A 144,179-nucleotide genomic window follows, 5' to 3' on the forward strand; every position below is an offset into this window, starting at 1 on the left:
CTCATCGTGAGGTTCCTGAGGGGTGCCAGGAGGTTGAAGCCGCCTAGGCCACCCCTGATGCCCTCCTGGGACCTCTCTATCGTCCTGGCGGGACTTCAGAGGGGTCCCTTTGAGCCGCTGGACTCAGTCGAGCTGAAATTCCTGTCGGCTAAGACAGCGCTCCTGACCGCGCTCACTTCCATCAAGAGGGTCGGGGACCTCCAAGCATTTTCGGTGAGCGAAGAGTGCCTTGTGTTCGGGCCGGACTACTCTCACGTTGTCCTGAGACCCCGGCCGGGATACGTGCCCAAGGTTCCCACCACGCCCTTCCGTGATCAGGTGGTGAACCTGCAAGCACTGCCTTCGGAGGAGGCAGATCCAGTCTTGGCGTTGCTGTGTCCCGTAAGAGCATTGCGCATATACGTGGACCGCACCCGGAGCTTCAGAAGCTCTGAGCAGCTCTTTGTCTGCCACGGAGGTCAGCAGAAAGGGAAGGCTGTCTCCAAGCAGAGGTTGGCCCACTGGATAGTGGAGGCCATCGCCTTGGCGTACCAATCCCAAGGCGAGCCGTGCCCCCTTGGGGTGAGGGCTCACTCCACACGGAGTGTTGCCTCCTCCTATGCGTTGGCGCACGGCGCCTCTTTGGCAGACAGCTGTAGAGCTGCGGGCTGGGCGACACCGAACACCTTCGCGAGATTTTACAGTCTCCGCGTGGAGCCAGTCTCTTCCCGTGTGTTGGGTAACAGGTAAGTGGCGGGAAGAGTTGGCCGGTGTCACGCTTGCTGCGCCATTCCCCCTCACCCGGGGATACGAGCGCCTGTTTTCCTCCTCCAGTTCAGTTCCCCGGACGGCGAACCCTGGTGGAGACCTCCAGCACCCCCGGCAGTCAGACTGGGCGGAGCAGTCTGACGCCAGGCCCAGTACTGGTGCTAGCTCGCCCGGGTCTCCGGTCAGCCCCTGTACTCGGCTAGGTGTCCGTATGGCCTGATTCCCTTCGGGTAATCCCACACGTGTATTCATCCACGGTACGGTTTCCCTCACGGTAAACCCGTGTCTTCCCTTTGGCAGAGCTCTGTCAGGCCCTGCTGGCAGCCCTCCTCCCTACTCCTAGGTAGGATCTGCCCCAGGGTCCAGTCGTATGTAGTACTGCCCCAGGCCTGGGTCAGTCCATATCAGTGTCTCCACATGTTACCTCCCTTCGGGCAGGATGTGGCCTCCGTAGCGCCCTTCTCCGGAAGGCTCGCTTCCCCGTCGTTACCGCCAAGCTGTAACAACAAATAGGAAAGACTTGAAGCAGTCTTTCATAGAAGGTCGAAATCCCTTCCGATTTCTTGGGGAAAGGAACAGCGGCTTGGCTATCTCCAGCAGCAATGTACTCAGTGGTCCCTGCGGGCACCAAGGTTAGCGAATTTGCGCTGGGGCGATGGGAAGGTTGCGACCTTCGCATGGCATTTGTCTGTCACGCACTAGCTTGTCAACATTTGCATGCACAAGGTCGTGACGGGGTTCAGGTTGTGGCGCTTTCCATATGACCCCTATGTCGTCACGACATAACTCGTAGTGACCGACAGATAGGGAACGTCTCGGTTACGTACGTAACCCTCGTTCCCTGATGGAGGGAACGGAGACGTTATGTCCCCATGCCACAATCTTGAACCATCGTTGGTTGCCAGGGACACGTTCTCGGCTCCTCAGCGGGTAAAACCGGATGAGTGGATGCACCTGTCGCCCTTTTATACCCGTATGCACGGGGAGTGGCTCAGGTATGCAAAATCCACTAGCCAATTTCATTGGCGTTTTCTCTTAAGTCAGAGATGATTGGGGCTTCCAAGTAAATCCCCTATGTCGTCACGACATAACGTCTCCGTTCCCTCCATCAGGGAACGAGGGTTACGTACGTAACCGAGACGTTCTCCCTGAGTTTGAACTATGGCTTCATAAAAGTGCATGAATAGAGAGAAAAATTGTTCAGTTCAGTAAATAGAAACAAAATATGTAGGAATGATCATTTATTGTTAGCAGACTTTACTGGTTTAGTTCTAGTGACACTGTAATCAACAGTAAACAGTGAAATCTCTGGTTAAATAACATTTCCTAATAATATTTATTGTCTAATAACATCTAATAGCACTCATATCCTCTCTCATATTCATAGATAGATTCTAAATAAAGTCTATGAGATACACCAGTCTGCATTAAAATAATCATAGTGCTGGTTTTAGGGGGATCACATTCATGTAATAATAACCTTTATTTAACCAGGTAAGTCAGTTGAGAACCAGTTCTCATTTACAATGACGACCTGGCCAAGAGGCAGCATAAAAAGCAGGTACAATACAATAAAGACATAATACAGTTACAAATAACACGGTTATAAAAAAAAAAACAGATGTTGTACTATTGATTGCATTGAAATTTTAAAAGAAGAGAGTGAAATGAATGAACTAAGCTTTAAAGTCTTCTGCAGATGATTCCAGTCATCTGCAGCAGAAAACTGAAAAGAGCAACGACCACAGACTTTAGGTATGCAGAAATTAATAAAACTAGAGCATAGGAATGATAATTTATTGTTAGCAGACTTGTGCAAATTCAAGTGTGCAAGTATGTTATATTAATATGCGTCAATGTATTGGCAGCATTTAAAATTGGAGGACTTTTTCACATGCAGCTTTAGATATGTACAAATCATTGAAATCATGTATCGCTGAAATTGTGAAAACTGTGGTGTTCAGAAACAGTTGCATGACATGACTGGAGATACTTCCAAGAGAGACCTTTTTTTAATTTTATTATTATTTATATACAACTATTATAGTATTTATAAATATTTACACTCTAAAAAAGTTGGGTTAAATATGCACAAACCCAGCGATTGGGTTAAATGTTTAACCCAACCTTCTGGGCAGCAACCCAACAGATGGGTCAAAATAGCCTGGGTTTATATTTTACCCAGCGCTAGGTTGTATTTAACCCAGAATTTTTTAGGGTGTAGAAGTCACATTTTTACTATTATATTTAAATTTTTATGTAAATTTTACTTTGAGTGATTTTGTTTGTGCTTTTGTCAGTTGTATTAATATTTGTTATATTGTTATTTTGTTATATTTCCATTTACCTGTAATTTATTATTTTAATTAAAAATAATAAATTTAAAATTTAAGTTAGTTGTCAAGCATTTCTAACAGCCAATTATTTTATTTTATTTTATTTTATTTTATTTTATTTTATTTTATTTTATTTTATTTTATTTTATTTTATTTTATTTTATTTTATTTTATTTTATTTTATTTTATTTTATTTTATTTTATTTTATTTTATTGAAAACACTTTTAAATAGTTTCACGTCCGATACACAACAACACCTGACCCAGAGGGTGCTAATTAGTCATTTACACTTTTATTCTTAATGAATTAAGTTCTCATCAGTGTAAGAAATTAAAGTACAATAGCATGTTGCATGTGCATGCATAAATATGCTTATGTTTTAGATGCTGTCAGTATGTTGATGTTGAACTTTTCAGTATCTAACTGAACAATGCAAAAACTGCATATGAATACTAACAAGCTGATGCTGTTTTTAAATATATATTATATATAAATATATAGGTTGCTGACAGAAATGTTGCTGTTTCAGCCCCAAATGGATAATAATCCAGGAACGATCCAGCTCATGTACCTTTATGCAAGACATCTAACCCCTGGCCAGATTTCTCCAGGGTCGCCTTAAAATTAGTAAGTGAAGTTGTTACTGTTACTTGGCTATAATTTACTTTCATTGTTTTTGTTGTCGGCCAGTGGATAATGGAGAAAAGAACACTATAGTTGCCATATACACACTGCTCTCTAATGATTACCAATTACTGGCAGCTGTGTTACTATAATGGCAAGGTTTTAAAAGTCAATTGGACTTTCAGATGGCAGTACAGCTAGAGGACTGAGTTGAGGAATTCTAATATACCTGGAGAAAGCTGTCCGTTAGCATTCCCATTCATTTCGGCTGCGGCTGCTCGGCTGGTGGAATTACACAGCCTGCATGCTGCCATCTTTGCTGCAGTCAGAAAGTGTGTTTTTTTTTTTTTCTTGGGAGCCAGTTACAAAAGCAATCTGTGAGTTTTAACGTATCCTAGTACTACTGTATCTGGATACTGTACTATATCTGACAGCTACACTATTACATAAGTTTAGATAAGGCATATGTTTATATCAGATAGATATATATCGATAACACTTTACAATAAGGTTCCTTTAATTAACATTAGTTAATGTATTAACTATCAATTAGCAATGCATTTGTTACAGTTTTAATTAGTCTTTGTAAATGATATTAAAAATGCATCTGTTCATTGTTAGCTCGTGTTCTCTTTGGCCCATAAAATAATATAAACAGTTACAACTTTTGATTTTAATAATAGTTCTGAGTGTTTATAGTAAATACTAAAATTTAACTAACATGAACTAAGATTAATAAATGCTTTAGAAGTATGTATCATTGTTAATTAACTACTTTAAGTAATGTTAATAAATGGAAACATATTGTAAGGTGTTAACATATATTAATGAGCTCATGTTTTGTTTTTTTTGTTTTTTTCCTAACTGTATGCCTTTAATACAATGGTACATGTATTTACTCTTGTCTGTGTTTTAAGAGAGCGTGAATACATGACTTATTAGAGCTTCTGTAGCCTGAAAGCAAAATGATGCACTTCAAGTCTAATCGGTACACTTTTTCATGCATAATTCTATCACTTGATGCAAAAAAACAAAAACAAAAACAAACAAAAAAAAAAAATATATATATATAAAAATAATTTATTTTTTTAATTAATGTTGTATTAGTATTTTTATTGCCTGTAAATAATTTTAGATACAGTCTATTTATTATTTACATATTTAAATGTAATATTTAATTATGTATGCATCTTATTTTCCATATAAATTAAATTTTTGACTGCTAAAAAGTATTTAAAATGTCTTTGCCTCATGTACACAAAAATATTATTTATGTTGAAGGGTGTTGCGCAGTGAACCGTTGGGTGAAGTGGTAATAGCTGTGCTTTATCGTGAATAAAACACAGCTGCTGACCAATCAGAACCAAGGACTGGAACTAACCATTTTACAATACAGTTATACAATAAGCTTTCAGTGAAGCAACTCAACGTTCCTTCGTTACTAGTTCTAAATTAACATTTTCAAATTAGTAACAGAGGCTTGGACCTATGGCCTTATTATCCATATTATCCCTAAGTTTTTCTCACCTCTCATCTTTTAACCCAATCTCGGGTGGCACTTGATATGTTTACTTTGAGTAGAGTCTTACGTAACTCTGTACCAACACCAAAGTTATTTTGAGGCTAGTTTCTTTTCTTTTGTTTCTCTTCTGTTGTTGTGACCTCTCAGTCTGAACGTGGGTCATAACACTTGAAAATGAAACACCTGCCACACAGAAACCATTTTCTCTGTTTGTGTTTGAGGTTGTGCATGTTGTATTCAGCTGTATTTTTGTAGGGGCACGGTAAGGACACGTCCCGCCAGTCTATGTCCCAAAATGAGAGCTTTATCTTATTTAATCATGCCAAGCCAGCTCATTATCTTTAGTAAAGCGCAGTCTAGTTAAGAGAAATCCCTCAATCCCGTTGGACACCAGGCTGGCCTAACCTACAAACCTAAAATCCTGACAACCTTCATTTTCAAGCTGTAGACATAAGCAGATATGCTTTATATTATATCCCTACTTGCCCTTTTAAATTGTTTATTATACTGTTCATAGTTCAAATGCTGATAGCTTCATAAAATAATTGTGTTAAACACACAGAGAGGCTAAATGGATCTGGATGTTGCATTCATATCGGTGTAATCGGGATTATTACACGGCTCACATAAATACTTGATTCTGATTGGACAGTCAGGAAATTATCTGGTTAAATATTTATGTATAAATTGCATAATATTTTATGCTCTCTTTCTTCAGAAATGATCAAATAATTTAGATCAGTATTTCATGTTCATTTATTTGTTTATTAACCCTTGTGCGTCAATAAAAAAAGTTACCCATAGGTCCATAGTGGACTAAAATGTCCATGCCCAAAAAATGGTCATAAAAATTTTAAGCTTGGGAGCACAGATTTAAGTTTGGTCTCATTTTAAAGAGGACCATGGCAGATTATTGTTGAAGTAAAAAAAGTTTAAAAAGTGAAACCAAAAAAAAAAGTTTATGAAAATGATTTATGAACAATATTTTATATAATGTTATATGTAGAACTCTAAACCTGCTAGAAAATCAAAGCCATTAATCTAATCAAGTTGTGTTCCAAATTTGAGGTTGATATCTCAAAAAATTAGCTTTCAGTACATTTTTGTTTGGGGCGCAGGACCACATTTTCCCCATTAGATGCCGGCAAAACTCCACTGGTGCACACAGTGGTTGGATTTGTGATTTGCAGTAGAGTTTTTCTCTCTCAAATATTACAAGCACACGCTCACATTTTTTTAATATATATATATTTTTTTTATGACACACATACAAACCACACTCTCATATCCATACCAACACACCCACACAATTATAGCTGCATAATTTATCCGATTGGCTCTATAATATGCAGAAGCAGAAAACAGGAATAAAGTGAGTATTTGCTTTATACAGTGCCCTCCATAAGTATTGGAACAGTTAAGACAAAATTGCTCTGTTGGCTGTGGAGTCAAGACACTTGAAAATATGATTAATAGATGAATATGAGACAAAACTACAGAATGTCATATTTTATTATTAACTGTTTCAACAAATAAATGTTTTACCAAATAAAAAGAACAGCACTTTTAGAGTTCATCCCACTCACTGATGTGAGCATAAGTATTGGGACAGTTGAACATAAGGCAGATATAAAAGATTAAAAGCTATTATTTAGTTGCAGATCCCTTGCACACAATCACAGCAGTGAGTCTGTGACCCATAGACATCACCAGACTCTTGCTCTCATCCTTTGAAATACTTTTCCCAGCCTTTAATGAAGCCAATCCCAATTGTTGCTTGTTTTGGGGAGTTTCTGCCTTTACTCTCCTCTTCAGCTGGTGAAATTCATGTTCAATCAGATTTAAATCTGGAGATTGACTTGGACAATCTAAGACTTTTCATTTATTTGCCCTTATAAATTCCTTGACTGAACTGGCAGGGTGTTTTGTGTCATTGTCCTGATGCAATGTGAAGCACTTCCCAATGAATCTGGTGGCATTTTCATGAATATTGGTAGGCAAGATGGTTTTGTACTCTTCTAAATTCATTCTGCTACTGTCATCATACATTAAGTCATCAGTAAAGTTGAGAGGCCTGTTCCAGAGGCAGCCATGCATGCCCATGCCATGATAACACCTCCACCATGCTTTACAGATGAGGCTGTATGCTTGGGATCATTGCAGTTCCCTTTTTTTCTCCACATTTTTGCTTTCCCATCACTTAGATAAAGGTTCTTCTTTGTCTCATCGGTCCATAAACACAGTTCCAAAACTCTTCTGGCTCACCTTTGTGCTTTTTTGCAAACTCTAATCTTACCTTTCTATTTTTGGTGCTGGTCAGAGGTTTGCATCTTGCTGTGTAGCATCTGTAATTCTGTGTCAAAGTCTCCTGAGGACAGTAGATTGTCAGAGCATCACCCCAGCTTTCTGGAAGTTGTTGGTGATTTTACAGACACGTCTTTTAGGGTTCATTTTCACAGCTTTAGTGATTTGTCTGTCATCAACTACTGTTGTTTTCTCAGCCGATCAGGTAGTTGTTGGTTGCTGGTGTCGCTGGTGGTTTCCAAACTCTTGATTTCTCCATGCCCTTTGTTTTTGCTAGAGCTCTAATTGACTTCCTCTTTTCTTTTAGCATCCAAATCGCTCGCTTTTCTCTCAAAGTCAGCTCCCTCGTCTTCATCCTGGTTTGTGTGTGGCATCATCGAATGCAAGATTCAGAATACAGAAGTAATGGATATAACTGATACGACACATTCCCTGCTTTTAATATCTGAAGAATTAATGCAACAGGACACAGCTGATCACTTAGAAAGAGCTGTGAGGCAACTGTTCCTATACGTATGCTCACATCAGATAGAGGGATGAAACTCTAAAAGTGCTGAACTTCTTAGCTGGTAAAACATCTATGTGCTGAATCACCCAATAATAAAATGTTACATTCTGTAGTTTTTCTCGTATTCATCTTTTAATCATATTTGTAATGTCTTGACTCCACAGCCAACAGAGCAATTTTGTCTTTACTGTTCCAATACTTTTGGAGGGCACTGTAGACCCTTTATAGACAAAACCTGAAAAAAGGGCACCATCTGGTAAAAAAATAGTAAAAAATAAAATCCTGAAGCCTTGCCAACATTATGAAAGTCTATTAACAAAAATAGCATTTTTCAGTTACTGTAATTAAAAATTGCAGTTTTAATGGGTTTCAATGGGGACATTTTTTTTTTTTTTCAAAAGGTCCTGAGAGGAACTATTTTTTGTATCTAGTGCAGAACAGATTTATTAAAGGAAATGGGTGTGAAATAGTCAAATTCCAATAAAAATACACACCTGTGCCAAAATGTATGCAGCTGCCAATAACACAGACAAAATGACCAAACAAACAAAACTAAAAAGGACAAACATTTTCAAAAGGTCGCACAAGGGTTAAGTAGCCATGCAATAAGTAGAATAATGTGCAGTCAGACATACACTCAGTATAGCAACACAAACCATATGAATTGGATATATGCTTAGAAAGGAGTAGGCTTAATGTAAAAAAAAAATATAACCATACTTCATCTTGAATAAAAGTTAATCCTTCACAATGTCTGGAAGCACTGATATAATGAGCAATTAATGTACAATAAATTCTTATGTTGCTTCACTCTAACTGCATGCAAGGAGTCGGTCTTAATGCGTCTATATAACTCACTCACTATGGACGTCTGAAGTGCAGAAACAGAACTGAGATAAATGGAACATTTGTCTGCCTTGACAGAAGACAGCAAATTGGGATTAATAGAAATATATGACAGCACGCGGAGCCAGGTGATTAATTCCAGCCAATTTTCAAAAATTTTAAAAGACCATCTGACTGACATGTAAAGCAACAAGTCATAGGTAATTTAGCTTTTCTGTTTAATCCTATTTTTTTTCCAGACACAATTATTATTTTTTTTTGGAAGTGTTTACTCATTCTATGACCACACTCAACAAAACGTTTGTGAATTCATATATTAATACTAGACACCCTACAGATAATGTGTACCAAAAATCTTTATCATATGTTTATGTTAACATGCTTTACTAGCCTTTAATTTTGGAGCTTTGATGCAGTCATCATCTTCTCATGGTGCAAACAAGAATTAAACTGCTTTGGTCATGTGATAATTTGCACTAACTATGTGAAAATGCACATATTTAATTGAGACCATTTATTTTTTCCATATTTGCAGGAAGTGCACTAAAACATCAGTCAGTAAGTTTTTTAGAGCTTTACAAATGAAAAACTTTTTTTTATTTTTTCATGGTTACTATTGTGACAGGTGGGATTAAATGGTTTAAGAGGCTGCAACCTGACATTTTGTAAATAAAACTTGGTTTCTTAGTGGAACGTAAAAAAAAAACATAGCATGACACATAGCAACAAGCTAGAACACCTTAGAAACAGCATGGCAAAAACACTCAGAACACACCGGTGCACAATAGCAGCAGGTTGAAATCAATCACAGTACATTACTAAATGTGTAGCAACAAATTAAAAACAATCACAGCCCCTTAGTAACTGCAAAGCAACAAATTGAATACAATCATAACACCATACTAACTGCATAGCAACAAGTTGAATACAATCACAACACTGGTTCCAACAAAACAACAAGCAAAAACACCCAGAACCGCAAAATAAAAATGACCAGAACACCTTAGTAACTGCATAGCAAGAAGCTAGAAACACTCAGAGAACCTTAGCAACCACATACAGTAACAACAAGCTAAAACACTCTGAAAACCTTAGTAACGATAGCAACAAGCTAAAAAACATTCAGAACACCTTAGTAACTGCATAACAACAAGCTAAAAACACACAGAACACCTTAGTTGCTGCATAGCAACAAGCTAGAAACACAGAGTGCCTTAGCAACCACATACAGTGACATTCTCAAACACTCAGACCTTAGTAACAATAGCAACAAATTAAAAACACTCAGAACACCTTAGTATTGTCAGACAGTCACAGTCTCAATCGTCAACAGCAATCATCAGATCACAGTCACCTGAATTCTAATCAGCCGCACCTGCAACCCCTCATCAGCACCTCCATAAGAACCACACGCTTTCTGACACTCATCATCCGGTCTACGGTTCACCACGCTGAACAGCCACCAGACTCCCTTGCTACTAACCTGTGTTATACTTACCTTGTTGTTTCTGCAGACAATCTCCAGCGATTCCCCTTCGATGACTCTAGTTCTCCCACGATCCACGACTCATTCTGAAAGAGATTGTTCAGTTCCCATTTCATGCACTGCATCGGATCATTACTTAAGTCACTCACCTGCTTGGTTCACCAGTCTTCTGCACCATTGTTAATAAACATTCTGTATTGCATCTAACCTGCATCTCCTGCCTTGTTTGTAACAAGTATCTGTATTGCAACAAGCTAAAAAAAACCTCTGAAAACCTTAGTAACTGCATAACAGCTAGCTAAAGCACTTTAGAACACTTTAGCAAACCACATAGCAACAAGCTATAAATCCCTCAGAACACCTTAGCAACCATACAGCAACACACTGGCAACCACCCACTTTAGTGTTGTGAATGTCAGTTTTGCACGGGCAAACATCACTCATGTTACCTTTAGAGAATGTATCAGTTATAAAAGAATGTTTTTGATTTGTCCAGCGGATGAATGTTGCCTTTTCTGTAGTTTACAGACAAAAAAGCTGCTGCTTATTGAGTTGACAGATGGATTCCTATGTTTTTTTTGTCCGTACACTCAGTGAAGGTTACTGGCATTTGGTGGCATCGTGATCCCAGGGCGTTCATCCCTCCAGCTCTCTAGGTGTCTGCCGTCACCTGCTTCCTCACGCTCCGCTCCAGAGTTACGAGGTGACATTGATGAACCATCTGTTAGGTTCATGTCACCCCAGCATCGGCTGTGATGAGTGTTAGGACGAGACACTTTCTGACACTCGTGAGCTCCTGTACTGCCTGCTCAGCTACTTTAGGCCCCAAAATAATCACCCCCGAAAAGCAGCAACTCATCAGTCTGTCCTCTTAGACTCACAGGAGGGTTGGAGTGGAAGCGGAAGATGGGATACGGATGAGTCTGACTTATAGGAGCAAAGGGTGAATCTCACAAAACCTGTCAAGCATGTTGCATGTCATGTCGTAATTTTTCATTAAGAAGGCCTGTTTTCAGGACCATTAAGATTTCTTTGCATTGCATTATTATTCCTTATTTTTTAATGGACCTAAAAGAGGATTGATTTTTATTCATACAAATAAATAAACAAAAAACAAACAAAAAAAATAATAAATACAATTATTTCAGTTAATTATTGTCATTATTATTATTATAGTTTGGAGTCAGTTATATAATTTTTGAGAATAACAAAAATAAATGTTTTTATAAATATTTAAAATGGTCTTCTTTCAATAAAGCAGGTAATAATTAAATATTTACTTCATAATTTAATAAAATAAAATAAATAATCAAATTAATAAAAGTAAACATTAAAAATGACAAAATTAATTAAATGTAAATAGTAATTTAATTTAAATATAATAATATTACATTTTAATTTATTATTATTTTAAAATGTAATATTTAATTTGTAATTTAATTTAATTTAGTTTATTTGTATAGCGCTTTTCACAATATAAATCGCTGCAAAGCAGCTTTACAAAAAGTAAAGTAGCAGCTTATCAGTGGTGACTATGTCAAGTTGATGTACATATGGCAGAAATGTACGGTCAAAAAATCGGTTAATAATCAAATAAAAAAAAGTCATTAATAATTTCATTATTAAATTTATAGTTGTCCTATTTAATAATAATAATAATAATGTTATTATTATATTATTATAAAATTAACTAAATGTATAATTGTCATTAATAATAATAATAATATATTTGTTATTATATAATATATTTTATTAATGTATTATTATTATTATTATTGATGTTTTTGAAAAAACAAACAAACAAACAAACAAACAAACAAGTATTTCGTTCACCAAGGCTGTATTTATTGAATTAAAAATGTATAATATTATATTATTGATGTAGATTTTGGGCTAAAATGTGACCCGGACATTATGCGAGATTCGCCTGAAGAGGCTTTGTAGACGTCAGAGTTATCTGTGTGTTTTACGCTATGCCATTTAATATTATTATTATATGCATGAACAGTAAATAACTGTGAATGTGCATTTTCGATCTAAAAAGAGAAAGATGAACCTCGCCAGTTTGCGAGTGGGCGTTCTGGCTTTTTTTGAAACACTGGAGTTCAAATGCACATCTCTCTCAGCTGGCCTACACACTCATGCTGGATGCATGGCTATATGAACCGTTTGGCTGGTATGTAGTTCTGTAGGAGTTGTGCCGTTTTTGACTTTTTGGATCAAAAGCAATGAGAGGAGGAACAGATTCATCCTCCACACATTGGCGTACGGTTTCAAAGGGCCATGAACCTTAAGAATTGAGTCATTCCTGTTTGCTTTGTAGATGCATCACTTCCGCATCTTGTGTTTGCACCTTGCTGCGTGCAAGATCACGGAAAATCGAATCAACCTCTTTTAGGAGGTTCCAAATTTAAAGAAGTTCTCTCAAGAAACTTAACGATGAGCATGTTGCGCTGCATGATATCAAATCAACGGGTGAACTTTTATCTTCATTAAACACAAGCTGCTGGAACAATTCACTCAACAATAAACATTATTTCATTATTCACTCTCCCTCATGTTGTTCCAAAGTTACATGCTGTTATTTTTTTGTAAAACATAAAAGTAGAAATGAAGGACATGCTTAAGTTCACAGTGACCAGAGGCTCCACAACCTGTGGTGCGTTTCCCAAAAGCATCGTTAGACAACTATGGTCGCAAGTTCCATCGTTACCAGCATAGTTGAACGATTTTGTGTTTACCGAAACCATAGTTCAAATGAACGTTCACAGTCAGCGTCACAAACTTCCGTGGTTTGAACTACAGTTCTCGACCTGTTGTTAGAAGCATAGTTTCTTGTTAGTAAGATATATTGGCTTAAATAAATATGCTCTTGGGCACAACAAGGAAGCTAACATGCAGTACTATCTGTATCTTCCATTCTATCTAAATATAAAATGCATTTTAATTATGTATTTTTGGGCATCCATTGTAAGCGCTGTTTTTGAAGAGTGCGCATGTGCATAAATGCCAATGGGAACCCTGGAGTATGACGTAAGAGGGAACCCGCGATGAATCAAACATCAAATAAAGCACAATGACAGGGAACAAAAATAGTAAATTAGTCAGTAGGTGCCATGTTCAATACAGTAGCATTTTAGAGACCACTAATCAGTTAAATAGCATAAGTTATTCCTCCACAACACGCGTGTGACGTCATTAACAATGGCCCTATGTTGTTGAACTAACGTGGTTCAAACGACGGAGATACGACCGTGTTCAGGAAACAGTCGTAACTAGATAGTTTGTTTCCAAAACGATGCATCGTACTATGGTGGTTAATAGCGAGTTACGTCGTTGTTCGGGAAACGCACCCCTGAACAGCATCTTTAAAGGTCAATTAAGTGAAACTGAAGATGGAGGAGACATAATGTGCTCAGTGGAAAATGCAGTCTAATTGTCCTTTCTAAAATATGTTGGATGAGCTCAATCATGCATGCAGAACTCGTAGATTAACTTTCTGAGAGAGATCGATGAAGTTCCAAAGAAATACAAGTTTTTTTTGTTTGTTTGTTTTGTTTTTTTGTTTTTACTTTGGGGATTTCAAAAGATTTTAAAAGATAAAGACAATTATAGTATTAATAAATTGAGGCCACTGAAATAGAACAGGACATGTAGTCTGTTGAACTGAATCAGTGATGTGCTAGTTATGCTTTGACTGTTTCTCTCTTTTGTATTTTGTTCTAGTGCACTGAAGAAACTAACCAGATATCCGATGAAAAACAATGAATAAGGTGAGTATTTATTACAGTTATTTTGAAAATTATTCAAAAACTGACTTTGACTGGTTCATCACACTTTACATGAAAGGTCATGTCTAGTGCAACACATTGCGGGATACAGTGTTTTAGTATCATTTAAAAACTATAATAGTATCTCATATTGTGAATTTGTTTGATGTTTTCTGTTTTCATTATGAATTTTGTTAAAGTTTTAGTAATTTTCTTGTTTTTGTCATTTTTTTTTATTTGTCTTTTTTTAAATATCTATATAATTCTTAGTAATTTGTATAGCATTTTAGTTTGAGCCAGCTTAAAGTACATACAATTAAATTAAAATAAAATAAAAGTTAAAAATACAAGGTTTTTATATTTTATTTTATTTCGATTTTTAAATGTTTTCGTTTTAGTTAATTATAATAAGCGTACAGTACAGTCGAAAACAGTAATATTGTGATGTATTATTATTATTATTTAAATATTTCTATTTAAATATGATTTCAGATTAAATTTATTCCTGTGATGCAAAGCTGAATTTTCAGCATCATTACTCCTGTCTTCAGTTTCACAACCCTTCATAAATAACTCTAATATGCTAATTTGGTGCTCAAAAAACACGTTATTATTATCAATGTTGTAAAAAGTTGTGCTGCTTAATATTTTTGTGGAAACCATAATACATCTTTCAGGACTCTTTGATCAATAAAAACTGAATTCATTTAATTTTAATGCATTCTTGCAGAAGGAAAGTTGTAATTTCTTTCAAAGAGAAAGAAAAGTAATAAGTCAGTCCTTCTGAATCTTCGGAGAAACAAATATTAGGTGCAGTACAGCTCAATCTGGGCAAAAAAGTGCAGCCAATCATGTTAGAAAGTAATTGTTTTTAGAAGAAATCATTTTAGAAGAATACTTGTAATTATTAGTGAATGAGAGCCATTCTTTCTCTCTCTCTCTCTCTCTCTCTCTCTCTCTCTCTCTCTCTCTCTCTCTCTGTATTATTATCATCACACAGTTTTCATTCAATACCCACACGTTCCTCTTCTTGGCTTGGCTCCTGTAATCTTTGCAGCTTCACTGTGCCATTTGGCACAATCATATAGTTGATAAACTTCAGTTCAAATGGCCCTCAATGGTCATGTGCTCTTATGACCGCAGGCTAAAAGCATGTGAAATGTGTTTGCCGCCTTTAGCCAGATGGCCATATGCCTCCCATGCTGAATGAATTCAGTGCTCATCTGCAGCCTGAACATATAAAAAAAAAAAAAAAAAAAGCATCATGTCCAAAAAAGGTACCTTCGGTGAAGTTTATTATAAGAATTGTCTTGGACAACAGGAATAGAATGGCAGAAAGGAAGCAAAAGCACCATTAAGGGTTTATAAATGTGGTCCAAATGACTTGTGCATAATTTTCAAGTCTTCTGAAGTCATACAATAGCTTTGCATGTGGAATAAACAAATTTACTGATAACCTTCTTGTTTCAAGTCTGATTGATGAATAAAGTTATTTTGAATCAGATCTTTTCAGTGAATCAACTGAGCTGGTCAGAATGGTTTGTTCATCATGAATAAAATTAACAATCAAAATCTAAGTAGTCACTTGTCTAAAGATTAAATTTAGTTTCCAGAGTAATAATGTTTCTTACATATCAGTTTTGTTTTTTCCTCCCACATTTTGCCAATAAGTAATAATTGTGAAACTTCCCGTGTATAACCCAAATTCCGGAGATGTTGGGATGCTTTTTTAAATTCAAATGAAATGAAAACTAAAAGACTGTCGAATCACATGAGCCAATATTTAATTCAAAACAGAACATAGAGAATATAACAAATGTTTAAACTGAGAAATTTTACAATTTTATGCACAAAATGAACTCATTTCAAATTTGATTCCTGCTACAAATTTCAAAATAGTTGGGACGGGGGCATGTTTACCATGGTGTAGCATCTCTTTTCAAAACAGTTTGAAGATGTTTGGGCATCGAGGTAATGAGTTTCTGGAGTTTTGGTGTTGGAATTTGGTCCCATTCTTGCCTGATAAAGGTTTACAGCTGCTGAAGAGTTCGTAGTCGTCTTTGATGTATTTTTCGTTTATTGATGAGCCAAATGTTTTCTATAGGTGAAAGATCTGGACTGCAGGCAGGCCAATTCAGCACCCGGACTCTTCTACTACGAAATAGCTAATAGCTGCAGTATGTGGTTTTGCATTGTCCTGCTGAAATACACAAGGCCTTCCCTGAAACAGACGTCATCTGGAGGGGAGCATATGTTGCACTAAAAACTTTATATACCTTTCAGCATTCATAGTGCCTTCCAAAAGATGCAAGCTGCCCAAACCGTATGCACTTATGCACCCCCATATCATCAGAGATGCTGGCTTTTGAATTGAATGCTGATGGTAGTAAACTTTTTTGAGACCTGTAGTGGGCATCAAATTTGAAATGAGCTCATTTAGTGCATAAAAGTGTAAAATTTCTCCATTTGAACACGTGTTGTGCTCTTTGTTCTATTGTGAATAAAATATTGGCCCATGTGATTTGAAAGTCTTTTATTTTTCATTTTATTCAAATTTAAAAAGCGTCCCAACATTTCCGGAATTCAGGTTGTAGTTAAAGCCTTCAGAAAAGAACAATGTTTACTCTGAAATAACACGTCCTTAAAAATATTAAACTGTGTGTAAAAATCGATTTAAAGAGCATTTTAAAGCCAAATCATCCAGTTTGTTTAACTGACATGTCAACAACATTTATATAAATCCCTGGAGTCACATTCTTTGTCTATATTGAGATGTTGTGTCGCTGCCAAATTGCCAGTTTGTGGTGGAATGAGTCTGTGCTGCAGAGGGGGTGATATAATTAGGGCTAATTTTCTGTTTTCTTTTCTTTTGATAACAGGGTAAACCACAGACTCTCACAACCCAGTCCCCGTGTAACAGAATGACTTCAGAATGGTGCTGGACGCCTACAGATTTTCATAGATGCAGAGATTGTTGTTTCAGGCAAGTACAAATTGAGAACTCAAAACGGCTGTAGAGAAAGAGAGAAATTGAATTGTTCGTTTTTATACTGAAACTCTGCAAACCCCTGCAAACTAATGTCTTCATCCCAGTCTCCACATTCAGAGGAGGAGGGATGTTCTCTGCTGTTTACCGGAGGGAACTGTTCACTTATTTCCTGTCTCTTGACCTCGGCTGCAGATCAGTGTCTTTTAAGCGTTCCTTCAAGCTATTCTGTTGGTGAAGGTTAATCAAAAACAATGGCTAGCTGCTGGGATTTGCAGAGCTGCCGCGTTTAATCCCCTCATTCGCTGTGAGATAAACTCTGGATTTTCCACAAAATCTTCTCTTAATTTGTGCAGATTATCTACAGTGGATGATTCCCGCCAGGAAATATATAAATACTGACACAGCTTGTTGTCAGTGGCTTAAGCAGGTAGTAGACGTATATTTATATCCAAAAGTCTGAGGCCAAGTTGAAAAGATTAGCTTTTTTGTTTTGGGATTTGGGAAGTTGAACTGAAAGGAAAATCAAGCGTGTGTGTGTGTGTGTGTATAGCCCAGGGATCCTCAAATCTGGCCCACTCCTGCAGAGTTTTGCTCTAACCCTAATCAAACACACCTGAGCATGCTAATCAGAGTCTTCAAGATCATTAGAAAATCACAGGTAGGTGAGTTTGATCAGGGTTGGAGCTAAACTCTGCAGCAGATTGACCCTCCAGGGAAAGATTTGAGGAACCCTGGTATAGCCTATATATAGCCTATATAATGACGTTACTTAGTCTAAATCTTCTAATTAAATGTAAAACATCATGTGGAAATGAATCATTCTTTATTGGAATATTAAAATATAGTTTTTTCATCCCAGTTCACATGAAAAGTTTTGCTAGCGAACACAAAGTTTCTCAGAGAAATGCAAAACTTTTTGCAAACGAATTGACAGTTTCTTAGAGGAATGCTAAATTTTGTGAGCGAATGCAAAAATAGTGAAATCTAGTTTTTCCTCAGTAGCGTTAGCATTAAAGATATTTTTTTGGGGGGGGGGTCATAAATTTGCTCTTGTTTATGTGTAAATCGCATCAAAGTCCGACCATGCTAAAAATAAAGATTATTAGAGATTTAGAGATATTAAAGATTAAACCTACAATGCTTGGTTAACAGAGAAAACATATGAAAATGCTTCTATTTTAATTGTTTAATGTAGTTTGATCACTACCTTCTCAGTTATTAAAAAAAAAAAAAAAAAAAATTAAGCAATAATCAAAGTCTGATCAAATGTTTAGCCCTTAACACACGCAGTGTGCCGCCGGCGGTACGTTGGAATGCTAACAGGTTTCCTTTTACATTTTCCCCAAAAACATTTTACATTTTTCGGAGAAACTTTGCATTCATTCTCAAAAGGTTTTGTATTCCCCTTAGAAATGTTGTTTGTATAGTATAACTTTGAATATTAAGTGGAATGAAAAACTACATGCCAATGCTTTTATGTTTGCCTGCAAACTAAATTTTTGTGGAGAAATGTGAAATTTTTGTGGGTAAATGTGAAAGTATTGAACAATACTTTTGCAAGAGAATGCAAAGTTTCTCGGGGTAATAAAAAAACAAACAAATGAGAGAACACAAAGTTTCTTATTAGAACGCAGAACTTTTACATGCAAAACAGTTTCTCGGGGGAAAGCATGTTTTTCCTCCCATTGCATTTTTGTCCATTATCATGTCCATTATCTCCGTATAATGCAAATAAATTGCCAACATATATACACTATATTGCCAAATGTATTGGGTCACCCCCTTCTAATGAACAGGTTTGACTACTTTAGTCATTTCCATGAGTACAAATCTTAATGTTCAAGCATATAATGATATTCTAGGGAATTGTGTGCTTCTAATTTTATTGCAACAGTTTGGACAGAACCCTTTTCTAGTCTAACATGACAGTGCCTCTGTGTATAAGGCAAGGTTCAAAAAGAAATTATTGATTCAGTCAGTGCGGAACAACTTGACTGGTTTGCATAAAGAAAAGTCCTAATCTCAGCTGAACACCTCTGGTGTAACTTTAAATGCAGACCTTGAGCCGAAAACTCATCTCCAAACACCAATGATTTGTACATACACTATATGGACTAAAGTATTGGGACACCCCCTTCTTTAGAACAGAAGAAGGCACTTCCAAAACTGTGGCAACAAAGATGGAAGCACAATTCACATATTTAAAAACTGTATTTCCATCTCAAGCATCTAAAATGACTGTACTCATATACACGTCATTGTTGTTTGGTGATGAGTTTTTGGCTCAAGGTCTGCATTTAAAGTCACACCAGAGGTGTTCAGATGAGATTAGGACTTTTCTTTATGCAGACCAGTCAAGTTCTTCCACACTGACTAAATAAATAATTTATTTTTGAACTTTGCCTTATACACAGAGGTACTGTCATGTTAGACTAGAAAAGGGTCCTGTCCAAACTGTTGCTATAAAATAGGAAGCACACAATTCCCTAGAATATCATTATATGCTTAAACATTAAGATTTGTACTCATGGAAATTACTAAAGTAGTCAAACCTGTTCATCAGAAGGGGGTGACCCAATACTTTTGGCATTTTACTTTATGCAGAAAAAAATATATATAATATATATTATATATATATATAATTTTTTTATATATATTTTTTTTTTCCTGCATGACTTTAATGCATAAAAAACTACCAAAAGTGTTCTTCCAAAAGAGACCAAAATGACGCCTGTAGTCCCGAGGCTTCACGCGCTACAGCCGTTTCCATTTCTGTGTTCAGAAGCAGGCTGCAGGTTAACAGCACAAGTTGATTAAAAGACATCAAACGACCATCATTTACATCACAATCCAGTCTAAACACATAAAGCACATCTGATTGTTGGACTCTCATCGTCCCGCCGCGTGTGTGATTTTCCTGCAGAGAATTGTGATGAGTGATATTGTGCGGTACTAAGAGTGGGTGGCGTAAATAAACTCAATTTCATACTCTCGCAAGGCTGCGGCAGATGCCTGGGGCAGATGATGTAAATACAGCGACTCCTCGGCATGTCGATGAGCTCGGCTCGGCACCCGGAGAGAGTAAGACTGATAATTACCACTGCACATTATGACAGCGACACTTCCCGCTTCTCAGTGTCATCACTTACCATTTTCCTCCTTATCACGGCATGTAGACGACCGTCATAAGCCTCATACAGAATATTCCAGCCTCATCGTTTTTCCTGCACCGATACAAGTTAAATGTGGACTTTGATGACCTTTCTGAAGACCCAGAAAGCTTGCAGGAAGATGTGAATTGTCTGTAGAGGCAGTGCGGGCCTTTTTTTTTTTTGGTAAGGATTCTTTGGTAAGGACTCTGGGATTTCATTTAAAGCCACAAGCTATGAAAATCTTTGAATGTCAGCCGGCCTGAACAGGTGACTGCAAAACCAGTGACCTTTACTCTTAGAAAGGATAGAGGAAACACATCAAACGAGGCCTCAGACCGTTCCCCAGACAGCCCTCGCTCAACGTTAGTCGATGCATTTTTAAGACATCTTAAGACTGTGGATTTTTGCTTTAACCTGTGGAGTTCATCTCATGGGGTTCTTATGTTGGATATTAACAAAGATATTAAAAACTAACAAAGACAAAATTACTGAAAATTTTACTAAAAATAAAACTGAATGTATGTATATATATATATATAAAAATGCTCATTTAGAATAAAAAAAAATACTGGTAAAGGAGAGTGCTGTAAATAAAATTAATATATAAATAATACTAAAATTACACTAATTGTGATTTGTTTTTATTGTGGTGAATTACCCGTGTGTGTGTGTGTGTGTGTGTGTCTGTGTGTGTAAATATATACAGTTGATGTCACCTTTCAACCACTAAGTCATGGCTGTGTTTTAGGTAGGCCATCCTCTTATCCACCTTTCTTGAACCAACCCATTCCCAGGAATAAAATCTGGTACTACAGTGTATGTTGTTTTCTTGTTTAGTAAAATGGCTTATGAATACTGTTGACCTTTTAAACCTCAAATGTTTGTTCTCATAATTACACGGCATCTACAGTGCAGCAATACAAGAAAGTTCTTATTATAACCAACAAAGCTTGTTCATCAAAGCACGCTTATTGTGCATGTTACAGATGGCTTCATTGATTAGAGCTGTGTCGCTAGCAGTGTAGACGGGGTGTAAGTGAGCTGACAGGACTGTGTTTAGTTTAACATACGACTGCTGGCTAAACCTCTCCCTACTGAAGTGTGCTTTGCTCTCTTCTGCCAGACTCCTGCAGCGCACGAGTAGTTGAAGGCAGTGGACGAGGACTTGAGCGCCGGCCAGATTTGACAAAGCAATGGGTTATCATCCGCAAACAATCCCAGCACGGGCCACCATCTGTTTATGGGAGAGGACAGAACATGGATTCCTACAGTGTGATAGTCTATGACCCATACTTGAGCGCTTGTCAGTGTGCACTATTGATTAGAGGTTGTTCATTCATATGACATTACCACTCTAAATTGGGAATAAATAGTGCAAGGATTCTATTTTAGATGAATTAATATGTTGTGATCCCTGCTGAGGAACTACTTAAAGATGTGAACAAATGTTTTGCAGGTTTTACAATACATGATAAAGTACCAACCAACCTGAGCTATATATGTGACCCTGGACAAAAAGCAGTCATGAGTATTTTGGGTATATTTGTAGCAATAGCCAGCAATGCATTGTATGAGTCAAAATTATCGATTTTTCTTTTATGCCAAACATTATTAGTAAAGTAAAGATCATCTTTCATAAATATATTTTGTTAATTTTCTACCGGAAAAATATCAAAACTTAATTTTTGATTAGCATTGCTTTGCTAAGAACTTCATTTGGACAACTTTAAGGGCAATTTTCTCAATATTGTGATTTTTTTTTTTTGGACCCTCAGATTACAGATTTTCAAATAGTTGTATCTTGGCCAAATATTGCCCTTACAAACCATACATCAATGGGAAGCATATTTACTCAGCTTTCAGATGATGTATAAATCTCAATTTCATACACACACACAAAATGCATAAATGTAAAATGTGAACTTTAATGCAAATAGTTATGATCTCTTATAAATGTTGTGCTATTAATAGCATATTAATGAACTGCATTATTGTATTTTAAGTGGCATTTGGCATTGTCAGTGGCAAACGTAGCCAAAGAATGTAGCTTTTACTGCTGCTGATGTGCATTTTATCATAATTATTCATCAGTATTTCCTCACACAACACACAAATACTTCAGAAATGTCATAATATTATTTCATGTCCTTAATGGTGAAAGTCAAGTGGAAGAAACCTGCACTACGAGGAATACTCTCAAATTCAGTCCTTAATGGTGAAAGCCAAGTAGAAGAAACCTGTACTACGAGGAATACTCTCAAAGTCAGTCAGTGTCACATTCATTAATTTGGATAAAGATGTCTGGTTGTTTTGGCAAGCTTCAAGTTGTGAATATCTGAGCTTCACACATGGATGAATCATTAGTGATTATGTTAAAGTTAATTAATGAGCATAAATGTGTGCCTTTGAGGTTTCAGTCCTAATGGAATATACACAAAATAGACATTCAGGTCCTTCGGGTTTCATTTAGTCTTTGAATTTGCTTTAAAAAAATAATAATTACCTTTTATATAATATACTATGAAATATATGCTATATTCTTCAGTCACATGAGAAACCAACTGTAAAAAATGAGATATTTTATTCTTCATATATTTATGCTTGTACACCAGCAAAATAAAATGCATATCTATGATTCCATCGCAATTTCAGTGAACAAATAGACAGCATTCCTTCCCAAGATGCCACCTGCAGTGTGTGTCATGAGACAAACAGAACATAGCACGTATTTGGGGAGAGTTAAACATTTGTCTTTACTGAAATACTTAAAACAATAAAAAACAGCATCGAACAAATGTATCACTTTTAAAAGAAAAAATATATATATTAGGGAAAAAAAAAATCATGTCACTCCCCTTCGGTTTCTCATCGGCAACATTCCTGGGTGCTTTCAGCGCTCTGGATTAGTTTAGTCATGGTTTAATTGATTTTTTTTCTCTTTTTTTGTGGTTCATCTACAATAGTCACTTTCTGATCAACTTTTTTGGAGGTGATGTGGGAATAGGGAACTCTCCGCAGTGTTGCTTAAACACAGCACATTAAAAGTACATAGAACAAACATTTGGGCACCGAGTTTTATATACATTAGATCTCACGTATTCTGTAAAGGCATCCATTTCTTTTAATGCGTCTTTAGCATTACAGCTTATTCTCAACCATGCGGGGCAATGTTGTAACCCCCCTTTCATCGTCTTTTGCCTGTCCAAGTAGGCTACTGCAGGTATTTTGTGTCATTGTCAAGGGCAAACTGATGGACGAGAGTATGAACTAGGACAAAGCCAGAGACAACCAGAACAAGGGGAGAAAGAGAACGGCCAATGCTTGAACGGTGGATGCGTGAGCCTTTAGACAATACTGGTCTGATTTGGGCTTTTTGGAGCACTTTTTTTTCTTTCTTGTTGGCACTGTAGAAGGTTCCAGATTGTCCACAAGATCTGGGTTGATTTTGTCCATGGTCTGGTCGAGGTTGTTGGACATGGTTCCCAAAGGACTGTCGTTGAGACTCTGCTTATTGCGAGTGTCGTTTTTCGTTCGCTCTACCTCCCGAAACTTGGTCTTGGAGATGTTCTCCTTCTCTTTCAGGGGATTGTTGGTGATCTGCCGGCTGTTGTAGGATGAAGGATCCGGGAGGGACTTACTGGAGATAATGGAGGATTTGTCGCTATCCGAAAGACAGCACCTGGGAATGCTTTCGACGAGAGGATCGTCGAGCGAGAGGAACTTTCCAGAGCGTGCCTTGGAGTTGAAGATGCTGGTCTGAACCTGCGACGGAGAGTCCACGCATCCCTCCAAATCGTCGCTCTTCAGTCGCTTAAGGTCCTTCCCGGTTAGAGCGGTCGGAAGGTGGCACTCCAACTCGGAGCTGGACCCCTTGAAGCGCTTGAACCAGTCCCACAGTGGCCTGGCTCGACAGTCGCAAATCCATTGGTTTCCGTTGAGCCTCAGGTACTGGAGGGACACCAGCGGGTTCATGGCCTCTCCTGTCAGCATGGTGAGGTTGTTGAAAAAGAGAAACAAGGTGGTCAGCTTGCCCAGGTCATTGAAAGCCCGCTGTTGCACGTGTACGATGCGGTTCTGGTGCAGGAGCAAACGGTCAAGGTTGATGAGACCGCGCAGCATGTGATCGGTCACCACCTTGATCTTGTTGTTATGTAAGAATAGGTAGGTGAGGTTGGCCAGGTCCAGGAAAGTGTCTTCCTGCAGCGCCAGAAGGTTATTATCCTGCAGGTAGAGATACTGAAGCGAGAAGAGTCCTCGGAAAACTCCCACCGGGAGCTCGGACAGCCCACACCTGTGCAGGTGAAGGGTATGCAGCTTGGTCAGACCCCGAAACGCAGTGGGACTGATGATGCGAAGGTTGCTGTTGTCGCCGATGTCTAATTCTTCCAGTCTCTCCAGCCCGTAAAAGGCCCCCGCCTCGATATGGCTGATGTTATTCGAGTACATCCACAGGACGGTGAGGTTATGCACTGAACTAAAACTGGTCGATCGGACCACTGTCAGTTTGTTGCTCTGGAGGAATATTCGCTGGCTACGGACGGGTATCTCCGTAGGAATGGAGAACAGACCCTGCTGTTGACAGGCCACAGTTGGCCTCGGCTCACTGTAGCACACGCACTTCGCCGGGCAGCCATTCATCACTGGTACCAGGTTAAGCCATAACACCAGGCAGAGGAGGCGACCACCTGTTGAGAAGAGACAAAAAGCCAAGGGGTCAGTTCAAGGTCAAGACAGCAACTGCTTCATTTGGCAGGAAAGACATGATTTCATGTTTGCAATTTTACAGAAGCTGGAAAATGGAAATGTGTTACTGTGATCATGTAACACACTTTTTTTTTTTTTTTTCAATACTTTTAATGAGCCAGGATTCTTTAAACTGATTAAAAGCAATAGTAAAGTCTTTTATAATGTTATGGAAGATTACATTTTAAAGAAACAGTTTAGCAATCTAACTTTCTATTTACCAAAGACAAAGAATGCTGACAAAGAATACAATATGTTTCTACTAAAAATGTTAAGCAGCACAACTATTTTCAGCATTGATAATAATAAATTATCAGCATATATCTACATATATTTGATTTCTGTATTATAGATGATTTCTGATCATTTGACAATATGACACTCAAGACCAGATTAATGGCTGCTGAAAATCCAGCTTTGTCATGACAGTAATAAATTCAATTTGAAAGGAAACAGTTATTTTAATTTGTAATAATAGTTCACAATATTACTGTTTTTGCTGTTTCTTAAATAACACATGAAGGCAGCCTTGGTAAGCACAAAAGAGTTATTTCAATAATGTTAAAAAATCTTAACTAACTCCAGACTTTTGAATAGTGACTTTGTTATTTTTCTTTGTAATTTTTCAAGTTGCTTTGGATTTATGCTAATTATGAATAAAGTTTAAAATTGTATTTACAAATCAACTTAAATTTAAATAAAAATGTTGGTTACACTTTATTTTAAGGTGTCGTTGTTACAGTGTAATTATACATTTAAGTACTGAGTAATATTAATTAACTACATGTACTTACTATATGGCTAGGATTAGGGTTACTTGCATGTAATTATGCATAATTTATTGTTATTATAATATTAGTACATGTAAAATCTGTAACAAGGACACCTTAAAATAAAGTGTTACCAAAATGTCTTACAGTTACATTTATAATGTGTATATTTGGCATTAATATGGGTTAAAATGTTATATAGAAATAATATAACAGAAAGTAAATATTTCCAGATATTTTCATAATTTGCTTTTCCTTTTGTGACAATATAAAATGTATTTTTTATTAATAAAGAATTATTCATATTTTAAAGTATATTTAAGTACATTACAGTATATTTAATTTACATTTATTAATCAACACATTATCTTTTTTAATAATTACACTTATATTACAATACTTTTAATATCTATCTGGAGAAAAAAGATGCACATTGTAAAGGAAGGAACATGTACAGTAAATCTCTCAAGGAAATTTTCACCTATAAAAAATATGAATGTAAATCTAATGTAAGCCGTTTCAAATTAGTTAACTAAAAACAGCATGCAATGAATTCAGACACAGCAACCAAATGTGCTCTTCTATACATTAAACAGCTCTAAAATGACTGTCTGCCTGTGAGTGCACGACCTGTCTGTACTTGTGCCTGCATGTGTGAATGCTACCGGCAAAAATTTGTGCCGCGGGATCCATTCCCATCCATCAGCCAACGCAAGCGAGAAAATCCAGCCAATTGAGAGGACTGATAAATTAAACATTGGAGGGAGCCTTGAAGGAAATTAGCTAGTGCTAATAGCAACGATGGAGCTAATCGCATTCCAGCATGGTGTAAGGGTTGACATTTAGTCTGTCCAGAGGAAGATAAGTGTGCTGTGGGTGTTTGATGCGTGGTTGGGTGAGATGGGGCCAGGGGAAGGACTCGGGATGTTGGATCTGAGCCTCATGGGAGTGTAGCGAGTATGAACATGCTTGAAGTGGTTCTGGAGTGTCACAGATAAGATGGCCTCCTCTCATCTCTGATCTGAAGCCCAGTGGCTTCAGATCAGATACAGATGCAGTAGATAGATAAATAGATAGATAGACAGACAGATACCCAGAAAGCAAGCAGTGTTGGCCCAGATCTGGATTTCACACGGGCCAGATGTGGGCCGGATCTGGGCCAACACTATGTTGCTGTCTGGGTAGATAGATAGATAGCCTGTGGACGCTCCTGCGTGGCTCCCTGAATTCTTCTCGGTCCCTCAGTCTTGCAGCTTGTTAAATGGAGCTTGCTTGAGGCTTGACAGCATCCCTGTGTTACACTTTCCCTCAAATATCCTCCCTATCCCTCTGCAGCTCTTGTCATCTTCCACCAGTGAGCTGTCAGCCTTCCTCTCTGTCTTTCTGCTTCACCGCGCTTCTCTTTCACCCTCTCTGCCGATAAAAATATTCCATCGCCGCGCTTTGAAACGTTAGGCTTCACGAATCTACCAGACCTCCTGTTTTATCTTCAAGTCATTAGCGGACTATCCCCACCCACACAATGCACGGCGGAGCCCCGCTTTCAAAGCTCCCTTTTTTTCATCTGTGGCCGACAGTGCTAACCTTGCGGTTCCTCTGTGTCTTTCATCTGTTTAGTGCTGAGTAAAGCTACTCAAAATGTCATACACCATCCTCCAATTATTTTGCCGCATTGTCTCATCCCCTGGACAGTCACATACTGTAGCCATGTCCTTTATTGCCGGGCGCCCTTCACTGTAAAGGCCATTTGGCAGACACCGACTACATACGAGCACTCAATGTTTTTCTACCTCATCTCCATCAGTATGCCGGTCATGCCTCTCCTTTCTCTAATCCCAGTAAGGAGCCTCGCTTTGCCTTTTTATATTTCTCTTTTTCTCCTTTTCTGTCAAGGGGATGCCCGTATCCTGTCATGCCATCGAAACAACAGCCCGTTTCATAAAAGGTTATTGCATCCCACAATCTATACAGCGGCATTCTAAAACTGTTTACCCACCTATTAGTTTTGCATTACCTCTGGTATTTTTCTAAACTCAAGAGAATCCCTCATAATAGCAGCAGCGCTCCAGCTGACCGCTTACTCATTTTGCAGAGAAGCCAAGCTGCATTCTCAGATGACGAGCTTATTAGCAGTGCACAGTTCGACGTGCCGAGGACCACCCTCTTGCAAACCTGACAAGCTGAATAGTGTTTTTAGCTTTGCATAAAATGCACTGATTGCTGCTTGTCTCTCCACTTGTGTGAAAAGCTCTCATGCTAATATAAAAGACACTACGGGAGGGCGAATAAACCATTGATAAACAGGGAGGTGAAATCAAGGATACTTCTCTGCTGTCTAATTTAATTATTTGTATGGAAAACAAAAGGAGACAGAATACTGAACAAGGACTTGAGATAATTGTGTGCACATAGAGAGAGAGAGGCAGCGGGGACAAGTGGCAATCCCTGACTTAGCACATTTGCATATGTCTCTGGCATATGGAAAGTGTGTAACGACATTTACACCATTTTTATCTCAACCGTACAAGTGGGTTTGACAAGTAATAGCAGTCACTGTCTTGAGACCAACAGGGGCGTTTTGGACATGTAGTGGATGGATTTAAACAAACTCCTAACTGTAAATCGTAAACTTTAACAGAATGTAGCTTGTCCTGCACAATGTTATTCTAATTAACTAAAAATATTACTATAAAGATATTTTTAAAAACTCAACATTTCACACAAGGCATATATATATAATAAAAATAGAAATATATATTCTAATTTATATGAAAAAAAAAATGTTTGATTTAAAAAAAAAAATGACAACAACAGAAAACTAATTTTAAAATTAAAGTGAAGATACAAAAATAAAATCTAATTCAAAATATAAAAAAAAATCAGCAATAATACTTAAAGGGATAGTTCACCCCAAAATTTAAATTGTGTCATCATTTACTCAGCCTTAAGTTGAGTTTCTTCTTCTGCTGATCACAAAAGAAGATATTTTAAAGAATGTTGGCAACTAAATAGTTGACGGTAGCCACTGTCTTCTATAGTACGAAAACAAATACTATGGAAATCAACAGTTTTGTTCTGCTTTTGTGTTCAGCAGAAGAAAGAAACTCAAGTTAAAATGAGTACATGATGACAGAATTTTCATTTCTGGGTGAACTGTCCCTTTAAATAACATTGGACCTTATTTGCATTATGTTCATACAGACATGAATGATGCCTCAAATCAAGCAACTTCAAAGTAATCACACTTTTATTTTTGCAGTGTGGAAACTGTCATAGACACATATATCGGAAACAAATTATTTTACTAATCAGTATTTTTGCTTGTTTTTCATTAAAACAATCCATAAAACAAGACTTCAAAAATGTAAATACCAATATTCTAAATACTAGTAAATACTAATTATAAATCCCAGCTGTACTTTTGATTTTTTAATAATTGTGGGATTTTGCTTCAGCAAATTTTAATATTTCAAGCTTTTGTTATGAGCTTAAACTAAATTGTGTTAGATTTATGCATAAAAACACCAATAGTAAGAAAAATAAACTGATTTCAAGACATATTCTCTGAAAATAAGTTTATATCTTATTCAGTTTTGCTTCTTATGCATATTTATGGATGTTTTAATACAATTAAATGTAAATGAAGAAAAAAGACTGCGGTGCAAAAGAACAAGTGACTTGTGGATGGGTAAGCATTCACCCAGAACACCCTAGCAACACCATGACAACCACCCTGAATGCTTTAGCAACTGCATAAAAATGCTTTGGCAACCAGCTGCCCTAGGACTGCATTGACAGGTTTTGCGGGCATTTGAGTTGGTGCCAATTCATTCCCCGTCAGCGTCATTTTCCGCATTACACGAATATACAGCATTACTCATTTCCGTATAGATGACATTAATTAGACTCATTACCTCTGAATGAACAAATGAGAGACAGTGCCAACATCTTAAACACAGAGCTAAATATAAAAATAAATTCAGCACATTTCAAGCCTCTTTAGCACCCACTGGTTTCACTCCATTGTGAGCTTTCTGAAGGCCAATTAACCGCAGAATTAAAGTACCAAATAATATCGAGTGCCAAGTTTAGATGCAAAGAGAGAAATAAAGTGATCAAGACTTCATCTATTTTTGTTAACTGGATTTAGATTTTACGACTTCTATAGGGGCAGTCGTGGCCTAATGGATAGAGTTGGACTTGTAACTTGAAGGTCGTGGGTTCGAGTCTCCGGTCCGGCAGGGATTGTAGTTGGGGGGAGTGAATAAACAACACTCTCTCCACCCTTAATACCACGACTGAGGTGAGACCCTTGAGCAAGGCACCGAACCCCCAACTGCTCCCCGGGCGCCGCATCATTGGCTGCCCACTGCTCCAGGTGTATGTTCACTACTGTGTGTACACTTGGGTTAAATGCAGAGCACAAATTCTGAGTATGGTTCACCATACTTGACCACACACCACTTCCCTTTCCCCTTTACAAATGCTAATTGGCATTTTACTTATGACAACTGTATTTAAGCTTCAAAATTCATAAATGTTTTTTTAAAAAATTATAAATAATAATAATAAACAGATAAATAAAAACACACACTCATATATATATATGTATATATATATATACACGCACACACATACGTAAAACGTTTGGTCCAAATCCAAAAGCCATTGGGTTTTTTGTCAAGGGAACCAGAGTGATGCTAACTTCATGGTTGGCCTAAAAAATACATCATGACTGCAGCGCTCTATTGCATGCGACATAATGATAAACCAAACTGTTCAGATCAGATACAGAGCTTTAAGCAACACACATAGCCAGAAACAGCACTGGTCTGATGAAATATTCAGGAATAATAGCGCCTGTCCAGCTTTCTCCTCACTGTGACTGGTTTCTAAACACCCGTTAGGCATTGTTGACCTGTAAACACGGATGGTCATGAGTTCAAATGGATCCTGTACATCTGATGGAGAGCAGCAGCAGTGTTGGTGTGGATGTAGGTGTTGTAGCTGATGGTAGGCTCTTCTCTCTCAGCTCCTCTCAATGTCTTTGCTAATTGCTTCTGTCTTTTTCCTCCCTGCGTCAAAATCCGTAATATAATTTCACCTCTTTTGTTTGCTTTCCCCTTTTCTAATTTGACTTTGTTTTGAATCCTTTTGCACGCTTTCCTGTTCCTTGTGACCTCTCTGAATGACAACTGCATGGGTCATAGCACTCATAAATCTGGTGTAAGGAAGCCACAGAGGTTAAGAATGAGAATTTTTGCAGCCAGTTTTATTGCTTTTTGTTGTTGTTGAGTAATATAAAGAAATGCTTAAAAAGCTGACACTTCAAGCTCATTTGACTGCTTTTCCCATGAAACAAAGATGTAAAATGCATGATCATTGGTTCTCAAGTGCAATTTTACTTAATTAAAATTGATCCTATTTCACTTAAAAAAAAGTTCATTCAAAAGATTGAGGTCAGTAAGATTTTTTTTAAATATTTTACTCTTATGCTCACCAAGGCTGTAATTCTTTGATCAAAAATACTGTAAAAATTGTAATATTGTGAAATATTATTACAATTTAATATAACTACTTTCTATTTTCATATATGTTAAAATGGAATTTATTCTTGTATTGCAATGATGAATTTTCAATTTCCAATCTTCAATGTAACATGACCCTTCAGAAATCATTCTAAAATGCCAATTTTCTGCTCATTAGTTGTGCTGCTTAATATTTCTGTGAAAACCGTTAAACGATTTGATTTTGTATTTGTTGGTGGATAGTAAGTTCAAAAGAACAGCATTTATAAAAAAAAAAAAACTGAAATGATCACTATATCAGTCACTGAATTAAACAAACAAACAAACCATTAATTTATTTATGGAAAAATAAATGCATAAATAAATAAATAAATATATCTTGGAGCACAAATACAATACAAATACAAATACATATATAATGTCCCTAAACATCAGGGGTCTCAAACTGCCGGCCCGCGGGCCATTTACGGCCCCCCCTCCCCCTCACTCCGGCCCGCAACTGACATAAAAAATATAACGCAAATCGCGCCCGCAAAAATATTATTATTTTTAAAATTATTATTATTATTATTTGTAGCTGTTTTATATCAATTTAAACTACCCATTCAATATGTACTAGAAACTAAAACACGGTTAAATAATAAAAAATTTAAAAATAGTGATGATAGCGCAAAAAACCCGCGCATGCCGGCAGACTTGCGACGTTATCTGATTTCTGGGCTTTAGCATTTTATTTTTTGTTTGGCTGTGAACAAAAATGTCTAATTCCAAACCGAAAAGGAAGGTGGATGATGAACACAGACTGTTTCAAGAAAGATGGACACTGCAGTATTTTTTTGTGGAGTTTAATGGAAACGCCACCTGTCTGATATGTAAAGAAAAAGTTGCCGTTCTGAAGGAATACAATCTCAAGCGTCATTACTTGACTAAACACGGAGACCAGTATGACAATTACCAGGAAGACGAGAGAAAAAAACGAGCCACACAGTTGCAGAGAGAGCTAAAGTCCCAGCAAAGCCTTTTCCACAGAGCCAAAAAGGATGCTGATGCTGCCGTTGAAGCGAGTTATGTAGTGAGTGAAATGATCGCTAAAGCAGGAAAGCCATTCACTGAAGGGCAGTTTATGAAGGACTGCATGTTGAAGGTCGCTGATATTCTATGTCCAGAAAAGAAGAACATGTTCAACAATCTCTCTCTATCGGCCAATACAGTGGCAGAGCGGATTACCGAGTTATCGAGTGACATCTATGACCAGCTACGCGGGAAAGCTAGAGTTTTCACTGCGTACTCTGTGGCGCTTGACGAAAGTACAGACAAAACTGACACTGCTCAGCTACCTATTTTCATCAGAGGTATTAATGACCAGTTTGAGGTGACGGAAGAATTGCTGAGTTTGTGTCCAATTCACGGTCGTACAACGGCCAAAGATATATTTCAGCATCTGTGCGACGCGATTGAACGTGCTGGTTTGCCGTGGAGCAGACTAGTAGGCATTACCACCGATGGCGCCCCATCTATGACAGGTAAAAAAAATGGACTGGTAGCGCTGGTACAAAGAAAGTTGGAAGAGGAAAATGCAGATCCAGCAGTTGTTCTGCACTGCATTATACACCAGCAGGCACTGTGCAGCAAATGCTTAAAATATGAACACGTCATGTCTGTTGTCCTAAGATGCATCAATTACATCAGGTCAAGAAGTTTACAGCACCGCCAGTTTCGAGCCTTTTTAGAAGAAATTGAGGCAACATATGATGTACTTTACTTTACTGAGGTGCGCTGGCTCAGCAGGGGAAATGTCTTGAAGAGATTTTTTGAGTTAAGAACAGAGGTGAAGAGATTTATGGAAGATGGCAGAATGGATGTTCCTGAATTTGATGATCCTAAATGGGTCATGGACCTTGCATTCCTAGTGGACATTACACAAGAGCTGAACATCCTTAACCTGAAGCTCCAGGGCCCTGGTCATCTCATCACAGCAGCGTATGAAAGTGTGAAAGCCTTCTCCACAAAATTGAGATTGTGGAAAACTCAGCTTTCTGCAAAAAATCTCAGTCATTTCACAACATGCAGATCTCTTGTGGAGGAGGGCATAGCATTCAATGGTGATGAATATGCCTCTGCTGTTGAAAACCTACTTCAGGAATTTGATCAGCGTTTTGGTGACTTCAAGGCACACTGTGACACTTTCCAGCTGTTTGCAGACCCCTTCTCAGCTGATGTGGAGAGTGTCCCAAATTTGTTGCAAATGGAACTTATTGACTTGCAGTGCAACAGTGAGCTAAAAACTAAATTCAGAGAGGCACAAGGAAATGCAGACAAGACTGCACAGTTTCTGAGAGAATTACCTCCATGCTTCCCAGAGCTTTCCAAAGTGTTCAGTCGGTTAATGTGCCTTTTTGGAAGCACATACCTGTGTGAGAAACTTTTCTCAACTATGAACTTCAATAAATGCAAGTTCAGGTCCAGGCTTAGTGATGCTCATCTTGAAGCTGTACTCAGGGTTTCAACTGTGAACTCCATCAGGGCAAACGTGGCTCAGTTGTGTGAGCAGAAGCGCTGCCAAGTGTCTGGCAAGAAATAGAATAGTTTGCAAATGTATTCAGAGATCGCAGTTGTTCAGTGTAAGGTTCAGCACAGTTTTGATAAATTACTTAAGTTAAAATAAAGTAGGTAACTGTCTGTGCATTGTTATATAATTTTACATTTTTAACACTGTTGTTTATATTTTTGTTAAGCATGAAAAAAATATGTTAGTAATGTAATTTAAAAGAAATGTGAGCTAACATCTCAGCAATTAAAGTAAATTTCCAGAACTTTTGTGCTTTCTTCTTGTGCTTCAATGTTAAAACGGCCCTCCTATGAGATGTCAGTCACAGCAATGGCCCCCAGCTAATTTGAGTTTGAGACCCTTGATCTAGACATACTGTCTAAACATTAAGACATTCATTATTTACCACACATCCTCTGGACATAAAAGATTAGGTCCCCAGAAAAAGATAAAGGGCAAAGGAGCAGGACATATGGAAGAGATATTAGGTGAGGGTAAAGAGGAAACAGGAAAGGTGACAGAGATGAAAGGTGTTGGGACAGAAATGTAAAGATGGATACGCAAAGAGAACAGATGCCCAAGTTTTCTGCAGTAACATTGAGCATGAGCTGTGGAATGCAGATGATTTTATCGACGCTGGAGCAAAGCGAAGTAGATCAGGACTTATTTGTGTCTGCCGTCTGTACCACATGCTCTAAGTTTGCCAGATGGTTCATGAATAACAGAGAATCGAGCAGGTTGCAGGAAAATAAATAAAGAAACGCACACAGACATTTTGGTTTACTATTGAAGCCGGAAACATACTTTATGCTAGTTCACAAATGCAAACATAAATGCTTGGCCAACATATTATACAAAAGTAAAAATACTTTTTCTAAAAGCAGCTTAGACAACTAAGCCGTTTTAGGTTGATTTCCTTCATTTCCTGATTTAATATACAAATATTTCTGACCAATGGAAGACCATAATTATTTTTGCTATTAAGTTTAATGTTTTTTAAATAAATCTCTTATTTTCTCCAAGGCTGCATTTATTTGATAAAAAAAAAAAAACAATATTATGATATAAAAAATTACCATTTTCTATTTGAATATATTTTAAAATGTAATTTATTCCTGAATTTTTAGCATCATTTCGCCAGTCTTCATTGTCACATGATCCTTCAGAAATCATTCTCATATGCTGATTTGCTACTCAACAAACATGTATATCAATATTAAAAACAGCTTATATTTTGTGGAACTTCCTTGATGAAAAGAAAGTTCAAAAGAACAGCATTTATTTGAAATACAAATCTTGCATAACATTATAAATGTCTACCGGCACCTTGGATCAATGCAATGCGTCATTGCTGAACAAAAGTATTAATTTCTATAGCATTCTGACACATTTAAGAACCAGCAGTCATGGAATTGAGCTTAGTAGCTAGAAGCATCTGCTCTCGTACCATTGTAAGACTGTACATTGTGTTTCAGAGCTGAGACTGCTGTATTTAAACGATGGATTTTCAATGAAGGCACTGCAAACACTGATCAAAGTGAGTGAGTGAGGTTTCAGCTCCAAAACACTTGACCCAATCTGATTACTATATCAATCATATTAATAGTCTGAATATATAATAACACTTTCCAACTCTCTCTCCCTTCTTCCTCCTCCCACCCCTGCAATGCACTTCTCTTCCTGATTTCCCAGCTCATTTCTCACAAGCCCACATGCTCCACCTGGATTATGAGCCAAAATAAACACAAACACAAGTATAATTATAATATATTCATAACTGTTCCCAAAGCTTCATCTATAGTAAGCATAGACATAACTAATAGTTTCAGTACTCAGAGTCTAGTATTGTACCTAAGAGAGTCTATTTTATATGCAATCTGCATCTCCGCAGAATCAGAGCCATAGACCATTAATAGCGTCTTGCCACGACTAGCAGTGTTATTATAGTATTATTTATGCATGATTATATTTTTTATTTTTTGTAATATGTGGAATTAGCTTTTGTTTATACTTTTAGGTTTCATTTCAATTTTAGTTACATTTTAGTACTTTTATGTGGTTTTGTCATTTTTATTATAAAAAAAGGAGTAATTGTTTTCAAATATTAATACTATTAATATTTTGAATTCACTTTTTTTCAGGTTTCATATTAATTTTAGTTTAAATAATATATTGTCATTTTTTAAAGATTTTGTGTGTTCTATTTATTTATTAATTATTAATAATTGATTCATTGTTTGTTTGTTTTAGTAATTTATTACTTCAACTTATTTGACTTCAGTTAGTTGCAACATAGATGCAACATTTAAAGTTTTAGTTTTTTCTGCTTTCATTCTTTTAATTTGTTTACCTAATATTTATATTTTATTAATATATCAAATATTCAGTATTACTATTTGTATTTTATTCATACTAATTTATAAGAAAATACTATATATTTTTAATGTTTTGTAACCTTTCAAATAACTTTAGCACAGTGTTATTTTAGTATTATGTCTACAATATTATAGTATTAATTAATATTTTGAATGCAATTTTTTGTTATGTGCTTTGTATCTTTTTTTGTGTTTCTCTTTTTCTATTTATTTAATGTTTTAGTAATTTATTATGTCAACTTATTTTATAACATTTACATTTGTTTTCCTGCTTTCAATTAAGTTTAATATTTATTTGTTTATTTATTTAAAATAAATTCACCTAATATTGATATTTTATTAATATATAATTTTAGCCTTATTCCAAATAATGGAAACAATTTTGAATAATCTTGTCTTTTCCTGTCTTGTTTTAGTTAACAATAACAACACGGCACTAGCATATCAAAGCTAACATATATGGATTTTACACAGGGATTTATTTTTATTTTTTTACATATTCATACATTAATGCTTTCAAATATCATTGATCTTAACTCTTTTTAAACACATTTAATCATGTCTAAATATATTATGCAGAACATATTTCTACTCAAATCAGTAGCAGATTCTGTCTGGACCCGCTCAAGTGTTTCCATACTAAACCAAAAAGTGGGTCGTGAGGCATATGAGGATTTTTGATTTTAGGATTCAAATCAAATTTATTCATTTCTAACGTCACACTATATCAGTACATGAACTACAGCAGGGTGGTGAGCCATACCTTTCAGATACCTCGGATCCAGAATATTTACTCCACTACAAAGACACATTTATTTCAGATAGCTAACCCTGTGGACAGATCTGTCAAAATAAAAACGCTCCTTTACGCCTGCGTTCCCATGAAAAATACATTCAGCGGTGTGCCAGACACACAGCTTTCATCACAATGCAAACAATTTATTTTCTGTGAGTCAAGACGTGCGCTGGAAATCCCCCAACTTCAGCGAGACTGACAGTGGCATCTTTTAGGTGCCTAACTTAATGAGATCCTGGACTGGCGGATAAACATGCTAATTCAGTTTGGGGTGGCAAAGTGATTCGAAATGCAGTCTAGAGTAAAACATCTGCGAGTTTAAATAGTTGCACGTTGGAAGCAAACTGAAAATTGGCTCGGCACACATAGCGCTGTCATTCATTCAGGCTTTTCTCACCCAATATATAAACACGCACGTTCGTACTGGAACTGTATTTGCACGCCGTTCATTACAAGTCCTTGAAGGCAGCATGTTTCTCTGAGCATTTAATCATGATTACAGATAACTGAGGATGGGCTGTCATCTAAAGAGGGCCATCAACTGGCCATTATCTTGAGTACACAAACAACACTTTCATCCAAATAAACGGCTGGAAAGTGTCTCGAGCTGCAAGTGGAGGACAGGACAGAGAAATTAAAACGAATTGTTTGCTTGCTAGGCTCATTTTAATAAATATATATGTACATTTTATTCTGTAGTCAGCAATAATTCCTGTCCTCATCTTTCACATTGATGCAGTCGCAGAGTATTGCTTGTTAGTACATTTATTATGTAAGATCATAACCCACAGTTATAACCCTTATATAGTAACAGGCCCTGTGGTGTAGCTTCTACCTAGAGACCACTAAAACCTATTAAACAAGCCCTTTTCTACACTATTGTAGCATTTTATCTCCTAAATTACATTTTTAACGAGGCAAGGTTTCTTACAGAAAAAACAAGCTTTTTATTTTTGTTGTTTTTCGCAAGCATTTTTACTCCTGGAACTGCATTCCCTCCCTTCTAACCACCTGCCATACAGACATTTTATTCACACTCCAATCAATTCCTGATACAATGGTTATTCCTCTTTGAATATCCTATTTCTATATATGTATATAAATATAGAATATATATATACAGTGGTGTGAAAAAATGTTGGCCCCCTTCCTGATTTTTATTTTTTTTTGCATGTTTGTCACACTTTAATGTTTCAGATCATCAAACTAATTTAAATATTAATCAAAGATAACACAATTAAACACAACATGCAGTTTTTAAATTAAGTTTTTTATTATAAAGGGAAAACAAAATCCAAACCCACATGGCCCTGTGTGAAAAAGTGCTTGCCCCCTAAACCTAATAACTGGTTGGGCCACCCTTAGCAGCAACAACTGCAATCAAGCCTTTGCGATAACTTGCAATGAGTCTGTTACAGCGCTGTGGAGGAATTTTGACCCACTCATCTTGCCAGAATTGTTGTAATTCAGCCACATTGGAGGGTTTCGAGCATGAACCGTCTTTTTAAGATCATGCCACAGCATCTCAATATGATTCAGGTCAGGACTTTGACTAGGCCACTCCAAAGTCTTCATTTTGTTTTTCTTCAGCCATTCAGAGGTGGACTTGCTGGTGTGTTTTGGATCATTGTCCTGCTGCAGAACCCAAGTTCGCTTCAGCTTGAGGTCACGAACAGATGGCCGGACATTGTCCTTCAGGATTTTTTGGTAGACAGCTGAATTCATGGTTCCATTTATCACAGCAAGTCTTCCAGATCCTGAAGCAGCAAAACAGCCCCAGACCATCACACTACCACCACCATATTTTACTGTTGGTATGATGTCCTTTTTCTGAAATGCTGTGCTACTTTTACGCCAGATGTAATGGGACACACACCTTCCAAAAAGTTCAAATTTTGTCTCGTCAGTCCACAGAGTATTTTCCCAAAAGTCTTGGGGATCATCAAGATGTTTTCTGGCAAAACTGAGACGAGCCTTTATGTTCTTTTTGCTCAGCAGCGGTTTTTCCTTCTTGGAACTCTGCCATCAGGCCATTTTTGCCCAGTCTCTTTCTTATGGTGGAGTCATGAACACTGACCTTAACTGAGGCAAGTGAGGCCTGCAGTTCTTTAGATGTTGTTGTGGGGTCTTTTGTGACCTCTTGGATAAGTCGTCGCTGCGCTCTTGGGGTAATTTTGGTCGGCCGCCCACTCCTGGGAAGGTTCACCACTGTTCCATGTTTTCGCCATTTGTGGATAATGGCTCTCACTGTGAATCCCAAAGGTTTAGAAATGGCTTTATAGCCTTTTCCAGACTGATAGATCTCAATTACTTTCTTTCTCATTTGTTCCTGAATTTCTTTGGATCTCAACATGATGTGTAGCTTTTGAGGATCTTTTGGTCTACTTCACTTTGTTAGGCGGGTCCTATTTAAGTGATTTCTTGATTGCGAACAGGTGTGGCAGTAATCAGGCCTGGGTGTGGCTAGAGAAACTGAACTCAGGTGTGATAAACCATAGTTATGTTCATTTAAAAATTGCATGTTGTGTTTACTTGTGTTATCTTTGATTAATATTAAATTTGTTTGATGATCTGATACATTATAGTGTGACAAACATGCAAATAAAACATCAGGAAGGGGGCCAACACTTTTTCACACCACTGTATATATATATATATATATATATATATATATATATGTGTGTGTGTGTATGTATGCATGTGTAAATGTAAATGCGAGTTTATATCTCACAATTTAGAGTTTGTTTCTCCTAATTGTGAGTTTATATTTAGCGATTGTAAATTATTCAGAATTTTTCTCTGAATTTTGAGATTATATCTTGCAATTCTGACTTTTTTTCTTATACTTCTGCATGTGCATGATCAGGTCAGGTGACAAAAAATTCAGGAGAAGACTTTTTAACCTTCTTTTCACGATGTACTAGACCGTTAATGACGGCAGTGATAAGATTTCACTCACTGTATCCACCTGTAGCAGTCAGACTGACACAAGACTCAACGACCTCTCAAATTTCGATGAACTCTGGATAATAATAGCTGAATGGCACCGTGGAGCTGTCAACTGTCAATATTGAGCTCCTGTGATTAAGTGTTTGAACGGGAGCGTCTCACTGTCTCACTCTGTGGTCAGCTGTAGGTCAGACGATACGGCTCAGATTCTTCACAGGCACAACACCGTATAGATGTGCAATACAAGCTTGCTTTTCTACAGTTTAGTGACAAGCATCAGTTCTGGAGACACAAGGGTATCTTCGGAAAACACTACTGAAATATTGTTCTTTTGTGTCTGGTTGTGGCGCTTTAAAACCTGACAGTTTATTTTGTGTCCTTGGGATAACAATGGATTTGTCCCTTGTTCTACATGCTCAAAATCAACCACGCCGTGTAAACGTGTGACCGAAGCAGTTCTACATTTCTCAGGCATTTTAAAAATAGCTTGCATCACAGTCGCACTAAAATACACAAACAACAAAGGCTTTTCTTAAAGGCATGCTGGCATTTTATCATTCTGTCAGTTTTTAACATGGTGCATACATTATGTAACTCATGCGACTGGATAATCCATATTCTGCCAGCGGAGACCCAATTTCTCTGCTCTCTGTAGGAGGAGGTGGGGTGCATGACTTTTGCATGACTTTGCTCAGAATGACACATCTTGCCAGCATATGTCAAGTGTCACAGCTCAGCCTGTATTTCACAAGAGCAGCTAGAAATAAAAGATAAACACTGGGAATCCAAAATGACACCTACTAGCTGATAGAAAATAATAGAGGGAGAAAATCTGGTCTTAAATGCAGTGGTTTGCATTGTCATCCTTTCGGAAACCATTTATGTGGTAGGCTATGTGCAAATGCATTCGATGATCTAGGGATCTCTTTCTTTATAACAGAAAACACCAGCTCATAGGAAAGAGAAATCATGAATGAGATCCATTTAATATTTCAACTGTTTCTCCTAGATGACAACAAGATTGATTTTATCTCCTAGATGACAATAAGAATGATTTTTCTCCTCCTTTTCTCCAGCAGGTGCACCGCATTAATTCATGCTTTCGCTGAGGAGCTGAGCCAGTGGCCCGGCAGCTCAGTGGTGGTACAGCGACGTCTCCTTTCCCTCCTTCAGGGAACGAGGGTTACATACTTAACCGAGACATTCCTTTTCAGTCGGTTACTCCGAGTCACGTCGGATGACAGACGAAATTGGGATCCCTACCAAAGCGCCACAGGAGCTGCCCCTTCCAGTGCCCTGTGTAGGCCTCCTGATCCTTCCTATAAGGCAGACGATAGGACCGGGCCCTATACAGAGAAGATCAACCCAAACAGTAGGACTTGGATAACACTGGGAAGTAAACTTAAAGTGACCGACTGAAAGGGAGCCAGTATTCTAAATAGGCTACAGTTAGTATAAATGCACAAAAGCTACAGCTTAATCACAGAAAAGACTGTAGTTATTTTCTATTTCTCCTTTAATACATTTAATACGTCTACATTAATAATATAATAAAATTTGATACAAATTCCCATGTTTCTTCTGACACAACACCATGGTGCTCATGGCCTAAATGATGGTTGATTTGTAGAGTTTAAGGCAGTACAAATAAACTTGAATTGAATAGATTGAAAAACCTTCAGACAGTGTTGCTCTTGTTTGTCAGCACTGTTTTATCTGCCTTTAAACTCGTTTAAATCAGCGAGTAATTTGTTTTGTTCGCTGAATTCAAGTGCTACACACTGGATCTCACAGCGCTGTTTAGTGTTTGCGTGACCGAGTAAACGCATCTGCTCTTGTGAGCTCACGCTGCGCTTCTGTTCTTCTTCTTCTTTCGTTTATTGGTGGATCGCACCAGTTCTCGCATTGCACTGTTGTTTGATAAACGATCCTTGTGTCGCAGTTCAAATGAGTCGCGCTGTTTCATTCCGCTTTGCTGCATAAACATTATATCGAACATTTATCGAACTCTTCATATCGTTTTACTGGGAAAAATTATATCGCGATAATTATCGTCATCGATTTATCACCCAGTCCTACTATGAATTACGAAAATAATTCTTCAGCTCTATACGCTGGGACTTTTGAGCAATAAAATGTTCCTCAGAAAAACCTACACAACCATAAACTTTATTTTAAATTATTATTCGTGTAACTTAAAAGTTTGTGCACACCAAAAGCAGAGCAAATATTCGCATCACGTTATCGCCCTAGATTACTTGCAGGGTGTTTTTTATGTCACTCTCCCGAAAATAAAAACTTAGCGTAATGCTCTCCTCCATTTTCTGTCACAACCGGATACGTTGACGAGTAAATAAGCTCTTCGATGATTGGCTTGTGCAACAACGCATCATGCAAATTTTCCGCTCGAGTTAAAATTTTTCAACTTGCGCGGAAGACACGATTGAGGTGTACACCTATATTGCGCGTTTGCGGCAATCGCACCACCCAGTTGGCATCGCCCGTCTATTGCATTCACGTCTATTCGCGTCTTTGCATTGAATTTGTATGTAATCTATGATTAAATTCGCTATTGTCACATAATAGTAAATACTATAAAGCAAAAATTATACTTGATAAAATGATTTGTGTGTGTGTGTATATATACTTTTAAACTTTTATATAATTTCATAACAGCTTGTATTGTATTAATGTGTTTACTGAAGGAATACTACTTTAACTACTCAACAGGCATTAGCTACGGGCTTAAAATATCCAGATAATTCAAAAGAGTGTACAGTAAGTAGAGAGCATTCGTCACATTTCCAGCCGAATTAAGAATTAAGCGTGTATAAAAGCACATTCATTGCATATGTTCATCATTATTAAACAGCAGAAGAGTGTATTCATCGTGTGTCTCTCAAAATGAGAGTGCGGATGGCTTAAGACCTGCGGTTGCACACAACTACTAAATATTTCATAGTCAGACATTGACTTGTCAGGAACTGTCTCATCAGTTTAACATTTCGCTCCCTCGTGTTGACATGCTGTGAGGATTTGTAGCTGCCTTGAACTCCATATTTGCCAGCATTAAGAGTTTTTCATTCAAAATTAAAAGTACTTTATTAATTTTAATTCTTTGTTTGGAGGGCTTCAAATATAATGACAAATTTGCATTGTTTTCACGCTCTATTTATAGCCTACCACCATACAATTTTTTTTGCTTTTTCTGCAGTGTATTGCACATATATACTGTGCCCAGTATGCATGTAATACCCACATAAACTTCTACATTTGCTAAAGTGTGCAGTGTACAACACAGCATACTGTATCCCACAATGCAATGCACACAACCTGACCTTCCCCTTTCAGTGTAACGAATGATCTGGAAGTAAAGTCATCTATTATTTTTAACTGCAATAGTGTTCAAGCCTTGTTCGCGTCAACAGTGCGCACCTGCTGGTAGATGCTGTAACTACATCATTACATGAGCTAAAAAAATCTAAGGAAGTGCAAGACTTTTTTTTTATTTTTTTTTACACAACCGCACAGTGTGGTTATTATTATTATTATTATTTATTCATTCTGAAAAGATGCATTTGAATTATCAAAAGTGTCAGTAAAGACATTTATAATGTCACAGAAGATTTGTACTTCAAGTAAATGCTGTTATTTTGAACTTTCTAGTCATCAAAGAATCCTGAGATTAAAAAAAAATAAAAAAATACAGTTTCTATATTGAGCTGCACAACGGTTTTCAACTGATAAGAAATACTTACTGAGCAGCAAATCAGCATATTTGAATAATTTCTGAAGGATCACGTGACACTCAAAACTAATATGTAAAGACTAAGATTAATGATGCTGAAAATTCAGCTTTATATAACAGGAATAAATTACATTTTAAAATATATTCAACTATAAAAAAAGTTATTTTAAATTGTAATAATATTTCACTTTTTTTAATCACGCAGTGCTTGGAATAAACAAAGCTGCACAATTTTTTTTTAAATATATAAAAATGGATATATAGTATTAAATATTTAACAGATCCAAGGTGTATAAAAACAACAGATTTTTAAAATAAAAAAGTTACCTCAGGGTTATATCGTAAACAGCCAAATTAGATCCTTGGATTTGTTCGCTCTATGTCTGGGACCAGCCTACAAGTAGCGTCCCATTTCCACAGTGCACATCACAAAATGCCACCTGTCTTCGCCCAAAGCCTTTCCTTTGTGTATTCAATCTGATGGAAGGCTCTCTGAGAGATCCTCCCTTAATTATACGGCAAATGAGCCATCACATCGCCATTAAAATGATGTTCTTTTTTCTCTCGCATTGACTAACTGTCTTCCCCCTTTTTCCCAGAGCTTTTATTAGCAATAAAATTCAATTTTGCGTTTCCAGGTTGCCAGCCTAAGGGGGTAAAAATGCATTACCCCAAACTGAGGGAAAGTGGGAGCTAATGATTCAGCTGCATACAATCCAAGAGGCTTTCCATCATCACTGCTGAGTTATTGGCCTGATGCTACAGTATCGTCCTGCCTGTGGAAGTGCGTGAATGTGCGGATATCTGTGAAATGAGAGCGTAGATGACTGAGTGGAACAAGTTCGAGTGTGCGTGTCTGTGCTGTTTTCAATGAGATGAATTGGTTACCAACCTAAGAAGATACAGCACAAGAGACTGACTCAAAAGTCTGTTTTGTTCTTTCTCTTTTAACATATGAATAGCAAGTTTAAGATTGATCTCTCAATCTGACCAGCTGAAACGTTGCCAAAACACCTCTAAGACAAGCTAAACCAGCTTGGTCAGGCTGGGAGAACTTAACTAGCTTAATCTGATAGCTAATTAACCTTAGGCTGTTTTAAGTCACTCTAATGTGCATTTGGGTTCACAATGTGTGCAAACCATCTTCCCATGGTTGTACTGAGAAGCAGAATATTTAAGAGCTTCCTGCATTTTTGTCAAAATAAAAGTTAGATGGTTTAAGATTTGAAAATGAAATTAAGACAGCCATAAATATTAGTACTGTAATTTAACAATTATAATGCAAAATAACAATAGTATTATTGTTATCATCATTACAACTTATATTTTATAATTTTCAGTAATAGTTATAATAATAATAATAAACTATTTTATTAATAATAAAAAAAATCAAGTTTCTAAGAAAAGCAATACAATAATAATTATTATTATTATTATTATTGTATTGCTTTTCTTAGAAACTCTTATAATAATAATAATAATTATTATTATTATTATTGCAATACTGATATATGATGACAACATGGCCAACTCAGCCCTAAAAAAAAATCCCAGCAAACATGGACCATTTTAATAGCATTTTGAATCGCAATCACAATTTTTAATAAATTGTTTCCTAAAATCACCCTACATCATGGATTCAGGAGTTAAGCACTACATGTTTCTCATATGCCATTTTATTATAGCCAGCATTACCCGGTGCACTTTCTTGGTTTTTAAAATACTATGCAAGAGAATATAAAAGTGAATTCTCACATCTTTATTCTTCTTTAAGAGGTTTTAACAGTTCTGATGCAGCGGAGCAGATGAAGCCATAATGTTAATGAGCATGTATAAAGTTAGGACACAAAGTTGTAAAGGAGCTGACACAATTACTCCACACACTTACTTGAAGGCCTACCACGGGTATCGAAAATCTATTGTCTTGATTAGTTAGCAAACATAAACCACATTACAGCCATTGTGGATTCAGCACAAACGTGGCTGTTAGTACAGATCTCCCACACTTAACCAATGATTTCCATGATTTCTCCATGATCTTTCCAAACAAAGGCTTTTTAATAATCTTTTTAGAGGCACTGCTAGCTAGATTTCCATGTATAGCCACCAGTAACAATCTTTTGAGTAGATTTAGACGACTACACTGATTACACTTGTTAGTATACAAACGTCTCCCTCAATAGCCCCTTAATGGACAGGCCGCTATTCTTACGCTTCATGCACTCACAAAGACCAATATTTAGCCGATTAAATGTTTTAAAGCTGAAAATATGGGGGGGAAACGTGCACTACTATTCAAAAGTTTGGTGTTGGTACAATTTTTATTGTTTTTTAATGAAGTCTCTTATGCTATTGTAATATATTTTAATGTGTAATTATTCCTGCGATACAAAGCTAAATTTTCAGCATCGTTACTCCAGCCTTCAGTGTCACATGACCCTTCTAAAATAATTCAAACATTCATTATTATCATTATTAATAATAATGATATTTATTATTATTAATAAAGTCAAACATATATTTTTTGTGTAAATCGTGTTACATTTTACCGCCACTTTTGAACAATTTAATGCATTCTTGCAGAATAAAAAGTATTAATTTCATTTTTAAAAATCATAATGATCCCAAACTTTTGAACAAGTCATGCACCAATCAAAAATCTAGTTTATTTTAATATACATTACATTGCATTGATGTTGGAGAAAGCTGTGCTCATCTCTGCAGAGGTTCTCTATAATGCAGTGTGCTGATGAAGCAGACCTGCAGCAAATGTGTGTCATCTACAAACAGCTGAGTAATGCTGGCCCCTGCCCTAAAACACTCTAATGAGATGCGCTGAGTGAGAGTGTATTGGTGTAATGAAGTGTGATCTCAGTAATGAGACAAAGGTAGTGTGTGTTGAGAGACAGAGGGATAGAGTGTATGTATGTGTGTGTGTGTGTGTGTGTGTCCAGGGAACATTAAGGTCAGTATGCTGAGCCAAGTTCATGTTGGCACTATGTTCACTCAAATCTTGTTTTCAAGCCATGTACTTTGTCCATGTACTATACACAACATGATATAAAAATGACTCCTTTTACTTTCTTTTTTTTGTTTTGTTTTGTGTTTTTTTTTTTTGGGGGGGGGGGGGGGGGTTTGTCTATTGCACATCTCAATATTTAATCAAATTGTAAAGAAACTAAATTACAGTGAAGACTGCATAGGTGTGGAATAAAAATATTAATCAGCAGTGATGTCAAAAGTCATTTAGTACTATTTCAGTGCTTAAAACAAATAAACAAAGAGAGAACAGTAAAGATGCTAGTCTTTCTACAGTTTTGGTAATACTGAGTCATTTGAGTGGCAGTCTTGGTGGTCAAGTCATCCGTGATGAAAATACTGGAGTGTGCCTATTAGGAAAATTACAGCTCTTCATGAAGTGCATAAAGATGGCACTTAGAATTTTTTTTCTTGGGTTTTCCAGCAGCATACACTTGAAACAAAACACAAATATCTGCCATTTTTTTCTGCTTTTACTGTTGTTTATTAGCAGCATGCAACCATAACAGTATTAGATGATTTATGTGTCTTGTACTTATTGTTTGTACTTTATATATGTAATGAAAAAAAAAACATCAAGCACCATTTACTTCATTTGCATCCTCGCTGTATAAATATAGGCTGCTGGGTGGTTTCATGAGTTTTTGGCACACTTTTTTGTGCGATTTGCTAAACCAGCAAAACACCAGTTTGCCTAGGATTGATCAGAAAAGTGGTTTAAACTTGAAGTGTTTTAAAACCTGAAACAGACTATTTATTTAATTCAGAGACATTGTACAACATTGTACAAGACATGTTTATGTTTAAATGAATAATATTTGTATTATTTTTAATTGGTCTTCAGAGTAGCAAAACCTAACATGCACACTTAATCCAATTAAACATTAACGTATCCACAAAATTCCATGGAAATTATAAAAAAATATATATTGCACGCTACAAAAGTTAAATGTGTTAATGGTGCCGAAAACCCTTCTAAAACAAACCAATGGCCTGATCAAACCAGCATAAACCATCTAAGCTTGGTTAAATGTGTTACTGCTGTTTCCTGTTGCCTTTTAAATGAGAATCCAAACTGTAGGTGGCTGACTGCACACAAAATGTGCCAAAACCCTTCTAAAACCAGCCAAAAGCCTGGTCTGAACATTTTAAACCATTTCAGGCTGCTTAACTTACCAGTGCTGTTTTCTGTTGTCTTTTAAATGTACTCTACATGAGAATCCAAATTGTAGGTGGTTGATTCATCCTCACAAGCATCCATTAATAACTCTGGTCCAGAAGTAAACAAGCCCACACTCAAAAACAACCTTCAGTCCATATGCTTCATTTGCAATCATCTCTCCAGATATGGTTCTGTTCACTCTAATTTTGAACCAATCGTCCTTTGAGGTTTTATACATCAATATGTTTGTTTGGACTATGGCGTAAAGGTCCAGAAGAAAAGGTTTCAAATCTCAGTTATATTAGAGAGACACACCATTACATTTACCTACATTGATAAGCCTCATTGGAAACAAGTCAGGTGGAAAAAGTTCAATCCGTGGACTTTCTCACAGTTGACTTTGTACATATTAGAAAGTCTACTTCTAAAAGGGGTTTAAAATGTTGGATCACCCAAACAAACATCTCTGTTCTTGTCTTTAGGTACGAACAAAGTCAAATGAAAAACATGAAATGGCATTGCTCATATTGAAATATGATCTAGAGCAGAACTGCACCACGGCACACGGCTGACTCAGAGGCCCTTGAGCGGAGCATGTGTTAAAAGCCGTGTTCTCCATCAACACATCTGGTATGAAATACTCATTTTTGCCTAAAATCTAGATTAAGCTCCCTCCTTCCAATTTGTACACATAATTATGATGAGAGGAAACATGAGCAACGCCAGAACAGCGTGACACACGGCCTCTAGCAACACCTAGACATGGTGTCAGCTTTCCTATAAATCAAGCCGGAGACTCCTAATTATCATACAGGGAATTAGATTCTGGTTAGGGTTTCATTTCACGGTTATGTTTTAAGTTTCAACATCATATCAGATGTTTCTCCTTAAAGGAGGAATAAAAATAGACACAAATCAGTCAGTTGTTGACATACGCGGTATAAGTGCTAAGAAATTTATGTCTGTATAGCCACGATTAATTGCTTTTGGAAGAAACTGGTGAAAAATGCTTGATTTCATATTAAAACATCTTGGAATATGTCATGTCTGAGACATTCTGAGATCTTCTCTAAAAGGAAACACATTAGACTTCTTCAGAGGGGAAAAATCTTAAAAGATTTAAGCAAAAGTCTCCACTTGTTCTCCATTTAAGCTGACTGCCATGGGAGAAACAACTACTGTAAAAGAGAACTCATTTGAGATTTTTCTAACCCAAAGGCCCTTCAAATGTATCAAAATCCAAGATTTTTCTGTTCTGTTCTTTACCCAGTGGTTTTAAAAGATCAACATCTCCAACTTGTTAAAACGGTTCAGTGGCAGGCTAACTATTATCTCAAATTTCTTAATAATCTGTGGTTTCATGAAGAGCCTTTAACATCCATGGAAACTTTCTATTGGATAAAAGGTTCTTTATAGAGATCAAATGTTCTTTTGCTTATTATAATGATCTTCAAACTAAGAAAATAGATTTTTTTAGAACTGTTCACTCCCCAAAAGGGTTCTTCTGTGCCATCGCTGTGAAAATTCCATTTTGGAACCATGATATCCATGCAACCAAGGAAGCTACATTTGAAAATAAAGGCACATTTACGAAATACAGAAATACGGTTTTGACTGATTTCTTATTTCTCAGACTATACCATGTCTTATGACAGATGGGCTTGGCTCAAAAATGCTCAGATTCAGAGAAAACTGATATAAAGTCAATCAAAATTCAACAAAAAAAAGCATTTATCCCCCTTTTACTGTACATCGGGTTTTACTAAGCACGAAAAATAACTGATTCAGGTTTGTTCTTGTCTATTCGAATATTCAAAAGGCAATTCTTAAATATTAACAATAAAAACAACAACAACACATATATATTAGGGAGATTGTAACAATGTGTTCTAACCTTGCAAGTAAGTTTTTCTGTTCTCCTGGACCAACAAAATCAAAGCCAATCAGAACACATGTGATGTTTAAAATAAAGCTGCTTGATTTTGAACCAATAACATTTCACAGTGGGCGGGGCTCTTCAGCACAGCACAACAGAAATAGAAACCAAGTGACCTATAAAACTTCTCTGATTAGAGCAAAAACTACATCAGCATGCAAGAGATTTATCACTTGTCACAGCATCACACCCGGTTAGAACAAGATGTAAGACTGCTCAAAAAAGACTTGAGAAAAGAATGTGAAACAAATGTGCACAACTAGCAAACAAGGCAACAGTTGTGAAGCACAGCTAGTCATAGAGATCTGTGTTAGTAGTCGAGATAGTGATCCCCTGGTTGTGTTGTGTTGTGAGGATGTTGCAATGCTGACACTGATGCACAGATAAGCCAAACACTGTTATCATCCATTGCTTCTAGCTCAGCCCTCACTGATCTATTTCACTTTATCAAGCATAAACACCCTGGAGGCAAATTGACCTGAAAATGCAGACTCCTTTCATCTCTTCTCAGTTTTCTGCTCAGGCTGCAGGGTGCATTAAGTCCAGGTCGTGCTTTTCTGCACTATTTTGCCGCAGTTGTTGTGCCCCAAGTTTGAATTGTTACGATAGGAGCCTTACTGGGTAATATTTCAAATGCATTTGTCTGCTTGCTGGGATCATTATGGTGTTTGCTAAGACAAGACTTTCAGCCTTGAACCTTCAAACTTGGTCAAACTATTTGTGCAACAGACACAAAAGACACCACAGATCATGCATCATATATGTACACGTTTATATATACAGTAATGTATGGTTAATCCACCAGTATGTGTGCACTCTATAGTAACAGTAGTGTTTCTAATGCTAAAATATAATTACTGTTGTTGACCATAAATTTTGGAAATTTCCAAGAAATGCAGACAAATAGTAAAGCACTTTATTTATTTATTTATTTTTTATTCTGACTTTATTTTTTATGCCCAATTACAGTCAATAATAACAGAGACTGCGGAGAAGTACATAAAAGCAATGTCAATGCAAGAATGCAGACTGTTATCAAGGGCAAACAAAATATTACTTTATTATTTTATTATAATTTTTTTTTTGGTTGTTATGTGTGAATAATTTTGTTGTTTCAGTTTGTTATTTGCACAATGACAATACACATTTTACAGTAAATATGATACAATTTATAATTTAATACAATTTATAGTTTTTACATATTTCTAAAATATTTGTGTTTTCTGTTTATTATGACAGGTGGTCTAATAAATTTGTAAAGCACATACAGTGCCTAATAAATTTATTAGACTGTATTTATTTACTGTAATTGGGCATCAGGATATTTTTTATTTTTTTTTAAATTACAAAGTGCTTTACTATTTTTTCTGCCTTTCTTGTAAAACACTAAATTTAAAAATGCATGGATAACAACAATAATTATATTTTAGTCAGTAGCGCAATCCATTACATTACATATTTTAGGTAATATAATCAGACTACTTTTTGATTACTTACTAGTGACTACATTGATTTAAAAAATATAATATTGTTCCATATTGATATAAAATACAAAGATAATGAAAATATATTGCATTCATTGTTATTAACAATATGAAGTTAACATTACGTCAAGGTTCATGAAGGAACTGCAGGGCATGTTTGAATTTAATAAAAAGCTAAGTAATTAAATCATAAAATTGTCAAATTAAAATAAATAATGTAAAAATAACAACAATCAAAATAAAACATTTACTAAAAATATAGAATATTTTATTTGTTTACCTGCATGTCATGTGACCATTAACCAATGTCATAGAACCATGTTAATTATTAAATTATTACCTTAAAATCTCAGGTGAAACTTCAAGTAAAAGCCTTCCAAAGCCAAAGACTTGTGTGAATTATATGTGACCCTGGGCCACAAAACCAGTCATAAGTAGTACAGGTATATTTGTAGCAATAGTCAATATATTGTATGGGTCAAAATTATCGATTTTCCTTTTATGTCAAAAATCAAAAAGACATTAGGTAAAGATCATGTTCCATGAAGATATTTTGTAAATTTCCTACCGTAAATATATCAATTTTTGATTATTAATATGCATTGCTAAGAACTTAATTTGGACAACTTTAAGGGCGATTTTCTCAATATTTAGATTTATTTTTTTTTGGCACCCACAGGGTCCAGATTTTCAAATAATCGGATCTCAGGCAAATATTGTCCTATCCAAAAAAACCAGCACGGTAGGAATCATTTGTCGAACTACTCTCACTATGATCAATGATAGGACAGAATGAGTGTAGAGGGGGCAGAAAGGGTAGAAATGAGGATAAAGAGATATAGAGCACAAAAGCCAGATGATGGACAGCGAGACAGTGAGGGAGAACGAGGGAAACAGTGAGAGGAAGGGAGAGACAAATGGCCATGTGAAAATACACTCCTTCCTCTGCTGGAATATGGCATGGAGGCAGCAGGCAGGCTTAGAGTCCCAACACTTGAATTCAATCAGCCTGCACGCTGAATCCCTTCCAGAGAGGGATGTGAGAGGCACAACCATCTGTCTCTGCTCTGATGTTTCTGCTGTCCACACTGTAAGCCAGCAATTACAAGGCAAAGCGGCAAGCTGGCCTGGGCCGAAATAGGAACATGGACGAGCTACCCCCATCCTCCTCCTCTTATCCCTTTAACAGGTCTCTCAACCATTCCATAAAACACATTTGAAGTTAATAAATCCTAGGAAGAAAACTTTTCTCTTTGACTCAGTCTGGCATCTCTATCATTCAGATAGTGTACGCCAAGCTTAAAAAATGCAAACTGTAGTTATACACTGCTGTTCAAAAGATTGGTGTCAACATTTAAAAAATGTTTTTGAAAGACATCTCTTATGCGCACAAAAGCTGCATTTATTTAATCATAAAAACACTAAAAACCGTAAAATTGTGAAATATCGTTATCATCTGTTTTCTGTTTGAATATATTTGAAAATGTCATTTATTCCTGTGATGCAAAGCTGAATTTTCAGCATCATAACTCCAGTCTTCAGTGTCACAAAAATCTGCATTTATTTGAAATGTATTTATCTTTTGTAGCAATCTTTTGTTCATTAATGTCTTCTTTAATGTAATTTTTGGTGAATTTAATGTCTCCGTGCTTATTAAAATATGAATTTATTACAATTATTATTAGTAGTATTTTAAAAACCTTAAAAATCTTACCGATGCCAAATATTTTAATAAAGAATATGCCATTTTCAGGATGTAATCAATATTTGGGGTTGTTTTCATGAATTTTTCAAAGGCAACCATCAAGCATTATTGCTTGTTTAAAGCATAAATCAATGAAAAAGTTAGTGAGGTTTTTGCTTGAAACAAGAAAACAATTTGTCAAATAGGCAGGAAAACTAATAGGCTACTAAATTAATTCAAGATGCATTCTTTGAAAACAAGTCCTTACAAAATTGTATGATTTTGCGTCTTATGTAGATGTATATTGTTTAAGAATCTTCAGACTGGAAAACAAGACAAAGTACTGATTAATAAAATGCCAAACTCTGCTCCGGATTGAAGTATGAAAGCAATCTCGCCGACCTCATGGAAGTGAGCCGCTGCTGATCACATACAATTTGCATCTTTGCACGCTCCCAGTCACACTTATTATAGTATAATGTATTTCTCATAGCTCTTCTTCGCCAAATAAATTACCTTCTGAGAGCAGCTCATATTATTCACATCTCATGCGATGCGTCTGCGAATGTTGTTCTGTGCAAACTTCTGGTTGCAAATCCACAGGGACAAATACTTGAATGACAGAGTGAAAATGGCGTCTTCTCCTTCTGAGTCGTGACCTAGCTACTTTTGTAAACAGCTGTCGCTAGTACTCGCAGTGGTACTCACAGTGATGATGCAAAGTACCGTGGTTTGCATGCAAAAGTACAATGTGAAAAGAGTCCTGTGGGGGCAAAAGAGGAACGGAGCTCTGTTTCAGACCAAAACAAATGCAAAAAACAGTAACTTGAGTAGCCGTGTTGCTTTCCTTTCTCCTCGTTTAGAGCTCTGCCTCATCTCATGGGATCGTTTTCGTCTTTGAGATGGGACGTGTTTCTGACTAAACCCCAAGAAAACAAGGAAAGAAATTCTCACTTTTGTAATGAGGGCACTTCTGAGAGGCTGTGTCGAGGCTGAGCGCGTGAACGCCTCTGCGCCAAGAAAAAAAAGGCATATGCATTATTTACTACCTGCCTGTGTTCCTCTGCTCTTTACTGCTCAGAGGCCCACGTTAGAGAATTGAGTTTGATTTGAAAGAGACGAGGCTTGAGCCAGGCCTCTTCTGAGTCTCTGTTTCTTCCTAACGTAATTTTTAATGCAAGTCATTCCACTCTGCCACCATCTTGCTAGTGCTACTGGGCAGCTATTTTGAGTCATGCAAGTACAGTTCCTGTGGCTAAAACAACAAAATCTTCCAAAACTCTTTGTCAAGATATGTATCAATATCACTTGTCAAATCACCAATTAAAAAAAAAAAAAAAAAGTTCCTTTTTCCTACTTTTACCTACCTACCTTTTTCACAAAGTTCCAATTTCCACAAAAAGGGTACAAGCAGGCACTCATCTTACATTTTTATTGTTGTGAGAAGTAATAGAAAAAATGCTACCCAACTTAAAATACCCAGTAACACTTTATTTTGAAGGTCCCTTTTGAACATTCTGTCTACAATAATTAACTTTGCACCTACACATCAACAAATTATTAATTAAAATATTAGTAGACTGTCTGATTAATGTCTGCTCTTTAAATGTGATGGCATCTCAACAGATATTTTACTGACTATAAGTAACTTTGCAAGTACGTCAACTTATTCTAACCCTAACCCTACCAGTCTACTAATACTCTACTAACACTCTAATGAGAGTCAGTAGATATATAGGTGCAACGTTATTTATAGTCAATAGAATGTGTTAAAGGGACCATCAAAATAAAGTGAAACCAAATACCCTATCATGAAAATAAATTAGTTTTGGCTTTCCTAAAAATAAAAATAAATAAATAAATGAAAAATGATAACAACTTTAAGTTTATCCAAAATTAATTATGTCAAGCTCAATCATATAAACCACAGTTGCTAAATGGTTACCAGTAATTAGCACAGCAATAAAGCTGCTTTGAAATAATGTGCACTTTGTAAAGTAATATATAAATAAATTAGTTTGTATGGCAAACACTATAACCAACGTCTGGTCCCAAGCTGGCTGGCTCCTACTAAGTGATATCTTAAAGTAGGTTTAATTAGGTTATTTATTTGTTTAAATTTTGTTCAAAAACATATTTTAAGAAAAACGTGAAGCCTTTTTTTTGTACCAATTTGTGGAAAGTGCCTTAAATCAGATTATAAACTGATTACAATCTATAATCAAATGTTGAAACATCACCCATCTCAAGTGCTGGAGGAACACAGAATGTCTGCAGCGATTTCACTGTTTTACATGATTTATCTGTAAACACTATGCAAAAGTCTCAGGCAAAGATAGAGTACTGTGAAGTTTTAGTACACTTGCATTGTTCAGGCAGCTTTGCAGGTAGCTTTATTCAAGCGTCTCGGAGACATTGCCATAGTTCTTCTGGATTTAGTCTCAGTCTTTTTCTGTTTCTTAATGTCATTTCAGACAGACTGGATGATGATGAGATCAGATCTCTGTGTGGAGCGCTGGCCATGGTCATACTCCTTGTGCAAACAAAAAAATCACTGGGTTATTACAATTAATAGCAAAATGAATATTTGGAAATGTAAACTGATATTTTCTACAGCCACACTACAGCAAACAATAAAAATAACTGACTTAAAACCTGTTTTGTTGTTGGTGTGACTTTTGCACAGTAGTGTACATGGATATAATTAAAATGATGCATGGAAAAGAAACTGTCATCTGAGTGAGTTTGATTCATACTGTACATTGACGGTTCTTGTAGATGATGCAATAAGCAATGACACATTTCATATTAAAACAGTTTCCTCTGCATAATGTTTATTATCAGAGACAAGAAAACTGATCATTTGTCAAATTCAAATGACATTTTGATATTTTTCGGCAGCATGAGTGAGTTTAAATTGTATTTTGATAGATTGCTCATCTAGTTAATGATTTAATGCACTAGCACTGCTGAAGTTCATATAACAACACTCTTCAAAAGCAGAATGTAAGTTTTTAGTGACAAGACAACTAATTCCTAGTCAAATGGTATCTCTCTTTTAAAAGCATGATAGAAAGCACAGACAGTGGAGACATGTAGTGGCAAAGTCACTGGCGGTGTAAAAGGGATGAGAACTTTTTCAGCTGCAGTTTGCGTGATCAGTTGCCTTTAACAATGAAGCCCCGTTCAGTGAAAGAGATACTGCAAGAAATTCATTTTCAATGAGAGCGACGGGATATTGGCGATGTGACAAAGTTTAAAGTGTAACTTTACGCAAACGAGAGCAGCTTGTCTCACATGATTCATCTCCTGTGAGTCAAAGTGCAGGGAAGATGTTAATGTTACTGTTATCAACTTTACTGTTCTATATGATTTGTCTCTGCCCAATGGAGATATATAATTTTAAAAAATTGTCATTCTGGACTGATTGCATTGATAATCATTCATCTTAATCATGATGTGATACATTACTGCAATTTAACTACAAGCCCTTTCCCCAGTAGAATGTTAAAGATATATTTATATTGAGCTTTCAAAGTTCAGCTTAAATCAACAGCATGTGTAGCATAATGCATTTGTGGCATTCAAAATAATTTGTATTTGATGTAACTTACAAAGAAAAGGTTACTAAGTGTTTTTCACACGCACGCACTCACACACATACACAAAAAAGACCATTATGAAACTATTACTTTATACTAGGGATGCACCGAATCCAGGATTCGGATTCGGATTCGGCCGAATCCTGGGCTTTTTGACGGGGTTCGGTTTCGGCCGAACCTTAGATTTATTTTCCACCGAAACCGAACCCTAGACTTGCGCTACGACGTCACACGGCCGTTGATTACGTGAAGGTGTTTACATAGGACCAATGTAGTAGGCTGTAAGAATCTGAAAATGGAACTCGTAAGCAAAAAAAGTTTTGTTTGGCAGTACTTTCAACCAAAAGAAGGCGATTCAAGTCGAGCTTTATGTTCAATTTGCAATGCCAATTTGTCTCGTGGTGGCAAGTAGAGCCCTGCGCGGGACTGTTTTCTTCATCCCGCGCCCGCCGAATTTCTGACCATTACCGCCCGCTCCCGCAACGTGTGTGTTACACTCCCGCCCGCTCCCGCAATATGTATGTCCACTCCCGCCCGCACCCGCAAAACTCTGAGAATTTATTCCCGCACGATAATAGAGATGCATTGATTTTGTGTCTTCTCCCGTCCCGCAGGAAAAAAAAAAAACGTATTGTATTGCTATTTTTAAAGAGATTCATGTTTGTTCCTTTCCCTGACCTGCATGTATTCTGACGCACTGGTAGGGAAGATGAATATAGCCTGGGCTATCGGGGACATCTAAAACACTTAGGCTACCGCGCGTTTCTTTAGACTTCAAGTACTTTGATTTTGTTGACAATGACATCATGTCGCTAGGTTACCTCCCGATCCCGCAGTGTTTTTTTTTAGCCGCCCATTCCCGCCCGCAGCAAAGTTCAAACCGCCCGCTCCCGCGAGATTTGCGTTGGGTCCCACGGGACCCAGCGGGTCCCAATCCCAATGCAGCACTCTAGTGGCAAGGACCCTAAGCAGTACACAACATCGCCGATGTTAAAACTAAGGATGCGAGTAGGATTAGGTGTTCGGTTTCGGATTCGGCCGAATCTTAAACAGTGGATTCGGTATTCGGCCGAACCCCAAAAATCTGGATTCGGTGCATCCCTACTTTATACTGTTTTCATCTTTCGGTTAGTCTGTTAAAGTGCCCCTATTATGGTTTATGAAAGGTTCATATTTTGGTTTTGGGAGTCCCCAACAACCGGTTGACTTGCATGCAAGGTCAAAAAACACTTTCATTTTCTTATAATATGCATTTATTTTACCTTATTTGTTCAACGACTCCCAAACGATCCACTCAACGATTCCTCCTTTGCGTGACGCTAATCGGTGGTGATTGGTCCGACTGGTTAATTTAATTTCCATTTCATTATGCCTGTAATGCCTGATAAAGCAGCGTTTGTGAGCGGAGTGCTGTTTTGTGTAGAGCTATTACTAGGAAACTGCTATTTTTACTGCTCCAAAAGCAGCATCTAGTGGCAAAGAATGAATTAACATTTTCATTCAGACCAACGCGAAAATCAAGTTTTCCCATTTCTGCCAACAAGTGGGCTGACAAAATGCTAATGTTTCAAAACGGCTTTGGATTCTTTTTAAAAAAAGACTCGTTTCAATGATCCAGAGTCAAATCTTTCTTTTGAGAGACAATAACTTCATACACGGTGCACTTTCAGATTAAAACTTTGCAGGATGTTTTCATTCACTTAGAGCGGTGTTACACACTACATGAAAGGCAATTTTCAAAAATCCATAATAGGGGCACTTTAAAACAGCACTTTTACGTTTTGGAATTGGCTCCATTTGCTTCCATTCTAAGTGCTTTATGCCTTAGATTTTTGCTTTTTAGAAAAACAAAGGATGAGTTGAAGTATTTTTTTTTTTTTTTTTTGCAATAATCACCATTATGCCACAAGCAGACTGACATGAACTTGTATTGGACCTGGAATATTCCTGTCATTTTTAGCATTAAGGAAACTGATTCCTTGCCAAATAACACCGACATATTTTTATCGCCGATACATCTCATCACTGCAGTCGCATTGCAATTCCCCCCATTGATTTATCTACGAGTGGCCCGTCTCCTCCTTAAAGTGTTGCTGATCTCTCTGCACTCTCCTCCACATCTGTCTCTTGAATCACCAGCTCCCTCTCTAAACAATCTCAGCTTGCTCTTGTTTCTCAATCTAGTGCCCTTCTCCCAAGCATATTTCCTCCTCCCCTTCTCTCTTTGTCTCTCTTTTTCCCTGATGAAGTGGTCGTCCTCTATCAGTCCTCTCAATGGATCACTCACCCTTTTCTCTTAAAGGTCATATATGCAGCACAGAAAGCTGATAAGCTGTGTGTTTATCTCAGCTGTGACAGTGAAACAGAGGAGGAGGCAGATGTGCTCTCTGATAGGACCATGCGGTGAGGGATGAGCACGATCGAGGGGGACCGCGTTATGGGGGTGGCCATCAGATAAGCGCCACGATACGCTGGCAAGACAGATCGGTTAAGGATATAAGCATTTGGGAACTATACCGGCATGTTTGACTATCTGCACACTGTCTGTAGCATTTTCAAAGCAAGCTGTGGAAAAAAAGAAAGTCAGACGGAAATGTGGTGCAATGGTTGGCACATGAGCTGTGGTGCTTATGCAGGTACTGCAGGTTCAAGTTTGAACCTGATCCCATTGCTCCTTTGGCATGCACTGCTGTGCTGTTCAAAGTAGGGGTCAGATTTTTTATTTTTTTTAAATACTTTTATTCAGCAAGGATTCATTAAATTGTTCAAAATTATGTTTGTTTCCATCCACCAATTTTTATGCGCATTTTGGAATATTGCATAAAAAAACATCACCAAGATGTGCATAAATTCTAAAAATGCACATAAACTTATGTGCACAATTGAGTACGATAAACTTTTCAGCCGATAAGAAAAAATGTGCATAAACTATGATGGAAACACCTTTACCGAATTAATTCCACCATGCGCATCAAAAAAGTCATGTGACTTTGCACGATGGGACTGGATAACTTGACTAACCAGTTGACCGATCTCGTTTCACAGCATCTGAAATGTTTTTTGGTCATTCTGAAATGCCTGAGCAAAGTCTGTCATCAAAGTATTTCTTTATAATTGAACTGATAATTGAATTGATCTTACGTGACTGCGTTCCCAAACAAGTTGTGGTTTTAAATCCAAAAAACAGCATGTTTTCAGGCAGCAGCAGCAATTTCAGTTCATCTGAGAGCAGTGAAAACAAAGCTGAACATGTCAATGTCATATTAATATTCATTGCTAATTGAGTATTTACTCAACAAAGCGAGTACACTAGCCTGCTAGCCCTTCCATAGCTTCTATCTATCTATCTATCTATCTATCTATCTATCTATCTATCTATCTATCTATCTATCTATCTATCTATCTATCTATCTATCTATCTATCTATCTATCTATCTACCTACCTACCTACCTACCTACCTACCTACCTTATTGTACTGTTTATCTTCACACCAAAATAAATAAACAACAATTATAATATATTCAATAATAATAATAGTAATAATAATACATGTATTTACAATTTTTGAAACTTTTTTATATATTCTATACAATGTAACTTTATCTTGTACAGTTATGGCATGGCATTTGCTTAATTATTATAATGTCACCAGTGCAAAATAGAAAGAAAGTATGAATAAATCAGCATTTTTAAGAATCTCTTTATTTCTATATTTCTTTCAATTAAAGTTCAATTAAATTAATTTAGTTTTCTACACTTTCTTTTACAGTTATACACTTTCGCCACAGTGTATTGTAATACAAATAAGTCTAGTAACAATGGCTTTTTCTGTTGAAAGTATGGTTATCGTGGTCATCATCCAAATACACCAAGCTACTGTTTACCTGCAAATTGCTAATAAGACTGAGGGCATGCAGACAGGACGTACTCTCACTCTGTCAGGAAAGGTTTGATTCTTTTCTCGCCTTGTCATCCTTCCATGTATTTACGCAGTTTCCGTACCTGTTGGTAATGACCCACATGACTGAGGCTTTCTGCTCTAATGTCTTGCTAATGAGTAGCTCAGCCCATGAGAACAACAATTTGCCATGTTTTATCCAGCATCTCCAAGTTGTTTCCTCTCTTGGGAAAGGTGTGAGCTCTAAGATACAGTGCTCTACATTAAAACGTATTTTAACAAGCTAATTCTAATGAGCCTTCCACATCATGGAATTAAACCGACATGCAAATTAGCACTAAAATGACAGACACGTCCCGCTTTTGCAGCTCACATTAGCATGCGCTGTTCCACTGAGTGCTGTTAGGTGTAGTGCAGCTACTAATAGCAATGAGCATCAGTGGAAAGTGCAGGCTTGGTTTGATTTATGCTAACTAATATGGACGCTTGTTCGACCCTGAATTTGATAGTGGAAAGTAAATTTGCAGCACAGTCCTGACTTACACAACAGATACTGTATTACAGCTCGATGACAAATAAATATCTATGTACTGGGGCTTTGGAGGAATCCACAATGCAATATTCTGATATGAAGAACGCATAATGCAACATTTCATCTCCAAAGTAACATCAAGCCAACTCAAAAACTGCTGGAATATCTAGTTTGCTGGTCAACCATCTACTGTGCTGCAAAATGTTGCATGTAAAAACTAGCTTAACCACTTTAAAATGATATACGTTTTTTGCCAGTCCAAGATGGTCTAGCAGCTTTCACCAGAAATCTAGAAACCATCTACCATGTTACAAATCATCTTAACCCTATAAAGCCTATACTGTATCATATTTAATACACAAATTTCTAAGGTCTCAATTAGCAACATGATCAAAACATTGCTGAAAAACCTGTTGCACACAATCTACCACATGCCTTCTGTCATCTGATTGATCGTCCACACTTTTTAGCAAGTACAATGCCTGGCTCATGTGCCATATTGCTGTGAAATCTATTTATATTAATAAAGCAAATGTAAGAATAACTTATATTGTAGCAATATTTCAAGATGAACACTTACTGGACTGAAGCAATTATGGTTAACTTGATTATACATACATTATTTTCTGAATGTCATGTTTAATTGTTTCTTATAAAATGGTTAGTTCCAGTCCTCGATTCTGATTGGTCAACAGCTGTGTTTTATCCACGATAAAGCATGGTTATGACACTTAACCCAACAGTTCTGTGTACCACTGCGCAACACCTTAGCAACATAAACAATCAGTAATATAGTGTCAAAACTGCTACATGTATTATGTATTTTTAGCAGAATCAACTGTTTATTATTTATGTAATGAATTATGAGTGACCTTAACTGTTTACAAATATAACTGCTTATTTCTTAATCATGTTTATTGCATTGCATTATGTTTTGCCCCACAAAAAAAAAAAACAAAAAAAAAAAAATACAGACCTTTGACAATAGAACTAAGCATTTAAATATCATCTTACTAAGACATATTATTGGGAAACGTAGAGTGAGAACTGATATTTGTACACATTTTATGTACATATCTGCTAGATCTGACATGTTGTTCCAAACCATTTATTTCATACATTACTCACAATATGTGAATAATTTTCTTCCTGTCATTCAGACCAGCTACAGTGAAAGAAACCAAGCCATATATAAAGACAAGTACTCCGGTTTAAATATCCCACACTGTTATTCATAGGCAATTGCATTCAGTAATTAGAAAGGTTAGGTATTTGTTTTGTTATTTTGTATTGGGAGCAGTTCCCCAAATCTTCTGAGCCATTAAAATGTAGTCAAGCCTCCTCGTGCCTCTAATATGGGCGACTCCTGGGTGATTTAATTAGGTATATTTGCTTTAAAGTTTATATTTCTCTGCACTTAAATTGTGCAATCACACCCAACCAGGCCAGACTAACCATCTTTGCCAGAACATCCCAATCACAACACATTTAATTATGCAGCAATTTCCAAAACTAAACCACCTACTCTGTGGAGTGAAAAAATAATATATTTCTCCTAAGGTAAAGTAAGGACTCTCATGTTTACCAAGGTTATATTTATTCCATCTAAAATACAGTAAAAACGGTACTATTGTGAAATACTATTTACAATTTAAAATAAGCAATGTCTGTTTGAATATATTGTAAATTTATGTAATTTATTCTTGTGAAGCAAAGCTGAAATTTCAGTATCATTACTCCAGTCTTCATGATCCATCAGAAATCATTCTAATGTGCTAAATTGCTGCAAAAAAAAAAAAAAAAAAACATTGCTTCTTAATAAAGTTGAAAACAGTTGTGTTCCTTAATATTTTTTGCAGAAACAAACACATTTTTACTTTTGATTTATTTATTTTCAGGATTCTTTGATGAATAGACAATTGAAAAGAACAACATTTATTTTATTTTTATTTTATTGTCACTTTGGTCAACAATGTGTCCTTGCACGCACACACACACACACATCTGTACAAAATAATGGCAATATACTATCTTTAATATTTTTATTACAAGGTAATGGTTGTATGAAATCAATAAGGTACTGTAGGCCATGTTATATTGGGAAAATATTTTCTGAAAGGTTACATACTCTCGACTGCATGTTCCCAATACCATCTTTTAAACTTATATACAGCACAACCTTTCGTACCATTGTTTATTTAACTTCCCAAAGCCTGAAGTCAGAATTTGTTAGTATGCAGAGCAGTAACGAATGAGAGAAGAAATTGACTATGACCTTTTGAACCATTTGTGTTCTCCATCCTCACACCTGAGCACCTCTGTGGTACAAAAACACTCGAATGCCTCAAATGCAAAGAATCACGGCTCATAGGTGAGATGCACAGCTACAAGAGGAGTTCAGCGGTGAAGTGTGTATTTTTTGTATGCATTATTTGCAAGTTTAATATGAGTCAACTATAAGTAATTTGTGTCTCGGCTAGCCAAACAGCAACTCTGACTCGACCAATGAGTTTGGGATGGGAACTGTCCATCCGACCTACAGCAAAAGTGCTTGGGAAACCTGTTTGAAAACAATTATTTTCGCAAATACATTTGACAACACAAGTGGCATAGACATGACACACTTCACCTTTAAACAGAGAATGCAGTAGATGAGGTCTGCTGAAGTTTTGATCAGAGCCCTGAGCTGACATGACACATCCAAGATGAATGCAAATGAAATCAGACAGTGCAAACGCAGACCTCTCAGTCAGGCTTCAACCGTCATGCATCTATAATGCAGCAGAAGGGAAATCCAAGTGACTTCTCTCAAAGCGCTAGAGTTACACACAAACTGCCGAGAAAGACCCATACTGAGAACATGAGGAAGACCTGAAGTAGCAGAATGCAAAAAGAGGTTGTTAATGTGAATCTATCGCAGGTAGAGGCACAAATTAAACACGGCACGAGGCAGAGGGCAGGACAGCCAGCATGTGAGAGATGTTCTGTTAGTGGCGTCTCCATTTCTTTCTGCTGCCGTCTAATGGTGAGCATGAAGCTCAAGTTTGCCCCCTAGTGTTCACGCTATTCCCCAGAGGACTTCAGTTCAAATACAAATGACCTCCTTCCCCCGCAATGCAATATCCTGCTGATAACTTTCCCTCCACTCAACATGCCTGATCATATGAATTTGTGCCTATGAATTATATAACACATTTGAATTGGTGAGTTAGTTGTTTAATATGCAGTCACTCTATCCCTTTACATCAGGCCTTTGCTGAATATAAGTCACTTAATGCAAAACATTGCTTGAGGAAAACGTCTTAGGTTACTTGTGTAACCCTAGTTCCTCGAGGGAACGAGACGCTGCGTCGACGACGCTTTGGGGAACGCCAATAGCGTAACCGGCTCTGAATACCAATCAAATCTGTCCAGAATGGGAAAAGGACGTCACGGGCGAGGTGACGTAATGACCAGCTGGCATAAAAGCACGTGCGGGGAAACCGGCATCAGCTTCTAGAATGAAGCAAGCGCTGGCAGGGATGCCGGAAGTGTGGGTCCGTGACGCAGCGTCTCGTTCCCTCGAGGAACTAGGGTTACACAAGTAACCTAAGACGTTCCTCTTCAGGAACTCGAGCTGCGTCGACGACGCTTTGGGGAACGAGATACCAACGGCTCCAGACTTCCGCACCCCTGCCCTGTGTGTCCAAAGGCGCACAGCTAGGGCAAGAGAACGGAAGAACCTGGAGTGGCTCGCATGTCCAGGCCATAGAACCTGACGAAGGTCAGAGGCGTGGACCAACCCGCAGCGTTGCAGATGTCCTGGATAGGGACACCTGCGAGAATGGCCTTGGAGGCCGCCACACTCCTAGTGGAATGAGCCCTGACTCCCATCGGCGAGGGGAGGTCAGAGGACTCATAAGCCATGTGAATGGCATCCACAATCCACCGACTGAGGGTCTGCTTGGAAGCAGGCAGACCCCTCTTAGGAGGACCGTAGCACACTAGCAACTGGTCCGTCCTTCTCCACATGGCAGCTCTGTGGACGTACGCGTCCAGTGCTCGCACTGGACACATACGGTTTAGCTTCAGCTGGTCAGGCTCCCGAAAGGGGGAGGACTAAGGGCCTGCAGTACGACAGGCTGTGGTGTGATAGAAGGAACCTTGGGGACATACCCTGCCCGAGGGTATAGAAAAACTTTGGCCATGCCAGGCGCAAAGTCCAAATGGGTAGGGGCCACTGAAAGGGCCTGCAGGTCCCCCACTCTCTTGAGAGATGCCATCGCCAGAAGAAACACGGTCTTCAGAGAGAGATGGCGATCTGAAATCTCCTCGATAGGCTCGAAGGGAGGCCTACAGAGAGCGTTCAGTACCACAGCCAAGTCCCAAGGTGGGACCCGGGACCGTACCGGAGGCCTTAGCCTTAGTGCACCACGGAGGAAACGTGTAACTAGGGGCTGTGCGCCCACTGTCGATCCACCCAGAGGGGTGTGGTAAGCAGAAATTGCCGCCCCATAGACCTTCAAGGTGGAGTGGGCTAACCCTGCGGAGAGTCGAGCCTGCAGGAACTCCAGCACTGTACCTACTGGGCAGTTAACTGGGTCGAGCTGGCGATCTCCGCACCATGAAGTGAAGAGTCTCCACTTCAGGGCGTACAGTCTCCTCGTAGAAGGAGCTCTGGACTGGAGGATGGTCTCAACCACCTCGGTTGAGAGACCGGAAGCTATCAGCTGTGCCCCCTCAGGGGCCACACCCACAGCTTCCACAACTCCGGGCAAGGGTGTACAAGGGTGCCTCCTGCCTGTGAGAGGAGATCCCTCCTGACTGGAATCTCCCAAGGGGAGCCGTCGAGGAGGAAAATCAGGTCCGAGAACCATACTCGGCCCGGCCAGAACGGGGCTACCAATAGCAGCCGGTGTCCGTCCCGGCGCACTCTCTCCAGAACTCCGGGGAGCAGAGCGATCGGGGGAAAGGCGTACAGACGCAGCCTCGGCCACTTCTGTACCATGGCATCCAGCCCCAGGGGAGCTGGACGATGTAGAGAGTACCAGAGGGGACATTGCGCTGTCTCCTGAGTAGCGAAGAGGTCCACCTGAGCCTGGCCAAATACTCTCCAGATCTGCTCCACCACCTCGGTGTGAAGCATCCATTCCCCGGATAACAGCCCCTGCCTCGACAGGGTGTCTGCTCCCACATTGAGATGCCCAGGGATGTAAACAGCTCTCAATGAGAGGAGTTTGTCCTGGGCCCACACAAGGATCTGGTGTGCCAACCTGTAGAGGGGGCGCGACCGCAGACCTCCTTGGTGGTTGATGTAGGAGACCACTGATGTGTTGTCGGTGCGAACTAACACATGGTGACCTCTCAGGTCTAGGAGAAAGTGTTTCAAAGCCTGAAACACGGCCAACATCTCGAGCCTGTTGATGTGCCAGGCGAGATGACGACCTCTCCACCGACCGTGGGCAGGGTGGCCACTCATGACCGCTCCCCAACCGGTGAGGGATGCGTCCGTCGCTAGCGTTACGCGGCGACAAGGAGCTCCCAACTCCAGGCCCTGGGACAAGAACCAAGGTTGTCTCCACATGTCCAAGGCACGTAGGCATCGCCGCGTGACCTTGATCATGCGAAGCGGGTTTCCCCTCGGGGAGAACCCCTTGGTCTTGAGCCACCACTGTAGGGGTCTCATGTACAGCAGGCCAATAGGTAAAACGTTGGACGCCGCCGCCATCAGACCCAGCAGTCTCTGAAACTGCTTTACAGTGAGTGACTGGCCTTCTCTCACTCTCTCGACTTCTGTGAGGATCGACTCGATCCGAGCAGGGGACATACGTGCCTGCATCGTGGTCGAATCCCACACCACCCCCAGATAAGTGGTTCTCTGTACTGGAGAAAGAACACTTTTCTTGGCGTTTAGTCTTAACCCCAACACTTTCATGTGGGCGAGAACAGCACCTCGATGCTGAACCGCCCTCCGTTCTGACCGAGCGAGAATCAACCAATCGTCGATGTAATTGAGTATGCGGATGCCCCGCAGCCTCAACGGAGCTAACGCGGCGTCCACACACTTCGTGAAAGTGCGGGGTGAGAGTGCTAGGCCGAAAGGAAGTACCCGATACTGGTAAGCTTCGCCCCCGAAAGCAAACCTCAGGAACCTCCTGTGAGAGGGAAGAATGGAGACGTGGAAGTATGCGTCCTTCAGATCGATCGCGACGAACCAGTCCTCGGACTTGATTTGAGACGCGACCTGCCTGAGCGTGAGCATCTTGAACTTCAGTCTGCTGACTGAGCGGTTCAGGTGCCTCAGATCTAAAATGGGACGCAACCCTCCATCCTTCTTTGGAACTATGAAGTACCGGCTGTAGAACCCCGACTCTCTCTCGAGAGGAGGAACCACCTCGATGGCCTCCTTTCTTAAGAGAGTATGTACCTCGTGTTCCATTACCAGAGCCTGCTCGGGGCCCACTGACGTGGAAATCACCCCGTGAAATTGAGGCGGACGAGAACCAAACTGGATTCTGTAGCCTCTTTCTACAGTGCGCAGGACCCATCGAGACACATTTGGCAGAAGTTTCCACGCTGCGAAATAGTCTACTAAGGGAACCAGTCTCTCGAGACTGGCCTCTGGTGTAATCAGAGCGGCTAGTTCGGTGCCCTGAAGCGGCGGGCCGGCAGGGAACAACCGAACTAGCGGCTCCAGAGACCCCCAAAGGGGTGGCGAGCACCTCAGCTCCGCTACGGTCCCGGGCGGAAGAAACTGAGACACGCGCTCGCTGGAGACCGCTGCGCCCTGAAGCACCGTAGGTGGCAGGGTTGGCAGAACGATCTCCTGAGGGCGCTGGAGGGCGGCGATCGCTGTGTATTGCAGCGACCGTCGCTCTACCCCAGCGGGGGCTACCCTCATAGGCCCTGGTACACCACCATCAGGGCCTCTTGGCCGAAGACCTCCTCGCCTGAAGCATGGTCCTCAGATCCTGCTTAGGCTGAGAGGTCCCCGGCCGCGCACCCCTCTTTCTACCCCGCTTATGAGGAGGCGCACGGGTGGCCACGCTCTCCTTCTGCGCCTCCCTATGTGAGGAGCCAGCACGCAGTAGGGGCTGCTCTCGCCCAGCAGCCCCGAGAACTGGAGCGCGGCGAGGGAGAAACCGCTGGAACGCCGCCGCTTGCCTCCTGGCCTCCTGGTGTCTGCCGACAACTGAGTCAACAGCATCACCAAACAGGCCAGCAGGCGACAGCGGGGCGTCCAAGAGGAAGACCCTGTCACGAGCTTTAATGTCGGACAGGGTCAACCACAAGTGCCTCTCCGCCGCCACCAGGGCTGCCATAGACCGCCCAATGGCACGGGCGGTCTCCTTGGTGGCGCGGAGAGACAAATCAGCGGTTCTGCGGAGTTCGCGAACGTCCTCCGCAGAAATTCCCTCGCCCTCGTCCAGATCTTTGAGCAGGTCCGCCTGGTATGCCTGCAACACCGCCATGGTGTGCAGGCATGAACCAGCCAGACCCGCTGCCGCGTACCCCTTGCCCACCAGCGCCGATGTTGTACGCAGCGGCTTGGTGGGCAAGGTCGGAGCCTTCAGGGACGATGCCGCGTCAGGAGACAGATAGCTTGCAAGCGTCTGTTCCACACGCGGCATGGCCCCATAGCCATGCTCCCTCGCCCCCATCACACTGCCGCAATAACCAGGTGAGGGGGCGAAGAGGCGGGCTGAGAAGGGTTTTCCCCACGACCTCGACACCTCGGTGTGGAGGTCGGGAAAAAACGGCAGGCTCCGGTGTGGAGGTGAGGTCTGGAGCCGCAGGAAGCGTTCCTCTAGTTTGCCTCTCTGCGGTTCAACCGAGCGCTCGGCTGGCCAGTCAATACTGAGCTTGGCTACAGCACGAGTGATCACCTCCACAAGCTCCTCATACTGGGGTGAGAGAGGTGGTGCGACACGTTCGGCGCCTCCCATGTCAACCTCCTCAGAGGAAGACAAGAGAAGCGCCGCGGCCGCTGCCCGAGGGGAAGAAACCGCCAGGCGTGCTTCCGGACTCGGGGAGCGGTCGCGGGATCCGGCAGGTGAGGACGGAGAAAGAGACTCGCTCGTCTCCGATCCCTCCGCCAGATCCCGTTGCGAACCCCACGAACGCCGCCTACGCTCCGCCTCAGCGGAAGCGGGGCCAGCGCCGCGGGGAGCGCTAATGAAAGACCCTTCCCCGGAGAAAAGGGCCTTTCGGGAGCGAAGCACACGCAGAGGAAAACCCTCGCAGTGCGGACAGTCAGCCCCCTCGAGGGCTGCCTCCGCATGCCTCGCTCCCAAGCAAAGCACACACAGGCTGTGTGTGTCCTCCGCACACAAATAGCGTTTGCACGGAGGAACACACAGCCTGTATTGCGCCTCACTCTCTCCAAACTTGGTTTTACAACCACGTTTAGACATCATTCACAGACAGACAACGGTAAATATGACTCACAAGACACAGAGCGCTTCGCTGAATGAAAAAAAGCTGATGCCGGTTTCCCCGCACGTGCTTTTATGCCAGCTGGTCATTACGTCACCTCGCCCGTGACGTCCTTTTCCCATTCTGGACAGATTTGATTGGTATTCAGAGCCGGTTACGCTATTGGCGTTCCCCAAAGCGTCGTCGACGCAGCTCGAGTTCCTGAAGAGGAACTGGCTTTTATATGTCTCCTGACACATGGCCAAGAGTTAATATGCAAAGAATGAGAAATTCAAACCAGTTTAGCTTATGTATGATTCTTACAATGTTTGACTTAACATCTCTTCCTATTTTTAACATTTATTACACCTTAACCACTCTGAGCCTCATAATGCTATGAATACATAAATAAATACGAAAAACCAGTTAAAACATTGAACTGTGTGATTTTGTTCATTGCTAATTCATGTCTTTTGATAATATATTCATTTACAAAATGTATTAGTATGTGTAGAAATTAACATTAACCAAAATGAATAAATGTGGTGAAAGTATTGCTCATTTTTAGTTCATGTTAAGATATTGCTTTAACGTTTGCTCACATTTAGAATCTTATTGTTAAATATTACCAAAAAATCATATTGCTTTAACAGAAACAGACTTGAAACTCGTTGTTGCACACATGCACATTAAAGGTGCAGTGTGGGTAATTTGTCTCTGAGTTGTAGCAGTATTGCTGTGTTGAGCAGCAGGAGCTGGAAGTGGTTAGGAACTCCAGTGGATCTGTAGCAAGATGGACTTGAGCTCATTAGCAGGCCCACATGGAATCTGCCATCACAGAACTCTGCAGATTTCGATCATATATAGGGTAAATGTACCTATTAAGCTCACATGCCCATTAAGCACACTTCCATTTTTGAGATCAGATTATAAAAAGAAAAAAATAATTTATTATCCTACTCGATGTCTTAACCAGTTGATGTGTTTGTTACTATATACCTCCTGTAATGTGACGTGGCCATTTTGAAAGCTGTCTAAAAACTTTCACCAAAAGAGGAGCCCTGTAAACGTGCGTTTTTTAGATGTTTAAGCCTTTATTTTGGCTAAGTTTCACTACTTATTGTAAAATTAAGAGATTAATGGTCTGACTTTTGCATATTATATCCTGGAACTTGGATGTGGGAAATAATTACATTAGATCCAAAAGGTTTTAGCAACACAGCACAGATGCTACAGAACACAGTTAGCTGACTAGCTGTAGAAGATTGTGTGCTACGCTAACATATTACTTCACAGGCTTTACTGGCTTGTACTTTTACATCCATAATATAAAAAATTGACAGTTTATTGCTGGTCTGTGGTTTTACAGTGCTATATTTTTTAAAAATTTCATATTATTTTTTAGGTGAGCTTAAAGGGTGCACTGCTATGAAAATCACACAGCTTCATTGTGACATCAATAAGAAAAAGTATAATTTCATAGATATTGTTAATAGTTGTTTGTGTTAAAATAGGTATGAACTTAATACATGACCTCGACAATATTTAGCAAAATCCTGTCATTTTAATAAATATTACTTGAAATTTATGAAAAATTATTGCTCCCATTAAGCTCAGTGTGTTCTCTTTAAGCTCTTCCACATTGCACATCTATGTAAATACTTCATGAACAGACTTTAAATATTAACTGATGGTTGTCACTTTAAATTAAGTTAATTGATTTTCTATGGATTCTGTCGACTCAAATCTGCAGACTCTCTCTGATCTTTGACAACTTCTGTCCAACTTCCCCAGACTGTAAATCTGTGGAAATCGGGGCATAAATCATGTAGTGTATTACAGCCTTAAGAGACTATAGATAAGTTGACATCCATTTAAACAGAGGTTTCATAATGAGGCTAGTTTCTGCATTCATCCCCATGAATTAAATGTTTATTGGTTTGTTTTATTTGATTTTTGAATGCATTACTTACCTGAACGTGGACTAGTCTAGATGTTGCAATGTGCTTTAATGAAACTTTATTTATTTATTTATTTAGTCATTTAGCAGACGCTTTTATCCAAAGCGACTTACAAATGAGGACATAAGAAGCAATCAAAACCAACAAAAGAGCAACAATGTGCAAGTGCTATTACAAGTCTTGGTTAGCCTAACGCAGTACAGATAATAATTATAATAATAGTTAGAATAGAGAGTGCTAGAGTTAGAGGGTCAAGTAAAGATGGAACAGATGAGTTTTTAGCCGTTTCTTGAAGATGGGTAAGGATTCGGCTGCTCGGAATGAGTTGGGCAGGTCATTCCACCAGATGGGAACAGTTAATGAAAAAGTCTGTGAAAGTGTTTTTGTGTGTCTTTGGGATGGTACAATAATGCGTCGTTCACTTGAAGAACGCAAGCTTCTAGAGGGCATATAAGTCTGAAGTAATGAATTTAGGTAAAGGGGTGCAGAGCCAGTGGCGGTTCTGTAGGCAAACATTAATGCCTACACTTCATTATGAATATATAACTGATAAACGTGAATGCCTTGTTGCTTGATTTTAGTGTTCTGCTTTTTTTTGTAATTGACTTTGTACCTTCAAAAATATATATTTTTACAAATATTCTTAAAATGTTTTCCTTAAAATTAACAATATTTTTTAATAAAACATTATGTGAGCTTAATGGGAACAGGGGTTTGCTTAAAGGGTACAAAAATGTACCCATTAAGCACAGCCAGACTTTTTGAATTTAATGATGTATATCTTAATTGAAATGCTTTTGTCATTCAAAATAAAATTTAATATTTTTGTGTGAGAGATTTATATTTTATTTTAACATAACTTTTTGTACTGAAACCAATGTATAGTATATATATATATATATATATATATATATATATATATACTAGTGCTGTCAAATGATTAATCACATTCCAAATAAAAGTTTTTGTTTACATAATATATGTATGTGTACTGTTTATTATGTATATATAAATACATATTCAGTAAATATTTTGAAAATATTTACATGTATATACATTTATATATTTATATTTTTATATTATATATACATATATTTAATATATAAACATAACATATTTATCTTAAATATGCACATGCATGTGTTTGTATTTATATATACATAATAAATATACACAGTACAAACTCATATTATGTAAACAAAATCTTTTATTTTGGATGCGATAAATCGCGATTAATCGTTTGACAGCACTAATTTATACACTTGTTTCTGATTGGCTGGAATGTGTGCATTAAAACCAATTAATGCATAGGTCAATATAATCACTGTTCTATATTGATGCACTTCCTTCACTGAGAGTAAACACACCACACACAGATAGAGAGAGAGAAAGAGAGAGAGATTATCTTTCTCAAAAATCTCTAAAAGAGATTATCTTTCTCAAAAATCTCTAAAAGAGATTATCTTTCTCAATACATACATAATATTTATCTCCAACGAGGGGGTAAATTAACTGTTTTTGAAGTAATTAAACTCGCAGCTTCATTATTAGTAGAGATGCTGCACAGATGTACCTCCCAAAATGCTAATTATGGCTTTATAAATGCTTTATAAATGCAGTATAAATACTGGTGAAAATAATGGGTCAAATAGTGCATTGCGAACATCAATGACAGCAGTAACTTGTCAATGGCGAACAAATGACCATGATAAAAGAGGGATAGTGCATAACATTAACACTCACCAAGCCCCAAATGTGAGTAAAAATCTGAAATAATCTGTCTGTCTGTCTAATATTTTTCCATGCAGCGTGACTCTCCATTTATATTCAACAATATAAGATAACCAACAGCTCATCCCTCTGCAGACCTTACGTTCACATATTTAAGATGTGCTTTGTACATATCTTGATGCAATTAGATGCAGTGTGAAAATCACACCCATCATACTTCTGACACATTCTGCAGTGTGAGCTGAAGCTTATGGATTTTATCTGCACTTCCTCTGCTTTTCTATTGGCAAGATGGTGTCAAGGGAAGCAAAATGGCCTGCATTGGATGACGGACCTATTTTTGACTTGCCCATCCTGCTTATTAATGACTTTTTCAGCCTGTTGCAAACCATGAAAGTTCTTTACATAGATATTCTCAATGCTTGTGACTGTCAGGTTCAGAGTCTAACTAGGGGTATTCTCAGCCTTCAGTCCGTTCACTGACCATCTGATGCATTTTGCACATAAAAATGGCAAGAACTGGTCGAAAATCGATAGTTCCTATCTGACTGGCTGGTGCGATACAGCGTCTGGGGGTCTGGGTGAACCAATCCACCTAGAAAAAATGAAGTAATTCTTACAGTACTGTGCTGGAAGAAGAACTAATCACTGGGTTCTGTCAAAGTTTACCAGGTTAGTAGCATCGAACATTTGAAAAGAGTTTTGTTTGAGGAACTTAGTAGCAAGTAACTGGATATCCCTGCGCAAACCTGTATATGAGTTATGTCTGTGAAATAATATAATATACCATTCAACATTTTGTAATGTTTTTGAAATAATTATAATTATGCTCAGCAAGGCTGCATTTATTCGATAAAAAATACAATAAAAACAGTAACACTAATATTGTAAAATATTATTGCAATTTATAACAGCTATTTTCTATTTAAATATATGGTAACACACTTTACTTTAAGGAACAATTCTATTCACCAGCATGCATATTACTAGCATTTCGGGTGTTTATTAGTACTTATAAAGCACATATTAATGCCTTATTCTGCATGATCCTTTAATCATATCCCACACCTAACTTAATAACTACCTTACTAACTATTAATAAGCAGCAAAATGGGATTTTTTTTGTTTTGTTTTGTTTTTTTAGGTAAAAGTCACAGTTAATGGTAAGTTAATAATGAGAATTGGACCTTAAAATAAAGCGTGACCGAATATATTTTAAAATGAAATTTATTCCTGTGATGCAACGCTGAATTTTCAGAATCATATCTCCAGTCTTTAGTGTCACATGATCCTTCAAAAATCACTCTAATATGCTGATTTGGTGATCAAGAAGACATTTCTTAATATTATCAATGTTAAAATAGTTAAGAAAGATCCATACTGCCAAATAAATGCTAAATAAATAAAACCTTAAATAACTCGATTCATATTTTCAGGATTGAGTTTTTGCATAATACGTATCTTAACTGTGAAATGCATTGTTGCTAAATAAAATGCACTGTTATTTAAATGCATTGTTGCTAAATAAAAGTAATCATTTTAATTTAGTAAAAAAAAATATATATATATATACTGTTTCTAAACCTTTGAAATGATAGTGTATCTATTACCTACACACAGACAAAAACTGTGATTATCAACATACATTTCCACCAATTTCTTTAAGGCTTTCATGTATATTCGATTGCAGACTAACCTTGCTGTCCAGTTTTGAATGAGATCACACCCTATTAGTGTGACATTGATTATTTTAGATGAACCCTCCTCTAAATGCCTTGTAAAACCAATCTATAATTGGTCACATGTCAGTCAGGCGGTCTTTTCATATCTAAACCTATGTTTCCTAGTCAACCGATAGGCTATGAGTGTCGTGGATAGTCAAAAATATGTGAGACTCAACTAGCAGTTACTCATCAAAAGAGTAATACAGCAATCCTTATGCGTAACGTGGAAGCTGCAGTCTCATTCCAGCAACGCTAATTATAATGATGAATCCATATCTATCACGGAGGCTTAACTGAGTCATGCCCTGAGTTAAGGTTAAAAAACAAAAGCTTCAAAGCCCACTAATGCCCGTCTCACATGCTTTAGGACCAGTCTCTGTGCTGGAGGCATCTAACTAATGACTGGTGTCGTTTTTAGCAAAGAGGGCCACGGCAAGCACATCCACTCCGACCAGGGCTGACTTCCCAGGCACATTCATCATTATACCTTGCCTGAACTAGAGCTAATAAACACCTTGCTTTATGGTTTATTCATTGCAGCGAGGCTTCACGTTCCAGGACAACTTGTGGGTCAGTGGTTCGGTCAGTCAGAAAGAGGTGTTGCATGTCAGTTGTTTTGTCTGTGCTTAAAGACCCGTAACAACCTTAGTATCACCTGTCAATAAATAAACATGTAAACCAGAGTCGTCTATATCAAAAGGGCCTTTCTTGACCTGACAAAGTGGTGCCAATAGATGCTTAACTAAATCAATATGCAGGTAAGCAAAATACGATGTGGTCAATAATCATTTCCTGGAAGAATTCGGCCATGAGCGACACAATGGCTTCTTTTGCAAACTTACACATGGATTTACAATTCATTTTACACCTAATATGAAGTTTCATGCACTAAAATGAAGCAAAAGATGGCCAGACTGAGTTTTAACAGGCAATTTCACTCTTCGAGCTATCAAAAGTCATAGGAATTTGGCTAGCTAACTGTTCATTTCCTTTGTGAATGCTTGTATCCTAATATAATAAAGGAATCCATAAGATATGCCTCAAATCCAAAGAAAATGAGTTCTATTATAAACTGTTAAACATTTCTGAAGAGATGCATTGGGAGGATGAGCACTTGTTTTCAATAATGTGGTTCTGAGCGCTTCAGTGGAGTCCCAGCAAACGTTCTCAGTCAATAATTCATAATTTCTTTGTGAATCAGTCCTGAAAAGCTCAATCCGTGCTATGAATATGAATGTCCCTGGAAAATTCTGCCTGTAATTGTGCTTTGAACAAAGGAATGCTGTTGCTTTTTCATAGACAGCTTCATCTGTTCAGCTGTTGTTTTTCATAAGTGGAGAAACAGATCTACTGTCCCTACAGAAAGACACTCAGAATCCCACAAACAGGGTGGGAAAAAACTCATAACACGTAATCGTCTCCAAAGTCCTTTCTGAAGAATTACAAACATATATCACATATTATTTCATTGCCATTGTACTTACACAGAAAAAAGGACCATCTGACCAACATGTACGACAACAATTTGATTTACTTTTATGTGTCATTTGGGTTTACAAATCTGAAATAAATTTCAAAACAATAATGGACTGAAATGAAAACTAAAACAAACAAACATGGAATGTTGTGCATGTGTGCAACAACAAGTTTTTTACATGGAAGAAAAAACATTGACTGTGATCAGAATTTTTGTCTCACAAAAATAATATCATTAATAATGATAAAAAATATATATGTAAATCAACAAATAGGCCTACATGCAAAGGAATGAAACTGATTACACGACAAAAACAATTATATATATATATATATTATATATATATTTATTTATTTTTTTTTACATGAAAGAGAAAAACATTTTTATAGACAATTTTTATTATAATTTCTGCCTGTCCAAAATAGTAATTTTGATAATAAAAATAAATTTATAAAAATAATTGATTACACAATGGAAAAAATATAATTTATAAACTCTGTTTTTAGAATTACTCTCTCCATAATAATAATAATAACAATTATTATTTTTTCAAATACATGCAAATTAATAAATTCATATAAAATAATAAATAAAGAAAATAAAAAAAATTAATGTTTTCCACCTATGCACCTGGCATCCTTCAAATATTCACTGCTTTGTGCACTTTCTGAAACAATCAAATTGTCCAAGTTGGTCTTTTCTGAACTACTTATGTACCGTAGGAGATTCAAATTCACATTTTCTCAGATCATGATGTGCAAAGCAAAAATTGAGGCCTTTTTCAGGTTTGAGACGCTCTCTCGGATAGCATTAGGGTTAGGTTTGTAATTAGGCATCTTGGGAAATGGCTGTTTTTCATTCTCCTCCACGACGACGTGAGTGATTTTTGATCAGCCGTTATTAATGGGCGCTCAGCCATCGTTCTCTTTCTCTAGCCCTCATCGTCTTCTTCTCATTATGATTCAATAAAGCATAGCAAACAAAGACTGAGATTCTCTTCATGATACCTAAACCTATTATCTCAGCATCTCTTCCGTGACAAATTGGTTCAGCTGAAAAAGAAAGGGAAAATATAACAGACCGACTAAAGTGTAGGAATGAGCATCAAATAAAGCACATCTGGTCAACAAGGCTTTACTTAAATTCGCCAAGATCATGCAAATCACCATCAATCCCATTTGATGAACTTGAATGGCAAAATCATAGACTATTGAAAGTCTCACTATAGTCTTTTCTTTTCTTTGATGCTAAATGAATGCCGCGCTACTGCGGAACACTGCCATTGATCTGAAAAAGCCTGAACAGAGTCCATCCTGAAAGAAGCTCTTTAATTAATCTCATACATGAAGGCTCAAGCCGCTTTCACATTAGACTTGCCGTCTGTATACGGGCACTAAATCCAGTTCACAGAATTAACGTGATTACCTGCTCTTTCACAGATTTCAGAAGGCCATTTAGGCTATTAGGTCAAGTTACGATTCACGTCTGAGCGCAACTAATCTGCCACAGCGCACATCGGAAACGAGAGGAGCCAGCCTGATAATCCACAAAACAATTGCATGATTTGTGAAAGTGCAGCTGGGAGATAAACAGACCTATTTGTTTGCTCTGCTGCAGGTGCATGTGTGTATACGACAAGGGATTTGCATCATTCTGGTAGTTGCTGCTTGCAAAGACACCAGGTGGACCAGAGATCGATGGGAAATACAGAGAGTGATGCTAAGGGTTGCAAAATATCTCAAAGTGCTCACGATATATTCACAATGATTCGGCTACCAAAGATAAAATTAATCAACATCATAAATAGTGTGATGACTTGTGATGATATTCAAGAAAACACATTTATGTACTCAGAATACTGAGGCAAAAAGTCAGAGTAAGATATAAACTGAAAATTCTGAGGGGTGGGTGGTGGGGGAGGAGTCAAAATTGTGAGATATTGCCAGACAATAAAGAGTCAAAATGACCTTTAATTTTTTGTTTTAGTTTTATCCCATTGCAGAAACAGGCTTCCTTACATATCTACTTGTCAATAATGGTTAGAATAGTAGATCCTCCAATTGGGCATTTAAATATTAAGCTATAAGCTGTTTACTGAACATTGTAAAATATATATATATATATAACAGTTATATAACAGTTTTGGCTTTATTCCCCAGTCCTACTTACACTCTTGGATTCGTCTCTTATCCTCTGCCCATTTCTGTATTGAAAAAAAGTATGGTTTATAGCTTTCTGTTGGGCAACATCAGTGCTTTGGGCCCGAACAAACCCTCTTTAAATGGCTGAGATGCTAAAAGAAGCTAAACTCTTTATCGTTGCCACCTTAAGTGTACCAATCAGCCTCTGAAGATCACAGGGAAGGAGGTGTGTGTGTCCATCCCCGTTCTTTGCATACCTGACAGAAAAAAAACAACAACTACATAATAGGGAGTTCACACTGACAATGACTTGCAGCAACAAAGCAACTGGCTGCCATTCATGTTCAATGAGTGCTGAAGGAGATTCAAGGTAACATGAACAATAACTGTTGGAGATAACTTTATGCAAACGAGCTCACCCGATCCACTACCAGTCAACTAGCCATAAATAAAAGTAGGAATACTTGCTAGCAAATGGTAACTGAATCAATGTAAGAGTGAAGATTACTAATTTCATCATACCCTCTATATTCTAATAGGGACAGCAAAGGGAAAAGAAAACAATACCAAATTTTACACTACCGTTCAATTATTATTTGTATTATTATTTACATAAATCAATACTTTTATTCTGCAATGATGCATTAAATTTATTTTAAAAAATGACAGTATTTTTTTTTTACACTGTAACAAAATACATAAAATAAAAATAAATATTTTAGATATTTCAAAAGCTGTTCTTTTGGACTTTCTATACATCAAAAGTTAGAAAAATTTGAGCATTGAGAATTTCTGATCATGTGACACTGAAGACTGGAGTAATGGCTGCAAAGAAAAACAGGAATATTACAGGAATAAATTGCATTTTAATTACTCAAAGCAGTTCTTTAAAATGTAATAATATTTAATAAGAGACAAAGAGAGAGATTTAAAAGGACAATAACTTTTTTGACCATATTGTGTTTTTCACAGTACATTTTTGCCTATATATTTAGTTTCTTTTATGATGTTGTATCTATGCAATTAATAGTAAATATCTAATTTTGAGGAACATTTAGGTAACACTTTAGCATAGGAACCAATTCTCACTATTAACTAGTTGCTCAATAGCATACCTTTTATTAACATATTGGCTTTTATTAGTACTTATAAAGCATTTATTCTACATGCCCATATTCTACATCTCTAATCCTACCCAATACCTTAACCACTACCTTACTGACTATTAATAAGCAGCAAATTAGGAGTTTGTTGAGGCAAAAGCAGTAGTTAATGGTGTGTTAATAGTGAGAACTGCACCTTAAAATAAAGTGTGACCAACATTTTCTGTTTCATTTTATACAATAAATGTTTGTGCTACTATCCTGAAGCAAAATCATCTGAGACAAAATCATCTCTGCTTCTTAAAAGCAATGAAATATCCACACGGCTTGCTGTTGTTTAGTCATCTATAGATGAAACAGCAGAACAGACTCTACTTCCCAGGAAGACTAGGGTCATTTAATGTGTGCAGCCGCCTGTTAGAGATGTTATATTGGTTTGCAATAGCGGCGTACTTTACTCTTGTATAGTGCAGAGGGAGCAACACTAGTTCAGTCAATTCCAAGAATCCGAAACAAAGTGATAAAGGAGGCTGGTTGTGTTATCAGACATCACCTGGGCTCTCCTGAAGCAGCGGCACAGAAGATGATCCTGGTCAAATCGGAGTCCATCCTGAAAATTCTCTCCCCGTCCAACCCACAGCACTCGTCCTGGAGGACCTTTAGCCACTGGCTTGTTCGACAACAGTGTTATAGAAAAGCACTACTGGGGAAGTTTTCTGCCGGTTGCCATCAGACGATACAGCACTTACTTATCTCCCAGTTGTGCCTGCCCTCACGTTACTTTGAGCTCAACCAGGCCTGGAGTAACATTGCACGTGTCTCTTTTATCTCGCTCTGTGATGTCTTGTGCAAGAAGGAAGACTGAGCTATGTGTTTAGCATTTGATATTTCCGCTATTTCGCTCTGAATTTCCCATCAGGGATCAATAATGCACATCCATTTCTTGCAAACTTTTCGCACTTTCACAGAAAAAGAAGATGGCAAGGGAGGGTGCAAGGCGGCGAGATAAGACCATCCTAAGACACGGCAAAGTCAGGGTGAGTGCAGTACGTGCCCGGAAGCTTTGATAGCGACAGATAGAGAGCAGCGCAGGGAAAGTCAGTTAGCAATTAAGGATCTCTAATTGAAGAATAGTAGAAACCACAGAGCAGTGGTTCTCCATAGGCAGAATCTGCCACATTGATCTGGGCCAAATTAAGATTTTTTCCTAAAGGGAATTAATTCTGGTACTGGAGGGATAGTTTAAATACATTTAATGTGTTAAAGTGGTCTGTAATACTTTACAGCTTCTCATTAGAGATAGTTCTTGTAGCTCGACTGATAAAGCATGATGTTAGAATCACTAAAGCCATGGGTTTGATTCCCAAGGAACATAGGAAATGTTTGATGTGTAGTCAAACCCTTGCTGTAGTAAATGGTGGCCATGATTTAAATATAACGAGGGAATAAATTTGTGGCAACAAATAAGCAAGTCATGCAATTTTTTATTTTTTTTAAAGGGGTCATCGGATGCCCATTTTCGACAAGTTGATATGATTCTTTAGCGTAAGTAATGAAAATGAAAAGTCTATAACATACTTTGGTTAAAATCGATCAATGGTAGTGTAAAACAACACCCTTTTTACCTTGTCAAAATCCGTTTCTGCAAGCCATTTTAGTCCAAGTTCCTTTAAATGCTAATGAGCTCTGCTGACCCCGCCCCTCTCTTCCGTGGGGTGACGAGCCGTTATCTCATGATACTGTTTACTTTAACTGCAGAACTTGCACATTATTAGGAAAGGTGATTTGCAAAGATTCCTAAAACACTTCTTCTGTAGGTGAGGTTGGATCACGAATGATTTGCTTGAACATAGTTAACTATTATTTAGTTAATAAACTGCAAATTAGGAGTTTATTGAGGCAAAAGTCGAAGTTAACGATTTGTTAATAGCGAGAATTGGACCATAATAAGAGTGGCCATGAAAATCATGAGTAGAAACATGAGTGAACATAAAATGTATGAGATTTCATGGATATAAACCAGCAGATATTGTGAGAAAAATAAAATATTCACCTATCTGTCAGATTTCGTTTTTGCATTTAGCAGACACTTTTTTTCCCCAAAAACCAACATGTAATGTATTTATACAGGATATTTTAACAGTAGGTGTGCTATTTTGGAATCAAAACCACAACTTTGGCATTGCTAGCATCGGTTAGCTACTTCACATCTACCGTGAAATGCACAATACTGAGACACTGTGATCCCAGGCCAGGCAATCTGTTCCTAATCATCAAGTTCCATTCACCACCAGATCATTACCCTCACATTAAACCAGAACACCGAAGAAAGACCGGTCCACAACATCAAGTCCTCACAACTCAATTAAAAACACTCAGAATTCAATCCGGTGAATTTTATGTTGCAATGGAACCCATTATGACGGCGTCAGTGAAGTGCATCAGCCCAAACAGTAAGGAGATGCGCAGTCTCGGCTAATGGTGAATATCCTGAACTTTCCAGCATCTCTGACTCCTGACATTTATCTAATCTACCGAAGCGTTATTGTAGTAAGCTAAAACTTCTACTCTCCACTTTTTAGTAAGCGAAACTGCTGCCTCTGAATTCTTTTGCCTTCTACAAGGATGTTTTTCCCATTTAATAATCATGCTGCTTGATGGATATACAATGGGTTCTGTGCTCACACATTCACAACATTCATTGTGCAAGGGCACTCTCAAGGAATTCTGAATTAATCCGGAGTTGATTACAGTTTGAACTGGGATTGTTGCATCGAGGAACAACAACTCTTCGAGCCCTGATAAAAGAGTTGACTACGTGTGAATGTGTGCATGCCTCTGATAAATTAATGCTATGTTCTCAGTTGCACTTTCTGTGCATTAATGGTCCCCTTTAGTGTTACAGGCTAAATAGATCAGTAATTAGCCCAGAGAGCGGCTTTTTCTATATGTTTGCCGCAGTGATGCATGGTGAATGTAAGCTGTAATGGTGGTTTAGACTGCATGGTATCAATAGATGGATAAGACTTTTAAAGGTGCTGTACAGAGAGAGAGAGGGAGAGATAAAAGCCGAGTGTTGTATGAAGGAGTGGAACATCAATATTCAATGGGCTCTGGAGAATCCTCTTTTGAGAGTTTCTCCTCTGGACCTGAGCACACATGTAACACAAACACACACACACACACACACACACACACCTGCTCATCCTCTATCTTTCTCTGTTATGGTCCCTCTCCCATGTTCCTCATACAATCTTTCTGTGCATTTACCAGGATAATACCATGATTTTCTTTGAAGTATCTTGAAATAACAAAGCTATTTTGTCAGCTACCATGGTAAAATCACTATATTAAATGTAGTACCTTGAAGAACCATGTTTTTGGACATTTACCACAGTAATATGATGGCATTATCTGAAGTATCTTGGAATAATTTAAAAACAAGGTTATTTTGAACATATACTATAGTAATGCCAAAGTATTAAATGAAATATCCCAAAGAGACGTTTTTTTTTTTTTTTTTACCATGGCAATACTAGTTTGACAGCTGCCATGGTAAAATCATGACATTATTTGAAGTACCTTAAAAATAATGTTATCTTGAACATTTACTATAGTAATGCCACAGTATCATTTGAAATACTTTGAAAAACCACATTTTTTGGGAACATTTACCACAGTAATGCTATTTAAAGTACCTTGCATTAACACATCTAGTTTGACAGTTACCATGGAAAAATCATGATATTATTTAGAGTATTATTACAAAAAAATGTAATATATTATATGTAGTATTACCAACCTGGTCTCATAAAAATACATACCTCTGTGCACTTTCTGTGCGACACCGTTTTACGTACCTTACGTTTCGCCGCAGTTTCAAAGAGAAATGTCCACTGAGTGGCGCTAAAACTCAGGTTAAATACGTGAACCCTGAAACGTTTTTATTATGTTGATATAGTTACGTATTGCTGTGTTTTTATTATGTTGCTACAGGTATGTACTGCGGCGGTTCAGAATTCAAATATCTGGGGTCTGTCCGCTAAAAGTTAATGCTCTACACTAAACCCAACTCTAAACCTACCCGAAAGTGTTAACAAATGCAAAACTGGTATAAAAACGTATTTGTTGATGCAACTGTGCCATTTCCTTTATGCAGATTTGTATCGCCTTCTAAGTACGGCTCCGTACTCTGTGAGCTACCGAAAAAATCCGTCTATGAAAACCCATAGATACGAGGCTGGATATATGCGATGCTAACATTCAAAAGCATAAATTTTCAAATCTCCCAGCATATTAATATTGTTTTGAAGTCGTAAAATGATATTCTTAAAGTAATTGTGCGAAAAATACGCTTTATTAATCAAAACTCTGTAAATTTGTGAGAAAAGGAGTAAAAGGTGTCGGAGTTTTACTGCCTCTAGTGTTTGTTTCTTTGCGAAACTGAAATTGCAGTAATATGTAGTTATTGGTACGTATTTCGTGTCTCGCTAAAAAGTGTTTTTGGACATTTACCACAGTAATACTATGTTATTACTTGAAGCACCTTGGAATAAGAATTCTAGTCTGAGAACTATCATTGTAAAATCATGATATTATTTGAAAAGCCTTAAAATGGTCACATTTTGGACATTTTTATATAAAAATAAATAGACCAATATCTCCAATAAAATCCAAATGCCACAAGATGTAGTATGCAGGGCCAAAGCTATACAATAGAAGTGTACTACAAGTGTACCAGACTGGCGAACAGAGAACACATGTACATGCACGCAAAGCCAAAGAAAGAACGAGTCAAAGGTCAAAAATAGTTTACCACAACAGCCTAACTTAAAAGAAAAGCTGTTATAAAATATGAATGTGTGTTTGAAAATGCAGGCTGTCTCTGAGTGCAGCTGGTATTTGGGTTATGTTGTGGCTGTTACACAACTGTATGCGGCATACACAGACTTCACTAAAATAGAATATTTATTTTCTCTAAAACACAGTCTACACTGAAAGTGAGCAATGTGAAAAAACTAGAACACTCTCTTTATAATCAATAAAGTTGTCTACTTAGTATATCTTAGGTTCAAGAGGATATCCGGTAGTACAACAATATACTGTATGCTGCATATATATGCAAAATAATCATACTAAGAAATTCTGATCAAACACACTTTCTAAAAAAGATTCTGCATCTATTTAATGAGCTCCGTCTACTACAAGCAAACCTCTTTTTAAAAGTGTCTTTGAAAAAGATTTGACATCACAGACTGCGCTGAATCCAGTAACTAGGCAGGTCTCTCATGTGCTCAAAAGCTTGAGTGAAGCTGGAAATTTTAGCTTGTGCTTGCCAGTTTTTGGTAATAGAGCGCAACAGTGATGGCCCACTTTTGTAGCATAAATAAGAAGAATAAGTGAATTCTAAGTCATGGTCATGAGCCAAATCAAACACTTCTGAGATGAACCACAACAGTTATAAACTCTTATTTGAAGCAAAAAATAAAGACATAAATAAAAATAATAAAGGTTTATAAAAGTATACAATGTTTCACGAAAAGCCAATAAAGCATTTTAAAATATTTAAAAATAGCAATACAATACAAATCTGTCAGTTTAGAGTCATATCTTGCAAGTAAAAAGAATAAAAAGTACTAAAGTGTGTGTGAGTGTGTGTTTTTTTTTTTTTAAATCAAATGTAAATTCATGTCCCAGTCACATAAACATTACTTACACTATAGGAGAAAAAAAAAAAAAATGACCGTGCACAAACGCAAGAGGTGGGATTTATTTCACGAATCAATCACTCCAAACATAACCAATCATATTCAATCATATTGCAATGGAGGCATTGCCTCCTCTTACGTGACTTTCACCCATTCATTCTCAATTACCCCCAGCAAACTCGCTGCACGCTTTAGGGGGTCTGTTAAAACTCAATGGGCTCAGGGGAGGAGAGACAGACGCAACACCCACTATAACTTTACCTGCTGGTGTCACTGTTGGAAAGTGATTTATACACTTTTTAATGTTATATTGTGTAACACTGGCGTAGTTTTATTTTTGTACTATGAATGTGTTTTCTCATACAATATTTTGCCTCCTTGGAGGAAACACCCCTGAGATATATGTGACCCTGGACCACAAAACCAGTCACAAGTATCAGTTTTTTTTTTTAATTGGATGTATACATAATGAATAAATAAGCTGTCCACTGATGTATGGTTTGTTAGGATCAGACAATATTTGGCCGAGATACAACTATTTGAAAATCTGGAATCTGAGGATGCAAAAAAAAAAAAATCTAAATATTGAGAAAAACGCCTTTAAAGTTCTTAGCAATGCATATTACTAATAAAAAAAAATAAGTTGAGATATATTTACGTTACAAAATTTACAAAATATCTTCATGGGACATGATCTTTACTTAATATCCTAATGATTTTTGGCATAAAAGGAATATCGATAATTTTGACCCATACAATGTATTGTTGAAGTTGAAGTATGAAGTTGAAATTACACTGACTTGATTTTTTTGTTTTTTGTTTTTAACAGAAGCATATACAATCAACTAACATGAGAGCTCATTATACATAATTGCTAGTGGTTTTCTACAGAATTGTTTAACACCAAATGTCTCATTGGAGAAAACGAATACGAATTTTTACTCAACTGTTGCACTCTATATACATGACATGGACTGTAGGCATCCCATCTGAGGCTGCAACTACACTGACTGCTGTTATGTCACCATTTCTTCTCTCTGGCATATTTTCAAACTGAGTAACTCCTGCGCTCAGAACTCTTAATGAACATAATCCACCCTGATCTCCATCCGGCGTGGACCGCGATCCCGCTAATGCCGAATCCCACCTGCCGTTTCCACGGGGTCGTAATAAAGCAGACCTCATTAAGAGCACGTTTGCTTCCTGTGCACCATGGGCTGCCTGCCCTCAACCTGTTTTCCTACTCTCTCTCTCTCTCTCTCTCTCTCCATATATTTTTTAGTCTTGTTTCACTCTCACTGTGTTTTAATTTCAACTGGCATCCTTGAAATTAGAGGAGAGATAAAAGGGATCCAGCTCTATTTTAATATCTCTTTGAAGATGAGTCGAGTTGGCCGTAGAATCCCTGGCTTTTCTCTTCCTGAGCGGAATACCGAATGAGGCGATCCTGCCTCGTCAGCTCCGTCAAGACGCGAACATGAAACCAGTCACTCTCTCGCTCCATCCATCATGTGGGTATTCTCCTCCTTTATTTATTTACCCTTGCTCTCGACTTTTTTAACAGAGGCGCCTCTCTTTCTGCCTGCCTGCTTCGATTCGTCCATCTTCCCTGTCCTTGCGTGTCACTCAGGTCGGTGTGCGATGTGATGGTTTACCGTCTTAAGCCTCATTACTTCTAAATGGCCATGAGATATCTGAAAATAAACCCCGGAGCCAGATCTCTGCACTTCCCTGGCAAATAGGCCAACACGAACTGGACTTTAACAAGACATGCATGAATATTCACACTGCTGCGGTCTTTGATCAGCTTCCTGACATCCCGTTCTCCTCCACCCTTTCTTTCTACCCGTTTCGTTTCAAACAAACAATCACTCATTTGCTTTTTCTGACACTCTTGATCTATTCCAAAATTTGTGAGTTGCCTCACTGTCTGCAACCTAACTGAAAAGAAACCTCATAAGCAAGTGATTTGGATCGCTCTAGGCAGAGAATCAACACGCCGCATATATACTCCTCACACAATGCCCACAAGAGACTCCACTCACAATTGATTTCAATAGAGTTTGACGTTGGCATGCTACTAAAATACCAATGCAATTGTCTGCTAGGCATAATATTGTAAATATAACATTTATTGATTTTATTTAATTATTTTACTTATAATTTAAAAATGAAAACATTTTTTTATTATTATTTTAGATATTTTATTATTTAATTAATTATGAGCTTTGGTAATACTTTAGTATAGGGAACAATTCTCACTATTAACTAGTTGCTTATTAGCGTGCATATTACTAGCATATTGGCTGTCTATTAGTACTTATAAAGCACAAATTAATACCTTATTTTGCATGACCATATTTTAGATCCCTTCATCCTACTACTTACATAAACTTAATAACTACCTTACTGACTATTAATAAGCAGCAAATTAGGAGTTTTCAAAGGCATAAGCCATAGTTAACGGTTAGTTAATAGTGATCATTTGTCCCGAAACCAAAGTGTGACCTTAGCTTTTTATCAACTTGCAAACACCAGTTCAAGAAACCCTGTTCTGCATAAAGTATACATGCACCGATACCTTAGAATTTGTTGCACACCAATTCTAATTCTTCAATGTGATTTCAATTTGAATTACAAACAGGATACAAAGCTGGGATTTGAATTGCAATGCAATAAGTATAATTTGCAAGGAAGAAACTGAAATTGACCTAGTTTGTGAAGAAAGATGATTGAACTTACACTTATATAAATGTTATTTAGTTCGTATTTTATAACTTTTGTGGACCAGGGAGAAAGAACACAAAATTTCCCAAAAAGCATTACCTGTGTCAAATTCCTTTACATTGCAATTCCTCTATACTGTATGTCTTTGCAATTCAATTCAAATTCATACTTAGTAATTCAACAGGAGCCAATTCTTCAATTCTGAATTTTGCATGAACCCGGAATCTACCATTTGGAACAGTCTTCATGTCAGCAGCATGCCTAAAAATGCTGTCTAGATAAGCAGACAAGTGCTTGGAAAAGAGCTTCTGTGTGCATTTACTAATCCTGTCTTATCAGATCTGATTGTTTATCGTTATCCCTCTGTATTGCTCCCTCCTGATGAACAGTTTGACACGAAGAGATCAGCGTGTGTCGAGAAACCCCAGAAGAAAACCTCAACGTGTAGGGGCACAGCATCTCAACATTTAACACGACAAAAGCATGTGCTGCATCAATATCTGACAGTCTATTTCTAAGACATGATATGAATCCAGCACTCCCTGGGGTTCACACATTCAATTTGACTTCTCATCACAGTGTCTTTATTTAAGTATTTTAGACTGGTTGGTCAGCATGAGTGGTAATGACCACGATCACAGTATGCATAACTTATATTTAAATTTCATGATATTTGTGCTGGAAATTCAATGCAAAGGGATTTAAACCATATATTAAATAGCTTTTTAGTAACGTATACATTTTTACTGAACTAAACACTTCAGAAATGAAAGGTACTTACTTAGTCTAATTTGATCTTTTTTCCTTTTAATTTAGATTTTGTTGGACTGGAGAATTTGTTTGTTGTTGTTGTTGTTGTTTTTTACTATTATGTGGTATAAATCGTCATTCCTCTCAGGTTCCAACTCGAATAAAGACACAATAAATGTATTAATAAATACTAAAAATTACGTTTTTTTTTTTTTTATATATATATTATTTTAGATGTTAACACAATTTTTAGGCATATGCTCACCCAAACATGACAATTTTGTCATCATAAACTCATTACGTCGTTCGAAACCTGTTTGAATTTCTGAAACATTTGTGTTATAGACCGAAAAAAACAACAAAAAAACAGTAAAGTTTAGGGTGAGTAAATAATGATTGTTTTTATTGAGTAATCCATGAAAATTATAACACAATTTTAGAGCAGGTTACAATGTTATGACAACAAGACCTTGCCATAAAATGTCTGTAATATCAAGGAAAACTGAAAAAAGTAAAATTTCTCACTTGAGAGGTCAAGATTGGATCATGCACCCTAGATGCCCGAATACACACGAAACACAAATCCAATACTCCACCAGCATGCATGTTGGCATCAACACAACCACACACACACACACACACACACACACACACACACACACACACACACACACACACACACACACTCACTCACTCACTCACTCCCCACCGGTTTCCTCTGAGGGTTGAGGGTGCAATCGCCAGTTAATTACTCTGCTCTTGACCTGTGAGCGAGATGAGTCGCTTTGGTGCTGCTATCTGTATAAAATGCATTAGTTCAAGCTTTCTCTAATTGCTTTAATTAGTCATGAAGGAAGGCCTGATCTGCTGCTAATTGATAACGATTTAAATAGAACAGCAAATGGCTGGATAGGAATGAGATTTCCTGACAAATTTGGTGAAAATGGCAAACTACTTGGAAATCCAAGTATTGTTTATCATCTACAACATGTGATTAATCATCTATCTGTCTATTTATCTATCTGTCTGTCCGTCCGTCCGTCCATCTATAAAGTCACAGTGTTTTTTTGTTTTTGTTTTTTAGACAGTGCTTGAGAAAATGGCCACCATAAAGAAAAAAGGTACTATTGATTTTTTTACACACCTCACATGAGGATGAACAGCCAGAAAAATAAACTGCAGAGAACAGAGGGAGCCTGGAAAAAAGGAAATGTGTGATGACTAAGAACATCTGAGCTTCAAAATCGTAGGTGTTCTTGTTTGCATATACGATATCTCTCACCTCATTTTCTCTCCCTTTTTCTCTTTAGCAAGGTCTCCAGGGAGAGGGAGGTGTGTGCGTGTGTAAGTGCGGGTGTATGTTCACCTGTTTAAGGTGGCCAGGTGTTCACGGCCTCATGTGTCTGTGGCCCTCAGTCTTTAAAAATGCAGTAGGATGCAGCCCTGCTGTGCAGCATCAAGCTGTTTAAACCTTGCCAAAAACACAAACCTGTCAATTAAATATTGCACTGCTATAATTAAATATTAACTTTTATTGGCAGAACCCATTTAGACAATGCTTATGAGTAAACAATTGAAAGACATTATTTAAACGATGCTACAGTCTGTATCTTGCTTGTTTAAACCGATACAAAAGGGTAACTTCTAATTGCTTCTGTGTTTTATATATATATATTGCTGTTTGCTAGTGTTTATGTAATGCTAACAGAAAACAAAAATAGAATCTCATTATATTATAAAATTTATTTAATAGCACATAAATGACACTGAAATAAGACTGCTTCAAGCAAGAAACAAATTTTTCAAACATGGTAAAAAAATATTTTTTTTTTTAAAAAAGTAAAAATGCAATTTAACGACTGGGGAATGGGATTAGAAAGGGGGTATTTATGCATTAAAAGAAAATAAAAAAACAATTACTGAGTTTTTAAAATGTCAAGGGTAAAGTCATCCAAGATGCAGTCAAGACACATAGCAATCTGGCTAATGTGACCAAGTCTAAATGAAATATGCATATCTAATCAGTTAGAAATGTGATTGATCAAGATGCATGAAATGACTAAAGCGTAAACATCTCAGAAGTGACTGAAATATCTTTCCTCATCACCACAGTTCAAAAGCAAATGCTCTAGACCACTTATAAATGTAATGCACATTCATTAAACATTTATGAAAATCTGGGACATAAAGTTGGGATATTTATGATAAAGATTTAGACTTCCAAAATGAAGCAGGTATTGTAACTGGTACAACAATAAAACGATTGATTCATCTTCCTCTGGAAGGTGGCACTTTATCTGTTGGCCCAGGCTGAAATTGTTAAATAATAATAGCTGCCTGAGAAATGATGCTGCTATTTAAAAAATAAATAAATATATAAAATCCATCCACAAAGCGGTTTAGACATGACAAAAATGAAATGGATTCCTTGTGGAATAATTCTACTTTGAATAACAATGGCAGATTGTTTGCACGTGGAAAATGAGGTGTTGGCAGTGGACATGTCTCTCGTTCTCTATTGTTGATTATTGAAAAAATTATGTTTCCTTGACACCTGAACAGACAATTAAACAAAAAATGAAACGACAGCGGTGTACCCTTGCTTTTGTCAGTACATTTAGAAGAGCGGATGACTTTCAAGCTCAAAAACACACACTGAATAAACAAACATAAGCACATTGTAAAGCTCAAATCATTGGACCAACTTCTTTTTGTGATGTGTGGACAAACAATGTCATTTACTGTCGTAAAATCCATAATACTCTACCTATGCCAAGTATTCAGAGACAGATCCATATCCTGTCCTGCCACCACCTCTCGCCTGCCCTCATTAGACGTGAGCGATTGGAGAAAGCATGATCATAGACATTCCACCTCACATTTCATTTGCCATATTCTGGAATATATACAACAATAATCTGCACCTACCACACCCAAACCCGTCGATTACTGTCTAGGAAATGGCCAAGACCTTCAAGAAATATTTGCAACCCATACTTCTATAATGTGATGAGTGAAACAGGATATTCAATAAAATATGCAGGGCAGGAATTGATTTTTTAGAAAAGAATGGCACACAGCAGAACATTTAATATATCAATTATTTAATAGTATTAACATACTAATAAATAAATAAAATTATTGTTATTATTATTAAATGTATATATGTATACACACACACACATACATACACACACACATACTGATTTTATTTGACTTTATTTTTAGATTATAAATCTTTCACTTATTCATTTATTCATCAAATATAAAAAAATATTATATTTTATATGTTTTAAATATATTGTTTAAACTTTGTAAGTAACATGCAAAATATATAATATTTATGTGAGTTTATATATACTATATATTAATAATAATTAATATATTAACTAATATATACTAATATTATTAAAAACAATATGGATGGATGGATACACACACACACATTAAACTGTTTTTGCAGTGTGCCACTTTTTTCTTCCATCATTAATCGTGCCTCATTGTGTCTGCACACATTCATTGAAAAACCATCCCCTGATCAAACATTCAAAATACCATCAGGAACATGTAATTATAAGTCAATGTGGTCAATTCTGATTTCATGTTGACTTTAACATCCGTACCCTTATCGAGCACCTCACCTGCCCCTACATCTCCCCCTTTCACCCCGCTCACAGTGGATTTGAAAGCCAAGCGCTGGATTTATCGAGCTGTTTTTGACCCCATTAGAGGTCTGAGAAGAGCCGAGCGATTTCACCTCCCATCGCTGGCTATGTGGATATAATCCCCTAATTACTGGAAGTCTACGTGATGTTTTTCAACACAGCAATTATCTGGCTTTTTTAGTGAGTCCGTGCGTATGTATGTGCATGTGTGCGTTTCATTAAAAAGGATTTATGAAGTCACATCTGATGGTGTGTTTAGAGACTTCGTTAATGGAATAAAACATGCCAGCGCTTCATCTATCAGATGTTTGTCATGTTTATCTTTGGCTTAATGGTACTTTTGTAAATGAGCTGTGTTAGGTCTCTTCGCTCAAACGTGCCTGTCTTGCCCATTTTCTGTTTCCCTCTCTTAAGATTTAACTGTGATTTTTGGAATAACAAAACAGGGACTTATACTGTTATAATAAACTGCTTAAGTCTGCAATCAAAGCCTGATTTCTCAGTATGAACTCAAATGTTTCTCATTCAATATTTTAAAGGCCACATTTTCTGAGCTACACCGTCCAAATTTGTTTTATAGCTCCACACTCTTACGCTATGCAAATTGACTCATTTGCATTTATTTTAAGGTATTTTAGGAGACAAAGTTGATACTTGAACTCCAATAAGTCTTACAAATGAAAGAGCAACTTCATGTCCATAAAGTATAGTGAGACTATTAGTTTATTTTTGCAAACCAGGTCAGAACTATGAATCAAAGTGTATTTTATCTAATATGCAGATCACTTTCAGCACGACATTTATGTCCCGCTGGTTGCCCTTTTCTCTGTAAGCCAGATTTCACATTCAAATCTCACAGACATACATACATATATATATATATATATATATATATATATATATATATATATATATATATATATGAAACATTGTGTCTTTAATTTGTGTGCGGCGAGGCCACAAGGTCAGGCAGTCTAGCTCTGTTTCTGCCTCATCTTGTGTTGCAGTAAAGAGCACAGGCTGTCCCGCTCTGTCTGTATCTGAGTCTGTACGCTGTAAAGACTTCTCTGGATTCAAGGCTGATGATAGTATAGACAGCTTCTTCACTGCACATTCTCTGTTTAGTCAAAGACAGCTTTCTGGATGACTGTTCTGTGCTGAATATTCATCCGGTGGGTTGGTTTTATAGTCTCTAGAAAGCAACCACTCAAAACGTCCCAGCAACAGCATAGCAGCACTAGCAGCCACTCAGAATTGCCTAACCACTACCTAGCAACCAACAACAACACCCTAGCTGCAGGATACCCACATAACATCTCCATCAACCTCCCAAAACACCCTAACAATAATTTAGTAACCACCAGCAACACCCTAACATCAACATACCAACATTAACAACCACCCAGAATACAGCAACATCTACATAGGGACCACCCAGAGCACCCTAGCAACAGCATACCAACAACACAAATCACCCAGAAAACCCTAACTACCACAGAACTCTAGCAACAACACAACATCTCTATCATCTACACTTAAGCAACCACCCAAAAACCCTAACAATTACCTAGCAACCACCCAGAACACCCTATCAACAGTATAGCAAGACTAACAACCACCAATACCCTAATAACAACACAGCACCTCCACCATCTACACAAAACTCCATAACAATCCCCTGGCAAACACCCAAAACACCATCAATTAGCAACTGCAAACAACACCCTAGCAACAGCATAGCAAAACTAACAACCACCCTGAATAAAGCAACATATACATAGAATCCTAGCAAAAGCATAGCAGCTCAACCACCCAAACAACACTAACAATAACCTAGAATACACTTACAACCACTTAGCAACCACTCAAAAAACCATAGCAACCACACAATATATCTCAAGCACACAAAACTCCACAACAACCCCTTAGCAACCACACAAAACTTCCTAGCAACAGTATAGCAAGACTAACAACTACCAAGAATACACTAACAACTACATAGCAACCACACAGAACACCTTAGCAACAGCATAGCAGCACTAACAATCACCACTTAGTAACCACGCAGAAAACCATAGCAACAACACATTATCTCTATCATCTACACAAACCTCCATAATAACATCTTAGCAACCACCCGAAACACCCTAACAACTGCTTAGCAACCACTCAGAACACCCTAGAAACAGCACACCATCTCTATCAATCACCCAAAACACCCTAACAACACGAACAATCACCTTGAATGCCCTAGTAACAGCATAGCAGCACTAATAACCACCCAGAATAGCCTAACACCAACACAGCGACCATCCAGAACGTCCTAGCAACAATACATTAGCTCTGTTAACCTCACAAAACATAATGGCAAGAACTCAGCAACCACCCATAACACCCTAGCAACCATCACAAACAGCCAAAACAATCTGGAATTGCGGCAGTGAGTTTTGCAAGTACTGTGGTTTTCTTTACAAATTTTTAAACTGTATTTAAATTTTCTCTCGCTGTTTGTTATGACTTTGATTTTTCATTCTGCTTATGTATAGACTGATAAATCTGGAATGGCCCAGAAAACTCTATTATCATGCACCAGAGCATCTGCATTGAGTTCACATTCATTCTCTCCCATAAACACCCGTCACTATGTGCACAGTGTGGGAAACATCACCCATAGCAATAATGCCATGTGTTCTATCAAGGAGGAGATCCCTGTAATCGTGTATAAGTCATTTGCTTGGATGCAGTGACACATCCATACAGTTTCTCACTGTGAGACATTGCGTTCTCTTTTGCCACACGTTGGTCCTTTCCAACCAGATGAATGATAGTCTAAATATCTTTTTTTCTGCCCAGGCCTGACTCCTAATGTAGATACATTGCTTGTTTCAAACTATACTTATGATGAAAAACAAGATCTTTTATCCTCTATTGTGGTTCACACTTTGTTGTTTCATTTTATTACAGTGTTATTTTTTTTCTCCGATGGGTACATCAACCATTCACTTTGTGCCTTTGTTTCTCTGTCTAGCCATCCGTCTGTCTCTCTCTCTCTCTCTGTCGATCTGTCTGATTCTTACTCATTGATTTTTCTTTATTCAAAGGAAACAAAATGTCTAAGATGAGCAACGCTTGCACCTCTGAATTTTATTAAGAAGCTGTGTTAAAGGGAATAAGTATTTTGTTGTTTATAAGGCCTGTTTCTCCAAAGAAGCTTTTGGAGAATGTTTTGCTCCCCACCTATAAAAATTTACGCATTCAAGTAAGAAAGATAGAGGTAAAAAGATAAACACAGTTCTTACATGCACCCTTTGTCCACATTTTATTAAATTCTCAGTTAACGGAGAAACAATCAATATCGGTGTGATACGCTACGGTTTTGTGTGATATCTTAAGTGTGCTTGTTCATCTATAAATCTGAAACATATTATAAGTCTCCAAACAAGAGTCAGTTATTTAACAAGGATAGCCTAATGTAAAATGATACTGTGTTAAACGGTGCCTTATCTCCCTCGCACCCATGAAAACATGTTAGGGTAGGTGTTCTACCTCATTTCTAACCACAATATGTATATATATATATATATATATATATATTGTGTAATAAAAATGATGTCTTTTTAGGTCCATCAGCATTTTTTTTTAAATATAATTAAGCATGAATTAAGTATGCTTAATTATATAAGCATACTTAAATATAATTTAAATATTTTTAAATATAATTAAGCATACTTTCCCCACAAACTCTGATAATTGTAAAACATTTAGATAATAATAGAACAGGGTGATACTGTATATAACCCAGACATGTTCTTGTAAGATTTGTAAAACATATTTAAACACTGTTGTAAAAACTCCATTGGTTCTAAAACTGTGAGGTTAGTTTCATATTTCCATTACATTACTGGGTTACTTCCCAAGTTTTGTTTTGACCAGAAAATACAAATGTGCAAACGCTGCTTTTCTCTCATTTCATTTGCTTTAACTTACTGATTGCTATCAGGATGTGATGAGACTTTCAACCAGAATAACAAAAAATGTTTCTGAAGACAATCACCTATTGCACCTTTAAAACCAGAAGAATAAATCTATATCATAAAGACCTTCTGTCAGAGTCTGAATCCAAAGCCTTGTGGCTTTCGCACTCCATTTGTGCTAAAAGATTGCCACTAATGGATATGTGGTGTTAAAGGTCTGCCCAAGTGATAACAGAACCGAAAAAGTGACAGCGAGCAGAGAAAAACAGAATGTAAAGGTGGCTTGAGAGGACCAAACAAAGACACGCGAAGAGAAAAATGGTGAGACGGGCGAGAAAAGGAGGGACGACACTGACTTATGGTCTAGACAAAGGCTCTAGTCATGCACCTAATTTAAGGTCGTCCTGTGCTCTGTCTAATTAACTATTTACCAGCTCATCCATCACAAGCTCTATTCAGCTACTCACAGAGACCTCTCCTCTCCAGATTAAAGGATAAATGTTTCATTACCATGGGCGTGTGTTCGGCTAAAAATGGTTGCTAGCTGTAGCATTCATATTCGAGTATTGTAATGAGAAAAAAAGGAAGCTGAATCACCATTAATTAATATTCACCTCAGAAAAGAGAATGGCTATGGAATGGCTAAGAGTGCAGGCTCACTTGTTAGCTTAAAGCTTTCGTGTTTGCTTTGAAAGGGAGAAAGTGGTGTTTGTCTGGAGATAGAGTCGGAGCTAATCCTCAGAGGGCCGCTTTACTGCATGTCCACCTCTTGTCAATTACGCTGCCAGTTCCAAGGCGCCATGTTCGCTGCAATTAGATCCTCCTCCCAGGCACTGAAATACATTTCCATATGTTTGTTTATGCAGTATTTAATGCAGACAAAGTTTTTGATCAAACGTACCTGCCCAGGAGGTATATAGGTATATATATATATATATATATACATACAGGGTCTAAAACTACTTTTTGCTATACCTGCCGGTGATGTGATAAAAATTTACCGGCCAAATTGTTTTTTTACCGGCCATGAAACTCTTTTTGCAAAAAGAGGCAGTTATTACTACTACAATTAACAAATATATTTACAATGTTTTTAATTTGTCCTGCTACTGGTGTCTCTATTAAATGCATTTTCCCTCAAATTTACCTATTAATTATAGCCATTCAACATAACAGTATAATTGAAAGCCATTATTTGTAACATTTTAAAACAATCTTCACATAAACTATAAATTGTATATGCATAAACCATACAAATTAATCTTTATTCAAGCTACAAAAGTTAATCAGAAGCTACAGAAGTTAATCACTAGAACGGTCCAATGATTTCTCTTTTTCTTTCGCTCTTTGATTTACATCAATGACAGACTTCAGCAGGTTTCACTTTAAAATCTGCGCTGTCTCTTTAAACCTGATTAACATAACGTGGATCTGACACATATCCGATTTTCTCCCAACTCTTTACGGTCATTTAAGACTTTATAACTCATTTAAGACCAAAACCGCGAATTTTGACATAATTGTGTGTGTTTTCGTCCGTTGAAGCGCTACTGAAGCGGCTCAGCGTATGTATTCAGCGAACGTGCAGCCTTTCAAACTATCCTACTTCACTGCACCGTTTAGGCGGCGAAACCACAGGTATGTGTAGCCACATTCTCAGGTTATAAAGAATAAAGAAGGGAAAAGTTAATCTTCCGAAATGAAGCAGCAATATCTTCTCAGGTAAAAGTTATTAGAACTGTGTCTCGGGACAAGCGGGCCATCGCACTGCTCTTACCTTACCAGTCTGTTTGTATCCTATGATTTTATCCACTCTTGCTTATGACAGAACAGTTAATCACAATGATATTGTCTTTGGAAAAGATTATTTTATTCGCTTATGTCAGAAACAGTGAATCTCTTTAAAACTGGCTGTTTTTCACTACATTGCATTGTTATATTTCGTAAAAGTAGTACCCGCCAACTGGCGACTGACACCGTTACATGTACTCGTCAATGCAGATGTTTAGGTTTAATGAGAATAAACATGACTGAACATCTCATACCTCATGTAATCGCTCAATCAGTGTTTCAACCGCGGAAAGACATCAACAAAACTGCGTGGAAATGTGAAGTAGCATTTCATTTACCTCAGCAAGTCATCAGTATCCACAGTTCGTTAGAGAACTAGAGGAATAAAACCTAGAGAGGAGCATTGTTCGAAATATTACACCATATACTTTACATTATATTTTACTAAACCTGTTAGTACTTTTGACCTTGGTGCACATAAAAGTCTTCCTTCAAAACATTAAAAAAATATTAAAACATTAATTAAAATTAATGTGTTTAAAACTTGTGCAGCAGCAGTATTTCTTACATGCTCACAGCAGCATGTTGTGGATGTAATGACAGTAGCAAGTCTCAGTACAGATCTAATCCACCAACACCAAATACATTAACATCGTCATGTACATTACCATGCCAATCCCTCCCAGAGATGTCATGACAGATAGGGCTGCTCGATTATGGCAAAAATCATAATCACGATTATTTTGGTCAATATTGTAATCACGATTATTTAGCATGATTATGAGTGGGCCATATGACCAAAACTTTATATGAGTGAGTTTTTTTAAATATTTCACAATTCTCAATAGCACAGCAGAGTACTTGGTAACTATTAGTAACAAACAAACAAAAAGTCCTCAAAACTATTGAAAATAATTAAACTGTCAGTAATTAAAAAAAAAAGCACAAACACAATAGAATAAAAAGATCGCAGCGGCTATTTGCACTAAGTGTAAATAGCAATATATGCTATTTAGACTAAGTGTAAATTACACTGAGTGCTTTTAACAGCTAATTGCACAGCCCTAATGGCAGATAAATAAATAATGTACATACTTACTATGATTTTTGTCATACCACACTTTCCTGGTATTAAAAATTGCAGAATGCATTTACATGAAATGTACCATAACGGTCCAACACCCTCATGCCAGTCCTCAAAGATTTAAATTTCTCCCCAATTTCAAATTGAAAGTTGCTCTAGTTTCATTCCATGCTATAGCTCAAAGCATTTTAGTAGTCAAAAGCTACTACGAGTGAAAAGTTATAGCAGCCGGTAACACCATGTCATAGCTTTAAGCATGACTGCTAAGCTTATTTTGCTAAGAATAACTTCAAATTTAACAACATTTTTATTCTGTCATACACAACACATCCCATGTCACCGAAAAATTGCAAAGCATCATTAAACTGCATCTGTAAAGGTCACTCGATTGATGCGGTTTGGTCATTCTGCTGAACACAGAGCTCGCCTGATGTAATAGTATGTGAGATTACCTGAATAAATGAAGCTATTGCAGTGGATTCAGTTCATTTAGTGGGATTTGATGAGCGTCTATTGAGTCTCTCACCACGTCTTTTCACACTATGCGCGATGGAATTATTTATTAATTTTTTAGGGCAAAGCGGAATCCGCAAATGTTGCATAACACAGCATTAGCCACACACAGCTTTGACAGTTTGAAGCCCACAAGATACAGGAAGCTGGTATTTTCAGTATCCTTCTTCATTTTTTCCCAACATGTTTCCATCATTCTGGAATCCATACAATTACATAATGTGTCAAGGACAAACCCACACAAAAAATTGCTCTAGTGTTTCTCTTTCATAGCTCATGAGACTTAAGTTACGTATTTAGAAAATTACATTATCAGAAATGTCCCTCTTAAAATCCTCAGTACAAGTACAAGTTGAGTTCATGTTGAAATCTCATATAAATCGGATCTCATTTTGAGAAACTTGCACATTTGAGATTACTGGGGCCTTTTTCTTAAAAATCTGAGACCGGAGCAAAAATCATCTTACTATTTCATCTTACTTGAAAGACTTGTAAGATAAGTTATTTTCTTTCCGTCTGGAAAGAAAAGTGAAATGTATACATCTAGGTATTATGTTTATTGATATTAGAGTATTATTTCTTCTTATAGCTGTTATTGTTCTTCATGAATGCAGTCAATTTACTCTCCATCCTTTAAATCCTCAATGACTCATTCATGCTTCCCATCTATTCAACAGGGTGCAGCTTTTCCTGTCTCTCCTCTTGTTGATTGTTGATAATGCAGCCATCTCAACAACTTACTCTTACTTACAAAAAAATATATATGTGCAATACTTAATACTGCAATACTTAGTACATATAAAAATACATATGTGAACCATATATATATATATATATATATATATATATATATATATATATATATATATATATATATATATATATATATATATACTGATTTTTGTTTATATATACACTTTTATTTAGTTATATAATTAAATATAATGTATATTTTATTTGACTATTTTTTACTTACATGGAGAGAGAATATAAAATATGTAAACAGATAATTAAATAAATTATATTTAATACAAATAATATATCAACTGGTCTACACAAATACATTTAGCACGTAGCAACTTATTATTTTCCTATTTTACTTTTTTATTTTAATAGATTTTAAAATTTGAATTTCATTAAGTTCTTTTAAATTAAATGAAACATTGTTTTAAATTAAACAAAATATTTGGAATTTAATCAAATTCAAAATAATTTCAAGTGCATTAAAAACAAAACATATTTTAAAAAATAACTCAGATTCAAACTATAATACAGAAAAAAATAAAATACTTGAAAATCCAGTGCAATATCAAGCAGACTTGATTTGTTGACAATGATGCTCTCAACATTAAACCTCTGAACAAACAGACTGCACACGTCATTGCACACAATTGGAAAAATATCACCAAGTCCTACCATGATCTTTAAAATCCCAGCACTACCCAGACCACAGCTAGTCTGATTCATCCTACGTCAACCCATGCGACTTCATAACAGCTGATACCCTTTTTTCCACACCTGCGAGTAGCAGATGAAGCTCTGTATCAGAGAGACCTCTCAGCAGAATGTGCCTCCCTCCAACAAAGCCACTCTTTTAGTCTGCTGCTCTCTGCCATGTATTCTGATCATCCACATCATTTGGTTGATAATAGGACACTAGAGTGGAAATGGCTTGTTTGCTGTCTGTGTAAATATGGATGGTTCTGAAGAGGGTCTTGTTGAGAGTGACAGTCTGAGGGAAAGTTATAAGACAAAGCTTTATACTAAAGCCTCACCACAATGAATTAGCACTCTGTGTTGGAGAGCTGCAGGCTAGAATATTTTCACCACTTTTAATGCATTTTTCCACTGACTGGAAGGAAATTAAATGTTTACAGCTGCCTTTCTGAAACCTCTTGGAGAAAAACCCTCTTCAGACATTGACTCAAGATCTGCAGACCCAATAGCTACTCGCTTAAAACACACACATCTCTCGATTAACAATGCCTTCTAACCGAAATGCTTCGGAATTCACTTTCTATAGACAACCATGTTCACCAGGTTTCTCCTTTTGTATTAAGTGTTGATTTATATAATCTGCTACCGACAGTGCATAGTAAGATTACAACACAATAGATGCACATTCCTCAAACTTGCACCAATAGCATTGGTGATTATGATGTCAAACCCACCTGAAGAAGCCATATTTGATGTGAAAACAAGTGCAAATGAAAAGTGTGAGCTTTATCAGATGGGAAGATTTTCCAGTGGATAAATATATCATTCTGTTTATGACTCCAGACTTCTTAGTGCATAAATCAGATGGTTTATGCAGCTTTTGTCTTTATTTCAGAGATTGACAGCCATGTCACTATACACTTGCTGTAGCTAATGACTACATTGATAATTGATTATTTAATTCATATTTCTTTAAATAATCATCTGTATTTTAATGAAATATAGAATTTCATTTGTACAACAACAATGTGCAACCTGAAGTCTACAAATGACATTTGTAGACACCAGAACCATTTAAATTCACTTAAATGACTAAATTATAATGAGCTGGAAAACATTCATAAAAGCACAAATATTTCTTCTTTTTGTGCTACTGAAAAAATAATGTAGAAACAATTTTCTCTAGTAGAAGTTCCTAGTGATTGTGGTTAATTACAAAGAAACACCAAGTAACATTGAATTAAACATTACATTTGAAGTACAAAAACTGAAATAGTATTTTCTTGTAAACCATACTTTAATAATCATTTTTTACAATGTGAGTAAATAGCATTTTTTTTCCCCCTTTAAGCAAGATAGAGGCAATGTAAACTCCATGCTATTGTTCACTCATTCTGAAATGAATCAGATCAATGTATGGTTGACTACTGTTTAAAAGGGGCAAAAGTGAGACAAACAAAGAAAATGAGAGAGGAAAAGCTTTCTCAGTGGGCTGTCTGTCGCCACTCAACACAGTCTTGCTCTAGCTTTAATTACAGGATCCACAGCAAAAACAAAAACAGACATAATTTATCATCCTCATATCAATACCTCCACACAACACAGTACGGAAATGAAGACGCCTTATTCATTTTCTTCTCCTCCTCTCCTTCCCTCTCTCAACCCCCAGCAAATCCATCTGCACAACTAGACTACCCCTCTTTCTCATCCTTAACGCTCTCCGTCTCACTATGATGGAATATTTAATGTGTTTTCAGTTCAATCAGGTTAGCAGAGCGAGGCGGGAGGGGCCACGGATAGCCAATGGGTCCAAACAGTGAGAAGGACGAGTCCATCTGGCATCCTAAACAACATCACAACTCCTGTGAGAAAGCACACTGTGAGGAGAGGCACAAGATGGTCATGCGTGAAACACTGCATAACCTTTTTTTCACTTGAATTCCTGCAATACCTTTGCATTATGGTAAAGAAAGCATCTAGAGTGCATTGCGCTTGCTGGATGAGAGTTGTGCAGTGAGCTGCCTCCATCCTTAGAGCTTTACGGATTTAGTCACTGCTGTATAGGGTGGAGCACTGCCGCTTTTCAGCACCTCCCAAAGCTTTGTGTGATGTGATCTTAAGTTAGAGCTGCTCACGAGCTCACAGGTGCAAGCAAAACAAATATCTTCAATGCTTTGTTAAATCCTAATTAGACCAGGGATAATGCAGTACAAATGTGTTTCAACCATTTTCTACAGTGCCCTAATAAAGCTCTGCTGTCCTCTTTGGGTTGAAAACAGCAAAACAGGAAGCTGAACTCGAATCTCAGTCTGTATGTTCTTGATTTCAGCACCATGGACAGCGTCTTTCTCAATTAACCTGATGTACAATGCTAACCAAATGTGAGACTGAATTCTTATGATAAAACTAAAGTCTCTAAGAAAATAAAGTTTCAAAATGGATCAAAAATTGATTTTTTAAATTTTTTTTTAGATTACTAACTATATTTGTATAAGATATTCATATGCATTTATGATATATTAAGAGCTGAACATACTCATTTTTAGTTACATGTGCTCAATTCTAATAACTAAAGTCAGCATATTCATCAACATCATGTTCATTCTCCTTTACATGAATGTACACACAAAGGTTATCAATTATTATTATTATTTTATATACATAAATTCAAACTTTTTCATCTTTAATTTATTCACTTTATTTTACTATAGGACACCGATGAGGAAAACGCTGTGTATGTAATATTAGCATCCCTTTCTTCAGATACTGGTACTATAAGACAAAATGTTCAAATACATTTCTCATTTGAACACTGTATAATAACTTAAATCAAACAACAACCGAATAAACAGAACTAAACGCGCAACTATCAATTACCAACAACAAATATTTACAATCCTTATAAGCTCCCATTCATGTCCAGGCCTCTGTTATTAAATATTCAGGTGTAAAAGCCAATGGCCACTCCCCCCCCCCCAAACACCATATGCAAATTAGTAGACAGGACCGCGGATGATATAACTCAGACTGACTTCAACTAGTCTACTTGACAAAACACATGGGTAGCCTATATCTGAAACCTCCCTATGATTGGTGTCTAAAATAATACGCATATTTAAAATTGATAAGAAAGAATGAAAGTTTAAACCATTTACTTCAATTTTCTCTCTGCATCATCAACAACGAGAACAGTCTCGCCTCCGTTAGGAAACTGCTAACCAACCTCGACCGTGAGCAAACTACCCTGCGTAAACCTACTCAGATACCCAAGCTCGCGCAACCCTTCAGGAACGCGCATTAACGAGTTAAGAAACAGGTTTAAGCTCGTGCCAAGCCAAAGCAATTGTGATTCTTCCTGACAGACTGTTTTCAGCGGGACAGACTGTCTGTTTGCGACGCGTCAAACTAGAACGCGTTTTAAACGATGCGTCGCGTTCCCGTCGCGAAGTGTACGGCAGTATGAAATTATCGTTTTAGGGACAGTTCTGAATATATGACCAAACCGATTCAATATGTGCAATATGTACCAGGAATAAAGCACATAACACATTTCACGTCCGTGACAGACATTTGGAGATGCGCGGTGCGTATAGATGCGGCAGTTAAAGTATGAATAATAAATAAACAACAACGAATTCAACAAATATAACTTTTTTAAATTAATTTCCGTGACTTACCCTCAACAATTAAAGTCTTCATGTTTTACGAATAATTCCAGTAAATGAGTAATCCCAGAAAGAGGTCACCTTTGGTCTGGAGAAGATGGTGTTTTGCTCGCTGTGGTAAATTTTAATAATTTGCAAACCTCACGGAAGATGAACCACCATCATCCCTGCCGTTCAAACTTTACCCGACGGTCGCCTTACAGGCGCGGGACGGAGAGCAGCGTCTCCCGGTGGTTCCTCTCTCAGTCATTTGGGCAGAGGCACAATCACTGTAACATCCAAACTCAAAGATCTGCTGCTCACTGCCGACTGCCGAGAGCGGACGAAAGTCACACTGGAAGGGGGAGAAACTACTGGCGGGATGAATCCAAATCGGCTGTACGCCACATTTCCGGTGAAAGCAGAAGTATTCCAACGATCCGAGAGGGTGTCCGTGCAGCCGCGCGAGAGGAACGGAGAGAGGCAGTGGCGCCGCGCGCGTAAGAGAGAGTGATGTGTGTGTGAGTGTGTGTGTGCAGAGAGAGAGAGAGAGGGTTGGTGGGGCGGCTTAGAGATAAATCAACACAAATGATGTAAGATTTCAGTGCAAACAATGGAAAAGTCCCCAGTTTGTGTCAACCGTTAAATAAATAAATAAAAATCACGAGATGTTCATCAAGGATAATCATCTTTTTTTATTACTGTGTATGCCAGCATTAAAATGTCTAAATTTATCTTAAAATGGTACAATGCAGTCATTCATTATTTAGGTTATGCAGAATGTTTAGAAAGTATTTCAGAATTAATGAAAATCAGATCTTGGGATTCTATTGTTTTCTTTATATCTATGGATCTTTTGTTGTTGTTTTTTGTTATTCATTTAGTTTTGTTGTTTTCAGTACATTTTAAAGTACTTGACTTCTCTTAAACTGTAATTTCACAATACTGTACCCTGATAATCATAAAAATAAAGCCTTAATTGAACTGAATATAAACAAATAAACAAATGACAGAAAGGGAAAAGGTACTGTGGGGCTGCTTAGAGAAAAATAGAGACAGAGAGAGAGATTAATGTTTTATAGCACAGGAGCAGGAATAGAGCACTAATGAATCTTTTATAGATTTCAGACACTTTGACGTGCAGAGAATCCATTTGTATAAAACTAAGGCATTCCTGCATATAAATACACACAGAATTATAAAAACAGAGGCCTGAGGACATGTAAACTTTTAGAAATTGCCGCTGCATTCATGTGACCTACACATCTTTGACCGACGCCATACAATCTCCATAATATAACAGGTATAGAAATAAAAAACAAATACCAACAAATTCCCTTTCCTTCAATTGACACACTGCTGCTCCATGAAGCAACTGTCTCTGTTGGAAAAATGTAGAGGCAGGATAATCATTTCTGTGATACATGAGATGTTCAAACGAGAAAGTTGACATTCGGGTTTGATGACTTTGAAGGCTTTTCATGTTACAATTACAAAAAGATCCAACCATATCCATCTGTTTTCTCACCTCACAGACTAATGATGTGAATTATCCACCGATTAGACATGAAATCATAAAATTCAACATGTTAGAGGTGCAAAACAATGAATTGCTTAAGATTCATCCAAAATATTCTCTTGTGCATTTCTCCTTGGGTAAAGAACTGCAAAGCATTGTAAACATATAGCTTATTTAAAGCATTTTAATATATATAACAAGACTACAAGATTTAGAAAAGAAAACTAAATGAATGATAATAAACATTGGAATCTTAATAATTAAAAGAGGGGTTCAGACTTGCACAATGTTTCCTTTTGGGTTCCCCAAGATGAGAGCGGGTATTTCTGAGTAGTTCTTTCATTTCAGGTGAACTTTAACAGTGCACAAAGCATTGCATTCAGTTGGCAGTTGTTTAACATCTGCATGCATTCATTTATATGTGGCTCCCATCATGCAATATTGCAGCATCCAACTAATTTTATCTATATTCATGAGGATTCTCCCAAGGTGTTTGTGCTGCATTTGAGATAGTGCTTTAATACTGAGCAATAATTGAGCCTGTGGCTACCAACCACAATTAATGCTGGAGTGTAATATGGAGTCACAAAACGTGGACACAATATAATATGTCAACTTGAACAGTAGATGAAATTAGCATGTTAATTCACACAAAGAAAATAGTTTTCAGGGATAATTTTTTGGGCAGAAGACGCCCCCCTGTGACCACAACAGATGGAGAAGTCAGTTTTTCGCTACACTGAAAATGATTTGTTGGTGAAACAAATTTCACTCAGAAATTGATAGTAGACATAACTAACAATTACAAAGAAACCGCAATTTTGAAGTAGAAAAAAATTAAAATAAACAATTATTAAAACATTTACAAAATAGCATACAACAATATGAAACTACTTTAAGAACTTGTATAAAACTGCAGCATGTAAGGTGTCTGAGACAACTTGCCCCAGTTTCATATTTATGAAAAATATTTAAATATTTATATACCTTGTCCTGAGAACAAAGAAAAAAGTTCAAACTCTTCTACGGTCATCCTTCATTATTTATTGACTCTTGCATGACTGTATGCCATTATGGCTTTGTTATATTCACTAATGTACTAACTAGAAAAATGATCATAATATTGACATTTTAAATTGCGACAGAAAAAAAAAAAGTTTTGAATTAAGTGATGATTATAATTAAGAAAACTTCCTGCTGTGACAACTAGCCAGGTCTCCAATTGAGAGAATAATTGGTAGCACCTTATTTTACAGTCCTGCTCCCCATGTACATAGTATGTACTTATTGAAGTGCATACCCCTAAACCCCATGTAGTTATCTTATATTACCAGTACTTTCTTAGGTATGTACACTTTAAGTACACTATACACTAAGTACACTGTAAAATAGAGTGCAACCGAATAATTGAACCCTCATACAGCAGAAAGGATTTCGAAAAGAGCATCAAATATGCACTTCTTTCTAAATTACTTATTAAAGATTGTTTTAAATGCAAACATAAATTATGAGGGCCACGATTTTAAACTAATCCCTTCTCAAGTCTTGAAGAGTTGAGGTGATAGAGCAGTTTTAAGAAGACAGAGAGAGCTTTCACGCTGGGAGCTGCTTTTAACTATTTCCATCACCCATGTCCAGAGCTTCCTGCTGGCTGTTAGTTTTATGTCAAATCACGAATCAAATTGTGTTAGTTAGAGATCTGCCTGCGTACTGACATGTGAAGGAATCAGGGTTGGTCAATATTTGCTCTGTGAATCATGTGGTTCGAGTGCATCTGAAGCTCACATGCTGCTTTTGTGAAAAGAAAAGAAAAATCTGCAATTTTAAATCATATCACATGACACATACAATATAAAAAAAATCTAATAAATTACACAAGCCTAAAGAGCATGTAGTTCACATTTCTTTTTGAGCAGTATGGACACACAGACAGACAAGCAGACAATACAGATGACAGAACAGAAAAAGGACAGACAGAGACAGAATGACAGAACAATTAAAATAATTATACAACAATAGAACAACATACAGACCGACAGATAGAATGAGAGACAAAAAGAATGATAGAGTGATAGAAAGACTGACAGAATGATAGAACAGCTTACATACAGACAGACAAAATGATAGAATGAGTGACAGAAAGAATGACAGAACAACAGCCAGAGAAGATAGAATGATAGAATGACAGAGAGAATAACAGAACAACAGACAGACAGAATTGTAAAATCACAGACCAACAGGCAGAATGATAGAACGACAGACAGAGAAGACATAATGATAGAATAATAGAACAATGGACAGACAGACAGAATGAATGACAGAACGACAGACAGAGAAGATAGATTGATAGAACGACAGACAGAATGATAGAATGACAGAGACAGAATAATAGAACAACGGACAGGCAGACATAATGATTGTCAGAACAACAGACAGAGAAGATAGAATGATAAAACGACAGACAGACAGAAAGACAGAATGATAGAATGACAGAGACAGAATGATAGAACAACGTACAGACAGAAAATTGGAACAACAGACTGAAAGAATGACAGACAACAGACAGAGAAAATAGAAAGACAGACAGAAAGAATGACAGAACAACAGACATACAGACAGAATGACAGAACAACAGACATACAGACAGAATGACAGAACAACAGACATACAGACAGAATGACAGAACAACAGACATACAGACAGAATGACAGAACAACATACAGGCAGACAGAATGACAGAATAATAAAACAACATACAGACAGAAAAATAAAACAACAGACAGAATGACAGAACATACAGACAAAATGACAGAACATACAGACAGAATGACAGAACAACATACAGGCAGACAGAATGATAGAACAACGTACAGACAGAAAATTAGAACAACAGACTGAAAGAATGACAGAACAACAGACAGAGAAAATAGAAAGACAGACAGAAAGAATGACAGAACAACAGACATACAGACAGAATGACAGAACAACAGACAAAAAGACAGAATGACAGAACAACAGAGACAGATACAGACAGAATGACAGAACAACATACAGGCAGACAGAATGACAGAATAATAAAACAACATACAGACAGAAAAATAAAACAACAGACAGAATGACAGAACATACAGACAAAATGACAGAACATACAGACAGAATGACAGAACAACATACAGGCAGACAGAATGATAGAACAACGTACAGACAGAAAATTAGAACAACAGACTGAAAGAATGACAGAACAACAGACAGAGAAAATAGAAAGACAGACAGAAAGAATGACAGAACAACAGACATACAGACAGAATGACAGAACAACAGACAGAAAGACAGAATGACAGAACAACAGAGACAGATACAGACAGAATGACAGAACAACATACAGGCAGACAGAATGACAGAATAATAAAACAACATACAGACAGAAAAATAAAACAACAGACATAATGACAGAACATACAGACAAAATGACAGAACATACAGACAGAATGACAGAACAACATACAGGCAGACAGAATGATAGAACAACGTACAGACAGAAAATTAGAACAACAGACTGAATGACAGAACAACAGACAGAGAAAATAGAAAGACAGACAGAAAGAATGACAGAACAACAGACATACAGACAGAATGACAGAACAACAGACAAAAAGACAGAATGATAGAATGACAGAGACAGAATGATAAACAACATACAGGCAGACAGAAGGACAGAATAATAAAACAACATACAGACAGAAAAATAAAACAACAGACAGAATGACAGAACAACAGACAGTGAAGACAATGATAGAATGATACAACAACAGACACACAGAATGATAGACAGAAAGAAAAATATAGCAAAATACAAAAAGAATGGCAGAGCAACAGAGCAACAGACATTGAAGACATAATGATAGAATAATAGAAAAACAGGCAGACAGAATTATAAAATGACAGACAGACAGACAGACAGACAGACAGACAGAAGGACAGAGACAGAATCATAGAATAACAGACAGACAGAATGATAGAAAGAACAACAGACAGAAAGAATGAACAATAGACAGAATAACAGACAGACAGAATGACAGACAGAACGAGAGACAGACAGATAGATGAATGGAAGAATGATAGAACAAAAGACACAGACAGAATGATAAAATAACAACTGACAGACAGACAGTCAGAATGACAGACAGGCAGATGGACTGATAGAAGGATAGACTGATAAGACAGGCAGATTGTGTTTTATTGTTCTTTTTGTTGGCCATGCAGGCTGCTGTCAATAATACCTCTGATTCTGTCATGCTGACTCTGACATATTTTAAGTGGGCCATTCTTTAAAAAGCTCTTACAGCAACACACACTCATGCGACAGGAAACGCCGGACCAATCGTGAGCGTTTCTGCAATAATTACAGGCTCCGTTCCTTCACCACAATCCCGTTCATTAACAAGCATTTCCACACAATCAGATGAGATGATTCCTTCCCCCATCATTTCCTCCATCCCATCCCCCGCTGTCATGGCTTACTGTGCGCTGTGACCTCTGCTCTAAGTCCATGCCCAGATATACATCTTCCTGCACGGTGACACCGTTAACGTTAAAAGCCTGTGACAGCTCATTCTCCTCAGTGGCCTAGAAAGACAATATCCATGATGGAACCGCCCCGTGTCGCTGTCCAAAACTCATTAACACATTGGAATAAAGACAATGTAGACTTGTTCACATTAAATTGAAATTACACTGCCCTGGTCTTCCACTCTCTCCTTTTAATTGTGTCTTTTTAATTCGATTTTCAATTGCTGCTGTATAAATTAGCTTACCTTGAGAAAAATGACCTGCCTTCGTCCACTGCATGCTTCAAAAGTTCTTTATAATGAACTAAGTATCAAACAGATTGGACCCTTTGTATTCTTCATATATGCACTATATACTCCAGGGACCGACTGCATCAACTGTGTGTAAATTACAACTTAACTTAGTTGTGAAATGAAGTTACAACTTATGCACTACTAAATATTAAAATTTGTTAAACTATTAACTAAATATTTACGTAGGCCTCCAACCAGGAGCAATGGTTGGAATAAAACAGCAGATTGATTGATTTCCATCAATAAGCTCATGTTTCACTTGACGGACTTCAAACCTTCAGACATATACGGTGCTATTGACTTTTACTCTCATTTGCATTTTAAGAGAGAGAACATTATGGGAATAAATGACTTGTTAGGGGCTTTTCAACATGAACCCGATCTAAACAGCCTAAAAAGTCTAAAAAGTCAAAAGATTCAGGGTCTGGGTAGCTGACATCCTTGATGTTGATAAATATGAAGCATTCATTTTATTTTTCTATGCATGTTTAAGGAAATTGTGTATTTCGGGTGCTGTAACTGATGGTGACTTTTTCCTTTAAGTTTATTCCCATGTTTAATCACCCTTTTGCCTTTACTAGGTCATTTTAAATGGTCCCGCTGTGTGACAAATTCATTTTTTATAAGCTCCAGTATTCCATAATCCGTAGAGTCTCTCAATTAATATATATAATAATTATAAAAGAATTAGCAAAATGCTCTTTAAATTACTTTGAGAGGAAGTACAGCATGTCACACTGCAGAACATTTCAACTTCCCAAAAGTATTTCATGCCAACTATCCATTCATAATGCATTATAATGTCTTCCAGCGCACCTTATAATCAATTCAGTATTCTCGTAATTATAACCACAGCAGTCATGGCTATTTTTAGATGTGATATTTTTCAAAATGCTTTTTTTTTGCATTGTGTTATACTGTAACACCTTTCAAGGTGTAAACATGAATAGTAAAGTATATTCTATGTAAGGCATAATGTATTATAACTGTGGTTGCAATGAAAAAAAAAAAATGATGCAAGATAAGACCAGTTTATGAAGAACTCAAGTCTTGAATAAGAGTAACTTTAAAATACTTTTAATAAAGTTTACCTTCAGCCCTTTTAGGGAAAATGTATGGTTTTATGCAAACATTTTGTGCGGTTTCCACTTAAAACCAAGGCCAAAAATATTTGTCATCTGGGCAAGAAAAATAAAAATAATTCTACATATTTTCTAAAATAAATTAATCTTAGCTATTCATATATTTTTAATGGAAAACAAGACTGTAAGAGAATAGTTTTGCAGTGTAAAGACCATATAGGCTTCAAGACAAGCTGTATAGTATTATTTTGTAATCTGACTAAGAGCATAAATGTTAATTAAATATGCCAAACACACTCTTGAGCGTGATCTCAATAATTCTTCCTCATAGCGGTTTAAGCGTGTTCAGACCCACCGCAGACAGGAGAGGGATTATGCCTTTTTGAAAGAGGCCTGTCGAGTGAAAGCGGTAATTAAGTTCCAAACCTTCATTGATCTTCTTCTCTTTCTCTCCTCCTCCTCCTCTTCAATGCTAAATAAATAATGTAGCTCCACCGAGCTAGTATTAATTGGACTTCTCTTACGAGTCTGTGGGGCTTGGGTTGACCTTTGGAGGAATCCGTACGGATCAGTCCCATGGAGTTCGCTGAGATACATACCCCAGGCAATTAAGCGGGAAGAGGATTTGACGGGGATTCTGCAAGGGGTCCAGAGAGATTTCTGCACTGCTGGTCAGTAAGCACATTCTATATTTGACTCATAAATAGGCTGCCATATTGTGTCAAGACATGAGTGTATACTTAACCTTCAGTATTGCTTGTTCTCGCCGTTCAGATGTCAGGATCTTCATTTGTTTTGTTCATCCAATCACCATCCACAATTAAAGAGAACATAATCTACACTCCACTTAATTCTGTTCCCCAAAATCCAGGTCAAGGTTTCTTACAGCAAAACTGGTCATAATTAGTTTTACATGATCATTTTCCAAACTCTTTCTGACCCTGATAATTAAATAGGCTCTCTTGTCCAATGAACCTGTAAGATTATTATTATTATTTTTTGAAGTTATGTAAATTACCTCTTATATGATCGTCTGATATTCTGCATTTGGCATGCATGGGGTGTAGCCAAGAAGTCAAAAGTAGCCATCAGTTCTCACAAAATGCATTTATTTTTATTTTATTTATTTATATGGCACCTTTCAAAATAAAGTGCTTTACAATAAGAAGATATATTACAAAACAATTTTAAAAAATTTGAAATGCAACAACATCTGCACATATTTATTTTTGTTATAGTAGACAATTTTAAAAGTAATCTTTTTAATATGGTGGGAAAATCACCATGTACATAATTTCTTCTGAGGTTTGGACTTGAATGTAGTTTGAATAGTTTTTATATTCTCATAATACACTTTTTATTGTTTTTTAACATTAATAACCAAATACATGAAATATATGGACAAATGTTCTTTTTCATTTATTCATATTGGTAATGACTTATTTTGTTTCACTTTTTTGCACTCTTGTTAGACCTTGCAGAAATGCAAATCTCATTAAAAATAAAGTCTAAAATGAAGAGAAAAATAAATATTAATAAATAACTCTGTTTAAGACTGGTTAAGACTGTAACTAAACTAAACTAAAACTAAAAACTAACAAACTAAAAAAAAAAAAAAAAAGTTACCAAAGTTCAGCTTGATGTACAAAAATATCTTAAACTAAAATGGTAAATAAATAAGTAAATATATAAATAAATACAACATACACATATTTATTAGAAATGGCAAAAACTTAAAAACAAATTCTAAATATTATTAAAAACTATAATAGTATCTCAAAGATAATAAAAACACTGGCATGAACATGTATAAATAGCTGTAACACCGCTGTCACACCCACTCTCCGTTCATCACTGGCTGCTTAGAGATTAATGGAGGCATCTTAATGGACACTTTAAAGAGGTTATCCTCTGGCAGGTCCATCTTCCTCTGCTGTGAGTTAGACACTGAATCGCTCTGTGGGTAAAACAGTGGAGCATCTCTCTGAGCCCTATGCTGACTGTTGGTGTCAGTTATCTTTGTTTTTTGGAGTTCTACTATCAGTGGGGTTTAGATTACATGAGCGCAGGGGTACAATGCCTGCAGTCATGCAGTTTAAGTCATTTCCGGGGTAGGTAGCCCCAGATGAGAAAATCCTGGCTTATATTTATCCTGGGACACTCAGCTGACCAATATCTTTGTACCCTAGAGTAAGACACCAAATGAAAGCAAAGAGTAAAAATAAATTTTCTGAAACTTTTAAAGTAAATCTGGGTGGAACTCACAAAAATTAGCTAAGGTCACATTTCATCCTAAAACAAAAAGAAAAGAAATAATGAAGAAAAAAAAAAAATATTAGAAATTGTATTTTTCTTAGACAAAATAATTATTTTTAGGAATATTGTGAGTGTCAGTTGTGCTGTCAATACAACTCCCATTCTCATTATCATAATGCATTCAAACATTATTTTTTTTTTAATAAGAGTGCCATGAGAAACGTCTCTAGGTTACCTATGTAACCCTAGTTCCCTATCTGTCGGTCACTACGAGTTATGTCGTGACGACATTAGGGGATTTACTTGAGAGCCCCGACTGCCTCTGATAAGAGAAAACGCCAATGAAATTTGGCTAGTGGATTTTGCATACCTGAGCCACTCCCCGTGCATACGGGTATAAAAGGGCGACAGGTGCATCCACTCATCAGATTTTTGCTTCGGAGCCGAGTGGATGAGAAATCTTCAAAGCAGATCAGATCTCCACAAAGCCGTCTGCCTCGAAGTTTGTTCCTGGGTGGCGTTACGGTGCAGACAGCGGTGTCCCTGCAGCAGCGATTCCCCTGGGCACTTCACCTGAAAGAGCAAATTTCTAAAACACTGGGCGGTTCGCGTCTTTTTAAAGATGCCGTTCCGTCCGTGTTCTCTTGGTTGCGGTCGCTTCCTGTCCTCGGATGACGGTCACGAGCGTTGTCTTCAGTGTCTGGGCATCCAGCACGCTGAAGATGCGTTTGTGGATGAGTCATGCGCCTGTTGTGGGCGTATGAACATGGCAACGCTGCGTTCTCGCCTTTCCTTTCTGAAAGGATTGGCACCCTCTGCCGCCACCCGTCCCGGTCTCTCTGGCTCGAGCAGAGGACCGCCGGCTGGCGCTCTGGGAGATCTGAGGGTGACGGTAAGAGCTTCTCCGCCGGGCACGCCCCCGCGGACCTCTTACTCCTCCCGCAGCGCTTGTTCCGTCCGGTTCCCGAGTGATTTCGCTGGTTCGCCTCACGGGGCCGCCAGCATTTCATTCGGTGCGCCGCCCGAGGATCAGATGTCGATCGCGGCATCGGGGGATGGGCTTTCGTCCTCTGAGGATGAACGATCGGCGGGGCTGCCCCCCTCGGGTGTTGTCGCCACTGCCGATCCGGACCCAGAGCTGACGGCCATGCTTGCCCGGGCAGCCGTGAGTATCGGGCTGGAGGTCAACAGACCGCCCAGTCCCGAGCCCTCGCGGCTGGATGATTGGTTCATCGGCGCAAAACGCGACCAGCGGCCGCACTTTGCCCCGGTGCCTTTCTTCCCGGAGGTGCATGAGGAGCTGACGAAGTCGTGGACGGCCCCTTTCTCGGCCAGAAACCGCTCGTCTCCCTCCTCCGTCCTCACTACCCTCGATGGCGGGGCGGCCAGGGGGTACGTGGATATTCCCCAGGTGGAGAGAGCGGTTGCGGTGCACCTGTGCCCGCAAAACGCCGCCACCTGGAGGAATCGTCCGCGTCTCCCGTCCAAAGCCTGTAAGCTGACGGCCGCACTCGCCGCCAAGGCCTACAGCGCTGCGGGCCAGGCCGCCTCTGCCCTGCATGCCATGGCCATCCTGCAAGTTCACCAGGCCAAGGCACTAAAACAAATGCACGAGGGTAGTCCCGACCCGGGGTTGATGCAGGAGCTGCGCACGGCGACTGACTTCGCTCTCCGGGCGACGAAAGTCACGGCGCGGTCCCTCGGGAAGGCGATGTCCACGTTAGTGGTCCAAGAGCGCCATCTCTGGCTCAATCTGGCCGAGATGAAGGACGTCGACAAAGTACGCTTTCTCGACGCCTCCATCTCCCAGACAGGGCTATTTGGCGACACTGTCGAGGGTTTTGCCCAGCAATTCTCGGCAGTACAAAAGCAGACGGAGGCAATTCAGCACATCCTCCCTAAACGGCGGGATGCTCCAGCTGCCACCGCTGGCCCAAGGGCCAGGCCCCAGTCTGCTGGTCGCCGTGGGCGCCCTCCTGCGTCCTCCAGAGCTGCTCCGCCCCGTGCTGAGTCGTCACCTAGGCCGGTGCGTGGAGCCTCTCGCAGGAGTGCGGCGCCCCCTGCGCCTCAGCCGGCCGCCAAGTCCTCCAGGAAGACGACAAAGCGGCCCTGACGCGCACAACCCGGAGATGGAGGAATTTGCTCTTTCCCAGGAGACGACGAGGCTAGCGTCGCTCCTTCCCCCGGAGGAGGGCCGGGTGGAGAATCCTGTGTTTTCTTTTCTTTCTGTTCCGCCACTGGCTCAAGGGCCAGTGGTACCCACATTGTCAAAGAAAGAGCAATTTCCCTTCCCTCCGGGTTCCCAGGTCTGCGGGCTGACAGTGTGCGACGCAATGCCTCCTCACTCTCACCCGAGACCCATATTGCCAGTGGCCAAGAGAGTGCGGTCTGGGGACGCGATGCCTCCCCGCGCACCTCTAGCCAGTCCCCCCGGGGACTTAGGGAGTTTTGTGGGGATGAGTCAGAACGCACTGCCTTCTGTTCCATCCAACCTTACTCCCCCTCGCTGCACCACTGCGGGCACGTCGATTGGGCCTTTGGTGCCGCTTGCACGGTATCTGGGGGCGTGGCTTGCGCTACCCAGCCCGTCTCGCTGGCTCATTCGCACAGTTCGACTCGGCTATGCGATTCAGTTCGCCAGGCGGCCGCCCAGGTTCAGCGGCATCCTCGAGACTTCGGTGGCAGTCCGAGATGCACCTGTCCTGCGCGAGGAGATTGCTGTCCTTCTGGCAAAGGGTGCAATCGAGCCGGTCCCTCCAGCCGAGATGAGGCAGGGGTTTTACAGCCCCTACTTCATCGTGCCCAAGAAAGGCGGTGGCCTTCGGCCAATCCTGGACCTGCGAGTCTTGAATCGGGCCCTACACAAGCTCCCGTTCAAGATGTTGACGCAGATGAGTTCACTCCGTGGATTGGTTTGCAGCGATCGACCTGAAGGACGCTTACTCTCATGTCTCGATTCGCCCTCGACACAGGCCGTTCCTACGGTTTGCGTTCGAGGGGTGGGCATGGCAGTACAGGGTCCTCCCCTTCGGGCTCTCCCTGTCTCCCCGTGCCTTCACGAAGGTGGCGGAGGGCGCCCTTGCCCCGTTACGGGAAGTGGGCGTCAGGATCCTCAACTATCTCGATGATTGGCTCATCCTGGCCCGATCGCGAGAACAGTTGGGTGGTCACAGGGACCTGGTGCTCCGGCACCTCAGCCAGTTGGGGCTTCGGGTCAACTGGGAAAAGAGCAAGCTCTCCCCCGTGCAGAGAATCTCTTTTCTCGGTGTGGAGTTAGACTCTGTGAGTATGATGGCACGTCTCTCGGACGAGCGTGCCCAATCAGTGCTGAACTGCCTGAGTTCCTTCAGAGGCAGGACAGTGGTTCCGCTGAAACAGTTTCAGCAGCTCCTGGGGCATATGGCATCCGTAGCCGCAGTCACGCCGCTCGGGTTGCTTCATATGAGACCACTTCAGCACTGGTTACACTCACGGGTCCCGAGATGGGCATGGCGCCGCGGGACACGTCGTGTCACCATCACGCTATCGTGTCGCCGCTCTTTCAGCCCCTGGTCGGACCTTGCCTTCCTACGGGCCGGGGTGCCCTTAGGACAAGTGTCCCGGCATGTTGTTGTCACAACAGATGCCTCCAGCATGGGCTGGGGCGCTATATGCAACGGGCAGGCAGCCTCGGGGCTCTGGATGGGGCCTCGACTGCTTTGGCACTTCAACTGCCTAGAGCTGTTGGCAGTGCATCTGGCCTTAAAGCAGTTCCGGCCACTGCTCCTAGGCCAGCACGTGTTGGTCCGCACGGACAACACTGCGGCTGTTTCGTACATCAACCGGCAGGGAGGTCTACGATCACGCCGCATGTCACAGCTCGCCCGCCATCTCCTCCTCTGGAGTCAGTCACAGCTCAAATCGCTGCGCGCCGTCCACATTCCGGGGGAGCTCAATCGTGCAGCCGACGTGCTCTCACGACAGCTCACTTCCCCGGAGAATGGCGACTCCATCCCGAGACGATCCGGCTGATTGGAGTCGATTCGGGGAAGCTCAGGTAGACCTGTTTGCTTCCCGCAAGTCCTCCCACTGCCAGCTGTATTCCCCCTGGCCGAGGCCCCCCCCCGGCACGGACGCACTGGCACACAGCTGGCCTCGGGCTCTGCGCAAGTATGCGTTTCCCCCAGTGAGCCTGATCGCACAGACACTGTGCAAGGTCAGGGAGGACGAGGAGCAGGTCTTGTTGGTTGCGCCATATTGGCCCACCCGGACCTGATTTCCGGAACTCACCCTCCTCGCGACAGCCCCTCCCTGGCGCATCCCTCTGAGGAAGGACCTTCTTTCTCAGGGGCTCGGCACCATACGGCACCCGCGTCCGGCTCTGTGGAACCGCCATGTGCGGCTCCTGGATGGGACGCGGCAGACTTGAGTGGCCTGCCACAGGCTGAAGTGGAGTCTGTTCGCGGACTGGTGTTCTTCTCGGCGGGAGGACCCCCGAAGATGCACGATTGGAGTGGTGCTTTCTTTCCTGCAAGAGAGGTTGGAGCGCGGGCTGTCGCCCTCCACCTTGAAAGTGTACGTGGCTGCTATTGCGGCCCATCACGATGCAGTGGACGGCCGGTCCCTGGGGAAGCACGATCTCATCGTGAGGTTCCTGAGGGGTGCCAGAAGGTTAAATCCTCCTAGGCCACCCCTGATGCCCTCCCGGGATCTCTCTATTGTCCTGGCTGGACTTCAGAGAGGTCCCTTTGAGCCGCTGGACTCAGTCGAGCTGAAATTCCTGTCGGCCAAGACAGCGCTCCTGACCGCGCTCACTTCCATCAAGAGGGTCGGGGACCTTCAAGCATTTTCGGTAAGCGAAGAGTGCCTTGTGTTTGGGCCGGCCTACTCTCACGTTGTCCTGAGACCCCGGCCTGGATACGTGCCTAAGGTTCCCACCACGCCTTTCCGCGATCAGGTGGTGAACCTGCAAGCACTGCCCTCGGAGGAGGCAGACCCAGCCTTGGCGTTGCTGTGTCCCGTAAGAGCGCTGCGCATATACGTGGACCGCACCCGGAGCTTCAGAAGCTCTGAGCAGCTCTTTGTCTGCCACGGAGGTCAGCAGAAAGGGAAGGCTGTCTCCAAGCAGAGGTTGGCCCACTGGATAGTGGATGCCATCGCCTTGGCGTACCAATCCCAAGGCGAGCCGTGCCCCCTCGGGGTGAGGGCTCACTCCACACGGAGTGTTGCCTCCTCCTATGCGCTGGCGCACGGCGCCTCTTTGGCAGACATCTGTAGAGCTGCGGGCTGGGCGACACCGAACACCTTCGCGAGATTTTACAGTCTCCGCGTTGAGCCAGTCTCTTCCCGTGTGTTGGGTAACAGGTAAGTGGCGGGAAGAGTTGGCCGGTGTCACGCTTGCTGCGCCATTCCCCCTTACCCGGGGATACGAGCGCCTATTCTCTCCTCCAGTTAGTTCCCCGAACGGCGAACCCTGGCGGAGTTCCTCCAGCACCCCCGTCAGGCTGGGCGGAGCAGTCTGACGCCAGGCCCAGTACCGGTGTTAGCTTGCCCGGGTCTCCGGTCAGCCCCTGTACTCGGCTAGGTGCCCGTGCGGCCTGATTCCCTTCGGGTGATCCCACACGTGTATTCATCCACGGTACGGTTTCCCTCATGGTAAACCCGTGTCTTCCCTTTGACAGAGCTCTGTCAGGCCCTGCTGGCAGCCTTCCTCCCTTCTCCTAGGTAGGATCTGCCCCAGGGTCCAGGCGTATGTAGCACTGCCCCAGGCTTGGGCCAGTCCATACCAGTGTCTCCACACGTTACCTCCCTTCGGGCAGGGTGTGGCCTCCGTAGCGCCCTTCTCCGGAAGGCTCGCTTCCCCGTCGTTACTGCCGGGCTGTAACAACAAACAGGAAAGACTTGAAGCAATCTTTCATAGAAGGTCGAAATCCCTTCCGATTTCTGGGGAAAGGAACAGCGGCTTGGCTATCTCCAGCAGCAATGTACTCAGTGGTCCCTGCGGGCACCAAGGTTAGCGAATTTGCGCTGGGGCGACGGGAAGGTTGCGACCTTCGCATCGCATTTGTCTGTCACGCACTAGCTTGTCAACATCTGCATGCCACAAGGTCGTGACGGGGTTCAGGTTGTGGCGCTTTCCATAGACCCCTAATGTCGTCACGACATAACTCGTAGTGACCGACAGATAGGGAACGTCTCTGTTACGTACGTAACCCTCGTTCCCTGATGGAGGGAACGGAGACGTTATGTCCCCATGCCACAATCTTGAACCATCGCTGGTTGCCAGGGACACGTTCTCGGCTCCTCAGCGGAAAACCTGATGAGTGGATGCACCTGTCGCCCTTTTATACCCGTATGCACGGGGAGTGGCTCAGGTATGCAAAATCCACTAGCCAAATTTCATTGGCGTTTTCTCTTATCAGAGGCAGTCGGGGCTCTCAAGTAAATCCCCTAATGTCGTCACGACATAACGTCTCCGTTCCCTCCATCAGGGAACGAGGGTTACGTACGTAACCGAGACGTTCCTCGAGGGAATGAGACGCTGCGTCCGAAGACGCTAGGGGAACGCCTTCAGCGTGACCGGCTCTGAATACAAGTGTCCAATGGATGGGCGAGACGTTACGGGCGAGGTGACGTAATGACTAGCTGGTATAAAAGCACGTGCGGTGAAACCGGCTTTCTAGGAATGAAACAAGCGCGGGCAGGGATGCTGGAGGTGTGGCTTCAAGACGCAGCGTCTCGTTCCCTCGAGGAACTAGGGTTACATAGGTAACCTAGAGACGTACCTCTTCAGGAACTCGAGCTGCGTCCGAAGACGCTAGGGGAACAAGATACCCACACTGCCAGACTTCCAAGTCCCTGCCCAGTGTGTATCCCTGCGGAGCACATCTAGGGCGAGAGGACGGAAAAGCCTGGAGTGGCCCACATGTCAAGGCCGTAGAATCTGACAAAGGTCAGGGGTGTAGAACTTCCTGCAGCGTTGCAGATGTCCTGTATAGGGACACATGCGAGAAAGGCCTTGGAGACCGCCACACTCCTCGTGGAGTGAGCCTTGACTCCCATCAGCGAGGGGAGATCAGAGGACTCATAGGCAATGTTACTGTCATCCACAATCCACCGACTGAGGGTCTGCTTGTAAGCAGGAAGAACTCTCTTAGTGGGACCATAGCAAATCAGCAGTTGGTCCGCCCTTCTCCACAGGGCAGCTCTGTGGACTTATGCATCCAGTGCTCGTACTGGACACATACTGTTAAGCTTTTGCTGGTCTGGCTCCCTGAAGGGAGGAGGACTAAAGGCCTGCAGTACGACAGGCTGTGGTGTGACGGAAGGAAATTTTGGGGACGTACCCTGCATGAGGGTACAAGAAGGCTTTGGCCATGCCAGGCGCAAAATCCAAGTGAGTGGGGGCCTGCAGATCCCCAACTCTCTCAGTGATCTCCTCAATAGGCTCGAAGGGAGGTCTACAGAGAGCTTACAACACCACAGCCAGGTCCCAAGGTGGAATACGGGACAGTACTGGAGCCTTAGCCTCAGCGCACCACGGAGGAAACATGTACTGGTGTCTTGGTGTCTGTCCACTGACTGTCCACCAAGAGAGGCGTGGTAGGCCGAAATCGCCCGCCACATAAACCTTCAAGGTGGAGTGGGTTAACCCTGCGGAGAGTCGAGCCTGCAAGAACTCCAGCACTGTACCAACCGGGCAGTTAACTGGGTCAAGCTGGCGGTCTCCGTACTATGAAGTAAAGAGTCTCCACTTCAGGGCGTACAGTTTTCTTGTTGAAGGAGCTCTGGATTGGAGGATGGGCTCAACAACCTCAGCTGAGAGACCAGAAGCTATGAGCTGTGCCCCCTCAAGGGCCACACCCACAGCTTCCACAACTCCAGCCGGGGGTGAACCAGGGTGCCCCCTGCTTGTGAGAGGAGATCCCTCCTGACAGGAATCTCCCATGGAGAGCCGTCGAGGAGAGAAATCAGATCCAAGAACCATATTCGGCCCAGCCAGAACGGGGCTACTAGCAGCAGCCGAACCCCGTCCCGGCACACTCTCTCCAGAACTCCGGGGAGCAGAGCAATCGGGGGAAAGGTGTACAGACGAAACCTCAGCCAAGTCTGTACCATGGAATCCAGCCCCAGTGGAGCCGGATGAGTCAGAGAGTACCAGAGGGGACATTGCGATGTCTCCCTATGCAAAGAGGTCCACCTGAGCCTGGCCAAATACTCTCCAAATATGCTTCACTACATCGGCTTGAAGCATCCATTCCCCGGGCCTCAGCCCCTGCCTCGACAGGATGTCTGCTCCCACATTGAGATGCTCTCGGCGAGAGGAGTTTGCCCTGGGACCACACAAGGATCTGGTGTGCCAGCCTGTATAGGGGGCACGACCGCAGACTTCCTTGGTGGTTAATGTAAGAGACCACCTCTGTGTTGTCGGTTCGCACCAATACATGGTGATCTCTTAGGTCTGTGAGAAAGTGTTTCAGAGCCTGAAACACAGCCAGCATCTCCAGCCAATTGATGTGCCACGTGAGATGGCGACCACTCCACAGACTGCAGGCAGGGTGGCCACTCATGACCGCTCCCCAACCGGTGAGGGAGACATCCGTCGCTACGTTACATGGCGACACAGAGCTCCCAACACCGGGCCCTGAGACACCCGAGGCATCGCTCTGTAACCGCGCTCACTCGTCCCCGCTACATTACTGTAGTAATCAGACGAGGGAACGAAGAGGCGGGCCGAAAAAGGTCTAGCCCACGACCTCGACACCTCGGTGTGGAGGTCAGGGAAGAACGGTAGGCTCCGATGTGGAGTTGGGGTTTTAAACCGCAGAAAGCATTCGTCCAGCTTGCCTTTCTGCGGTTCAACCTGACACTTGGCCAGCCAATCGATGTTTAATTTGGCCACAGCACGAGTGACCACCTCCACAAGCTCCTCATATTGAGGGAAAAACATTCTCGACATCCTTGGAGGAAGAGAGGAGAAGCGCCGAGCCTGCTGCCCGAGGGGAAGTATCCGCATGGCGGGCTTCCGATCTTGGGGCGCGGTCACCGGATCTGATGAGTGAGGACGGAGATAGAGACTCGCTCATCTCCGATCCCTCCATCAGATCCAGCTGAGAACCCCATGAGCGCCTACGCCGCTCCGCCTCTGCGGCAGCGGGTCCAGCACCGCGGGGAACGCTGGTGAAAGACCCCTCCAAAAAGAGAGCCTTTCGGGGGTGAAGCGTACGCAGCGGGAGAGCCAACTCTGCATGCTTTGCTCCCAAACAAACCACACACAAGCTATGTTTATCACCTGCAGACATGTAGCATTTGCAGGGAGGAACACACAGCTTGTATTGTGATCTGCTCTCGCCCTTGATGTGCTTAGCCTTATTCTGGCTCTTTGACATGATTTAATGCAAAGGACAGACAACACCAAATAAGACAAACGGTTCAAACACAGAGCGCTAGCTGAATGACAGAAAGCTGACGCCGGTTTCACCGCACATGCTTTTATACCAGCTGGTTATTACGTCACCTCGTCCGTGACGTCTCGCCCATCCATTGGACATATTACACTTGTATTCAGAGCCGGTCACGCTGAAGGCATTCTCCTAGCGTCTTCAGATGCAGCATGAGTTCCTGAAGAGGAACTAATGTGAATGATTATTGAGAATTATGAAAATTCTCAAAAGTTGAACTCGAATGAATGAATGAATGGAATAAATAAATCATGTTTGAATTCATATATGTACAGCCATCAAAGACCATCAAGCCTCTTTGCAATATATATATATATATACACATACACACACACACACACACACACACATATATCTATCAAATAATAATAGTAAAAAGAATAATAAAATAAAAGCATGTTTGAAGGCATTATGGTAAAGATAATGTGGGTAATTTGAAGATGCAATGTCAACTTTATATGTATATACTGTATATATATATATATATATATATATATATATATATATAAATCATAGTGCCTTCAAACATCTTTTTTGTTTTATTTTAGTCCTACTTTTAAGCATTTTCATTATTTGCAGTGGTGACTTGCATTAGTTTCTGATTACTATAATAGGATATAGAGTATAAATAAATATACCTCAATGTAAATTTATAGTTGAATATATTATTTTTTATGATGATGGTGATGTCAGCAGATAGACACAGGACACAGAGGTAAGTGCAATACAATCAACAGGTTTATTGAGTAGTAGCATAGGGGAATGAGATGAGCAGAATGTCCAGGTAAGCAGGCGGGGAATGGAAATGTCTCTAAGGGTTTATCTGAGTGTGAATGTCCTTTTTCCTTTTCCAGGGGATCCGGAGGTAACAGTGGAGCGTGGAGACGGTGGAGAACTGGAGCACAGGGATAGGAACACTGGAGCAACTGGTAAGTAGACAAAAAGTAAGTGAGTCAGATTAGTCAACATGGAAAGTTTGAGACCAGACAGTGAGTGAATGGGAGGAGTGCAGGGATATAGTGCTGCTGATTAGTGCTGACAGGTGGCGGTGATTAGAAATCAGGGGATTGGGATCTGGTGAGTGTCGTTGATGGAGACCGCGGTGACTGTGGTTACTCTCTGACAGGTGATTGTATTTATCATTAGAAATAATAATAGTTTTATATTTTTATGCAATGTAAAATACATTTGTATTTTTTTACACAAAGCCTCTAGAAAATAGTCCCAAAATAAGCTTTTCCTTATATAATAATGTTATCTCTTATTTATTGCTTTTGGGGTGAAATATTAATTGAACATGATCTTAACAGGTTAGTTAGATTAAGTAATTTAATCATTTAATAAAGTAATATTTAAAAGTCTTCTCTTTTTTGAAAAGACTCATGATGATGGAGCCATGAGATTTTACAGTGAGCCGGGCTACTCAGCCTGATGCTGCAGAAAAATAAAAGTTTCACATTCTCAATACGTTTTCTTTGTATTTATTATGTCTTGCGATATTGCTATCAGTAAAATATGATAAAAGCTGATTAATAGAGGCTATATGGTTGTATTTTATAATGTTCCCTTCATCTAATTTAATCAGTTCGCTGCATTTGCACACTCACTACACCCTCCGTCTTCTTTATATGACTGCATCACGCAATGAGTCTATTGTCTTGAAGACTTCAATTACTTCTGGTACAGGCGGAATTGGTACATCTCTCTGGACATTAAACTTTATTGAATTTGCATTGTTGAGCTGCTGCTGAGAAGGATATTCAGATATTATTTCGATTTGACACTTGACATTACGCTCACATTTTCACTCAGCCATTTGCCTGTTATAAGAGGCTTAGTACAGATTGCTGTCTCCATGTAAACACACATGCTGTGTTCTTCAGCTCTCTGCCTGTTTTTCTCAGATGTAATCATACAATCCTTAAGCAATCCCCGGTGACCTCACAGCAACGTCTTATGTAAAGAAAGGCAAGAGCAAGACCCAACATCATTTTCATAGAATTAGATGGGTTTTAACATGTAAGAATTTCACTTTTTAAGTTTCCTGATGTAATCTAAACATCCGCTTAGCACCCCAATTACTGTATATATTCATACACGCTTTGTATTACATGCTAAGAAGCTTTTTAAAGAAGGCTTTAGTGCTGGAATATGGAGCTAGAAAACAAAAGAGTTATATAACAATCAGTAACAGCACAGCACATGTCGGAAGTACTGTTGTGTGTAAATATGATTTTTGCTGCAGTACATTATGTTCTTGAAAAGCCAACTGACATTTAGCATGTAAAGTTAAACAGAGCCTCTTCCTGAAAGATGATTGTCTACCAATAGGATTGTCATGATTTGGAGAGTTAAACTGCAGTCATGAAGAATAAAAAGAGCTAAAACTTTAAAAGGCCTGTACTGTTTGTTTGCACAACAATGGTTGTATGCATGCATGTACAGTCATGGCCAAAAATATCGGCACCCTTGGTAAATATAATCAAAGAAGGCTGTGAAAATTAATCGGCATTGTTAATCCTTTTGATCTTTTATTTAAAAATAAAAATAAAATCATAAAAATCCAACCTTTCATTGGAGACTAAGAATTTAAAATGGGGGGAAATATCATTATGAAATAAATGTTTTTCTCTAATACACATTGGCCACAATTAACGGCACCCTTTTATTCAATACTTTTTGAAACCTTCATTTGCCAGTTTAACAGCTCTAAATGTTCTCCTATAATGCCTGATGAGGTTAGAGAACACCTGACAAGAGATCAGAGACCATTCCTTTGTAGCAAAATTAGCTCAAAAGGGGAATTTTTATCATTAATTATAACTGGTTATAATTAATAATAAATATTTAGATTAGATCTTTTAATTAACTGTAGCAGAATCAATGTTACAATTATTTGATCTGTCCGTCCACCGAGCAGACAATATAATTATTTATCAATTCTAGGAGAGATTATTTTCCTGGCCAAGGAACAATAGCCTTTCTATTTATACTAGTACTAGTTTACGTACTAGTTTAGCATGTAGCAAGGAGCAGCATTCAGTGACTTCGAATCGTGAGCAGAACACAGAGACAATCAATTGTGAATATAAGGGATTTAAGAAATGAAACTATAGCTAACATACAACTAAACTAAGCAAAACACACACACACACACACACACACATATATATATATATATATATATATATATATATATATATACAGGCTTTCACTGCAGTATCAATTAACCTCAACCTAAATGAGAATCATCAGAGAATCACAATTCACATTAAAAACGGGTTCAAACTTAAACACGCATCTAAATAGTTGTAAACTGTTACTTGCATTGGTTTTGTTGCTGAATAAGAGTCTTGATGCGGTAGACAAGAGGTTCTTGATGATTTCTTTAGGAGTGAGCTGAAGATTTCCCTCTGGTTCTTCTGAAAATAGGAAGGTCCACAGCAAGTCCACAAAGTTACTTGAAGGTAAAACTGCCAGAAAGTTAAACTCAAGAGGAGAGTTTTGAGCGTGTTCGTCTCAAGAAGAAGAGTTTTGAGCGGCGATTAGTCTGAGTTCGGAACTTTTGATAGTTCATATCCACACCCACTTTTTGGGTGGAGTGGCCAATCAGAGGCATTCATTTTTAGCGGGAGAAACTTTCTTTGTCTCCGTTTATGGACCATTTGCATTTTTATGGCTGGTCTGGAGAGTTGGTGCAGTTTTACTTCAAAGCATAGTAAAGATTGTATCATGCATTTTATGATCACATAGTGTACATCATTGTTTGAGGAATAAAACGAAGATCATTTTGATACCAAAAAAGTAACTCCTAGACGATATTAAAGCAGAGACACACTCATACACTTAAATATAGGCGTTTAAAGTCTAACTAATACAAGAAAAGGGTTGTAACTAGATTAATATAATAGTGGAATATACATACAGCGCATGCATATACCAGATACATTTATAACTGCTTCATTATGGCCTAAATAAAGAAAACGTCTTTATGTGTGTGTGTGATGTGTATTTGGAATTGTGAAGACAGATCACTGGTCTAGTCAGGCCATTGGTGCCTGGCACGGGGGACATTCACTCCTCTTCGGAATGTGTTTGAAGTTTGATAGGGAGACCAGAGAGGTGATCTCCTTAGCATCTTTTTGATAGTGGGGAAAATCCATTGGCAATTTAGCACACATATAAATGTAAACGGTGAGGTCAGGTCAGTAATTTATATGCAAATGTCAAAAGGCTGAAAGGGTCTCTTAAAACCAAGTGTAATCAACCATCAATGAGCCTACGCAGACGCTACACCTTCATTCAGAATCACTCCACACCCTTCAGATTCCCAGCTCCATGTTGGTGCTTCTTCTCTTCAGTTCACCTCACTTATTTTCTACAGGGTTCAGGTCAGAGGACTGGAATGGCCATAGCAGAAGCTTGGTTTTGTGCTCAGTGACCCATTTTTGTGTTGTTTTTGAGGTTTGTGTTTGGATTATTGTACGGTTGGAAGATCCAAACATGGCCATTTATAAGATTTCTAACAGAGTCAGTCACTTATTAATTTTTTATCTGTTGGTATTTGATGGAATCCATGATGCCATGTGTCTAAACAAGATGTCCAGGACCTCCAGCAGAAATATAGGCCCACAACATCAAAAATACAGCAGTACATTGTACACATCAGGTACTTTATATTCCTGTGTTCACCAAACCCATCTTGAGTTTGCTGCTAAAAAGCTCATTCTTTAGTTTCATCTGACCATAGAAGCCAGTCCCATTTGAAGTTCCAGTCGTGTCTGATAACTGAATATGCTGGAGTTTGTTTTTGGATGAGCTAGGAGAATTTTTCTTGAAACCCTCCCAAACAACATGTGGTGATGAAGGTGCTGTTTGACAACTTTCTGCAATTCTCCAGCTGTGGTCCATGGAGAGTCTTTAGCCACTCAAACTCTCCTTCTCACCGTGCATTAGGACGATATAGACACACATCCTCTTCCGGGCAGTTTCGTAACATTTTATGTTGATTGGAAAATCTTAATTATTGCCCTGATAGTGGAAATGGGAATTTTCACTGCTCTAGCTCCTTTCTTAAAACCACTTCACTAATTTGTGAAGCTCAATTATCTTTTGCTGCATATCACACATATATTCTTTGTTTTTTTTTTCTCATTGTGATGGATGATTAAGGGAATTTGGGCTTTGTTTTCCCTCCTGTTTATATTTCTGTGAAAAAGGAAGCCATGGCTGGATAATTTCATGTTCCCCCAGGAGTGCTCAAAATTGTGAATATGAATGGAAATATACTTCAGAGATATTTTACTCATAAGAATGTCTAGAGGTGCCAATAATTGTGTCCAACGTTTATTTGAGAAAAAAACATTTATTTCATAATGATATTTCCCCCCATTTTAAATTCTTATTATCCAATGAAAGGTTAGATTTTTGTGAATTTTTTAAATAAAAGATCATTTTCACAGCCTTCTTTGATCATATTTACCAAGGGTGCCAATATTTTTGGCCATGACTGTATGTATCTGTCTGTCTGTCTGTCTGTCTATCTGTCTGTCTGTCTGTTTGTCTATCCCAATTAGTTTTTTCCCCCTTTTTTCAATGTTGCTAATCGGATGCTATAAATAAATATAACTGTATTTAAGAGTTTTATTATAAAAGATATATTTTTTTATTCCTATAAATATTTTTTAATAAATTAAACTATTTTATTATTTTATTTTTAAATATGTGTGTATTTGTACAAATATTTTGACAAATAAAACTGAAATCTCTCAATATCTGTTAGGTTTAGATATATTTGGTTTGCAGTGCATAAAATGAGAATAACTGCAATGATTATTAATTTTAGTATTATTTACGTACTATTTATTAATATTTCAATATAACTTTTATTTTTGTTTGCAGTTTCCATTTTATTTTTAGTTTGTTTTAATAATTTTATTTATTTATGTATGTATTTTGGTTAGGACTTTGATTTAAAATAAGTTTAAATCAATTAGTTGCCAAGGCAACATTTCTAATTTGCATTTAAGTTTTAAATTACAACATTTTTCCACAAATAAATTTAAAATGACCAGAACAATATCATTGGCTTTTTTTTAAAGAGGCAGACAGAAATGTGTTGATTTCAAACGAGTGATTGAACTTTATTTTTAGAACTGAACTCATCTTTAGTCGCTGTAACACTCCTTCACTCATTCAATCCTGTCCAAAGAAAAGTAATGTTCTTTTCATGCGTCACCGTGTGTCCAGCAGTAAACAGTGGTGAAGAGAACAGAAAACAGAATTATCTTAGGGAGTCAGACACAAGATTGTAGCCAAAGGAAAGCTAGAATAAAACTCTTTCCCGAGTGCCAATGAGGAGGAAAGTTCACTGATGTCTTCGGATTGTTGTGCTGCCTCTGGCATTGGATGACATGAATGTGTGCATGGCATCGTGGAATCAGACGGATACAAAGCCAATTTAAAGCATTAGGTTTGTCATGGGTCACCCAGCAGGACAGTGACATCGAAGAAGTTTAAAAAACAACGTGTATTCAAGACCTGGCTAGACTACATTGGGGGGCAGCAATGAATGAATATCTAAATATATTATATAAATATCCAAAATAAAGTTTTTTTTATATGTATTTTAAATATTGCAAATTTCAAATAAAACTCTGTAAATCTAAATTAAGCTCTCAGCTAATAGGGAAAAACTAGTTTGGGAGTAAATGCTTTCATTTTTAAATTGTTGTAATTAATTTCCTTTTTTAAATTATCACTAATTTGAATTTAAATTATCATTATTACATTTATTATTCATATAATTTATTGTTTATTGTTTTGTAATATATTATTTTTATTATAGTAACCTGGGTGAAAAAATTAATTGGGAAAACATATTTAGGGTAAAATAATATTATTTTATTTTTAAATATTTGTACACATAAAACCATATTTTATAGTTTTATTTTTAAAATATTTATATATTTATATACATATTTTTGCAAATAAAACTTTTATAGTGTTTTTATATATATATTTATATAAATATATATTGATTATCGTTTTATTCAATTGTATTATTATATAGTGTTATTTTAGTATGATTTGTTTATTTATTAATATCTTAAATTAGTTTTTATTTTTGTTTTCAGTTTTCATTTTCATTTTAGTTTGTTTTAGATATTTTATGTGTGGTTTTTCAAGATCTATGCATGTTTCTAGAAGTTACGAGCTAAAATGCCACAGGACTGCAACCTCAGATTTTTTGTCTTAATTAATTTTTATGTGTTATAGCTCTATGAGTGATATCTTTAGATCTGAACAATGGATTATGGTGAGTTTGGGCTCTTTTCTGCAAATAATGGCATGCCATTTTCTATGGATATATGCATGTTTCATGAAGTTCCGAGCAAAATCGCCACATGAGAGCTACCTTAGATTTTTTTGCTAAACTATATGCCGCCTGTGCAGATTTTAGGCTCTATTTAATCAGGAGAATCTGCTCTAAATAATGGCTAAAATAAATAAATATTTTTTTAACGATCTGACCATGTTTTATGAAGTTACAAGTAAAACGGTGACATCAGTATATTATTTGCATATGGATCTGGGGGTGACTTCTTGTACAAAAACAATGTACAGTTTATTCAAAACCCCAAACAATTATGCACGTTTTATTCTACTCGATGAGACCTTTCAAATAACATATGACACATGACTATCTGAGCTGTATGATGTTTTTGACATAGTGTACATGGCAAAAAAAAACAACAACATATTTTGTAAATTATGAATATTTTTTGTGTCATTTATCAGCAAATAACTCGCCACTACTTTGGAGTTAGCAAAGTGGCTACATGCATTGTAAAGCCCAGACTTTAAGCTTTCAAATGATATGTTTTGTTGATCAAGGCAGTGGTTTGAAAAATATGTAATATTAATTAGTAATATTTTCGCGGAGGGGAGGGGGGCATCCCACCCGCGGTACACTCTGGTTTAGAGGGACTGCTTAGCACTCGTTTTAACATTCATTAAAAAGCTGAGATTCTAAGTACCTATTTTGTGTTATTCCATTCAAGGGTCGCTTTGTAATTTTTTTTTTTTTTTTTTTTTTTTTTTTTGAGGTGTCCAATTACAAAAACAGCTTCAGTTTTAGTAAATAATACAAACACTTTTTAATGATCAGGACAATATAATTGGCTTCTTTAAAGAGGTAGTGATTGTTTGTATTGTTGTAAACTGAATATCAATTCAACAAATAATTGATGTATGATTTTAACTGTTTTATATTTTTAATTATTTCATTCATTCATTTTCCAAATCAAGACAGGCCAAAATCATAATTTTAAGGAGTGAAACAGCCATTTAATGTTTAAACGATGTGCAATGCTAGGTTAACTGCTTGTTCGATAAAAGTTCATCAATGGTCTTACAAACAAAAACAATAGGATTTATACCTCTAATGCTTAAAAATAAGCAATGAGAGACAAACATGTACCATATTCATAGAAGGTGCCAAAAGACTGCACAAAGACATTAATCACAATGAAGGAAACTGTGTGTACATTGTTGTTTCATTCATCTTGTCCTTTATCTGGACCAACAGCGATTCCAAGAAGCTTTATCCACAGGGAAATACAACATAAATTAAGAACTATTGGTACAGCATAGATCACATAATATAAATATGTAACAGCTTTTAAAACTCTGAGCTCAGTGTATTTTTTTACCCATTGTCTCTTTGCTTAATACACAGAAACAATTTTCCTGGAAAGGCTAAAATTGAGGTGCTTTTATCATTGCTGTATTTGTTTGAGTGGTTCAGTCAAGGAGGTGTATGACCTGGAGAAACCTATCCCAGCATTTACTTAGCATTTCATTCATCTCAGTGGGACCAGCTCTGTTTAGGGGACCTGTTTGGAAACAGTCATCATTATTTTGTAGCTTTGTTTGGTGCTGGTAATGGCACAGAAATTGCATGCTGCACAAATAAGAATAAAGTATTATGGCAATAACATATTTGTGATGATCGTGTTTTTGACCAGTTATACCTTGTGTCATATCATTCTTCAAACTCTCTTTTGTGCATATTTATAGGTTTGCCAGTGTGTTGTTTGCATTGTTGTATATTTAACGATGGCAGCTGAAACCATAATTGGGCTGTTCTGTGTTGCAGTCTGATGTATAGACCTATAATTTTCACCTGAAACCAAATACAGATTGTTTCTGTGATGGAAAAGATTTGATACGCATTTATTTTGTCACCGCACATTTCATTATGACTGAATGATGACGTGCTGCTGTGTTTTTACTGTTTGCAAAAGCAGGAGGCAACAGGCCTTCTTGTTTTTCATAATAGTCAGTGTGGTCATGTTGGTCTTCGGCCATTGCATCAAGCATTCAAGCTTGAATTGCTTCTGTGGTTAGAAAATCCCTTATTACAGAATTTATGTATGGTTCAGGGGGCGTGATTAATTGCACAATTTTTTTTAATTGCATATTTTTTTTGTATAATTAATCAAACTGAATTAATGCATTAGAGTGACAGCCCTAGTAAACATTTAAATTAATCTAATTGTGTTCTTAGAGATCTGATGGATAGAAATACTGGAAAGTAGAATAATCTGAGAAGATGAAGAGAAAGAGAAAGAGAAAGAGAAAGAGAAAGAGAAAGAGAAAAAGAAAGAGAAAGAGAAAGAGAAAGGATGAGTAAACAAGACAGAAGGCAGCTGGAGGAAGGGGGTTTGTTCTCAATTACTCTTTACTCTAAGTCCTGAGATGTCAGAATAATCCCAGAGGGAAAATTGGACCTTATTTTACCTTTAAAAAGATCCTTTTCTCGGTCCAAAGATTTATGCACTAATTCTAGGAAAACTATATGTGATACTACAGCGATTCAGCAATTTCCTGGCTTGATTTCTCTGACATAAAATAGAAAAGTAAAAATAATAATAATAATAAAATAATAATAAAATTAACTCATTATACTTTAATAATTTTGTAATACTTTGTTCTTGTCACGTGTATGTTCTGTAAGTCCTGTGTTCTCCCTTGGTTTTTGTCTGCTGTTAAATGTCATTTTGGTTTGAATGTCTTCATGTGCTCTATGTTCCCTCTTTGGATTATTAAAGACTCTCATTTCGTGAATTCCTCGTCTCCTCGCTCCTTCGTCCCCAGCGTTGCGTGACAGAACAGCAGACCAACACTAGAAGTGAGTGGCGCCTTTTTCCCTTTTGTTTTCTATGTTTGTTGAAAGTTTTTGTTTCCAGTTTGTTTTTCCTCTCGCGGCATGGAAACCGCCGTTCGGTTCACCACCCTAGCTAGCCTAGATCTCCCCTTCTATGAGTATGCCGGGAAGTTCTGCAAGCTCACCGCAGGGATGGCGTTGGATAATGCCACTCTTAATAAGCTGTTCTGGTTCGGGGCCAACTACCATCGCCCCGTGGACTTCCCAGACACCACTGGACTGAGTTGGAGAGAAGGGATCTTCCGGTGTCTGGGTAGTGTCCGGGTCCGAGCCAGAACCAGCCCAACTCTCCCAAGCCCACCGTCCGCGGGAAAATTTATGCCGCCCTCCGCGGCTCTCCCAAGCCTGCCAACCGCAGGGAAATTAACACCGCCGTCAGCGGCTCTCCCAAGCCCGCCGTCCACAGGGAACTCTACACCGCCGTCTGCGGCTCTCCCAAGACCACTGTCTTCGGGGAAAGCAACGTTGCCGTCTGCGGCTCACCCAAGCCCAGTGCCAGCCCCTCGAAAGCGCTATGCCATGTCTGCGACCCCAGAGCGCCCACCAGTGCCGGCTCCTCGAGAGCACCCTCCAGTGCCGGCTCCTCGACAGCGGTCTCCAATGCCCGTTCCTCCAGTGCCCGCATCTCCAGGGCCCGTTCCTCCAGTGCCCGCATCTCCAGGGCCCGTTCCTCCAGTGCCCGCTCTTCCAGAGCACCTCCAAGAGTCCGCACTTCCAGAGGTCGATTTTTTAAGTGTGGATCCGTGCACACTCTACTGGCTAAAACTGCCCACAATCCATTGCACATTGGTGAAGGATTTGGTCCAGAACTACAAACACGAATAAAACGCTTTAGAAAAAACTACAAACGTGTCAGATGCGCGCGGTCGACAGTTAGATAGAGAGGTTTGAAAAATGGGGTTTGAATTACTAATAATCAACCCAATAAATATATATTTTTGGGGGGGCCATATAGCCATGGCCATAGTGGCCGGGCCAAGGCCACGGAGACCCCTGATCCGCCGTGGTCCCCCGAGTCTCATGTTCCGCCCTGGAGGCCTCTCTAGTATCCTGCCCTGCACCGGCCTCCAGGGCGCCCTCCCACCCTCCCCGGTAGAACTGTTGCGGCGCGGGACACGCCTACCGGGAGGGGGGCGATCTATCACGTGTGTGTGTTCCCATTTAGTTCCGTTTTGTCCTTATTTGGTTTGTTTCCTGTCATTAGTTAATCATCGTTTATTCTATTCACCTGTTTTGTATTAATCATCTTGTTTGCTCCATTGCGTGACAGTTCTAAGTCTGAAAAACATATTTTTAAATACTTTTTTTGTTTGTTTTGTTAATAAGTCTAAAATAGTGATGTTGAAAATGTAATTATTGACCAAAAATATTATTTTTATTCTATTATTTTATTCTCTATATTCTTTCTGTGTTCTTATTGTGATTATCAATTTTATAAGTAGGCTTATAATTTTTATTTTGGCAGGTAACCCATTTTATGAATGATTTTCTTTTTCTTTATTTTTTTTTTTAGGAAAACATATTCTGCTTGAATTAATAGGAAATAATACATGATCTTGTTATATTGCCAAGTATCTGTCAAATCAGACCAATATCAGTAATGTCTATAGTAAAATTGGAATGTAAAGTCAACACTGCTATCTAGTTGTCTGTTTGTTCTCTAAGGCAGAATGTAGATACACTGTAAAAAGTGATAAGTTGACTTAACTTAATCACTCCAAAAAGTGATAAGTTGACTTAACTTAAAAAAAATGAGGAAACCCCTTGCCTTGAAATGATCAAGTAAATAATAATTAAAAAAATTAAGTTAAGTGAATTGTCAAGTTCACTTAACTTATTTTTTTAAATTATTTACTAATTTTAAGGCAAGGGTTTTCCTCAATTTTTTTAAGTTAAGTCAACTTATCACTTTTTACAGTGTAGTGATTTAAACCCCTCTGACACATACGGCCCCTCTTTACACATACTACTTGTATTTAGATTCAAGTTTTATATTACATTTTTATAGCTTTCACATTATTCGGTAAATATTGCTATTCTTCTGTAATTCTATGTCTGTTTGTGTTTCTGAAGTGTCTGCCAATTGAGCACATTGGGCCCATGAAACTCATTTGATTCTGTTTTTGCACATTTCAGGGCAATGGAGATTGTTTTTATTGTTGGTTAAAAATTAAAAAATAAAATCACTTTGTGTTCAGATTCTGTGTTGGCCTGCAAGATATAATTTTTTATAGCATTGTATATATACATACTTCATGGAAAAAGTAATAATAATTATTATAAATAATATATATATATTTATTTATTTATTTTTTAAAGAATTCTCTTATGCTCGCCAAGGCAATCATTTCTGAAATGGAGTATAAAAAAAGAAAATGAAGCAGCACAACTGTTTTAAATTTTAATAAATGTAATAAATCTTGCTTGAGGAGCAAATCAGCATCAGAATGATTTCTGAAGGATCACGTGCCGCTGAAGACTGGAATAATGATGCTGAAAATTCAGCTTTCCATCTCAGGAATAAATTACATTTTAAAATATATTCAAATAGAAAACAGTTACTTTAAACTGTAATAATATTTCACTGTTTTTACTGTATGTTTGATCTTATATATCTATCCATACATACATATATATATCCCATCTACTTTTACATCATTTAGTAAACACCAGATGAAAAGCATGCAGTGAGGTTAAGATGAGTGTTTGTTCAGGTTTCTGATCTCTCCAGACTCTGTCATCCAGAACTGATCCCTCTCTGCTTACCAGAGGTTTAGATATGAATGTGAGGAACACAAGGACCAGCAATTAGTCTTCTGACGCATAGGATTACCACAGCACTCTGGATCTAAAACACATTGAAGAGCTAACCGAAAAGCAATTAATTTTTCTCCTTGTATATTTTAAAACAATTTGTGAAAGATCACAGCGATGAACGGAAATGTTATTTCAAGGCTAGCAAGGATGAGACATTCAAAGTGTCATTTCAAAGTAATAGGACACATTTGCACATGGGCTTTCTGTAACCTTACGTGTCAATGTATGGCTGCCTGTAATTGGACGCGCTTCTGAATACCCAGAAAAGCAGAGTCGTTATGATATGACTCAGTATGTGTCACAGAAGTGGTTGTATTGAAATATTTACAGGTTAAACATTGTATCTGTCACACTGCAAGACAGAAGCAAAACAGGAGTGATGGACCCAATATTTATAGAGTGTTTTGAGGCTCTTCCTGTTTAAACATTTACAATAAACAGTAAGATAGCAATGCAAATTCTGCTCAGATGCATATTAATCTGTTTGTTTGTTTGTCTGTCTGACTGATTGTTTAATGAACACACATTTACTGTAGAACAATAATGCTGGAAATGCTTTCTGTGAATCATAATACAAGTAGAGCTGCTAACTTTTTGGGTTAATAAATATTTTTAATACCAAAGGTTTTTAATGGACTTAAAATCAGCATGGCATATCATACACAGGTTTGTTTTACTATCATTGAGATACTATTTTAGTTTTTATTAATATTTTGAATTAGTTTTTATTTGAATATTTTCTGTTTCCATGTTAATTTTAATTGTTTTTATTTTAGTTTTAGTCATTTTAGTATGTAAAGATAAATTAAATAAAAATTTGCGTGTGTTTTATTTGTTTGATTTTAGTTAAAGTTTGTTTCAAATCAAGTAACAAAAAATGTTATAGAGTATTCGTTTTAGTTAACTGTAATAAGCCTGGCTTCTATTATGAAACTGACTTAGTTAACTATAGAAATAAAACCACAAAACCACATTTTACTATTTGAAATACAATAAACAACACATCAAATAAATACAGTATTAAAAAAGGAAACAGTTCACATTTTTAGTTCAACTTGATGTTCTAAAATAAGTAAAACTACAACTCAAATAAAAACTTATAAAAACTATACAAGCATTAAAAAATGATAAAATATCTAATAACAAAACGACTAAACCTTTTATAAAGACTAAAATGAAAACAGAAAAATATAAAAAACAAGAACTAATTTAAACGGTTAATAAAGCCTAAACAGACACTCCGTAATAATATCTCAAACTAAAATAACAAGGTTATGAAATTTAACTGGCAAAGCTTTAATCACTTAAGTTGTTATGAGGTGCAAAATGTTTGCCACCTAATTAGCACTCTGTATAGTGTCTGTTTTTTATAATGAATCAATCTGAATGCATTGAACTATGTATTATTTTTAACTGCTAAATGCAAAAAAATAAATAAAATAATAATAATAATTAATCTCAATTAATTTTCATAATTCACAGGCCTGTTAATAAAGCATTCTGTAAATCTCAGTGCTGTCAGGCCGTATGTGAGCAGGTGTTAATATATGATTCTAACGAATTACTCCGGCCATCTGGCTGAGAGTTAAACGTCCTGAGCTGATCCATGATAGATGTCATCTACAGCTCACCATTATTAGATGAAATCTAGCAACAAAATGCAATTGAGATTAAGAGCTATGATCACATATGCAGGCAGATATCACAAACCATGCTCACACTGAGTAACAGGTAAAAAATAAAGAGCAAGAGATTCAGAATAATGAAGTCAAAAACGTAATTCTGGTCTACAGTTCTAAAATAAATAAATAAAACACTCAACACTGGATTATAGGTTCCTTATGAACATCCAATAAATATTAAAATCAAATTGGATAGAGGCAGAGCAAGTGCATTTTGATGAATGATTATGAAGACAATACTTTTTTTTTTTCTTCTTAATTTTCAAATGCCAAGTATTAATTACGTAGATAGGGCTCATTTTGAATTCATGTTAACTGATTAAATGAATTCACTGTATTACAAAAAGCTCATAATCAAGTTCAGGTCTTTTACTGTAACCACAGGGTAAATTCACAGACGCCCTAGTACACAGAAGTGCATTTGTGTTTCAGTGCCATTCCTTGCTTATTTGGACATTTACATTCATGCATCTGGCATGTAGTTTTATTTAAAGTGACTTATAGTGCATTATAGCACATGGCTCAGCAATGGAACAAAATAAATATGTAAAATAATAGATGTTTTGTAATAGTCTTATGGATGAATAACAAGCATGCATATTTTATGATCATCATATATCACTTTTGAATGATATGCAGAGGTGGCATGCAAAAACACAACCATATGTTGCCCTTCGAGGGTGCCCATAATAGTGCAGTAGTCAAGATAATAAAAGCCTGTTTGGTCACCTCATCTATAATCTGCATTTCAGCTGTCACAAACTACACAATGATCTATAGACATACACACAAAGCAAACCATGTGTGTGGTTGCACTGATTTAGTGCATTCGACTCAAACACGGAGAAACAAGAGGTAGCTATAATTACCTAAACATTAGTGGCATCTCTGTTTCAGGTGCTACGACAGATGGGGTGCAGAATGTAAAAGTTATTGTGAATGAGAATGGTCTTGACTCAGTCTGTTAGATATGTAGATTCAACATAATGACCCTAGTGAAAGCTATTCAGCAATGTGATTTAACACAGTGAAACAGACTGTACTAAGTGCTTCAGAATCTGTGGTAAGAGCGTCACATTATGAATAGAAAGATACTGATTGAAATCCTACATTGGGCAATTTTGTTTCGACTATAAAGCAGAGGTAATGCAGGCCGTTCAATATAACCTCACAGAAAGCTCCCACCTTCTCCATTCATTTCAAAAGTCTTTTTCATTTCCTAATAGTAGTACACGTCACTGGCTTGTGCATTATGCAAGTAAGTTAATAAACAAATATGCAAACTTGTGCTGTCAATCGATTAAAAAAAAACAAACAAAAACAAAACACTAATTAATCACACTTTTTTTCTGAAATAAATCTAAATAAACGCAATTGTTGTCAAGAAAAAAGAGACAGAAGCAGCAGTTGTGAGTGGGGTGGGCAACCCTAGCCCCACCACTGCATTAACTGTGTTACATATTTTTTATGCCGTTAAATTGGAGAAATTAATCGCCTGCACTTTTGACAGCACTAATGCAAACAAACAAATAATAAGATTTGTTCATTTACATTTTTTACAGGCTTATTTCTCACCTATAGGCCTAAACCACAAATGACACAAAATTGCATGTAATTTTAAAAAATATGCTCACACACACACATATTATTATTATTATTATTATTATTTTATTATTATTGAATTCATGTAATTTGGCACATAGTTGCATGAAATTAAAATAAATAAATAAATAATAATAATAATGTAATAAATAGTAATAAATAATAGCATATAATTATATAAATAAATGAAAAAAATTATTAATTAATTTGCCTAAACTGCAAATGACACATGATTGCATATATATATATATATATATATATATATATATATATATATATTAGTGCTGTCAGTTTAACGCATTAACTTAATTAATTAGTTAAGAAAAAAAAAACACTATTCAAAAATTTTTTACGCAGTTAACACACTGGCGCCGCCCCCAGACCTGTCCATCATCTTACATTTCAGCAGTTGACTGTTGACAAATATGATGCAGGGCAACAACTCCATAAATGCAGTTATGCCCTAAAATTCAAGATATCGGTGAAGAAAAATGCTCCTCTATGTGTTTTTGTCTATCAAACGTCTATCAATTTGTATATTTCATTATCAAACGATAAGCGAAATCACACCAGCAGCGAGAGCAATGTCAAACGAGACCTCTGTTTATGTCAGAATACTACGAATGCAAATGTGATTTTATACAACAGTTTAGTAAATAAGAAGTTGATATTGTGTAATATTTTAAACACAATATTATGTGTTTTGCACAATTTTGAGCAGAGACCTTTAAAGCCATACTACAGTTGTTACACGTCTCCGAGCAACACAGCGATGTTTAGTTACTGAATGAATACGCGTTTTGAAAGAATCGTATGAACCAATGATTCAAAGCCCATTCATAGGCTGCATACGAAAGCTCTAAAATACTGCCTTCAGAGGCAGCATTCCAAGGCAGGAAGGCAAGGAATGTCTGAATACAAAGTATGCTTCACTTCCTGTCTCCGGATGTACCTTCCTCTGATCGGATTTTGAAGGCAGCATAGATGTATCCTTCGCTGCTTTTGATATCCCACAATTCTGTGCGTTCCATTCTGTGACGGTTGAGCTAAAAAATAAAGATGGCATCTGAAAGTTGAGTTTTGTGGTCAGTTTGTGTGTAAATGTATATTTCTGACTAAAGTTTTGCACTTTTGATGTTATTTCTAGCGAGAAATCAGTATTACAGTAATTAAATATTTGTTTATTTATCATCAAAACTTGTTCTATTTTGTTGTAGACCAGATATCTACGTGTGTATATACGTTTGTATGTATATATATTTTTAAAAGCCACTCTGGATGGAATCTTTTATGTGTTTTCATTCATTCAAAAACATAAATAATTAAAATTTACACCGCAAATGCCATGCGACATATCACTCGGGAAACACAAGAAATTCCTCTCGTAGCATTTCAGATAAGGTAGCAAAGGTGATTTGTGAGACTTGATTTGCAGAGGACTGCCTACAGTGCATTGTTCTGGTGATGAACTGATGAGGTTGGACGAGGTTGCAAACACAGAGTGGAAGATGTGTAACATAATTGGTTTACTATAAATACTGCAAGCAAACAAATATTGATATTGATCTAAATTAATAGTTTGGCGAAGATAACTTTTTGGAATGCATCAACACGGCTAATGAATTTCACTGGATCTGAGGTTTAATCATTCCTGATGGGTTTTGAAGACAATTTGATTACCCCCACAGACCATTTCCCCCGACAGCTTTCTCTGCCTTCATTTTAACTTGCAATCATCAGCTTTGCCTCTCAATCTCAACCGTACAAAATAATCAAACCCATCATTTGGTTTTTGAAACCAAACAGTAATGAAAACACATAAACGATAGAAGTTTTCAGCTGTCAAGCTTGCTTTAAGCCTGGATTTGTCAAATCTTTGTCAAATAAAAAAAATGGCTTAAGCCGTGAAACTTGGTGTGGTTGGTCTGGTAATGTTGTGCTCAATAAGCTGGGGGAAACATATGCCATTAGTCCCTCATTTCACTGAAATGGCTTTTAATGGACACACAAATCCAGCAGAGCCTTCTGAACAAGCGATTGGAAAACTTTGTTGCAACTTCTCTCTGAAAAATTACATAATTTTTGTTATGATAACGTTATGCAACAAGTACACAGATTCAGATAAATTCCATGTGTTGCTGCACTTTGAATAGTTCTCACTATTTTCACATCAGCTAGTCATGCAGTCATTTACTAGACGTGTTTCTAATGTTTCCCTATTTTATTCATTTTGGAAAAGCTGCATCGTAATATGATGAAATAAAAGAAGGATGAGATTACGGGAGTCGGGCAGACAGCAGATTGACTGTAATGTTTTCCGAAAGATTGCTGATAATGCATTTCAAATTCATTTCCCTTTTATGATAGAACACTTTGTTTCATCTTTTACCCAAACAAACCTCTGTCATGAATATTAATGCTTTGTGACTTTTGCTGAAGAGTTAGATATTTAAAGCAGTTTACTGCGTTATTCCTTTGATGTATGTCTCATAAATGTTATAAAGTAAATACTGTCGTGTTCTTTCAGCTTCAGCCAGATTGACTCTAGCCTGACTGTGATCTGAATCTAATTTAGGACAAGAGGGTTGGGTGACATTCAGAATTTAAGAATTAGCTACCTTTCCGTTGATGATACATTCATATACCTGATATGCAGGAAACATGACAGAGGCACATCCCTCTACACATTCAATATTGTCAAAACAATTAACAAAGCCATCAAAACAGAAGGAATATGAAGACATTTTATTTTAAGGTAAATTCTTAAAAATAAATAAAATATGGTCTAAAAATAAAATACATAAATATAACATTAATATCAAATATAAATATTAAAAGTATAAATAATTACATTTAAATAAAAGTTTTACTATTTTGTTTTGGTACGCTTTTGTCATTTTTATTAGCGTATATACAGCATGTAGTTTAAACTAAATGAAAATACAAATAAAAATAGAAAAAAATTTAAATAAACAAAGGGGCAATACAGAAAATATCTGTAATGCCACACAACCCCCCCCCCCAGGATGAAACAACCCATGGTTGTTAGGAGAAAATAATCAAAAACCTAAGAATTCCTACTCATCTGAGGTATCTTGAAAGATGTCTTGAATTACTTTCTTTGCTTGGTCCTCCAACTGCTCAGCTGTGGGAAAACACATTTTAAGATTGCACACATGTGCAGTGCGCACATCTTCTCCAGTTGCCTCCAACGAATTTTGGTAATTCAAAGGTCCCAGTGACTTCAGAACCCGTTAAAGGCCCTTTCCATTTAGGTTTTGTGCACTAGATTGAGGAAAATTTAAGCCATACCCTGTCTTTGATCTTGAAAAGGCTGTCTCGTCTTTTTTTGTTATAATTCCGGAGTTGTCGATGTTGGGCTTTTCTGCTACTCTCTTTAACTTGAGATTGCAGTTGTTGGAGCTTTCTTGTGCATCATCTTTAGAAGGGTCTTCGTTCTGGGACGACAGCCATGCAGACCAATTTGATGCAGTGTGCGTCGTATGGTCTGAGCACTGACAGGCTGACCCCCCACCTCTTCAACCTCTGCAGCAATGCTGGCAGCACTCATATGTCTATTTCCCAAACACAACCTCTGGATATGAGGCTGAGCACGTGCACTCAACTTCTTTGGTCGACCATGGCGAGGCCTGTTCTGAGTGGAACCTGTCCTGTTAAACCGCTGTATGGTCTTGGCCACCGTGCTGCAGCTCAGTTTCAGGGTCTTGTCAATCTTCTTATAGCCTACGTCATCTTTATGTAGAGCAACAATTCTTTTTTTCAG

General features: G+C 38.3%; 1 protein-coding gene across 1 annotated transcript; it reads right to left on the reverse strand.

The window, feature by feature from the left end:
* Window positions 1-23,230: 23,230 nt before the first annotated feature.
* LOC306869900 (reticulon-4 receptor-like) lies at window positions 23,231-105,105 on the reverse strand. The gene is made up of 2 exons (XM_079416828.1): window positions 104,938-105,105; window positions 23,231-24,970 (listed from the first exon to the last, which is right to left on the reverse strand). The coding sequence occupies exons 1-2, from the start codon at window positions 104,957-104,959 to the stop codon at window positions 23,553-23,555; spliced, it is 1,440 nt and encodes a 479-aa protein (XP_079272954.1). The 5' UTR covers window positions 104,960-105,105; the 3' UTR covers window positions 23,231-23,552.
* Between the last annotated feature and the right edge of the window lie 39,074 nt (window positions 105,106-144,179).

Source organism: Barbus barbus, assembly GCF_936440315.1.
Source record: "Barbus barbus genome assembly, chromosome: 5".
Lineage (NCBI taxonomy): Eukaryota > Metazoa > Chordata > Actinopteri > Cypriniformes > Cyprinidae > Barbus > Barbus barbus.

What these genes read in the sequence shown, in the direction of transcription:
- LOC306869900 (XM_079416828.1), bottom strand. Translation starts at nt 104,959, where the DNA reads ATGAAGACTTTAATTGTTGAGG. An exon ending in GAAGACTTTAATTGTTGAGG is followed by an intron (nt 24,971 to 104,937) that starts GTAAGTCACGGA and finishes TCTTCTCAACAG; the next exon opens with GTGGTCGCCTCCTCTGCCTG.